The sequence below is a fragment of the Rhipicephalus microplus genome, unplaced genomic scaffold (assembly GCF_043290135.1).
Source record: "Rhipicephalus microplus isolate Deutch F79 unplaced genomic scaffold, USDA_Rmic scaffold_15, whole genome shotgun sequence".
Classification (NCBI taxonomy): Eukaryota; Metazoa; Arthropoda; class Arachnida; order Ixodida; family Ixodidae; genus Rhipicephalus; species Rhipicephalus microplus.
In genome coordinates, this window is record NW_027464588.1 from 6,456,173 (window position 1) to 6,600,351 (window position 144,179).

Genomic DNA, 144,179 nt, shown 5'->3' on the forward strand with positions numbered 1-144,179 from the left:
AGGAACGAAAACAGGCCATCTGAAAGAACGAGGTGCTTGTGGCGTGGGCGCAGCTGTTCTGGTGCGCCCTAATACAAGAGCTTGTAGTGGATTTCCATTTTTCTTTTTCTCTCTTTTTATGGGTTCTCCTGAAGTCAAGCCCTTCCAGCGAAGCAAAAAAAAAACATTCATACACTGCCGCTAGGTATGTGCACATGTGCTCCCTTTTTGCACCGAGCAGTAAAACAGCAGCAAAAGCCATAACAAGAAGAAACCTTGCATTACAGACTACCGGCAACTAAAGCCTTCAGAATAGAATCATGCTGGTAAAAAGCAGAATATACTGAATTGATACTGACTGAAGTACTTGAACTTTTCACTCTAGCCCCTTCCCGATTTCGGCGATAGTTGTGACCTTTCGGCACATTTCTGAAACTTCATTGAGGTTTTTTATTCTTCTCGATAGCTTAAAGAAACATCCAGAAAGAGCAAATATCAGTTGTTTCGAAAGAGAGAAAGAAACAAAGAGGCAACAAATGTTGGTGTCATTTTCGAAGGACGTGCTTCGCTGTGTTTGTAAGTTTTCGGCAGAATAACGTTACTGTTCTGCGATTTCCTTCTGGATTACAGCCTGTGAGAATGCACAAATTTGGGGAATACCTAACTCATGGTATCGCAATACACATAGCACAATAATCAACAAAGATTCGAGAGTAATCACGTATAGTAGGAACAATTACAAGAAATTACTAGAAGATTGACACACGTCGACAAACTTAATTGAAAACAATCGCATGCGGAGATGGATTCAAGTAGCTTAACAAGAAAAATCTGCGGATGGCTTATTTTCTTCGGCTCCTCCACCACTTCAACAACAAGCAGCAAATAATGAAGACACGAACTAAATTCCATTTTCTTTTTTCTAAAGAAGGGAAAGATTATAGATCTGGCCGCCGTTCATGACATTCAGTAAGTGTGAGCGTTAGTTTGTTCTTAACAAAATCTCTGGGATCAACATATGTGCTGCTGTTGAGATTTAGTGTTTTGCGTACAATAACTTATTGTGTGCATCGGATGATTTTGTGCTACTGATGGATTGTGTGCTTCGGATGATTATACGCAACATTTTTCTACGTTCAATTTACAGTTTCATATATTTAGTGTTGCTGACAGCTTTCACCTTTCTGTAGCAGAACCCTTCCGCATAGATTTTTTAAATGCATTAATCGGGGGGGGGGACCCAAGGAAATTGCTTAAGCTTGCTTCCAGATAGTAGAGAAATGAGAATTTTGTAGAATTTTATAATTATATATCGTTTCCCTTCTACATGGAAATGTTCGTTTCTATGTTGTGCATAAATTAAGTAGAATAGTCATTCTTCCTCCAAGTGGAGCAATGTGAGCGTGTTGGTGCATAATTGGAATGGTGGTATCTTAGCGCTGACGAATACGAGGCCAACAAAGAAGAGACACTGGGTATTATGGTAAAATATGTGAGAACTTCCGTCTCGAGGCATTGACGAAAGTTATTGTGAGACGAACCAGCAATTCAGTCACGTAATTTTTGATTTCACATCACACAATGAAGGTATTATTTTCAGGGTCATTTCAGAATGAAGCACGTGGCAAACACAATTTTAAATGGCATGCTAAGGTGACTGAAAGTCGACAATAAATTTCTCCCAAGTAATTCTATTGAAGCACGAGATTCATGCTAACGTTATCTCCATGTTTCTTCCGCATATGTGACTGAGTAAAATTATTATTGTTAAGACTGATTTGTTAGGATTCTTTCAGTAATGCACTGAGTACTATAGACGTGTGTGAGTGTCCCGTGAATCTGGCGTCTCCGCAGGTGTCTTTTTATTTATTTATTTATTTATTTATTTATTTATTTTAAAATACTGCAGGCCAATTTGGTCATAGCAGGAGGGGCAGTACACATATAGGAACACAATATAAAGATGGCTTAATACTTAAGATGGTACAACTCGGAACTAATTTGAACATGTAACAATGAAAGCATAAAATAAAAACGCTCATACATAGTGAATATAAAACAGCATCAGCACTGAGGAAAGAAATAATCTAGCAAATTATATGTCCTTCCAGAGCTGTGAGGAAATTTGGTGATGTAATTACTGAATCTGGAAGTCTGTTCGAATCCTCTATTGTTTTGGGAAAGAAGCTAATTTGTTGTGACTTAGCAATAGCGATAATCGGTTTCAGTGCATGAGGTCTAGTGTGTCTTGTTCTTCTTGTGTTAAAAAAAACAAAGAGCCATCAAGTTTAGCTACATTATCAATGGCACTGCTGTGAGCAGTATACACAAACATATATATCTAGGCTTCACAATTACGTCCAACCTAAGGTGGGATGAGCACATTAGAAACATTACTTCATCTGCCATGCAAAAATTGTTTATTCTTCACAGTTCACTTCAAATGGCAACATTGCCAACAAAGCTGCTCGCCTACAGAACATTCGCCAGGCCAATCCTCGATAGTGTCTGCGATTGGGTCTACAGGGACTACGTCGTGAACTATGACGTAGTCCCTGATAGGGCCTTTTAGCCATGGTGTCGAAGGCACTCTTCAGAGATTGTGCGCATAATGCGACTGAAGCTGTACTTCACGCGGAAGTGCGACTGCGCAGGAGCCTAAGACGAATTGGCATCGTCTTGACACCACTGACACACACACACACACACACACACACACATATATATATATATATATATATATATATATGGCACAACGGGAGCGTTGTCAACAAGGATAAATATATTTATTTCCCAACAGTTTCAGGGGGGGTCCTCCCTTCATCAGAGGATGAGATATACTGACATAAACTTCCAAACTTCGTTGCGGCCGCGTCCCTCTCGCCTTGAAAGATGTTTGTGAGAGTGAGAGGGAACTAAAAAAGGGAAAAAAACAACAAAGGGGGAGAAAAAGACGAAAAAGAAAAAGAAAGAAAAGAAATAAAGTAAAAAAGAGGAAGAACCACTGTCAACACTGAGAACGAAACCAACTGTCCGTGTAATCCACATACGGTTCATATCACGTGCTATTCAGTTCTTGACGTGTGTCGGGCCACCCAAGATTGTCGCCGCGGTGCCGCGAGGGTCCGTGACGGCGTGCGTAAAGAAAGGGTTTCCCCGTAATGGGTCGGTCGGCGTGCGGCGTGCGTAAAGGAAGGGTTTCCCGTTAATGGCTCGGTCGGCTATTTACCTTTAATTTTCGTCCGTTTCCCTTCAATGGTCATCAAGTGGCAGGCGAGCGTAAACACTTTGTATGTGCATGTGGAAAAAAGAAAAAAAGGAAGAAAAAGGAAAAAATAAAAAAACAAAAACAAGAAAGGACAGTGTACACGTACGAGGCAGTCGGAAAAAAGCATGGTCTCCAGCTATCAATCTTTGTCACCAATTTCCTCCTGGCTTACTTCTCGGAGGCAGTTGAGTTTTCCGGGGTCCACGTTGATGCCGGCTACTAATGTTCGAACTTTTAAAATAAAATATGCCTCACGCTGTTCGCGCTCGCGTCTGTTTGAGAAACCGGAATGCAAAAGAGTTACACTGATATTTTCGAAACTGTGTTTTGGCAGGCGCAGATGTCTAGATAAAGGTAGCTTCGGTAGTGAAGTGGCGTGGTACTGGTGATTATTGAACCGCAGTCGAAATGGCGTGTCTGTTTGGCCGATATATTCTTGTCCGCAGATGTTGCAATGTAGCATGTATATTACGTTACTGGAGTCACAATTAAGGCTTTCAGTTATGCAGAATTTGAAATACGAGAAGGTCGCTTTGGATTAACGTGTTGTGACCATCTGTGGGCATACCTTGCATCGAGTTTTTCCGCAGGGATGGCACCGTGATTGAAATTTGGGGGTGTTTGTTTTTGCTCTGACAAGAATGTCCTTCAGATATATATATATATATATATATATATATATATATATATATATATATATATATATACAAACATACATACTTACATGGGTGATTCCACGAGAGATCGACACGGGTCCAAAAGTATATATTTTAGATTTCATTGAGTGTTTTATAATTCGTGCACCTCTCACTAGATAGCCCGAAAGTCAACTTCGTTTTATTAATAACGGCATAACTTACGAGAAAAAACAAGCAAGCTTCACCAACACGGAGGCACCAATTTCGTCACCTGTCATTTTCGAAAATAGCAGATGCCATAAAAAGACAAATATTTTTGTTTTAAGGATGATATTTTTACCTGAAATGCATGTGTAATGAAGAATGAATTCATACGGTTTAAAGTTTGTAGACCTCAAGAAAATATGTTTTAAAATTGTCTAATTTTGCGACAGTTTAAAGTGAGTTACGTATTCCCCATTTTTTTTCTTCGAAAGTAATGCAAGCAGCGTTTTCAAACTTGACACGTTTTAAAGATATAGTGTGTTCATTAGGTACCTAACTTATTGCTGCCGTAGAGCAAACGTAAATTTTTATATATTGCCTCGAAATTCTCATATTGGCAAAAGGGTACTCCAAACAAATTTGATTAATAAAAACACCCCTTCGATTTTTCTTAAAATCTTGCAAATAGACAACCGAAGGCCATCATACAGTAATATAGAAATACATGTTGCATTATTTTGTTTTTAGCAACAATATTTGTGGTACAAATCAGAGCTTTTCGAGAATGCGCTGATAAGTTGAGAAATCTAGAAATCGGAACGGAAAAGCGGCAATAAGCTTCAAACGCGAGTAAAAGCGACCACATTTGGTGAAGAAAGGCTGTATTAGCAGATAGGAGTAAGTATTTTGACCACGGTATTCTACAGTATCTGAATTAACTCTTATACGTAGAGCACTGAGACTTTTAATATGTGGTGCCTCTCCATTACTGACACACAGAACCCAAAATATTTTTTATAGCATCTGCAATTTTCGAAAATGACAGGTGACAAACTTGGTGCCTCCGTGTTGGTGAAGCTTGATATTTTTTTCTCGTAAGTTATGCCGTTAATCATAAAACGAAGTTGACTTTCGGGCTACCTGGTGAGAGGTGCACGAAATATGAAATACTCAATCAAATCTAAAATATCAACTTTTGGACCCGTGTCGATCTCTCGTGGAATCACCCACATACATACATACATACATACATACATACATACATACATACATACATACATACATACATACATACATACATACTGCCACCTGATATGCTTGGGTGAGATCCGGGAGTGGAGGAAGACAAAGACGATCTGTCTGAGCTGCTGCTTGGCTAGTCGACTCAAGGAACCCAATAAACCAAGTTTGTCTTAAGAAACGTGACAAGACTGGTGGAGGTGCTGGGTACAACGTCTCACGATCCACCCGATGCCCAAGACCCCGTACAGCAGCCGGAACACAAGCCCTGCACCCGAGGACACTCCTGTTCACAGAGTAAGCCGCCGCCAACGAGGCCTACCACCTGAGACACCAACCACTGACGCAGCGACTATGACTTCGACACAAGATTCCGTGCAAGCTCCGACACCTTCCACGCCGATCTACTTCACCGTCCAGAACCCGCTCATGCCTAGCCCCTTTCATGGAGAGCAGCATGAAGATGTTGACGACTGGCTGAGTGCGTTCGAACGTGTCGCAGCGATAAATTACTGGGATGATGCCGCGAAGCTCCGGAACGTGTACACTTGCCTGAAGGACGGCGCCAAGACGTGGTTTTTGAACAGGGATGACGTTCTGACATCTTGGCGCGAGTTCCAGCGTCGCCTTCTGGAGACCTACAGGAGTCCCGACCGCCGCGAACGAGCGGAGCGTGCACTACAATCGCGCATCTAGATGCCAAACGAGACCGTCTCGATGTACGTTGAGGACATGACACGGCTTTTCAAGCGAGCGGATCCTGCTATGGCAGAAGAAAAAAAGTTGCGCCACCTCAAGCGTGGTGTGAAGGAACAACTTTTTGCTGGGTTGGTGCGTAGTCCCCCTAAGAGTGTTGCTGAGTTCTTTACTGAAGCGGCAACAATGGAGCAAGTACTGCACCAACGGTCTGCCCTGTTTGACCGTCAAGTGAATGCTGCCTCAACCCCCGAAATTTTCGCCACCCCTGGGAGCAAGAGCACCGAATGGATTCGCGATATCATCCGATCTGTCGTCCGGGAAGAAATGGAAAAGATGTACGGGACAAGACCAATCGATGTTGGTTCTATCACCAGTGTCATCCTTGACGAGGTCCAACAGGTGTTGCACGCCCATCGTTTTCCGCTGATGTCGGTTGATCCGGAAACGGCTCCTGTGTCTACTGACAGTCGCCGTCGTACGTACGCGGAAGCCTTGCGATCTGCCACGCCTCGTTCTGATGAAGGAGTCCCGACCCAGCCAGTGCCGCACGTCCTGATCCAGACAGTGCCGCACGTCCCGATCCAGACAGTGCCACAAGTTCCGCTTCAGACAGTTCCATACGTCCCGATCCAGACAATAATGCCGTCAGTCGCAATTCAGTCGGCGCACGCTGGTTTGGACATCGATCGTCGCCGTGCACCGACGCGCAAGTCTGATCTCTGGCGTACGCCGGACAGACGACCCCTCTGCTATCATTGCGGTGAGGCTGGTCACATTTACCGCGAATGCCCATACCGGCAACTTGGCCTGCGTGGATTTTCCGTCAATTCACCTCGTCCCCAAATTGGTCAAAGGCCGAGGGACATCGAAGAGTATCTCGCGCAACAGCGTGCACCCTTTACACGACGTCAATCACGGTCACCATCTCCGAGGAGACCCGCAGCCACTGGGTCACGTTTCGATGTGACAGCACGGGAACGCTCTCCAAGCCCCCGTCGGGAAAACTGAAGGCAGCGGCCTTCGGGGGCAAGGTCGCTGGGACTCAAAGTGCGGAAGACCTCCCATCGACGCTTGCACGCAACACGGAAGACATTCAACCAGAGAATTTTCGCAGTACCGAAGAAACGCCGAAATCCACATCTGAACCCGGTGACCGCGTGTCACTTGACATACCTGTGCTGATTGACGGTTTTCAGGTCAATGCATTGATAGACACTGGTGCAGACTATTCGATTATCAGCGGGAGGCTAGCAAAAGATCTCAGAAAAGTGATTACGCCGTGGAATGAAACGCGAATTCGAACTGCTGGAGGACACGTTGTAACACCACTGGGTCGCTGTACGGCAAGAGTTAAACTTCGTGCGTCAACGTCTGTGCTCAGCTGCCTCGTTCTGCGCGACTGTTCACGTCAGCTGATTATCGGCATGGACTTCCTTCGGGAATACGGTGCCATCATAAATCTCCGTGAACGCATCGTGACCTTCTCAACTCAAGGCACAACAGATCGAGACGCTGATAACTGCCGTAGACCTGCGCTGCGTGTTGCTGATGACAGTGTGACGCTGCCGCCCCGAGCGACTGTTCCCATCGAAGTCATTTGTGAAGACCTCCGGGACGGTGACGTGGTGGCTGAAAGCAACCTATCACTTCTGCTACTCCAAGGTGTATGTGCTGCCCGAAGTGTTGTGCGTGTCCGTAACGGACAGTCACAAATACTAGTTACGAACTTCAACTACGAGCACCGGCATCTTTTCCGCGGAACCACCGTAGCCTATGGAGACCCTGTTGCCGACGTCACGGAGTGCTTCGCGTCCGAGGAAACGCATGAGGATGAAGAATTCCTAGACCACATCGACATTAATTCAACGCTGTCAGACAAGAGAAAGGCTGCACTTCATGAACTTTTAAAGGAGTTTCGGTCTTGCTTCGCCTCTTCTTCCAAAGTCCATCAAACACACTTCGCCAAGCATCGAATTATTACCGACGATGACGTCCGCCCCATCCGGCAGCAGCCTTATCGCGTTTCTTCCAAAGAACGTGCGGCTATTCAGACACAAGTGCAAGATATGTTCGATGACAGGATTATTCAACCATCCAGCAGCCCTTGGTCCTCGCCAGTTGTTCTAGTGAAGAAAACAGACGGAACGCTGCGATTTCGTATTGACTACAGGAAGCTTAATAGCGTCACGAAAAAAGACGTTTACCCGCTTCCACTGGTCGACGACTTTCTCGACAGATTACGACGCGCGAAGTATTTTTCATCCATCGATCTAAAGAGTGGCTATTGGCAAATTGAAGTGGATGAAAGAGACCGAGAAAAAACTGCGTTTGTGACTCCAGACGGACTTTACGAATTCCGTGTTCTTCCCTTCGGCCTCTGTTCTGCCCCAGCCACTTTTCAGAGGATGATGGACACAGTTCTCGCTGGCTTGAAGTGGCAAAGCTTCCTTGTCTACCTCGATGATGTGGTCATCTTTTCCGAGAGCTTCGAAGAACATCTGAAGCGTCTGAGAAAGGTTCTGGACGCCATTCGCACAGCTAAACTCACGCTGAAACCCCAAAAATGCCATTTCGGCTACGAAGAGCTGAAATTTCTGGGGCATGTCATTAGTGCGGATGGAGTGCGACCTGATCCAGACAAAGCTGCCGCTGTCGCCGCCTTCCCTGTTCCATCAGATAAAAGAGCAGTACGCCGTTTCCTCGGCTAGTGCGCGTATTATCGCCGATTTATCGCCAACTTCTCGAAGATAGCTAAACCTCTTACGCGACTCACTCGGGATGACGTGCCTTTTACTTGGAGCGCAGAACAAGATGCAGCGTTCACAGAGCTACGGCGGAGAATGCAAACAGCCCCTGTTCTTGCCCATTTTGATGAGGACGCTTCTACAGAAATTCATACAGATGCCAGCAACGTCGGACTTGGCGCTGTCCTTGTACAACGACACGGTGGCGTTGACCATGTAATAGCTTACGCCAGTCGTACTCTTTCTCGAGCCGAGACCAACTATTCTACATCGGAAAAAGAATGCCTCGCAGTCGTGTGGGCGACGACCAAGTTTCGGCCTTACTTCTACGGTCGTCCCTTCAAAGTCGTGACTGACCACAACTCGCTCTGCTGGCTGGCATATCTCAGAGATCCATCCGGCCGTCTCGCTCGGTGGAGTTTGCGTTTGCAGGAGTTCGATATTACGATTGTGTACAGGTCAGGGCGCAAACATGAAGATGCCGACGCGCTTTCTCGAGCGCCTGTGGGGCACGCTGTCAGGGGCTCCGAGGATGAAGATGCCTTTCTCGGAGCAGTCAGCGATTCCGAATTTATGTCAAAACAGCGGGCAGACGACGAATTACACCCAGCTATTGATTCCCTGGAAGGCCGGAACTCTCACGTCCCTCGACACATTGCTCGCGAACTGTCCTCTTTTTGTCTAAGAAGAGGCATTCTTTACAAGAAAAACGCCCGTGGTAGCGACAAAGCCTTCCTACTCGTTGTTCCTACCGAAATGCGGGACGAGATCCTCCTTGCGTGCCACGACGAGCCCACGTAAGGACATTTGGGCTATTCGCGAACTCTCGCCAGAGTACGCCAACAGTATTACTGGCCGCGACTATCAACAAGTGTACATCGATACGTGAAAGGCTGCCATGAGTGCCAGCGTCGCAAGACTCCGCCTGTGAGACCCGCAGGCCTGCTCCAGCCGATCGCACCACCACACACACCGTTTGACCTCGTGGGAATGGACCTTCTTGGACCCTTCCCTTTGTCGTCCTCTGGGAACAAGTGGATTATAGTTGCGACAGATTATTTCACTCGGTATGCTGAAACAAAAGCGTTACCCCGTGGCACATCCTCTGAAGTCGCGCAGGTCTTCGTGCACCAAATCGTCCTACGGCATGGTGCCCCGTCATGCGTGATTACGGACAGAGGGACGTCATTTACAGCACGAATGATGGAGGACATTTTTAAATTGAGCTACACAACTCATCGAAAAACGACGGCTTATCACCCGCAATCGAATGGACTGACAGAGAGGCTTAACAAGACCATAGCGGACATGCTGTCAATGTACGTTGTCGTACAACACAAAAACCTGGGACGAAATTCTTCCATACATCACGTTTGCATACAATACGGCAACGCAAGAAACAACGCGATTTCCGCCTTTCCGACTCGTTTACGGACGCAACGTGCGAACCATGCTCGATGCTATGCTTCCGTGTGACCAAAGCAATGAAATCGCTCCAGACGCTGAGGAATACACTCACTACGCCGAAGAAGCTCGTCAGCCAGCTCGCATAAACACCAGTCACCAACAAGATGAAGACGCACGACGTTACAACCTCCGCCATCGAAACGTCACCTACCACCCTGGGAACCGAGTGTGGGTATGGACCCCTGTCTGGCGACCAGGCTTATCCGAAAAACTCCTAAGCCGTTATTTTGGACCGTACAAGGTTCTTAGACGTGTCACCGATCTTACCTACGAGGTATTTCCGGACGGCGTAGCGTCTTCTCGTCGACAGCTTCGGCCCGAAACCGTGCATGTCGTTAGGCTGAAGCCCTACTTCACACAGTAGCCCTTGTGGTTCACGTGTTGCGACATGCCGTGACGTGCTGCTGCTGCTGCTGTTCGTGTTCTCCTGTGTTTTTATGCCTTTTGTTTTTGCGCTTGACGCAAGCATTGGCGAAATTTACTCATTTGCGCTGCGAGTACTGGCACTCTCCCTCTTTTGGCTCTCTGTATCTGCGTGTGTATGCCTTCATTTTTTTCGTTACGAGCATCGAGTCGATGCTTTCAAAGGGGGGACTAATGCCACCTGATATGCTTGGATGAGATCCGGGAGTGGAGGAAGACAAAGACGATCTGTCTGAGCTGCTGCTTGGCTAGTCGACTCAACGAACCCAATAAACCAAGTTTGTCTTAAGAAACGTGACAATACATACATACATACATATATACATACCTACATACATACATACATACATACATACATACATACATGCAAAGAATATTGGCTGGTTCACTCCATCATTAGGCGCTCTCGCCACACCACAATTGCCATAGAAGAGCCTTTGTGATATACATTCATTGCCATAAAATTGAGGCCAACAGCACTGCGTACACCCATTTAATAAATATGCTTTTGATTGCCGAAGAAGCAGCCATGCATGAAGGCCATTATCTGTTCCTGTTAGATCGACACACGAAAGGAAGTCTTACTCTTCCTATCGCAAATAAATAAACGCTGTCTGACTTACACACACACAAAAACAAATTTATGACAATAACCTAAAGTTATATAGAAGATTTATGCTCAGCCGTAAGTACTCAGTCGACCATGTCCTTATAGATGTCCACTCAGGCTGTCATTTAGAGATTATACAGGGTGTAGTGCTTGAGAAACTTAGTGGTCCGACATTTTATGCAGACAGCACAGCGCTCCTCTTAATAATTGACGAGCTAAACAAAGCTACGGCAGCCCATCTCGGACAAAAAAAAATGATACCGCAGTGCGGAAACAAACCTATGGTAGTGAATAAAGGAAGAATAAAGTGAAGTGCAGGACAAAGATAATGACGGGAGAAAAATAAGAAATATAAAGAATGCTGTGTCGAATCAATTTACAAATTCTCGCCAGCAAAGCGCACACCCTCTCCCCTCACAAGAAATAAAGACAGACACCAATGGTAACACTCTGAAAATGTCGCTACTACATCTTCATCACCGTTAACAATGATTACGACCTTTTTTCATGGGAGAAGGGAAATTGCAGTATTGCTGGACTTTATTCTGGTCTTAAACCTGAATTTCTAAGTGACAATCTTACGGCATTCATCTTACTGCAGGTGAGGTGAGATGTAAAGCATTGAATAGTGCGAATAACACCAGTACTCAAATAAAAAGATTAGGTGCAAGACATAAATCGTAATTTTTCTTTCAGCGAATATCAAGCCGGAATTAGTATCGGCAATCGCCAAAGAAAAAATCCACCATCCTCAGGATCACACACCAACAAGATGACCGGCAAGTGTAGCCTAGGTTATCTCACTAATAAAATAGGATTTGCTTTAGCATTTTTGTTATCAGCCATGCATACAACATAAATTGAAAACGATCAGAAAAAACTAAACATGCATTTATAAGTGTTCATGCTGAACTCAGTTTATTATAAAAGCATCAAAGGAAATACTCCTGTTTTCATGTAGCATACGACGCTAGTGTTGCTTAAGCGTGTTTACTTGAAACACGTGTGTAGTCATTCGATACATATAATTTTGTTTGAATCAAAGATAACAGCTAATGTGACTGTAAATTATGACTTCCGTTGTTCACATCAAGGTCACGACTTTACGTCTTTTGTGCACTGCAGGATCGATTTATTTTTAATTCGCTCTGCCCTGTTAGGGCCTCGGAATTTTTTTATTATGGGCTTGCTTTTTATCCATCGCTGTGCACGGCTACGCTTTTCATATCTTGGTATGCATTGCGGCGCTCCAATAACCCTAGTCTGTTCTTGGCATTACATGGCCTATACTGGTCATGTAAGGCTATACAAATCCCGTTAGAAGCTTTAATGACGAGCACAAAACATTTGTTAATATGTGCGTGCCTTTTCTTGTGTTCCCATTAAAATGATTTTATGCGGGCCACGGACTTATCTACCAACTTGTAAAAAGCAAAGTTCAAACACGGCTCATGCGAAGAACAGTAGAAATATTTTTGACAAATACTAGCGCTGAATACAAATAATACTGATTTGTTCTACATTGGACTATTATATTACATATCATAGGAACTACATTTCAATTGTACTGCTGTTTTATCGCTCCGTATTTAGCTTTTTGTGCAGGGATTAAACTGACTAAAACCTGAACTAAAGCCCTTGGTAATTGAATTAAACAAGGTGGAACTTGCACTAAACTCACTGGAACGTGACCTAACTGAGTTGGCGCTTGGAGTAAATGTTTGGCGCATGAATTAATTGGCTTGGGGCTCAGATTATTTATATGGCGTGCGCATTATTTAAGCTGGCACTTGGAATAAAGTGAGTGGGAAAACCTGTAGCCTTTTGCAGGTACTCGATGCAGCGTGGTTTTGTCTAATGGTACACTATACTACGCAGCATGAAAAAAGCAAGCAGAAATGAATGAATTGCGCCTAAGGATTGAGGAGAAAGTGGAGCTGTAGTGATTATATAGGAAGTGGGTGGATGATACTTTTGTACTTAAGTTTTGTGGTGCTTGCCGCAAAACCGTCAAGAAGCAAGGTGTTCGTATATACGCTTTTGTAGGACCAAGAAAAGCGAACGACATCCCAGCGCATTTGTGAATGGTGACAATGGTCAAGATACATTCTTGTTGGAAGAACTGTTCATCGCAGTTCATAAACAGCGACGTCTGAGCAAGTTTGTATCATGTGGATGGTTTCGCAATAAATGAATAATAACCATGCTTCTTCACCTTTATGTCCACACTAAGAGGTGCCAACATTCTGTGCTATTCTTTGAACATACCACAAAGGCCTTAGTGGCGTCAATGTTGTACAAGAGCATAGATGGCATAAAAAAGCTAAATAACAACGTTTTTTTAACGAAACTCTCAAACACACAGTTCGTTTTGTTGATTATATGGCTGCCGGTAGAACATGCTATCTTAAAGCAGTAAACATTTGATAGTTTGATGAGGGCTACTTCCTTCGTTACTGAAATAATAAACCCTTATAAAGATGTTGTTAAGATATCACAAATGTTTAAATTTTGAAAACAAGGAGCCATTACAAAATGCAAAGGGGGACGTAAATAATTACGCCGGTGTTGAGTAATCCTTTAATTGTTGACACAGCCACGTGTGACCCATTTTCACAAAACGCACTACCAGTCACATGGAAGGAATGGGCAGCTATACTACAAAATATTGGTAGTCATAATGAAAATGCACTTCATTAGGGTAATGGTCAGTACTCAAACAGAAAAAAACTGCACAATCTCGCAGGAGCTCTGAGCATTTCCACGCATATTTTATTCCTCTCTATCTCTCTTTCTCCGTTTAATTTACAGCCAGCAAGGTTTGAAACCATCTTAAGCGAAACACAAAATTCCACGCAAGGATCAATAGCAATTTTTTGTGGATCCCGCATGAACATCGTTGCGCCTGTTATTATTATGACAAGTGCAAACAGTCCACTCCATCCGCTTAGATGTAAAAGGCTCAGGGAATCCTTCAACTGCGTCCTATTCTCGCTTTATAGAACAACTCGGCGAAAGCGATGAGGCAGGCCAGACCAAGACCAGCAAGGAGAACGACGAACACGCCACTGACTGTTCGCAGGCCCAGCTCACTAGCTGCATCAGTCCTAGATTCGCCGGCTTCGGTAGTAGGACATCCTTTGAGCGGATCCCGTACTTTCCACCAGCGATCCTTGAATTTTCGCAGGGTGCCATGCTCCTGCAGACGTAGTAATGTTGACGAAAGGCTGTTGCGGTACGGAGATCCTGCACGAATAAACCCTTATATGGCATGTTTTGTTAAAAAAAAAAGTTTTATTCCGGGACGCACGAAGACTGCTGTGACGTATTTCCGTCCCGAAAATGGCGTAGAAAAGTGAACGCAAATAAATGGTAGTGCTATTTATGGTCGCGTTGACGGGCTTACTGTTCACGGAATCGAATTCAGTCTTTTTTTATTTTTGCTTGAGAAAATTTCTAAATATCACTTCCTATTAAAAACCAATGATACATTTATCAATTGTCTCATGGTTTCGGAACTATCTGCAGGTTACGTGCAAAAGAAAAAAAATGTAGTCCTTTTCCCTGTCTTCACAGGAAGTGTACCTGTATGCATCTTAAATGTGAAAGTCTTCATTTGCAGAGACACGTATACATTGTTTTGCGGTCGCATTCTCTGATGGCATCACCATCTGCAAGCAGCAAAATTAAGCAATGCATCGTGACCGGGACCTCCGCTATTAGTTCCTGCAGGGAATTGCTCTTATGCTTCCGTTTCATTCGATGCCTTTACAATAATAGAAGCAAAATTTCGTCAACGTCGTGGCCCGCCACAAGTTGTCGATGTTAGCCCAAGCCTCTACTTGCCTCATATGATCTATTCATACGAATGATAGCTGTACGAAGCACACCTGGCTTACTTGGCTAAAACATGATTAAGTGAAGTTTTGGGTTAGTTGGTTTAGCAGTACGAAGTACTAACAGCACAAATTCAACACGGGAACATAGAGAAAAACACTGACAAGCGCTGTACAGTCTCTTCTTGTCAGGGTCTCTTCTTGTGTCCCCATGCTGAATTCGCATTGTTCCTAATTTACACTGGCAACAACACCGCCAACATAACGCTGTGCTTCGCACTTGACGTTCACCCTCAGAAAGATCGCTGCCAGGCTAGAGGGTGCAATCAACGCTCATTGCATTTCGCTCCAAAATGCCACGGGATGGTGTCCTTAGCCCAAGCTGTGAGTGCAGTCAGAAACGCTCTTCTGGCTTTCGCACGACTTTCGCTTCTTGCGCTCTCAGCGGTAACTACAACAGTCACCACAAAGCTTTGTTTATTCTTTGATCATGCTGTTAGGTTGTTGGCATGAAGATGTGCAACCAGGTGCCAACGTGCGTTGATCTACGTTGAGCAGTGCTAGAGGTACAAAAAAAACAACAGATATTGAGCAAGCTCGCTTATATCAACGTACAGTAAGCATTTAACTACTTAGGGAACAACAGGTTTTGCTTTCGTGTTATGCCACTTGCTGTGACGTCGGAATTACCCGTTCATTTTTGCTTTACAGACATGAACCCAGCTTCATTTTGACACAAACTGTGTGCCGGCGACATGTAACGTAGGGTAATTGGCACAATATTGCATTACTCACTATATTTTAAAGTATTACCAGACCTGCTTATAGACAACAATACAACACAATCTTAAAAAAATGCCGTCCAAGACAAACGCAGGCTTAAATTTTTCCATTACGCGCTCAATGGCAAATAAGGCATTCTAGAGAAAAGAGAGGACAATGTCAAAAAACTATAGGCAGAGCATATTTACCTGCATACATAACTTTGATGGAATGTTGGTTCAGCAACTTGAATTGACTAAACACTCAATAAATGCGTCACCTTTAAGATTTCTGGCCTCTTTGTGCACTAAATTTTAATAAAGTTGCTTGAAAGAAACGTGCCTTTGAAGTTCTTTAAATATTTTCAGAAGAGGAAGTATCATGAAACATAGATCTTAGTAATTACGTATCAACTTGAATTGAACTAGTGCTAATTTTGGTTTCTTGTGTGCATTACGTTTTGAGAGCCAGTTGTTTTGGTTTTCTGTTTGTACTTACTATTGTACTCCCTCCCTGTTATGACCCTCAAGTGAGGGCGGACAGTATAATTAAATAAATAAAATAATATAAAAACGTCGTGCGAATATGAAATTGCAGTTTATTAGATGAAAAACTATCCACAAAAAGACACGCTGATATCAACTCCATTACAGGATTGTTACATGGAGCTCCAAATCACATGGTTGTTTATGAGCAATGTGTCGTTCAATAAAGTGTGGTTAGCGCACAATTGTGAACGATGTAGCGAGGCAATACAAGAAATATGATAGGTGTAACGATTAATGACAAGAATAGAGTAGAGTGGAGCAAGAAAAAAATGTTAATCATTAACATCAGAATTAATAACACGACAAAATGAGCATGGGAGGGGCATGCACCACGAGGTCTGGCACTCGATGAGGACGCAGCAAGTTAGTTGGACAAATGACATTACCGGTAGTCTACAGGAATTACGTGGCTTTGGCAAACACGGCGTCAGATCAATTGGTGAAAACTGGAGCACAAAAGAGGCACCTGTCTTCTTGTGGTGAGTGGAGTCAGCCTCATTATAGGGAAGATGACAATATTTATGATGAATATGAAAATGAGACACGTTGTACAAGTTAAGGCTCACCATGCGGCGTTGCGATGCCGTAACCCTTGGAGTCTAGAAGACCCCCGATCTGCTTGAGCTGGCACCGTCTTCGTACCACGTACTGAATGCTCGTAGACTCCATGAGGAAGGCGTAGCCACCGCGTTCCACACGTTCAATGCCCTCGGTGATGGAAGACACCGTGTCCTCTTTCATGGCGTGCCACATCATCTCGTACATCTCATGCCTCCACTCCTGTGAACCAGTGATTCCGTTAATATGAACGAAAATTATTTATGTAAATGAAGCATGAGCAGGTTGCAAATGCTTTCTGACTTTTTCAAATAAACTTGGACAGTCTCAAAGCGCACCAAAAGCGAAGTTTCACTTTAAAGGGTGAGCTTGTTTCATTGTCCTTGTTTTTATGAATGCCGATATGTTTACCCTTCTGAATATTGTGACAAGTAGAGATTACAAAAGTAAGTGACACTCACGACAAGAAATAGTTATAAACGAACACAGAAGAAGCGTGTGTTTTTTTCATGGCACTAGCTCTTAGTGACATTTGGTTTTTCAAACGGCACTACGGAATAGGTCCCCAGCCAAGTCGAAGTTGTTCAACCGGCTGGAATGTTGCGATATTCCAATAAATAAACAAATATAAAGTGAGGCAATGGTCGAAGCTAAGAATTGTACAGAATACGTATGATATTCGAGCATAGGTATAGATCAAGTAAGAGCCCGCCAGCTGTAATAATATTTACTGAAATTTGATTTATTCCATTACTTGGAAGTGCAGGCTTTTCTTACAAACCACTAGAATCGCAGCCTTACCTTAACGACACGCTTTTTTCTATGTGGCCTCTCATACGCCCGTCTACCACGCACCAATACGCTGGCAGTGTCGATATAGAAGGCAACGCAGAAAGAAGCACAGCTGGTTCCCGCCTCTATAGGATCCATCAGGGGAAGCCCCACAAACCTGAACAAGCTAGTTCACTCCAAGGCGCGAGGTCTCGCTTTCCGCAACCTCGGAGAACTTCCTGTCGGCCCGGAGTTGTGGAGGACAGAGATCAAAGGACCACCTATAATGAAATTACCTAGCACTTTTATGTCGTCAGGAGAGACTTTCGTCTTTCTAACAAAAGGGGTAAATTGAGCACAGGCATTGACTCTCGGGCTCGTATCTCAGCTCGGCTTTATTGCACAATATTTATTGCGACAAATATTGTAATAGCTCTTGCAGGTACTGCAACGAATTTTCTAGCCTAGACCACATGCTCTGGCGTTGTCCCTCTTTGCGGGGCACGGACCAATCGAATGAAGAAAAGTGGTGATCCGCTAGGAAGAGCCCCGATGTCGGGGATCACTGTGGGCTGTCCAGAGGGCCGACGATGTGACGGTCGGGCTTGCCTGACTGTCCCAACGTAAGAACGGCCTACCTAAACCGCCGCACCCCTACTTCAAACGTAACGTTAACATTTGGCCCAAAAAGCTAGAGCTACTTTTCAGACCCTTCGTGTTTGAGTAAAGTTTATCATGCGAGGTTTTTTTTATGCAGCGATGAATTTCAAAGCACCTGATACGTTATTAGGTCTCGTCGATAAAGTTCAGCCACACAGGCTTCTAAGTCTTTGTTTAAAACTAGTGTCTGGGCAGAATTTGGCTGTATAAAAATACTTAGCTCACAAATATATCAGCACAACTGCTTCTCTCTTTCGGAACTTTCATTAGGGCTACGTGACTAGGCGACTTCATCTGTCTTTTGCTAAACGTACGTAGTACTCACGCCTTTGTGTTTTTTGAACACGTCAATTGTTTTACAGGACATACGTAGTATCATGCAAGGCCATCACCGAAATAGACATCCGCTTTGATATAAAATGTGCCCAGCTTCAAAAGGTTTGATTCCCGCTGTGGTGGCTTCAGTTTCGATAGACTCAAAAACACTTGCAACTCGTGTACTTAGAGTTGGGCGCACGTTACATTATCTCATGTGCTCATGAGGTCAAAATTTTCGGAGCCTTCTATTACGGCGTCTCTGCTGGTCGTATTGTAGTTTTGAGACGTAAACCCATCAAAATAGTGAATTCAGTTTTCGGGAAAGTCTGACTTCACTAACAGCACGAAAATTGAATAATTATTTCTATTGTGATAACAATGCTGTTCAACACGAAATATAATATTTTAACGAGACCACTTGCTTTATGTTTGGTGCATAGTGCCTTTAGAAGCAATACTGCGTGCATTTATCTGGAGCCGATCATAATACTTGTCGCTTATAGACGGTGCCATACCTTGAACAAGGCGTGAGTCGATCCTGAGCGAACGCATCCGTAGCGCACGGCTGACTGCTTCGCCAAGTCTTCGGCACTCTCAATGGGTGACAGGAGCCTCTCTTTAGTCAGGAAAGCTGTCAGGTTAGCCGTGTAAGAGGAAACCAGCACGAAGGAGAAGATCCACCAAGTTGCAGCAATGATGCGCGCTGAAGCTGCCCTGCACAATGTGCCGTGTTATGTAAAATTATCTTTAACAAAGGACGGTGCTCAAGCAGGCTACAGGGCGGAACTTTGTCGACACAATGCCATCCTATAGGGAGTATGCTACCCTATATGTTTTGTATATGGTATGTAGATGCATGATGTCCGATCTCTGACAGAAATAGGTAATCATTCAAAACTGCACTAACAGATTATGTAACGCGCCCTAAATAACTTTTTGTTGTTAAACATGTAATCTCACTGACTTGTATTTTTATGTTCTACTTTTACTGCATTTTTGTTGTATTACTCACCCCCCTTTATAACGCCTTTATGTGCCCTGAGGATAATCGAACTAAATAACAAAGGAAGCTATGCAAAACGAGCCAAATGTAAGTAATGCAAAAATTGCAAAAGATCTCTAAAGTTGCGTTAAAAAACATGTAAGAAATAGGCAACTAATCGTTGGGATATGCAGAAAAAATGGTTACTCACATAACAACGGAAACACCAAATCAGTACTTTTCTGTATTTTAGCTGTAAAAAAATTACCAGGCCACAACAAACAACTTCGAAACATTATAATTGTAGAAGTATGTTCTTCCAGTTTCGTTTTGAATATTTATGTTGGATTCACGCCCCTGTTAAATACTTTGTTGCTGTCTATCATGGGGCGGCGTCATCTCACCGATAGCACTTCACACACGTGACGTGGATCATTTCAATCGAGATGGCCAAAGTCTAAGGTGTGTCAGAAGAATTACCAGTTCTTACAAGCGGGACTGGAGGACATCTTTCCGAGCGAGAACAATTCACTAAGGCTATTAGCCGCATATCTCCTCAATCTGTCAGCTAAGTTTCGATATCTGCGCAACGTAACATCACTTTTTTTAGGCTTAAGGTGTAACATACAACTTCGTGATTAATCATTTTGGAAAGCTATACGCACTTTAAAAAAATTGGTAATATTTTAATTATTCAGCGTAGTCATATCTCACGCAAAAAATTGAAGCAATCTCTTAAGCGCTATCCCTTGTCTTTTTAACAATCTCTTTTATCAGCATACGGCCAAAAACCCGACATTTGCTTAGTTGAAGTTTTTCTATTTGATATGCAAAACATAAAAGGTAGAGAACGAGAATTGCAATATCTGGTTTTAAACAAAGTCTATGCAATGAAGGAATTGATGAAAGAAAGACAATTTTCAACCTACCTAGGAAATATACCACATCCCTGCCTCATGATGGCGCTAACTATGAACCAACAACTGTTAGGGAGAGTGAAGTCACTCTGCACCGTTGGCAGAGTACATTTTCTCCAGCTGCCAGAATATAACTTCTCTCGTTGGAGCTTGGAGGAACCGACTGCTTCCTGACCCTTGATGATGTCGAGCCTGGCACGGCCACTGTCCGTTTCAGTGTACCAATCTCCATCACTGCTCGATAAACTGTTTCCGCAGCAGCAGCATCCATAACGTCGCGGCAAGGCACTACTTCTGCGGCACACTGCCCTCTGAGCACGAGCGACGCAGCACAAAATCACGCTCACGGCGACGCACGCCCCAGCCACACAAAGCCACACATCTCCCGAAAGCGGAGACAGGAAGAATAGCAGGGAACGCTTCTGGTCGGTCTTCTTGTAGAGTATGCTGACTCCCAACGTCATGAAAGGTATAGTGAAGTCGACAGATTGCTCGCGCTCTGAGGTGATGGTCAGGTCACCAATCGCCAGGTCTGCCTCCTGCAGCGAAGACGTAGGAATGGTTGAACAGTTGAACCGATTAAAATAAAGAGCATTTGCTAGATATGAGGTGGGTTATAAGTACGCTTGTACACTTAAAAACGTATGACATTACAATTGACTTCAACAAATTTTCAGATAATTTTGGTGGTTGGCACATTCAAATAAAAGCTGTAAAGTGAATGGTGCGGAGGAGTATTTGCAAATAAAAAGTAGCCGGTATTTGCCCTAAAATATTTATGGTTGAAATGTCTCAGTAACTTTACTAAGCTTAGATAATCAGTCTGAATCAAGCCACCTAAGGCCTACAAGCCTCACTTTCATTCTAGGAGATGGTATCATTTCACTTATTACCCACTTGTCCTCGGTAACGTCATCCCTAATCATAGGGTCAAATAGAACAAAGCTTTAGAGCACAGCGTTCTGTTCACAGTGAAAAGAAGATGACAGCGCGCATTAATATTTATTCCTACGAAATGAAATTGGTTAGGACTTCGGTGTCTATAGTTCAAAAACGATATCTTGACTCCTAATAATAATATCAACCATTAAGCACTGCGGCTGTTTCACCCTTAGTCAGAGTTCAACAACTAGCTACGGTCTTTTTCATTATGCTGGCGTGTAAATGCAGTGAACAAATAGCGAGGGCGAACCCGTATGATGCATGCCATATTAGCTATACTGAGTTTTTACGCATATGACACGAACAGGTGAACGCTGTCTATGTATGTGAACCGATTATACGGTATGGTGATGTTTTTTTACAGAGAGGAACGATACCCTAAGCTGGTTGCAATTCTGTTATAATTTTTTGTTTCTATTAGAAGCGGCAGAAGCTAGACTATATATTTGAGTTTAAAATACCATGTAGTCTGAAGACACCGAAGCTTTAAATCACAAGGTATTTCATAACGGTTGTATCTTATGAACCGAAACCCCACCAAACTTTTTGAAGCACTGCGTGGACAGCTTATGGAGGATGCAGAGTGTTATAATGAGAATCTGCACAAGCAAGTACGACAGTTGCCCTAAAAAGCTGGCTTCTGTTACACTCATTTGTTGGAGTACGCAGTGAATTTCCTCAATCAAAACTTACCATGTCCACAAGTTCGCGCATTATGCCGTTCCACCTGCCCTGTGAGTCACGGGTTCCGTAGGCACCATCTCGGACGAGCTTCAACCGGTAATAAAAGCCCAGCGTTGCGGATATTTCACGGAGCAAATCCACGCAGTAACCTTCGAAGTGGTCGTTCCCCTCGAGCTTGTGCGCGGATTTCTTGAGCATGACGTATGGGGCATTCTGCAGTAAGCATTGTGTAAGACATACGCGAGAGCTTCACTCTGAAGTTTGGACGATATTGCCTGCATGTTTTCTGCTTCAAGATTGATTAATGATTGATTGATATGTGGAGTTTAACGTCCCAAAACCACCATATGATTATGAGAGACACCGCAGTGGAGGGCTCCGGAATTCTGCTTCAAGAGGCTCTTAGCTTGTATCTATGCATTTTTACGTTACCGTGCTACCGGAAGACAGGAACGCAAGTTTTTTTAAAAGTTTCAGCTCCCCATGCGTAACCATTTATGTACGTACCTAAACATGTACGTACCTTCTAGTTTGTGCAAGCCACTAAATGGTGATGAAAAATGCATTGAAACTATACTTGATTTTGTTAAAATTGAATCATAGCTGAGGCAAAACAGTAATAGATGTTCTTATTGTTTTAGCGTTTAGTATTATATAAACACATTGGATAACCAGACGATGGTGTTGACACCTCGTGATGACATGGACCCGTTTGTTAGCGTTTAGTATTTATTTATTTATTTATTGTATACCTGCATCGCCCATCGGGCATTACAGCAGGGGGCTTACATAAAAAATATGCAAAGTAAATGCACTCACAAAGCGTGGTAAAATACATCGTTGTAGAAAATGTCAGGAAGGAAAAATTAGTGAAAAAGGAACTCTTTCGCTATTGTACCGCTACAAAGCATTTAATGAAGAAGTGAAATGCATGATATTTCGACAAGAACTAGTTTGTGCTCTCCTGGTTTTGCTTGACCGCCTCAGATTGCGCCACCTATCCAGCTTTAGGTCTCTTATGTTTACGTTTGCGGCATTCCAGGTCCTCCAGCTTCAGTAAGCTGGGTGAAACAAGCAGATCACAAATCGCACTCGCTTTTGTGGCTTGAGTCTCCGCAACGCCAAAACCGTGCTTGGACTCGCTCGTTGCATTCCGTGCCAACCGGTTGTGACCCCGCAATCTCCAACGACAGCGCAGCCATGGCCGACCGGCTCGCTCTCCGCCACGGAGGAAGGCCCTCCGCCATATCCTGACGCCGTGAAGCTCTCGCTGAGTCATCGGACTCTTGCGACCGTGTGCATCTTTTCTATTTCTTACCCCTGCAAGTGGGTATATCTGTACCTGTCTTTACCTCTTTCACTCTCCCTTTTAATCCTCCCTAGACTTTTTAATCCCTCCTTACCCCCATCCCTCGTGAGCCACTGTTGAGGTGTCGCACTATGATGCAGTCAGTTAAGGGGCTTACTTTTATTTTCTTTTTGATCTTTTAAGAATCATCTACGAGCGGTGCTTAGCCACGAACGAAGGTGAATTTGCGAGAGGGGCCGGAAACGTAAGACCTTTCGAGAGAGTTGTACACGGTTCGTAAAAGTTCCACGTTTCGTCCAAGCTCATGCACGCGCAGATTAATTCTGGTGTCTGATAACGCGGTTACCTAAAGAAGTATAAGTACAAGCTAAAAGCACTTCATAACTGCATTCAAACTATGTTTCCTTTGATAACACTCAGTCAACATTGCGTAAAAATAATATTAGACGTATTTTGCGTGTACTGTATGTATCCCAGTCTACGCATAGGGGCATTGGAATATCGTGTTACCGACCGGTGGGGCCGAAATCTGGCGACACTTGTGAAATCATAGTAATTAACATGTATTTTTTCTCTTGAATACTGAGTACACTCATTCTTGACTACGCTGCTGCAACGCGTTTCTACAATAACAATTTGGTGCTTGCCTGGTTCTTGTCTGCCTCGCTATAGGTGGCACAACCTATCCGCTCTTTAAGGAGCTTTATTATACTCACGTTTGCGGCTTCCATTTTCTAGACCACACAAATTAATTATATTTGTTGGAGTTTACATTAATAATTATGATTAACGCCGTAGTGGAGGGCTGCGGTAACTTCGACCTCATCGGTTTTCTTAACGTGCACGTAAATCTAAGCACATCCACTTCAAGCATTTACCCCTCCACCGATAATGCGACCGCCACTGCCGGGATTCGATATTGCGGCCTGCAAGTCAGCAGCCAAGTGCCTTAGCCATTGGATCATCCAGGTGAATAGTTCACTCATATTGGGGAATTTAGATCAAACAGCGTGTTCGTAAATGGCGCTTGGACATTGGCTTCAATTGATTCGGTGGCTTGAGTCTGCGGATAGTGGATATAGAAAGTAGCAGTGAACGAAGGCGATTTCGGGATCTATGTATGGTTGTAGACTTGAAACATACCTGGAGAGAAGTTTGAGTTCCTTGGAAGCAGGTATGAGATTCATAAACGCATGCGCAAGCGCTGATTCAATGCGGTATCCAGTAACACGTCGAAGAAAAAAAAATATACGCATACGCTAAGAGCCCTTGTTACTGTTTAGCATACTCCATAATTTTATCTTTAAATAATCTAGCATGTGACCGTTAATGATCATGCAGAGCAAAATACAGAGGGCAGAAAACAAGATGTTTGATTTGCAATGATTTTACCATCTTTCCCCTTATTTATCTCTTTTTCTTTCTAAAAGCCTAATAAGGCATTTCATTTATTACATTTTGCTAGCTTTTGACAGTATCTAACATGCATCCAGATACACATTTTCTCCAATCGGCTGAAATCTCTCATTTCCTACTCTTGTTTTTTGCATCTTTTAGCTAATTTACCCTTTCACATCCAATAAGACAAAAGTATATGTATATTACTGCGATCCCATGAAATGCAGCTTTACCAGTCCAACTACCTACTTAACACAAAACTTTGTCGGGCGCCGCAACTTCCACCATGTTCTAAGAGTGAACATTGGTCTCACCAATATCGTCGTTATCCTCAAAGTCTTGTTCTTCAAAACGCTGAGTATTTCGTCTTCAAACCACTTTTCTGCTCGAGTAATGTTTAGCCCTGATGACGTACTCCAAGTTCCAACCTGAGAATAAACATGCATACATGAAAAGTACCAAGATTAGGCAAGAAATGCCATTGCAGAAATACAATTTTTTGCAGTCTTCCTAGGGTGGGACTTGAAATAAGTTTGTTTGCATAATACGAAAACGCAAAAGAAGATACTTCAAGCACGCTTAACGTTCACCTTCTGAAGTAGGACTGGATGGTGCATTGTGTCCTTCAGTTTCTCATGATCAAGCATGCCTTAGGCAAGGAGTGTTTATGCACGTGGCATTGGCCTATATAGCTATTATAGAATGCGTTATAACTACTATAGCATGCCTACTGCAAAAGAAGTTGCGAAATGCCCACTACGCCATACATATTCGATTCGAAAATTGGCAAAGTACACGCCCGCAAGCTGTCACGTGCATCTGCGAAGTAACTCCCTTTGTAATGAGCGGGCAGCTGAATTGTTGCGCAATCCACACGTTTTGACGCCTGGTGGAATGGTAAGAGTGTGCAACGTAATGCTTCTTTCATCTAGATGGCTGCTTGGCAGAATATATTAATATAACGTTTTTCTTAAGCAGCCTAAAAGGCGGAAGTGGCTCTCTGGTAGAACACCGACTAGCCGCAAGAGGTACAAGTTCGTCTCTCACTTAGACCAAATTTTTAAAAATATTTTCATTCTCATGTATGTCAAATTTCATCTCTAGGCCACTTCACTGTCTACCAAGAATGCCACTGCCAAAACCGATGCCAAAATTTTAGCTAAACCAATCGTTTAATGCTATTACATTATAATATTATTACTGTGAAAAAAATTCGGCGAGCTATAAAAGCATCGGATGTTAACGAAGGAACACAAGTGTGCTGTGCTACAGTTGCACAACAAAAATTATATTATTTAACTGAGCAAACAACATCTGTTATCTACTAAATTCAACCCCCACGTTAAATTCACAGTCCTATATGTACTGCATGACAACGCAATGTCATACCTACTTCAAGGCAACGCATTATTCGTTCATTCACCATTCATGCTGAAGTTATACTTAACAAGGTTCATAATGTGGAATGGTAAACAAGTGGCATAAATCTAACCAAGGCGGTAGGAAAGTCTGCTAACAACGGCTAAATAAAGTTCTTGAATAATAATGAAAGTTGACGTAGGTTGTGTAGTCTTTGTTGTCACATGTTACATGTATCTCACACCCGGTCCTACGATTAACCACAGTAGTGTCTGAGTGGCATGACTATGCCTGTTAGGTGACAAGTGAACAGTTGTTTATTGATGTAAGCTCATGTGGAACCTGTTCAATGTCTCACAATTTAAGTCCTCGAGAGACACGTATAAAACTGTTACCCTACAAAACAGAATTTACCCATCTAAAAGGAGGCACGACTGCATGTAATTTTAACTATCCGCGACGTCCCTCCCTATAGGAAATGAAGCGAACGTGTTGTCCAATACTATGGTGAAAAAACATATTTTCAAAGTAATATTGTATGCGAACATGTGAACTAAATGTCGCTCGTAAACCGCATAAATGTTAAAAACCAAGTATTCAATGGTGAATTCAAACAGCAGCGCTAGATTAAGGTTTTCTGCTCTAAGCGGAGCAATCACATTCCAATGTAGAACCGAAAGTGTGTGCTGTGTGTTCAAATGGCATATTGAAAGCAACCACAGATCACAAATTGCTCTTTGGAGCAAAATATTTTGCTCCGCTAAAACCAGTGGATTTGACCGGAAGTTCACGTGACGTATTCTGTGTACCCGCCTTTTCTCCAATCACCAATGAGGGTCCGTGGAATGCTTCGCGCTCCCTCATGCCCTCACGGGCTTCTTTGCGAGATTTTCGCTCACAAACTACTTCATTCGAGATGCGTGCGTCCCAATCGCAGATTTGTGAGATACCCAGCTTGGATCGGTGCTCTCTCTTTGCTGTCCGGGCCAGCGCTCGCGTCTGCTATTGTAATTCAACATCACTTACCGAAGTCAGTCCCGTACGCTTGAGTTTCGCCACGTAGAGGGACACGTTTCTCCGTTGGCCCGATGCGTCCAGCCACAATGGTCCACTCAAGCCCGAGAAACGTGTCTGCAAGAAACAAGATTTAGTGAACTGAAATTTCAAACAGTTTTCAACCAGTTCCTCTCTGTGAACAAGGGCCACCAGGTAATGGATAAGAGTAAAGGAAAGGAACTCGCAACCTCGCCCACACTGGGCACCAATGAGGACCATCAATAAAACAATATTCGCCTTGTATAAAATAGTTAACATTTATCTGAGCTTAGCAATTTTGAGTGCAAAACAATAATTCATGTTGTGCTTTGCTTGGCTGACAGAAGCTTGCTATCATTTATCAAAACGTACTACTCTCGCAGTGTCCTCCAGCGAACATTTTCACAGATAACATTTCCACGCTTGTCACTTTTCAAAGCCGGTCGGCTAGTTGCAAAACGCTCTTACCCAAGGCCGCTTTTCAAATAAATTCATCGCTTAAATTGTGAGATTGGGCTGCTTCCTTCAGTAAATAATGTGATAATGCAAGGGCAAAACAAAGACGAGTGTTTCTCATCGAGTATCTCTCTTTGTTTATTCTTCCCAGATAGATAAATTTTCATAACCTCTTTTCATAAACAATGCTTCAGGCAAGAGTGCACAAAAAACTTCTGCTCATCTGTAGGCTGTCTAAAAACACGTGTCTTCGACAAGATGACTTGCGTGCTTGAACGTCGTCGTCGTCGCGAAAGCGAAGCCGCCTTATTGATGTCTTCTTGATTTTTTTTATGTAGAATAATGTAAACTGATCATTTCGCCTAATTGCCTTCACATCTGCATAAAATATTCGTGTCCCTGAAAACATCCTCGATATTCTCCTAAATGCCAATAAAAAACCACTATCTTGTGAAAAGTAAGTATGAGCCCCTATTATTTATGTACTTTGAACAAACGTCAAAAGCACCATGCGTTGATTACGAAATAACAGCACGCCTTGTTCGAGATAAACACCTCCCCAATTTCCGCATAAATACATAGCACCGGTAATTGGTTGTGCTTGTTCACGACTGGTGTACAGCTAAGAGCTCCTCATTAGTCAGCTTCTGCTGAATATAATTACATCGTCTGTGGCTCTGTTTATCCAGCGTCTTAAACGCTTACACAGTGGAGAGTCGTGTGAGGTGCCTTATCAAAGCCAAACCGTAATCAGGTATTATTCATAACAGCCCTACAGGCAGTGACTGCTCTGGTGCCCAATTGTTAGACTAAGTATAGTGGACTACGTGTATTCTTGGTGTTCGTATTGTAAAAAGCTTGCCTAGCGCGCTTACAGCCTCATATACTTTTCCTGTTCGTTATCACTAAAGCGGAAGATAACTTTACAAACATTGATCGCTGCTCCCGTTATTTGTCGTTCTAGTATATTTTACTTCCAGTTCCACAATGCAGCTGCTAGCTGCGTTTGTAAATAAACTTAATTATTATCTAGTGGCCTGCATAGTGAAACGCTGTGACGGCCCTTTTTTTCTCTGACAGAGAAAAGCTCCGGTGTCAAATACAAAAAAAGGCAAATCCCACGTACAGAGGGAATTGATATGCGAAGTAGGAATGAGATAAGTTGATATGTCACTTCAAAATCAGCAAAACATCTCGAGGTTGAGGTAAATGATGCCTTACATGACTTCCGTGTCATGATTATCATGTTTGGATGTGTCGTTCGCCTTCGTCATCAATTCACGTCACTTGATACCCAATTTAGTAAATGAGAGCAAGCTTAACGACCGCGAGCACAATATCAGCGTGGCCTGTTGTCATGATCTTACATGACACGCATGTCAGGATTATCATGTTTGCACCAGTAATATATTTTGTCATCTATTGGCGTCACGTAATCTCAAATTTGCTGTATGCGGAGCTAGTAAAACGGCAGCGAGCGCATCATGAAGGGCTCAATATACTTCAATGTAGCGTTGACGCGCGCGCATGCTGGGCACAGCGACGCTACGGTAGCAAAACGCGAGCACTGTATAATCTGACGCCAGGCGCGACCAGCGTCCGTGGGCGCAGCCCGACGGACTCCGGCGCTGCAGTTCGCGGCGATGCGTTACCCAGACAACACTGCGTCTTCCTCTTTTCGTGACGGAAGGACACCGGACGCCCTGAAACGCGCATGCGTAAAAGCAACGCAGCGCGACGCGCGCCTGCGAGTATATGGCAGGCCCGGCGCCTGGTGTTGCAAAGCCGGCATGACGCGACGAAATGAACGCCAGCGAGCACGTGCATCACTTTATGTTGAAATGATTGATTGATTGATATGTGGGGTTTAACGTCCCAAAACCACCATATGATTATGAGAGAAGCCGTAGTGGAGGGCTCCGGAAATTTAGACCACGGAAATTTAGTCGAAATGTATTGGCGCCTTGACTGTGGCATGTAGTCATGTTCTCACACGACACGCATCTCATGATTATAATTTTTGCACTAGTCACATACCTTTGTCATCCATTGGCGTCACGTAATACCAAATTTGGCATATGTGAAGCTAGTGAAATGGCCGCGAGCGCATTATCAATGTAGCATGTGGTCATGTTGTCACATGAGACGCATGTCATGATTATCAAGTTTTGATGTGTCATTTACCTATGTTGTCCGTTCGCGTCGCGTAATACCGGATTTAGTACATGTGAAGCTAACGAAATGGCCGCGAGCGCATCATGAGCGTAGCATGCAGTCATGTTGTTACATGACACGCATCTCCTGTTTATCATGTTTGGATCAGTATCATACGTTTGTCATCCATTCACGTCCCGTAATATCAAATTTAGTATCTAAGTGAAGCTAGCGAAACGGCCGCCAGCGCACCATGAGCGTGGCATGTAGCCATGTTGTATATGACACGCATCTCATGATTATCATGTTTGCACCCGTCACATACCTTCATATCATTTATTGACGTACTGAAATACCAAATTTGGTATATGTGACGCTAGCGAAACGGCCGTGAGTGCATCATGAGCGTGGCATGAATTCATGTTGTTACATGACACGCATATCATGATTTTCACGCAAGCGTCTATCGCTTGTGTTCGCCATGCAATCATGTCATACCATACCAGTTTTGCAACCTGCCATGTAAATGAAACACTGGAAGAGCTGCAGAACCATGAGATGTAACTCATGACATTCATGACATACATGTCATGATTTTCATGTTATCGCTAGTCAAATATACTCGTCCTACTGTCATGTTTTGTCATGCCATGTTTGGTATTGATACCATTATCGAAACGGCCAGGAGAGCTAAATGTTGTAGGCGGATAGATAGATAGATAGATAGATAGATAGATAGATAGATAGATAGATAGATAGATAGATAGATAGATAGATAGATAGATAGATAGATAGATAGATAGATAGATAGATAGATAGATAGATAGATAGATACGCTCAAAGTCGCCGAAATTTGCCAAGAAATGTTTCGCATTTAAAAAGTCGCTCACACATCCTTTGCACACCCAAGAAGTGACCGGCAAGGCATCGACACGTCGTCGGAGCCGGCAACTATTCCAAAAATGAGGGAGCGATACCTTTTAGCAAGCCGCACAATCGACATCTCTGCTCCCGAAAATGTGTGTTCAGCCGAAAAGTTGTCATGGACCACAAACTTGCAGAGTCACTCCAAGCCTGGTAGCTCAAGTAGTGAAGTAACGTCACCAACCGCGGAACCTTCAGAAAGCCCCGAGCGAACTCACCAAACTGACATTGATCACCTGTTGTGGGTGAGGACTGAATGCTATTTTTATTTGTGCTGCCCACATCTATCTCTTGCACTTCCTGTTGCCTGCATTGTTGCAATGCTTGCTTCCCCGCCTTACGACTACTATGCTTCTGTCGTTTCTGATGCACGCAAACTATCTAGTATCCCATATGTTACTGTCATTCATGATAAAACTGTCACGCGCCACTAAGTGGGCTCTCTGATAAGCTTGCTATGCCCTGTTATAGTACTTCCATCATGTGTGTTTAGTTGCATGTTGCATGTGCTATTCCTGGTGTTACGGCCATTGCTTAATGTGTCTGTTATATAAGTTATATAAGGGCGCGTGGGTGAATCGCAGCGTAAGTTCCTCAAGTATCATTACGCTGATTCATCTACTAGCACTTCATACAGAAGATGCCGTGGCTTCCCTTGAGTCATTGTTTTCGTGGCAAAAACGATTGCTCTTTTGCCGTCATAAGCCCAGCCACATAAGCCCAGCAACCTTTGCGTTACCGCACCACGATACCAATAAGCACGTTCTCTACGTATGAGCAGGGCCACTAAGTACGGCGAGTACTAATTAACACGGCCGCATCTATAGAGGAATGAGTTGCTGCAAAAGCTAGAGAAAAAGATTCCATATACCACAGCTACTACATGTACTACATGCCTTAACAGATATTTCTGCGGAGCATTTCTAGTCCTATTAAAATCTACACTGTTACAACAAAAGTAGTTGATATACAAGAGCATCATTACAAATTAAGGAACAGCGTAAATAAACTCCCCCCCCCTCCCGCTTCTTTACTAGCAGCCATCAGGCCTGTGTGGAAATAACACCAGTGCTAAGCCCAGCGATAGCCTCACATTTGTGATAGAAAATTTACCATTGACTCGTGAAAAGAAATGAAATCAAAGACTGCCTGCTTTCGTTTTTTTTTTTGACGACTGCATCTTACAAGGCGGAAACGAGAAAAATGTTTGCTTTTCGTAGCACGCAGTACTTGGAGAATGTAACGGAGAACGAGGCCTGCAGTAAGTAATCTTGTTACATGCAATGATTGAAGGTACCGTAAAAGGTGTGGCTGACGAGAGGACGACTTAGCGAGGTTTAATGTGCAAAGGTGTGTAAGTTGGTACTACTCATAGTGTAGAACACCACGAATGACAAGGGGCCATTCCTAGTCTTTCTCGCGGTGTTAGGTGGCTCAATGGTTTCAGTTGCAGCAACAACACAGCATGCCATGCCAGCACTCAGAAGTACACCTTGCTATAAAATCGGCATATGAAGTCTCGCGAGGGATTATCAAGGTCAATGTACACGAACGAGCACTACTCACTTTGTTGATTTACGCTCGGGATGTTGGCGTTGTACATCTCGCGTACAGTCTGCGCGATATCCTGTAATACTTCCTAACAAGGTTCGCTACCAAATATATGCTATCATGTCCTGGCGTGGTGTGGTGGGTGGCGTACTCGGTTCAAATATATTCTATCAGTTTCACTACTCATACTTAAAGTAAACGCCTCATTTGTGAAGATGTAGACTTTGCTATCAGAATCACTAAATCTTAGTTATCTTCGGTTTTTTCGAAACCACTAAATTAAAGATCTTTGTCTACCTTTCAAACAATGCTCGGTGCCAGACATTTCCTACTAGTTTGACTAATATCCCCTCATTTGTGAAGGAATAGACCTTGTTACCAAAATCACAAAATTTTAGTAATCTTTGGTTTCTTCGAACCCTCAAATAAAACTTATCCTCCTTCCACTTCTTATTTCTCTCTCATACGTCAATAGCGCTCTAATGTGACGGAAATTCGAACATGTTCACAGCCAGCAACTTTACCACTGTGGAGAAGAAAATTGCACATTAAGGACACCTCTTTCAGAGATTGAGCTATTAGGTCTATTTGACATATTTGATTTACGAGAATTTGTGGTTCGGGCGTTATATACACAAAATTATGGCCATGGTCTCAAGAGCTTATTCAACCAACAGCGTCAAACCATTTGATGGAGCATGGGCGAATCGTTTCCTGTTATTAGCACCTAAATATGAAACAGATGTTTTTCAACAAACCTTGAAATATATAATCGGCACCAAAAAGGATCTTATCTACAATTATAGCTGGTGAATTAACGGGCCTACACAGTGCGTTTTCAAAGAAGCCAGGTTAGTCTTACTACTAGTAAGATCACTATGTAAAAATTTCATTTGTGTGGCCATACACGTCATATGGCCGATAATCTGGTGGTGCTACTATATATGGCTTGGAGTCAAAGTCCGAGACAATGTTTTATTCTGCAATGAATAGACATGATACTTAACAAATAGGAGCAATCTCGCTGCTGCATTGTACGCGGGTTTCTATGAAGAGCCATTTCGCCTGCACTTTCCGCTTGTGTTAGCTCTATATTGCAACAATGACATGGCACATTTCAATTCTACCTTGGCAAGATTGAAAACTTCAGGGCAGTTATTGAGAAGGTTTGATGACGCAACTTCAAGACGCGTTGTTACGTTCAAAATCACTATTAGAATTCATACTCAAAACTAACCTCTTTTTGTGCGCGTTGCACCCACGGTAAGCTTCGTATTAAAATGATGCTTGGAATCCTTCAGGACCCCAATAAAAAAGTTTTTCATCCATATAACAAGCGTCGCAACTAATTGTATTGAAGAAATTTAAGATATTGAACTTACCTTTCTCACGGCTTCTTTAAGCATCTTGGACAGAGTCAGGTTCCTTTCCGCAGAGCTTGCACGGCAGCTGAATTGTGGTGGTGCCTCCAATGCACGCACTTTGGCTAGGCTCTGAATGGCTCGTACCAAAACGATCACAGCATCTTGAGTGAGAGCCGCGTCTGTCTGGACGCAAACACCAGGACTTTTCGCGATAGTTCATTTGCAACGCTGTGAGTAACGCTGATTCAAAGTGCTCAGTTTGAAGTTTCTTACGCGCCTGACTTGGCCAACCATGTTTCGAAATTTGTAGGAAACTTTTACTGTAAATTTTTGTGAAGAGATAAATTGATAACAAAATTATTATTAAGATGTATTGTAGTCGTCTATTGCCATTTTATTCGGTGGAAGGATGAAAAGAATTCGCAGCACATCGACAACAACACATAAAGGCAGATAACTGTTCATGATAACGACCAATTTCTGCGTCAGAAGGCAACTATAAAGAATGATTCAATTGTGACTGAGCCCCGCCGCGGTGGTCCAGTGGCTAAGGTACTCGGCTGCTGACCCGCGGGTCGCGGGATCGAATCCCGGCTGCGGCGGCTGCATTTCCGATGGAGGCAGAAATGTTGTAGGCCCGTGTGCTCAGATTTGGGTGCACGCTAAAGAACCCCGGGTGGTCGAAATTTCCAGAGCCCTCCACTACGGCGTCTCTCATAATCATATGGTGGTGTCGGGACGTTAAACCCCACATATCAATAAATCATTGTGACTGAGACGTACACGCAGGGCATATACCGCATGTTTCTTATGCTCAATACTTTGCATGTTGCAATGGTTCCCCATCCTCTTCCCAATATGTGAGGTAGCATACCAGTTGTTCTAAGCTGGTTTACCTCCGTGCCTTTCATTCTTAATTACTCGGTTCATCTTCACAGAGAGCGGGTAAAAAAATTCTATTGACACAGGTACGTCATGAGCCCGAGTACACTTGCTGAAACAAGATGACGTGAAGCTGTTTGGCTGAAAGCAGATTGCCTGAAAGTGATTGTGATTCATTCTGAAAAGCAGTGCCGATCGCTGTACATCAATACTTTGGAAATGCACTGAGTCTTGCGTCCTGCGTGTTTCTCTACCCAGCGTTCTCGTCCCCGTTTTGGTACTTTGTCACCCCGAGTTTCAAGCAACGACGACAGTTTTGCATTTTACACCACATACTTATTATAATTTTGCAAAATATTGTATTGTTGGGTCCGTTGGCGGAGGATCTTACGTAGGAGTGTATAGGTCAGTTTGGAAGAAAGTGCACAAGACAAGATACAGGCTCAATTGCAAGTGGGCGCCTTTCCTGTCTTGTGAACTTTTTTCCAAATCACTTCTGCACTACGGCACACAAGATAATATTTTAACGCCATAGCATTAGAGAGATCGTTTCGCGGAAATTCCGGTGTTGGCGTCGTTAGTGGTGAGCGAAAAATCATTATCCTATGCGTTACTAAAAATTGAGAATGATTCAAATAAAGTAAGTAAATGCAATAAAATCCCGAAGAAGAGTAAGGAACGCACCAGGGTTGTTTGGGCCCGAGTGGAGATCGAACCTGGGTGGCTTGCGTAGCAAGCGGATGTTGTACTACATCACCAAGCCTCTGCTTGTGAAAACAGCGACAAAAACTTCGCCTGCTTGCAAATTTCATGAAAGTAGCTTTCATGCTTCCCAAACACATGCGTCCTGTGTACATTCTTCGAAATGCAAGACGAAATATATCAGCAATAATGCGTGGTACAAGCGTCTATTGCCGGAGGGCGTCAGATTATGTGATTAGCATAATAGCTCCATGGTTGAAAGCCGGTACCCCCTTACAAAAGGCCCACAGGGCACTGCATCTATTCTCTTAACGCCACGTATAGTGAGTGCATAGCGAATTCGAAAATGTTTCATGCACTAAATGCCTGAGATACGCACTAGGAACAAGCTGTCGCTATGGCGTTCAACTTCTAAAGGCGAAGCTTTATGCTCCCCAAAATTTTGATTAGCGTTAAGCAAGTATTCAAAAAAAAAACAAGTATCCTCTCTGTTTCTCGAGGTAGTCGAGCTAGGACGATGGATGTTAGAAGAGTATCATAAAACTATGGAGCTATTTGTGCCATGGTAAACGTGGTAGCAGCTGCAGATATGAGTTTTCAGTGCACAGCTTTTCACGATTAGTACACTGCTTTTGAAAACTGCGTTTTTTGCAGCATTACTTTACAGTGCGACTATTGTGTTGTGTTAAACTTGCGTATTGAATGCAAATATTTATTTTTCTAAGGAAGCTATAGATGATTTAGGACAAGCACATTTCTCTTCTCCTTCATGACACAATTTTAACTTAAATTGAGTGCGTCGCTTAGCAGAATCTGCCGAAACATTGCAGTTTCTTCGGGGCCAATATATACCTCGATGTGCAAAGTGATATCTATTTTTGCGGGAGTAGCGAACACCATGTTATTTTTTACTGATGGAGACACAGTGTCCTCGCTATAACAGATTCTGGTTCGTGCTCCAAATATAAATGAGTAAATTCAATGATGATGCTATGACAGCTAAGTATATAAATTGTACAATATACCTACTTGTGACGAATTGTGGTTTGAGTATGACGTAGTCTTTAAGTGTCTGTTATGAATGTTCAACAAAGGAATTGATCCCTTACAAAGGTAACTACATAATTCAAGCTGCGCAACTGATGCGCTGTTTTTTCTTGAATACAGTCACAAGATATTGCCACGCGCTAGAAGCTCGAAGAAACGTACAAGGATACGTGACTGTCAAAATCTGAGACAGAAAGAAGGACGTCTCCGCTGGCAAAGGTTGCTCGTCTTAGCCTTCTTCGTTCACTGGCACAGAACTGGCTCACTGTTCGCTGGCGCAAAACACCAGGTGGCATTACACTTCCCCCAAAGAGAGTATCGACCCGGTGCTCAAGAAAAGTACGCAACATAAAAAAACAGTAAGCAAAGTAGCGCATGAGGGAAAATGCGTCCTGGGCCCGGCAATGGGAAATAAATGGCATTCACTGTTCACCTATAAAGAGTTCAGTGGCACTTGAAGAAAATTCGCATCACCTAAAATGTCTGCCCTGAGTCAAACGGTACGTGAAGGGATGCCGTGAATGCCAGCGTCGCAAAACACCACCCTTATAGCGTGCAGGCCATCTACAACCAATTGATTCACCCCCTACACCGTTTGATCAAGTGGGAATGGATCTCCTAGGCCCGTTTCCTTTGCCTTCTTCCGGCAACAAATGGATTATTGTCGCAACCGATTACTTGACGCGTTACGCTAAGACGAAGGCATTGCCACGAGAGACCGCAACTGAAGTTGCCAGTTTTTTTTATGCATCAAATTGTGCTACGGCCTGGCGCGCCGTCATATGTTATCACTCATCGAGGGACATCATTCACAGCGAAGCTCTCGGATGATATCTTCAGGTTGAGTTATACAACCCATCGAAAAACCAGAAAGTCTCAGCTCTCGATAAGTGCACTGTCGGTAGATGGGCCCAGGTTCTCCACAGTGACAGCAAAGAGGACGTCAATCAGGGGCCAGCCATACGTCTGATTTTCGTGGAATCGGTCGGTGGTCGCTCAGGTACGGGCCTACTTGGACTGCCTGAAGCATGTATGGGGCCGTGGTATGAGGCGGAGTGAAATGCGGTGCAGGTTGGCTGCTGTTTGGTCTGCTGGAAGCATGGCAGGGGCCGCGATGCGAGGTGGAGCCAAAGGTGGTGCTGGCTGGAGCAGAGTTTGCGCACACGACATGCGAGGGAAGTCATTCAGGGGTCGCGGCTCTGTCTGACAGGACGGTTCTCGTAGTGCGGCCCCTGCCATGCTTCCGGCAGACATGCGAGGGAAGTCATTTAGGGGTCGCGGCTCTGTCTGACAGGATAGTTCTTGTAGTGCGTGCTGAACTTCATCTCGGACGATGCCGGACAAAGAACTGATAGTGGAGGCTGAGGGTACTGAAAACGTCTGCAGTTCTTCGCGGATTACAGAGCGTATGAGCTCTCGGAAGAAGTCAACGGGACCCCAAGACCGCCTATGTATTCCATAGCAGAGGCAAAGTTCAGTTGTCGCTCGTACGTCTGTGTCTGTTGCCGAAGCGTGCTTTCAAATAAGACGAACAAGACCACCAAACAACTGTTTCTTCACTCCACGCATCAGGTATCACACCTCCTTCTCTTCCGGCATGTGAGGGTCAGCTCGTCGAAAAAGATGCATCTTGTCCTCAACATACATTGCTACGCCTTCATTTGGCATTTGCATACGGCCGTGGAGCTCACAGTCAGCTCGCTTTGGCCATCGGGACTTGCATACGTTTCGAGAAGCCGAAGTTTGAGGTCCACCCATGACGTCAACAGACTTGCCCGGTTTTCGTACCAAACACGCGCCCCGTCATTCATACTGAAGTAGACATGTAGGAGCTTGTCTGTGTCATTTCACGTGTTATGAGCAGCAACAAAGTCATAGTGGACTAGCCAATCCTCAACATCCTCGTGGACAGCACCATGAAAAGGATTCGGCGTTCGTGGTTTGAACAGCGCATAGTGCATTTGCGTTGCGCCTTCCATAGCGGTTAAGTTGGCGCCACTTAAGATGGCGCTGCCTGGCATAGTTGGGGCCGTCATCCTCTCTGAGAGAAGTCCAAACTCGGGGTCCAGTCCACAGATCCTTCAGCTAGCATGGTTAATAGGCGTAACCATCGGTATGAAGCTGGAGCTTCTTGTACTGGGAGGGGTTCAGTGCATAGGGTACCCAGCACCTCCACCAGTTGTCACGCGCTAGTAGCTCGAAGAATTGTACAAGGAGACGCGATTGTCAAAATCTGAGACACAGAGAATGACGTCTCCGCTGGCACAGGTTGCTCGTCTTCGTCTTCTTCGTTCACCGGCACAGAGCACCAGGTGGCAATATAGAGAGTATTTGAGACACGTAGAACGATGCAAGAAATGGTTATTTCCAATATTATCTAGCCTGCTTGCTAAGCAGTTTGAGTCTTTTAACTATGGCGGCCAAGTCTGCATACAGCGGGGATAAGAATATATTCCTTTAAGAACTCACCCTTATTTGCTTCCAGGAGACCCGAGTCAAGAAGAGTGGGTATAAGCCAGTTTTTGTGTACTTCTCACGTACAGCTCCAACGTCCTGTTCCCAGACCTCTCTCTTCAGGAGCATGAAGCCAGTCAAATTCGTCCCAGAGCTCTGTAAGGCTGTCAGGTTGACACTGTGGAGGTCCTGCACCATCCAGATACTTGGTTTAAGTAGCAAAACCACGGAACCTCGGTTCATAAAACATCGCCACATTTTTTTGCAATTTACACTTCTATAAGTTGTATCTTCAGACTTAAGTTTACGGTTAGAGCTTATTATGATTTGAGGCTCGATACGCACCAAGTGCAGAACATAATATTTCTTCATCGCTGACAATGGGCGACAATGTATCTCTAATAAATTTTTTCCACAAAAGCTGGACTATAACAGTCAGGCGTTGATTGCTGCCCCGCTGTGTCGTGTTATGTAATACGAATGCTCGTTCTGACTTTAAGTTTCGACAGCAGTAATGTACAAGAAATTCCCCGTATCTTGCAAAACCAAGCGAGAACCTTTGAATAAATAAACCTATATCTTGACGTGACAACACAGCACACTAATATTCGAAAATGGCGCATTTCGATCCACACATGCAGACAGACAAGCCAAAGGGACCGAAAATTACGTCTCAAGCGATAAAAAGTGAGACGGAGCCACGGGGAGGTAGGTTTTGTCAACCCGCATCGCCAGATTGTCAGCCCGCAGAAGAACACTCTGCAGCCTTTAAGTATGAATGCGAGTGCACACTAAAATGACCCTTTTGTAGAATCCACTATTTCGATGTGCGGCATTTCTTCAGTAATGTTTGTAGACGCATACTGTAAAGAACACTTTCTTTAGACATCACGCGGGAACGGTTCGTTCATTAAGACCAGGGCTAAGTGATAGATGAGCAAGTCCGTAGAGTTAACTTTTGTAACCGAGAATTTTATAGCTCCTGCAGTATTATTTTTTTGTAAACAGAACATCCGAAAAAGCCTGACAGAGAGGATAACATTGTCATTGCGAAAACTCGTCAATGACACTTACCAGTGTGGTGACGATGAAGTTGTGATACTCATTCACTATTCCAACTCTTTGTGCCTGTAAAGATATTTTCACTATATGTGAGATGCGACGTGTGTTTCAGAAGATAAGGGTTTTTTGAAAGAACACAAGAATATGTATCATCACATCTGGAATTCCCGACCAAGCAATTGTGGAAAATTGCACGCGTGAATACCTCAAGTCGAACATGCATGAATCTCTCAAAAACTGCTCAAATGCTGATAGGATTAAGTGAAGAAAATTATTATTCTATTTTCCATTTTGAACACCAAACACAAACCGAACAACCCAACGTAATTGAGTACGCATCAATTTACGTTTTGCTTAATTAAGGGTGATATACTGAAGAAGGTCGTGGTTCAAAGATTTGTCTACTTTTCTCGTGTGTACGGTAGTTGGAATATAGTGACTGAAAAGTAGTTCACCAGATTGCGGTAAGGCTGAAATATTAAATTCAAAGGCCCAATCGCCCAGAAAACGACAGTAAAGAAAACGTAAGCACACGCATACACTATAATCATATCAAAATATAAATGCTCTCGTACATGTCTCAACAAATCACCCAGCTTGTGAGTCGCCACGTCGAGCACGATGTTGTTTTCGCCGTTCTTGGCGATCTCCCGCAGAACGATCCCGGGGTTCATCTTCTCCGGAAGTAACCGAAGTGACACCGGAATCGGGAGACTGCCAGGCTGAGTCAAGTGTAAGAGGCCACGCAGCCGCACCAACGCTGGGAATTCGATAAAGGAAATAAAAAAATGGCCATCGTTCCAACGGTTGTGTTAGCCTTAGATAAATGTCACAAAAATATGAACAAGCCTGCATTTCAAGAAGGACTGTGCACCAGTGCATTCAGAACTTGTACTTTCGGCACATCCAGTTGGTATTATTACAGAGCCCTAGAAACGTTGATTTAAGGTTTGAAACACTTCCGGCGTGCTGGAAGCAATGAGCTGAGCGAAAAATCAATGAACACCTCTAGAATACAAAATGATACTTATGGTACAGGTAAAAAAGCATAATCTTGGCGCATCATTTTTCTTTTCATCACTAAAACGCACCAGGTCATGTGATGCGCTGAGAAGGTGAACATTGTGCAGTGTGAAATAGTGATGCCAGTATTAGGGCAAAGAGCAAGGGTAAACAGGATTTCGGTTGACTGTATTTCGTGATAGGCTTCCACAAAATCCGTGCTGTTGTTTCATGTGCAAATAATCATAAAAATATTACTTTTTGTGGTTTAACGTGCCAAAACCACCTTGAGACTATGAAAGACGCTGTGGTGAAAGGATGCGGAAACTTGGACCATCTGCGTTTTTTAAACGTTAAACCGTTTTCAACAGGTTTTTTTTAATTTCTCTAGCATATGTCATCGTCTTACAGCCCCGCCGCGGTAGTCTAGTGGCTAAGGTACTCGGCTGCTGACCCGCAGGTCGCGGGTTCGATTCCCGGCTGCGGCGGCTGCATTTCCGATGGAGGCGGAAATGTTGTAGGCCCGTGTACTCAGATTTGGGTGCACGTTAAAGAACCCCAGGTGGTCAAAATTTCCGGAGCCCTCCACTACGGCGTCTCTCATAATCAAATGGTGGTTTTGGGACGTTAAACCTCACAAATCAATCAATCAATCATCGTCTTACACAAATATCAATAATTATGTGGGTAATGGTCATTGATTATGCTTCGTAAGTATTCCAGTATATTCTTTTTTTTTCTAAATTTAGGAATGGGAGCCACCGACATCATTAAAGCCAGAATAATAACGTGCAGCAAAGCTACAAACAAAACAACCAATTTATTTCAATACACACCGAGTCACGCTATTGACAACGAGCATACTCAAAAATTCGTTCTTGATAAATTTTCTCTTTTTTTCTTTCTGGTAGGGAGTTGATGGGAATAGCCTCGTTCAAGTATTTCGCTGGAGAATTTGGGCTGGTTTTTCAAAAGCGTTCTCCATGTGTTTATATGGAATACAAGATGACGTTTCTCTTCTGAGAGAACGACTGATATCATATCACCAAGAACATCCGCGGAGGAGCGCTAAACATTAATTGAGCAATAACGTTATGACGTAACCAAATTTTTGAAAACAAAAAAAAACTAACTTATTGGCTAATCTAGAATGAAGTTTATAAAGTGCAGAAAACAGTTATGAGTACTTGGATCCCGCACGGGCTCACTAAATGGCACATAGAACTTCAAGCCAGGCCACAAGAATTTTTCGAAGGTGCGCAATCTTCAAAGCTTGCGTGCAGGCAATATTTTCGTCTTGGCTGTGCCAGTGTGTAATCAGAGCTTGAACAACAGCGTGTCCTACAATATTATGCAATAAATATTGTGGGTGATATTTTTTAGAGAATTTCCTATGTAGTTCAGCTTTATCCTTTTATCCCGTGGCTTCTCTCCACCATCAGTGAAAGCACACTTCATCCCTGATAGCATAAGGTGAGCCCATGAACACGGGTACAAGAGCAGCAAGTTATGAAACAAGAAACGCTGTTAGCGTTTGTTTAATGCCCTTTGTCTGTCCGTGTTTCCACGCACACTCCCTGTTATAAAGAACCTTGAACGAACAGGTCAACTTTCTACTTTAATTAGGCTCAGCTCCAATCCAGCCGTGTGTCTGCCGTCTTGCATAATAAATAAAGGTGGACCAAGTCTCTTTCTAGTTGCGTGATGGAGCTACGCTGACATTCACCACTTACAACATCACTTGGGGCTTAAACGCCATATGCTCAGGGGATTAACCAAACGTACAATTATGATATTGCTGACGTATAATTCTGATATTGCGCACGTTTGGAACCTCTGGTAATCTAAATTTTTGGAGCCCTCCACTATACGGCGTCTCTCAAGAAGATATGATGGTTTTGGGACGTTAAACTTCAACAATCGTTATTTTACCAGGATTTGACTAAGAGTGTACCTGACTTCTGAAACGTCCTGTGCAAGAAATATTCTTCCCCTTTTGGAAATTGTGTGTGGAAGCAACATGTTTCAACCCTTCGTTATATTTATTAGCAACAGTGAGTGAAAGTGAGCATTCATAGATAAGCAATTCAGCTGCTCAGACGGAGTGCAATACCTATTTTTGCGACCGGCAGTGTCTCGTCGCACATGTTGACAGTGATTAATCCGGTTACATAAGGGGTAATCGTGACGAATGCATGAGCGAACCGATAAATATAGTGAAACACATAACTGCGTTTTCTCGATGAAATACCAGCGAACTATTACAACCAAGAAAATCAAGTATTGAGATTGCAATCATACATTCGCTTGTTTCATTTAAAACCATGATGCCCTTTATTGTGGGCATTGTACCGGTAAGCATATATGGCAGCATATTTGTTCACAATGATCTGAAAGTGCTGAGATTTTTCGTAGAAACACGTGGGCAGGCTGCCGATGAGTATTCGCTAACAAAAGGAAAAGAAAATATATTGGCCCCGATCTACACGTTACACTGTAAATGTCATCGAAAGACGATAGTCTTGCGTCTGGAGAGAGTGAACGAAACGTTTGCTTGATGTTCTGCGCAAGAAAATCGGTGAATGGTATTCTGCAGGCACTGCGTTAGAGTGCCTCGAGCGTTTGGCGGAGGCGAACGAGCGCATCTAGGCACGTTAGGCACAAGTGCCAGCTAGCAGTTATTTTCGAAAACGAAGGCTTGCGTGACCGCGGAGAAAGATGCGCTCCAGTCTGGGAGGGAGGTGATAAGGTGTAGAACTCAAAGCGACGGGCAGGTGCCACCACCGTGACGTCGTAGCAAAACGTTGAAAACACCTTTCTGAGCATCGTGTTGCACTGTAAGCGCAGTGCGATAAACGCTCCATTCCTTAGAGTTACTTTTGTATGCCTCTTCTAGTGTAAAGGCAGAGATACAAAAAGTTGAAGCGTTGTGGTGGCGCCTCAGGTATGCGCAATAATTGTTTTTAATTGACAATCGCACAACTATGAACGCTAAACCTTGAGCAATATTGGTGGGTGCTGTGGATGGGGTTGGCGGTTTGGGGCCGTTTGAAATATCGTTAGAGTAGACAGACAGACAGACAGACAGACAGACAGACAGACAGACAGACAGACAGACAGACAGACAGACAGACAGACAGACAGACAGACAGACAGACAGACAGACAGACAGATCAAAATTTTTTCCGTCAAAGGTCCCCAAGAAAGAACGTCATCTTTAAAATTATGCGATGCTGCGCTCACCCTCTGGCTTTTCGTACACAATCGTGAAACGCTTCCAACGTTGAGCTTTCACCAAATCTTGGAGTGCCTTGTCCAACTCGCTGTGAGGAGGTGCCATGCTAACAGACACCGACGCCGCGTCGACGCCGGCATTGGGCTGATATTCCTGAGACAAGAATACATGTGGCACACGCTGTCCAGCGCAAGCGCTGTCGACCAGCGACGCCGCTTCTGGCTTCCGTGGTCCCAGCACTGCTACAACGCCTTTCTCCAGGAGTCTGCACACTGCCCCGAGACAACGAATAAACAGAATTGACAGCGTGCAATGGCCGTATAGGACATTCCTAAACTCAAAGAAACATGTCGTACACTGGACTATAGAGATGTTGACGAAAGTAGTCTTACGAGATCGTTCCCCTAACCACACTGAGCTGGCATAAAACGGCTCAATTCGATTAAGCTTCAAACGAATGGCAGTTTAGCTGGCATTCACTTGAAGCGCAGCCTTGAAGAAATTGCCTCATTGCGAGTAGTTCGCCATTAGGGGGCGCGCCAAAACTAATCTACATCAATTTTCGCGTTAGCGCCCAAAAACCACGTTAATTCTTTCCCAATTATAGCGTCACATCCGCTGTATTTCTTGTTCCACCGGAAGGGTTTACTCCTCAAACATGTGGTACTAAGCCTCATTAGCAGCTCATGAGTCGCCATTTGTATGGTCTTCTTTAGAAGCTTCTCTATCGGTAACATTCACCTTCGATTTTGCTGCGTATTGCAATGTGTCAAAAATTTGAACATGACAATGTTCGTGATTCATTCGAACGCAAGAATGAACAAAACACGACAATGTATGTATCTGTGTGTATATTACGCGAATCACTCATTCTACTGGCACACTACGAGTGAACCTCTCTTCTCTACGAAGTCGTGGACTGCTCAGAAAATAAAAAAAACTCTTTTCGCCCTCTGAAATCAGGACCACACTATGAAAGTCTTTCATATAATTGAACCAGAAGCCAGGATTATTCTTTCAAAGTATAAAATATACCTTAATACGAGGCGCAAGAGGCTGCAAGATGTGCAACTTGTATTTGCTTAAAAATTTTTTTGCCTCAGCAAGTTGCTGCAAAATTTGGGAAATTCATCAACATGATAGACGGTACGAAAAAACAAAAGCAACGGGACTTTTTGCAGTAGTTCCTTCATCCCATCGTTTCTTCTGGTGAACTTCGCAGAAGCACAGTGGTAGTAACGATAGCCATCTCAACAAAATATCTCAGCATCGTCGCGAATGGCGCGGCCATAATAAATCTGCTTTGTGATGCCGCAGTAAACACTGTCGTAAATGTTTAGAAAATAACCGCTGAAGAGCGGTTATGGCAGCAAAACCAATAATACGATCATACGGCCTCCTGTTTCACAAAACTTGCGAGACTCAACCGAGGAGCAATTGAAGTGCAGACACCCTTTTGTGGGGCAGGTCTCAATTACTGGGCCTAGCTCACACGTATCAAATTTGCAAGCGGTGACGTCAGCATTGGTCTTCAAAGTGCAATTTACTTCCCATAGACGTTGCCCCTTTTTATATTCTCTTCATTTTAGCGACGTCTAGGGAACACCACGGCACTGGGGCCGGCTGTGTACACCGTAGAACCGTTTTATAGATTTAGCAGCGAAGATATGAAAGGTACGGCAAGAAAAACATTTATTAGAGCTTATGTAAAGGACTTTCACAAGTTGCAGCAATCCACACTTCTTTTACACGAAAAATTGTTTGCCAGGGTCCACCGTGACATGTTTCTTTCCTAAAAACAAGGCTGGGAAATAAGCACACCAACCTATGAAAAAAAAATGGCTGATCCCTCGTACAGTGGGAATCAATGATATGCGAAGCACGAATGAGGAAGGTTGATATGTGACTTCAAAATGCGCACAACGCTTCGAGGCGGACGTAAACTATGCCATTCATAACTTTCATGCCATGATTATCATCTTTGCGCCTGGCAGTTTTTTCTTCGTCCATTCACGTCACATAATACTAATTTTCGCTTATGTGAAACTAGCGAAACAACTGCGAGCATGCTAATAATGTAGCTTGTAGCCATGCTTTACATGATACGCATGTTGTTATTATCATGTTTGGGCATGTCATTTATTTTCATCGCCCATTCACGTCATGTATTGCAATATTTAGTAAATGTTAAGCTAGCCAAACGGCCGCGAGCGCATCAATAGAGTTGTATGTATTCATGCTCTTTAATGACACTCATGCCTTGATATTTATGTTTGCACCAGTCTTATTCCTTCAACATCCATTCAATTCCTGCAATACAAAATTTCGTGTATGTGAAGCCAGCGAAAGGACCGCCAGCAAATCATGAGCATGGCATATAGACATGTTCTTATATGACACGCATAATATGAATATCATGTTCGAACCAGTCATATACCTTCATCATCCATTCACGTCACGTAATACCTAATTTGGTGCATGTTAAAATACTGAAACTATCACTAGCGCATCATGAGCGTGGCATGTAGTCATGTTCTTACATGACACGAATATAATGTATATCATTTTTGCACTAGTCATATTTATGTATCATTCATTCACTTCACGTAATACCAAACTTGGTGTATGTGAAGCTATGAAAACGGCCACGAGCCCATCATGAGCGTGGTATCTAGTCATGCTCTTTCACGACACACATTATGATTATCATGCCTGCACCCGCTTTATACCTTCGACATCCATTCACTTCCCGCAATACCAAATTTGGAGTATGTTAAGCCAGCGAAAGGACCACGAGCGCATTATGAGCGAGGCATGTAGTCATGTTCTTACATGACACGCATGTCACGATTTCAACGTGAAGGCATGTCACTTGTGTTCGCCTTGGGGTCATGTCATACTATACCAGTTTTGCTACATGTCATGTGAACAAAACCACCGGAAGAGCAGCAAGACCAAGACATGTAAATCATGACATTCATGATAAACATGGCGATGATTTGATTGATTGATTTGTGGGGTTTAACGTCCCAAAACCACCATATGATTATGAGAGACGCCGTAGTGGAGGACTCCGGAAATTTTGACCACCTGGGGTTCTTTAACGTGCACCCAAATCTGAGCACACGGGCCTACGACATTTCCGCCTCCATCGGAAATGCAGCCGCCGCAGCCGGGATTTGAACCCGCGACCTGCGGGTCAGCAGCCGAGTACCTTAGTCACTAGACCACCGCGGCGGGGTGATAAACATGGCCAGACGTTTATGTTTTGACTAGTCACTTATGCACTTTGTATCGTCATGTAATGCCATACCCATTTTGGTATATATCTCATTATCCAAACGGCCAGGAGAACTAAAAGTAGTATGCGGCTAGATATATATGTAAATATATATATATATATATATATATATATATATATACGGACAAACTCGCCGAATTTCGCTAAGGAATGCTTCGCACTTAAAAAAAGTTTGTCAATTTCTGTCGAACACATGACCTCGCGATCTGTGACAATATATGCCCGGCACGCTATCCACTGGGCTACGGTAACAAAAACGTGATTTGTGTTCCACAGCTTCTTGCAGTGCTCTTGGTCGCGGGCCGCGCCGCGGTGGTCTAGTGGCTAAGGAACTCGGCTGCTGACCGGCAACCTGCGGGAGCGATCTCGATGGCGGCTGCTGCAATATCGATGGAGGCGAAAATGCTGTGGGCCTGTGTGCTCAAATTTGGGTGCATAATTAAGAACCTCAGGTGGTCGAAATTTCCGAAGCCCTTCACTACGGTGTCTGCCATAATCACATGGTGGCTTTGGGGCGTTAAACCCCTTATATCAATCAATCAATTACCCTTTCAATCAACCATCAAAGCTCTTCATTACGGGGTGCTGTCGCCCTTTAGGAGCGATAACATGAACTAGTACATCATGTCCGGAGCTTCCTAGCTCATGCAACGTGTCGAATCTATGCGTACTTCCCGTACGGCACATTTCTTAACGGGTAACTGCAATATTTTTCAATGCCTCAAGGAACCACGAGGTGGCGACCTTAGACCAATCGTTGGCCTCATTTTCACAAAACTGGTTGAGCATTTTTCCGTATTTTTTTCACCCGAAAGGCGAAAGAATAATTGCAACAAATTGTAATGCCAAGCGCGAAACGGCAACTGGGTCGGAACTTCAAGTGTGCTCCGAGACGCGAGAAGTGCGCATGCAAAGAGGAGGTGTAGATGGCGCTGCCGACGCTAAACCAGAACATCGTGTTTCCAAATAATGCTCTTCATTAAAAAAAATGCGGGCGCTTTTCGTGTAGGCTATTTTTAAGTGTCTGTTAGCTTGAAAGGGAAACAGAATGGAACGAGTGAACGAACGAACGCTACGCTGCAAACCACGACTACACCAACCCGCAGGCGACCTTGTGCTTAACGCACTCTATAAAAAACAGCGTTGTCAGGTGGCACAGCCTGTTTATTCAGTATCAATCTTTCGTTTTGCTCTGTTTCAAATGCCAGAGTGAAACTTTTTCACAAGTCGGCCCACGACAGCCTCTTTCGGTGTCCTTCGTTGTTTAAGAATCCTGATGCAGGGGCGCTCAGAACTACCACAAATCAACGCAAAAAGACACCGGCGATAATAAACACTGATATAGTAAAAGCAAGTTATAGGCTTCATTTCATCTCTACACATTTTAGATAGGAAGTAGCTTAGGGACGAGCTCCATCCAGTGTGCTGCGTGACCAACCCACTTGCGCATGTGCATCCCTCTCTGTTTCTCTGCTCTCCTACGTTTCTTCATCTTCCGCCTCACAATGCCGACGCATGGGAGCATCTGCTAACCAACGCTCACTGTCTTGTCTTCTGCTCTTGGCATTCCTCACTGCGGCAATTACACTTCCTTGCACCTGTGCGTTCCCTCCCTTCCCCTCTATATCATTTCCTACGCGCCCCTTCTCTTGGGACGCAACGCCGACGCAGGCAGCGTCTGCTAGCGAGATTCTTGATCGAAAAAACTGACTGTTCGCGCTCCACAACAGTTCACGCATCACTCCGTATATACAGGCACTGCATCTTGATCTCCAATGTACGGTGATAAATTTCTCCTGTGCTATGCTGAACAATAAAAATTTGCAGCATGCGAGTTGAAAATAGTGGACAGCGGGTCTCTCTGACCAATCCGAGTCTTCTGTCTCTCATAGCACATTGTCAGCGATTGGAATGTTTCAGTTGAAAACACTGGTTCATCGGTGCGTGTTTTACGCTTCCATAGGTTGCTCTCCTGCGCGACGCTGCAATGATCGCCCGCGTTAACGTCGCTCCCAGCGTAATTCCGCTGGTTCATATCTACTCATGGTTCTATTTAGCTGGAGATAGTGTAATCTTTTTTCTTTTATTGAACACCTGCTGGAAACTGCCCACAGGCACTCGCCCTGTTTCAGGTGTACGTCCTTCACTGCGCTGTTTTGTTTTTAGATGCGGAAGCATCTTATACTCGCGCCTTGTAGTGCGCCGTCCGCGCCGTCCGCACCGCTTCTCGAACATTCGACAGCTGACGCGCGCGCATGCGCCGTCGCGCCGACGCCCACCGTCTGTGTACTACGCAGAGTGGACGTGCTTTGCTTCACCGAGACGTGGAACGCCAATGACGTCGACGTTGCGGGATACACTTCGGTCGCGCGCACGAACGGGTTCCAACGACCTGCGGGTGGTGTGGGAATCTACGTCAAGCGTGACGTCGACAACGACGACGACTCCTTCATTGACCTCCGACTACAGCCCGGCGTTCAACAACGCGCCAACGGCGAGCACTGCGTTGCTACCGTCTGTGTCGTCGACGTCATGAGGATGTACCTCACGCCAAACCTCTCTCGTGCCGCCGTAGAAAAGTACGTTGACGAGGCCGTGCAAGATTACAGAAAACAACAACCGCAACATCGACCGTTCGTGCTAGTTGGCGACTTCAACGTCGACGTCATCAAGGACGATTGGATAGTCGAATACATGACGTCGCGACACTCGCTGAAACGCGCAACGCACGACGACTGCAAACACCACCAGCCGACCACCATTCGCGGAACCTGCATCGACCACGTCTTTGCAAATTTCGACCTACGACCGATGCAACCCGATCCACTCACTCTTTACTTTACCGACCACAAAGCCATCGTCCTCAAAGTTCGTCGCAATAAATCAAACACCGCCCTTTCGCATGCGTGCCGTACGTGTTCACTCATTTAACACCCCATTTCACAACCACGTTAACCAATTTAGCCATCGACCCAAGTAAGTCGCAATTTAACACCCGTTAACCAATTACATGCTTCCGCATCCTCCTCAGTGTTCCCCCGAGGGAAGCTGCGGGCAATTTTTTCCAGAGACCTAATATTGTTTGTAAACAGCACTTTGCGCCAGCGACATACTGAACAGCTTGTAACGTCGTGCTACAAACGCCTCAGAATGCCGCCAAGCTGCAAAGCTGGTTCCAAGTTCAAGGGCAGCTTTGAAGCTACTGTGCCATGCAGTAGTCTCGTGATCATGGCGAGCATCGAGCTGGGCTGAGCCTACGCGTCTAGGCGTCACTACAAATGCCTAAATACCTCGACGTTTCCTACAGCTGTTTACGAACATCATCATCATCATCATCATCATCATCAGTCTGACTACGTCCACCGCAGGACAAAGGCCTCTCCCATGTTCCGCCAGTTAACCCGGTCCTGTGCTTGCTGCAGCCAATTTATACCCGCAAACTTCTTAATCTCATCTGCCCACCTAACCTTTTGTCTCCCCCTAACCCGCTTCCCTTCTCTGGGAATCCAGTCAGTTACCCTTAATGATCAGCGGTTATCCTGTCTACGCGCTACATGCCCTGCCCATGTCCATTTCTTCTTCTTGACTTCAGCTATGATATCCTTAACCCCCGTTTGTTCCCTAATCCACTCTGCTCTCTTCTTGTCTCTTAAGGTTACACCTACCATTTTTCTTTCCATTGCTCGCTGCGTCGTCCTCAATTTAAGCTGAACCCTTTTTGTAAGTCTCCAGGTTTCTGCTCCGTAGCTAAGTACCGGCAAGATACAGCTGTTATATACCTTCCTCTTGAGTGATAGTGGCAATCTACCTGTCATAATTTGAGAGTGCTTGCCGAATGTGCTCCACCCCATTCTTATTCTTCTAGTTACTTCAATCTCGTGGTTCGGCTCTGCGGTTATTACCTGCCCTAAGTAGACATAGTCTTTTACAACTTCAAGTGCACTATTACCTATCGCGAAGCGCTGCTCCTTGCCGAGCAGCGCTTCTACCTATTCCATGTTTACGAACATGAAATAGGTTTATATGAGGTCCCACTTGAATCTCTAAAATGGAAGTCACACAATCAGCCCGGTGCTCAGTAATCAATATGAAGGGGGAAGTGTGTCGATGAAGCAGGGGCGGTATTTTGTAAGCGTTCTGCCGCGAGTGGTATGAAATAGAGGGATGAAAGGGAGACACACGGAATTGGTTGAAGCCATCCTGACGGTCAAGGCTTGAGAATAGCCACAGAAAGCGCATAGAACGGGTCGAGGCCCCGTTCTATTACTAGTACGGATATAAAACGGTCTCTTGGGTTACGCGAATTCTACTGAAACGTAAAAGCTCCAACGCAGATAACCAGTTTAGTCCTCTTCTGAGCCTGGCTTACTCCAATCTCGTGCTACCCATGTTGAAAAACACCGAACAACTAACCAAATTGTGACATTAACGTGCGCTCAAAACATCACAACAAGTGAATTCTTAAGGCCGTCCCGCTCTGTAATCTCAAACTTTGAAAGAAATGCCTGTCAATATTTATGTTGAGCTGTATAATTTGTATATGTCTTCATGCATTGAAAGCATTTCTGCATTCTTTCGGCTCGCCTGTTGGCTGTTTGCTCTCACGTCATTTTGTTTGATCTCTCTCACGTTCTACCTAGAAAGCTTACAAAACAGTACCCCAGGGAGGTGTTTTTTTTGCTGCCCTTAGAAGTGTAAACAAAGGACCCCTTGCGTCATGGTCGACCTGTAGGCTCTGATAGTGCGATGTTCCTTAAAGGGGCACTAAAGTCAAAAAACAATTTATGTCAGAGTGAAATCTCAATGCATGACAACAACTAAAATGACAATATTATCAACAACAGTGCCCTACTTACTAAGAAATTAGGTAAGTTTAACAGTGCATAAATGGACGTACACAATCGATGCATCACGTGACGTGCAGATATTGACGTGCAGACATGAAGTGTGCGTACAAAGCTAATAGTTATTCCGTCTTAGTGAAATGTATCTGCACGTATACAACGTATATGCGACTGTGCTTTCACTTCCTTCATCGCTCTTGGTTAATTCGACACGCCTCTTTTGATATTGCTATGTATGTTAAGAGTAGTGACAGGCTATTTAGCCTATTATTGCGGTAAACTTAGTGATGCTACGTGCATTCACCTTTCTTTGCCGATTGGAAGGTGTCTTCCGGATCTAGTCTCTCAATGGCCAGGCTGAGGTGTGGTGCTCTGCTAGAAGAGTCAGACAACTCGTGTGCGCCTGTGTTACCAGTCATTGAAGTTGGCTTCTCTCCATCGTCGCTGGCGTTCAGGTTGACTCGGTCAAGCATTTGCCACAGAAGCTTCTCTTCTTCAGATGAGCCGGCATGGTCGTACACGACACCTGTGCACAAAACAACCATAATGATTGTTGGGGCTTTGCGTTCAAAGATCACATTGTCATTATTAGGAATGCCGTATATCGAAGTAATTCCATGAATTTCGTTCATCTTGAATGCTTTACCATGCATATATGATGAAGTACAAAGACCTCTACCACTCCGCTCTCAATTTAATCGTGGGCGCCATAACCGGCATTCTATACGCCAACTTTTGCGTCAGCATTCGAACACCATAAACACAAGACCACCGAGGTGGATGTGAACTGATTAACATTGAAGTTCTTTTCACCGGAAAAAAAGAGGGAAGGAGGCTGCAAATAGTTGGTTTAACAACAAATAATGCACATAATTCGCTTGGAATAAAAACTCGACTGTGTAAGCTGCTTCATAAAGTAGGCCATCGCATCTAATATATTAACAGCGCAATGCAAAGCTCAAAAAAGGAAACCATTTTTTTGTTTTATTTGCATCATGTATTCTCTCGAGCCTAATTCATTTTAATGAAAGCAGAAAAGTTATTGCAATGAAAATATGCTAGTTGATCCTTACAATATATTGATAAAATTTAAGGGCGGGTTTTTGTCTTATTTGAGGTGTCAGGAAAAACTGGTACATCTATTACGCGTAATGAATTCCAGTGTCTGCAACTGCTGGAGCGGTTTTTTGATGATAAAAACGGAAGTGACTTATATCAACGCTCGCAAATTTTTTAAAGTTCAGCTATTGCTTTGCTAATGTTGGACTCTTATCTGCTTACAGATGAGCTACCTAATTTTTCAATAATTTAAGCTTTCAGTTATATCTTTGCGAGCTAGTTGTGTGCTTCCCGGTGAATTTGTACGATGTATCTCTTCTGGTTTTGTTGTATATACGTTCGAATTGAAGTAAATTATACCGCATGTGTTTACTTCTTCCACCAAATTTCTTAGACAACTTACCAAACAGACATAGAGGGGTGTCTGTACGAGTATGTCTCGTTGGTTTTCAAGAATGTTCTCTGCAAGTAGTTGATCATGGAGTACTGACTGGCTCGAACACCCACTTTGTTAGACACTACAAAGAAAATGTTCAACTACCTAAAACAACATTATTCCTTACCTAGTTGTCAGAAAGTCGACAAAGTTGCATTTTTGAAATTTTGTCTGGGCAGCGCGAAACCAGTGGCATTGATTCTGCAGATAAGGTGGCTCGTCCATAACATGAATAAATGCATGCCATCCCGATTCCATTTCTTAAGGACAGACGTTGCCTATAATTTTCGATGGCTGGACGTGGCGATGGCTGGAACACTGTAGATATTGTGGTAATTCACCCAATGACCTCAGAAAAGTCGTTACTTGTGTTAGCTGAACGGCCGTCATGCATTTCACTGCGTTGTACAAAGCTCGAAGCAGGCCACGCTGATTAATCGTAAATGTTCTCATGTAGTGGATAAAGCGAATGCGTAAACAAGCAGTTGTGTGTTGATTCCGTCGTTTCGACAAAGGGGCTTATGTTCCTCAATGTTCCTCGAGCCTTGACGAAAAAAGGCAACAAACGTGGCAGACTACTTAAATAGCTACTAGTATTGCACGCACTCGCAAAGAAATTCAATCAAGAAGCTTCAGAGGGTTACGGCCAAAATGCCCCAACCGTACTTGACAAAGAAAAGAACTCCATATCTCTCAGATTTTTGGCGCAAAATGAGGATATGAAAGCCTCTAAAACAGACGACACACGAATAAACATACCAGAAAGTTGTATCTCATTGGTTCAAATTTAGCAAAATATCCATACGAAGACGCTGTTGTTGACACCTTAAAATTAAAAAGTAACGCGATGCAAAAACGAGAACAATTGACACCTTTACAACTCAAGAGTCAAATCCTTTACTAAAAAAGGTGCATTTGACTACCGAAATACGAATCTTCAAGTCAAAATGGTATAGGTGACTAAAGAGAACACGTTATGGCTGCTTTTTTCACGTCTCAAAAGACCTGATTCAAGGAAATATTTCCATTAGAGGTATGCAGAAGAATGTTTTCTTTGAATGAGATTTTCATCAATGAAGACGTTGAGAGATTATAACATATTTGAACATTATCTTTCTTTTTTTCGCGCCATAAGATTTTCATTCTGTTTATGCATGCCAGAAGCTCAAATCAAAGGTCATTCATTATGAGTTTGCACGCTTTCTAGAACAGTGTTTTAGTAAACTTTATTTATGTGTTGTTTCTTCGAGTAGCTTGCTAACGGGCAATGTTTTTATGCCTACTTTGCGCTTATTTTGCTCACTGTATAGTTTACTTTGTGTACGTGATCACATGGTCAGACTTTTCGAAATATGTTTCGCCCCTACCGGGATGCCCACATTGGTCAACGAGGGGCAGAACGGCTTCGCATATGGGTCCGCATTTCGCCCCCATTGAATTTTATGCCAAAACTACCATCTAGTGTAAGCATAAAAGGGATCTCCCCAAAAATGTTGAAAATAGACTTGCCCAGGCAATGAACCGGCAAATGTAGTGACGATTTATTCTATCGACGTACCAACGTAAGACTTTCTCTATCGGCTTGAATGTTTACATGCCTCAGAGAGCATCGAGGCGTGGGTAGTATATCCGTTTCTCAGTTATATTTCATCACTGGAAACAAGGAGTATTTACTACTTGTTTGCAGGACACCTGACGGCTGCCCAGTCTTCGCTTTAGCTTTCGGACACTCAGCCTAGCGGCAACAGATGCTGCAGACAGCTTGCTAGAGCAAATACACCGCCTCGTCTCATCTCGTTCTAGGAAAGCATACAGGGTACTGTTGAAGTATGACAGCCATCGTCGTGTCTCACGTGTTTCGCTTGAAAGGAGTCGGAAAAAAATTAACCCTTCCACTCGCATTTCGGACTGCCATTCGTTTGTTATGGCGTGCGTAGTAATATTGACAATACGGTACTTTATTCAGTTTATTTTTTGTTTCAGTGTATCATTCAGGAAGCATTGGATAAATTTAAAACACGCTTCCTCCAAAAATACAGCATATCACCACCAGCTGTTCACACGTACCCAAAAGTATACAGTCAATCATGCATGTTTATGTTTCAACATTGCATCTTTTTTCAGAAAGCACCGTGAGTCGGAAGAGCTGAGGTGCGTGGATTTATTATTAGTATTTATAGTAGGTCAACGTTAGTCATATCTCATTCGAAGTGTGTTTTTGTTTATTCCAGCTTCAAGCTATAAACGTGGCATGATCGAGTTTGTTGCTCTGTAAACGATAAAAAAAGATTTTTTCTGTTTTTCTCCTTAAGGAAGCATTCATCGAATAAAATTAGTTAAAAAAATAGTGTTCCCAATAACCCTGAAAATGAAATGGCTGTGTAAGTATTTGGAGATTCATTCGTTTTCAGCAAGAATAGCCTATGCTGTAGTTAGCCCTTTGAACAGAAAAACAAATATTGGAGAAAGCCGATGAAGTATTCATCGGTTAAAAAAATCTAGTTTCACATTTAAAGCACAGAAAGCAGATAAAAAACACCAGGATGCTTCTATAAGCGCAACAGCAATTTTTCTCTTCTTTCATCTATTGGGATTTTGTCGGTATTAATTTTCCTGACTTCAGTATGTGATATCATTTTTATAAACCTTTTTATTTTTATTCGACATATCTCTACATTTCGTATCTAGTACGTGGCTGTCTCCCCTTTGAATGTGGCCCTCTACATTGACCAATTAGTCTACTTTTTCCACCAAATTTCTTAGACAACTTACCAAACAGACATAGAGGGGTGTCTGTACGAGTCTGTCTCGTTGGTTTTCAAGAATGTTCCCTGCAAGTAGTTGATCATGGAGTACTGACTGGCTCGAACACCCACTTTGTTAGACACTACAAAGAAAATGTTCAACTACCTAAAACAACATTATTCCTCACCTATATTTCGTTTTACTGACATTATGGCATGCTAAACAGTTCAGTGCAGGAGAAAACTTGAGCGTAAATTTTTCCTGTGGCTATTTTTATTACGAAAAGACTAGTCAATACATTCAAGACAGAGAGACAATAGTTAAGACAAATATTAAAAAGTAGCCAGGCCACTTCCTTTCGTTGGGTGAAGATGCGATACCACGTACAAGTACCAATATCAGTGGTAGTGCAATTCTGAAATATCCCCAAATAGATATTTTGTAGCAATATTTCTCGTAGTAAATAGTCGGCGCTCGGCTGCTGACCGGAACGTCGCGAGTTCTATGTTGGCCGCAAGGGTCGCGTTTTGATGGAAGTGGAATGGTAGAGGACCACATGCTCTGCGGTGTAGTGGACGTTAAAGAACACCAGATAGTCAAAATTTCCATATCCCTCCACTACGACGTCTTTCATATTGATATCATGGTTCTGGGGCGTGATTATACCACATAATATTGTTGTGGGTCTCGTTTATGCCATGATTTCGCATTTTTATTAGCCCTGGCTTACCCCTCCTGCATACATTCACATTATCAGTATATATGAACTTTCGAATTATAAAACTAAGTTTGAAGTTTTCTGCAGGCAGATTGTTTTTAGTAGTTAGCAAAGATATAAAAACCTAGACGTTTTGTTGCACGAAAATGCTTACTGGTGTAAAAATTCATCAAGCAGCTTTAAAAGGGTAAAAAAATACCAATGCTACTTAAAAAAAGTAAAAAGTAAGGCATTTTAGAGAAAAAAATAAAAGACTGTAGTAAAAATAAAAACAGTAAAATAACCTAGTTCAGTTCAAGGTAAACTAGACGCAACTAGAAGCAAAAGAAGCTTATATTGATCGTGAGTGGCAGAAACGAATTGAGGATTTAAAACGTGATGACTGCATTGAAATTAGATTGGTGCACTACTAGCCACTCTGAGGCAAAAAAATGGAAATAATAAAAATACTACGCTAATAACTTTGCACTCGTTTCCCATGGCTGCCGGCATGAATCAAAGTGGCGATATCGTTGATCATCTCCCCCCCTTCCTCTTTTCTTTGTCTAAGCCTGGTCCTTCTCATTAGCTACGGTGTCGTTAAAGCACAAGAAATAGAGCGAAGAAAGTACAAAATATTGGCATTGGCATGAAAAACTACCAGGCCTGCGCAAAACGCGCAGGTTTATCAGTATATGCAAATGAACGTTTCTACTCTCCCAATTATTGCCGTAATCCCTCACCAAGCAGGCTTAATTGACGTATCAATGATCCCAGCTTAAGATCAACGCCTATTTGTTCTTATTAGGCAAGCAGTTGCGTGTTGGCTTTTCAGGGCTGAATAATAATGCCCTGTGATGATAACGTTCTAGTTATGGACAGAGCGAATGATTTGTGGGTTTTGCATTTTTACAGGCACAAACCCTTCAAACTCATAAACGTGAAAAAAAGCAAAGAGAGGGCTGTAATAATCCCGGCTTTAGGGTTTTATACATCGGCAAGAGCAAAACAGCGTAAAAGTTCACTTCTAAACTGGAAACAGTAGAATTTGCGGTTTTTAAATCAGGAAACACCTGAGGCTTCTGCGCATAGCCATGGGGGTTATTAGAGTAAGCTTCAAATCACAATATGGCGTCTTTGTACGTGTGGGATGTTGTTACAAGTCTTTGTGCTATCCCGGCAAAAAGGTTGTGCAGAGGGACACCATAGATATACTGTGTTCTGTTTCAATCCGAAGCACATACTGTTGTTCTGAGGAATTCTGACTATCCGTGAGAAGACACAGTATGTATGTATGTATGTATGTATGTATGTATGTATGTATGTATGTATGTATGTATGTATGTATGTATGTATGTATGTATGTATGTATGTATGAATGTATGTATGTACATTCTTTATGACTTATATAATATAATGAACAGAAGTTTGTTTCACAGGCGCAATACCAACGAGTAAATGTTCAATTGTGACATCAGAAAGTCGACAAAGTTGCATTTTTGAGATTTTGTCTGGGCAGCGCGAAACCAGTGGCATTGATTCTGCAGATAAGGTGGCTCGCCCATACCATGATGAAATGCATGCCATCCCGATTCCATTTCTTAAGGACAGACGTTGCCTGTCATTTTCGATGGCTGGACGTCATCTCTGCCTAACGCAGTTGAACACGCCACCCGTAAGATGACGAGACTGCATTCACTGCAACTCCAGCTTCCTTCTTGACTGCGTCGAGGAAATTCTTCTCCTCTTTCTTGGATTTGGTTATCGGTTTCACTCACGAAGGCAGACTGCGCGGCGTGTGAAGTATGTGGTGCTGCAGGAAATATCAACCATCTACTATGTAATACCCTCGACTGCACTGATAGGCATCACCTAGCCAGCAGGATGTTCCCGCTACCTCACACCAAGCTGACTAAAGATGAAATCTCAGCATTTCGGAGACTTGAATGTAACACGTACACGCACGGTATCTTGCCACATTGAACCTACCCGACTCTTCACGGATACAAGAGCCCGACATACGGCGTGCGATGCGCACTGGCACGAGTGGTCTCATGACGCGTGTGACAACACGAGTGGCATTGAAATGCCACTCGTCGCCAGAAAAGGGACCATGGCCTGAAGATTCCGGCAATGAGGGACCCTCCCAGCTAGGGTGACCCAGAACTCACGAGCTCGAAAGACTTTTTCGAGATATTAAACGTATATTTTAATAATTCATTTTCGCTCCTATGAAGCGCTCAGTCTCTGAGAAGTGGACTCTTTTGCTCACGGACTCACCGAAAACAACTCAAACTTCTACGCATTTCAAGGGTCATGTTTCATTGCTGTCCTGGTGTTCCATCCCAATATCTTGAATAGTCTGAGGAAGTGCCAGTGAAGAGGCATTCGTTTGTTACTTGGTGGTATTCAGCAACAATCTACTGTGTGATGTAATAGATGGTTGTGTTAATGTTGCTTGATATATCTGCCCTTTTCATTTATTGAAATCTCAGTCGTAAACTCAATCAACTGCACTCTGAGCTTACCATATTTTGTGTCCCGTGTGCTAAGATTTGTGCGCAGGTAGTCTAAATTTCCGGAGTCCTCCACTACGGCATCTCTCATAATCATGTGGTGGCTTTGGGACGTTAAACTCCACATATCAATCAATCAATCATATTTTGTGTGTACTGCAGATTGAATTAGACGATACGCAATACGACGCATCTCGCAAGGACTGTTTGTTGTCGGGTTTGCCTTGATTGGGGAACAGAGAACAAGCAAGCAGTAATTTACTGGCCAGCTTTTGCATTTCTTTGCTCTGGTAATCTTCGTTGTGCACCGTAAACATAATGGCCAATAAATACATGACAAAACACTTGTCTTCAACAGAACTGTTCTCAAAAAACATCAATCACGAACTGTCATTTACGCACGGGCACTTGACATTTTCTACGAGAAGAAAACTCTGACGTCGTAGTTTGTGAACACTCAAACAAAGCATCACAACGCATGAAAAACCGTGAGCGTGTCAGCGTGTCATAAAGTTTTACTCTACTAGGCGACTAAATAAAGTTCAGTTAAATTGAACCGGCGCCTAGACTTTTGCGCTGCACCTTGTTTTTGGTTCGATACCACACCCCTTATACCCAGTGCTGTACTTAGACGCTTTGCAATGTTTAAAGATGCTAGAAAAGTTGAATGCATCCTGTATATTTTTTTAGTGTTTCTTTTTTTGGAATGCAAGTGTCCTGTATAGAATGTCACTTTCAGTCCTCCTTAGTGACGCAAAATGTGGCTAACAGATATCCGCAGTTCTTGTTTCTCTGGAATGCGATGTTTTCAAAACACTGTTACGAAACGTTCGCTAAGGCCATTCGGTGCGTACACAATCACCTTGAAATGAATTCATTTCTAAGTGCAAGTTGCGGCCGTAAAACATCTGAAATATTTCTAGAGTTCAGCAACCTCTATATGTTTTCGCGGGTGTCTCAGGCTCTTGAAAATCCACGTTCTGCGCGCCTACGCCTTGGTTCAGCCTCTCCGAATCTTGTTTTCCCAATACAGCAACGCCATAAAAAAGAACAAGCGGAAGAAATCTGGTCGCTTCAGCTTAACAGCCAGCCTGTATTTTTAGTCCATAATGGAGTATCGTAGCAGCTGTTGTAGACATCGCGAAAACGCGGAAGCGTTTCATCGACCGTGTAAGACCCAGTACCGTGTCTGTGTAACAACACTGGTTCAGTACGAGATAGCACTCGAACAATGTGCCATAGCGCCTTTTTTGCACTCGGGAATAAACTTTCTATTCTGTAAGCTCCTCATGCACATTCCATAGTCTGAACTGCATACCTGTTGTGTAGGTGCCATGAATGAAGTATGTAATTGCAGGAACGCACACCGGCTGGAATTAGAGTGGATCGTGTCCAAATGTGCACATTAAAAATAATGCCATAGAACCTTAGTAGCGTTCCTATTTGAGCTATTTGATGCATTAATATAGTAGCAAAACTTAATAATTAATATAGTAGCAACTTTATGGCTGAAACAGCGGGTGTACACGGGAACATATGTAACATCGTTTTGCAATTGTCTCTGTTGTTACACGCTAAAAGCCTTGAAACAGTGAAATATTGTTCGCATTAAGAAAGCATATGCTTCCAGGTTTAGACCAGCAAGAGATCACGCACACGAATACTTTTTTTCGGCGTGCGCTGTAGCATACCAGGCTATGAATATTGCAGTAATTACTGACGTATCTATAAAGTTGCACAGCGAGCAGGTGTGGTTTTTTGTGTTGTTATTTACTATGATTATGATGTATGCTTCTGAGGACGAACTATACCTGTACGTGAAAGCTACTTTGCCTTGGGCCTTTATCATGATCACTCTTTTCATCAAAACTCCTTTGTTTTCAAGTGTAAGTGTGTGGCATTGTTCAAGGGTAATGGACTTTGAAATGGGGATCACTTTCATTCTATAAAACGCACGGCACACAGAGACCATGACAGCACTACTGGAAAACAGTTTTCAAAAAAACAAACTCCGTCGACGTGATATGAGTTGTCTCCATACAAACACTTGCACACTTTCTACATCCTCTATTATATGCTGTAAAGAACGCATCACCTAATGTGTCAGGTTGCATGCGCCAGTTCGGTAAGCATACTTAATCTGCATTGGAAACAGTAATCAGCAAGCTATACTTTTGCTGAATTTGATGCAATTTCTAAGTTGTTTTTAATTAGTACTGCTGCTGATCTTCACGCACGTTTTCATATTACGGAAATAAGACTCTTGACGTGCCGCTTTCCCCATTTTTGTGGCAGTGACGTTCTTGGTGAAGATTGATTACCCGGAATTTCCAAAGGAAGTGAACTCCGTGTTTGCATAAAAGCTACACACGGTAAATACTTACTCGTATGTACTTACGTTGAGTTAAGTGTCAGACCAAGCAATAATTCGAATAATAATAAGAGAAGACGCTGAGTACTTGAAACAGATATTTTTACATATGTGATGCTTCTCAGGAGAGTTTTTTTCATATTATCTGTTTTTCTGCAGCAGTTGTAGGCTTAGTACGGACTCGATAAAAATGATTGTTTAAATGCATGCCACGCACCAACTACTTTTTTCTTGATAGACGCAAGGCAAAACTTTGGTATCGTCCACTTGCTCTCTTTTTTTTAAATAGGCTTCTGAGCCTTGACAAATGTTGCATAACGTTTGCGCGCCTTCGATATGTTGCTGACAGCTGCCCATTTATCCTAATTTGTGAGGTTATTCAGCATTTAAAGCAAGGCGCACTCCGCTGCTGTCAAAGCAGCCATTTCTTGAATAACAATATGAACCTACTCAGTCGGCTGCAGTATAAAAGTGTTCGGGCAATGCGCCACAATTCTGAATTACGTGCTTATAGCATATAGTCTGCAGATGACACTACCGATACGAGGCATTTGCAAAAATATTACTAGCTAGACGGAAAGCAATGGCGGGTTTTCTGTAAAAAACTTAACCACAGAAAGCCACTGCAAAGAGCACAGAGTATTTTTCCTAGCTCAAAGGCCCCACCGACCCAACTTCATCCCGTCAGCTCAGTTGCTCTCACCTGTGAAAGCAGTGAGTTCGTCTTGGCGGTGGCGCTCCGCTCTCACATAAGTACAGTAGGGCCACGGCCAATTTTGCTTCGTGCAGCACAAGATGTTTCAGCGACGATGAAATCACTGAAGCGGACGAGCCATTTCTTATCGAGGAGCAACCAGCTCTTAGTCCTGACTTGTTCTTTATCTCGAAGGTGAAGGTATATATATATATAGTGTGTGTGTGTGTTGTGTGTGTGTGTTTGTTGAACACTATACTTTCATTTGACATGGCTCACATGACAAATAAACGTCAAAAACTTAACGGCAAGAGCGCAAGTGTGACGTTACCTGTGCCGCACTCACAAAAAAACTTTACTTTTGTGTGGTCCCAAATCACTAGCCTTCAATAAGAGTTATATAATGAGTGAGATGGATTAGTTTAATCGTGAGCGTCAAGTACTCAACAAAACAGAGAGTTGGCTTCTCAGCTTTTTGCTGTTTAAAAATGAAATATAACTAACCAACCTAAATCTTCATTTTGTTAGTACTTCATGTTCAGAATAATAGAACCTATCTCACTCAATATTTAACTCGTATCGAAGGCCAGCGATTTATGACACACACAAACAAAGTTTTTCCTTGCATGTGGCGGGTAGCCACACTGAAACACGCAACACCCCAGCACGGTTAAAATTGACAAATTCAGATACAGGCACCCTTTCTACCGTTTCCCTTGCACTAAATACAACAAAATACCAATAAAAGGCCCAACATGGACATCTATCACTTCTCTGTCATTTATTTTCTCAGCCGTTTAACTACACTGGCAGCAGAGAAGGATAAAAATGAGCGACAGGAACTTCTTGCTTTCCCCAATCTTGCTTTACAACCTGCATGTGAAGTTTCGTAGTAAGAAACGTAGGACAGGTAATAAAGAGAGCTAATTCTTTAGTTCTGACACTTTTGTTTAGCACATTTTCATTTTTATTTAGTATAAAATCTAAGAAAACAAATCATTCCGCTTCGCCGCATGGCTCCCCTTTCAAGCATTCCCAAGCAAGAGAGGCCTACTCAGAGAACCGGCGACGCGTTCGTTCACTTAGCGCGCTAAATTGATAGGCGCCGGCTAGCACGCCTAAATAGGACACCTAGTGTCCCACTAGGCGCCCACTAGGCGCCTACTTAGTCTCCAGACTTCGTCCTACGTCTGAGGACTTTGTACCACGATTAACGAGCGCTGCTTCTATGTACCCTCAGTGGCGTCTGGTCTATTAGCTGGCGCTAATGACTTGGTCAATGAGCCTGGGAAATATGGTTTCGGCCAGTGGTGACATTTCGCAGCACTATATAACGCAATAAAACAAAATTGGGGCATATTAGAATGCCTCCAAAATGTTTGTCTTTTTCTTTGAATACCCAACACTCGCTTCTCGAAGGCCAAAAACGTATTTTGAGGAACTACGTGCTGCGGCGAAAACCACATGACTTGAGCAACTTGAAAGACTGTGTGACAGTATCGTACTGCGCGTCGAAAGCGTAGAAAGAAAAAAAATATACTGTGAGCCATAAAATGAAATCTCTGTTAAGGCAAGAACTTCGGAGTTTGCTGGACGCGGGCATCATCAGACCACCCACATCTTCGCTTGCTTCAACGATTACGATCGTGCGTAGATAAGATCAATCACTTGACTTATGCGCGGATTGCAGACTCATCAACCGGCAGACCGACCAGTTTCCATTTCAGATGCAAAAAAATAGACGAGATCATCGATGAAACAGACGGATGCGACTAGTCCTGTAGAATAGATTTGTGTAAAGGATACCGGCAAGTACGGTTGATGGAATACACGAAAAAGTTCACGGTTTTTGTAACACCATTTGACGTGTGCGCACACAACCGACTTCCGTTTGGATAGAAGAACTGCACTGCATTGTTTTAGGAAATGATGAACAGTGTACCCAGAGACTTTAATGGAAAGTTTTGCAATTTGTACGTTGAAAATACCCTAGTGTATTCAAGGACTAGAGACGACCACATACCTCACATTTCAGCAGTGTTGCAAGCACTCAGTGATGCAAGACTAAAAATCAATGCGAAGAAAAGTGAGTTCTTTAGTCACACGGTAGTATTTCCTGGCAGGCGCCAAACAGAGAGTAGATGACGAAACGAAAAGTACCAAAGAATAAAGCGTGCAGCGAATCAGGTCTGTTGCGAAGCTCTATGACGTTCGTTCACTTGGCGTGTGTATAGGACTCGCAGGGCACTTCCGAGCATTTATAAAAGACTAGGCCAAGAAGACCGATTGCCTCGTAACCTTGACATCAAAAGGTGTTCCGTTCTTGCGGACGGATTGATGTGAAATTATCTTTGTTGAGCCAATTACAACCATTTCGTGCGACCCTGAATTGACGTTTCCAGATTTTACAATACCAATCAAACTCTAAATCGACGCTTCCCACTATGGAACTGGGGCTGTTTTTTACCAAAGAAGTGACAGGGAGGATGTGACTCGACAACTACAGTTGATCAGACATTTTAATATACGTTTACCTAAACCCAAATAATTATTACAACACAAAGAAAGAAGCACTATGAGTTGTTAAGGCCTTGAGTTATTTTAGAGCATACTTGAACGGGAGATGTTTTATTTAAAATGTTCACCGAGAGCCTGGCCTTCACCTATCGGCGGCTTCTCGCGCAGCCAAGGGGGAGAATTGCGTGCTAGATGAGCGAAACTCAACAGTACACTTTTGATGTAGCTCATCGTCCGGAACAAAGTCACCAAGATGCGGATGCAATGTGCAGAATACACATTCCCTAATACACTGCAGAGGAGCAGGTTAACTTGGCAAAGCTGTGGGAAGGAACTAGAAAATTTATATTTAGAAACGAAAAAGTACATGTAGCTGTGACCGAAGTAGAAACTATTATGAGGCTCTACTATAATTGTCCGAAATTCGGAGGGCGCGATGAATTTCGAAGAACGTACAGGAAGCTAACTGCAAGGTTCAGGCTGACGAACATAAAGGCGGGTATTACATTAAAACATTCCACGAATTCCAGGTCTTCAAAGCCAAGTTTTGGCCAAGAGGAAATGGAATGATAACGCCGAAGCACTATGAGGTACCACTCGAGGTACTGCATCTCGACTTTTCTGAAATTAAGAAGATGAGGGCATGCAGAAAATGCAAGCATTTCTGGTGGTCGTCAATGAGTACACGCGCCATGTTGCTGCTAAGGCAGGCATAGAAGATACGAATGCAGTAATTTCATACCTGAAACGGGAAATCTTCAAAGACGTTATATGGGAGCCGATAGATGGAAACAACCACAAACAGAAGTCCCTCTATCGAAACGTCGTCCAGCTAGTCTTAGGTAGTTCCACTGTTAACACTAATTATCTCAAAAACGGTAAAAAAATTCTTGCTGAGAACAGACCAGCCTTCCCAAGTCTTAAGCTTCGACAATGGGCAGAAAAGAAAGAGGCATAAAATTATGCTTTCCAGCCCACCATCACCCTGAAGCCTTATTCCCGGCTTTCAGAAAATCAAGTTGGCAGCCACCTGATATAGAGCGGGGTTAAGTTGACAATAATATCTTCAAGAAACAACTTATGGTGGCACATTAGAACCAACGATATAGCCATACAATGGCTAGAAATTTTAATAAGCATCATCGATCAGAGATCATCGATGTGCAGCCTGGAAGCATGGTCCTCATGCGAAAAGGACTCGACTCTAAGTCTCATGTTACTGGTCGCTACTTCTGCATGACGACCATGAAGTGACAAGGTGTACTGAAGTCGGCATATTACCAAGGACCTCGAGGCAAGGTCGAAAAGGTTTTTCTATCAAACATATTGTTTCAAGACTACATCACACTGAAGAAGCAAGACAGACAGCGAGAAAGACAACGGGATCCGGGGATGCGGGGACGCTCTCGTTTGCCATTTCGGCTTACGCTTGGCGTCGTGAAAATATATTTCAACTGTGCTACAGAATGGGCACGTCATTTGCTATCGGGGCTTGGCAGACAGAAGAGAATTGGGAGTAGGGTTCCTAATTCACAGAAACATAGCTGGCAACATAGAGGATTACTATAGCATTAATGAAAGGGTGGCAGGCATTGTAATTAAACTGAATAAAAGATACAAAATGAAGGTAGTACAGGCTTACGCGCCTACATCCAGCCATGATGACGCTTCAGTTGAAAGCTTCTATGAAGACGTGGAATCGGCAATGAGTAAGGTGAAAACACAGTATACTATAGTAATGGGCGACTTTAATGCAAAGGTAGGGAAGAAGCAGGCTGGAGACCAGGCAGTAGGAGATTATGGCATCGGCACTAGAAACGCCAGAGGAGAGCTACTAGTAGAATTCGCAGAACGCAATAATCTGCGTATTTTGAATACCTTCTACCGAAAACGAGAAAACCGCAAGTGGACATGGAGGAGCCCTAATGGCGTAAATAAGAACGAAATAGACTTTATAATGACTGCACACCCAGGAGTTGTGCAGGATGTGGAAGTGGTTGGCAAGGTAAGATGCAGTGACCATAGAATGGTACGGGCTCGAATCCGCCTAGACTTGAAGAAGGAACGACAGAAACTGATACGCAAGAAGCAAGTCAATGAGCTAGCACTGAAAGGGAAAGTACAGGAATTCAGAGTGTCACTGCAGAACAGGTACTCTGCTCTTAGCGAGGAAACCAACCTTAGCGTAGATACAATGAATGATCATCTGACGAGTATCATCACGGAGTGTGCAGTGGAAGTTGGAGGCAGGGTAGCTAGACAGGACACCGGCAAGCTTTCCCAGGAAACGAATAACCTAATTAAGAAGCGTCAAATCATGAAAGTGTCAAGTACAACAGACAAAATAGAACTGGCAGAGCTTTCGAAGCTGATTAATAGACGTAAAGTATGCGATGTAAGAAGGTATAACATGGAGAGAATTGAGCACGCTCTGAAAAACGGAGGAAGCGTCAAAGCAGTGAAGAGGAAACTTGGGATAGGCAAAAGGCGGATGTATGCACTAAGGGACAAAGAAGGCAAATTAACTACCAATATGGATAGGACAGTTAAAATAGCGGAGGAGTTTTACAGAGATCTGTACAGTAGCCGAGACAACCGCGACCTTAATACTATAAGAACTAGCAGTAACCCAGACGACACCCCACCGGTAATGATAGAAGAAGTCAGAAAAGCTTTGGAGAGCATGCACAGAGGCAAAGCTGCTGGTGAGGATCAAGTAACATCAGATCTGCTGAAAGATGGAGGACAGATTGTGTTAGAAAAACTAGCCACTCTATTTACGAGGTGTCTCCTGACGGGAAAAGTACCAGAGTCTTGGAAGAACGCTAACATCATCTTAATACATAAGAAAGGAGATGACAAGGACTTGAAGAATTACAGGCCGATCAGCTTGCTCTCTGTAGTATACAAGCTATTTACAAAGGTAATTGCTAGCAGAGTAAAGAAAACATTAGAATTCAATCAACCAAAGGAACAAGCAGGATTTAAAACAGGCTACTCAACAATTGACCACATTCATACTATCAATCAGGTAATAGAGAAATGCTCAGAGTATAACCAACCACTATACATAGCCTTCATAGATTACGAGAAGGCGTTTGATTCAGTAGAAATATCAGCCGTCATGCAGACACTGCGGAATCAGGGCGTAGATGAAATATATATAAACATTCTGGAAGAAATCTACAGCGGATCAACTGCTACCTTAGTGCTTCATAAAAAAAGCAACAGAATACCAATAAAGAAGGGTGTAAGGCAGGGGGACACAATCTCCCCAATGCTATTCACCGCGTGCTTACAGGACGTTTTCAGAAGCCTAGAATGGGAACAGTTAGGGATAAGAGTTAATGGAGAGTACCTCAGTAACCTGCGCTTCGCCGATGACATTGCATTGCTGAGTAACTCAGGGGACGAATTGCAACTCATGATTACGGAGTTAGACAAGGAGAGCAGAAAGGTGGGTCTTAAAATTAATCTGCAGAAAACGAAAGTAATGTACAACAACCTCGGAAAGGAGCAGCGCTTTGCAATAGGTAATAGTGCACTTGAAGTTGTAAAAGACTATGTCTACTTAGGGCAGGTAATAACCGCAGAGCCTAACCACGAGATTGAAGTAACTAGAAGAATAAGAATGGGGTGGAGCACATTCGGCAGGCACTCTCAAATTATGACAAGTAGATTGCCACTGTCTCTCAAGAGGAAGGTATATAACAGCTGTATCTTGCCGGTACTTAGCTACGGAGCAGAAACCTGGAGACTCACAAAGAGGGTTCAACTTAAATTGAGGACGACGCAGCGAGCAATGGAAAGAAAAATGGTAGGTGTAACCTTAAGAGACAAGAAGAGAGCAGAGTGGATTAGGGGACAAACGGGAGTTAGGGATATCATAGCTGCAATAAAGAAGAGGAAATGGACATGGGCCGGGCATGTAGCACGTAGACAGGATAACCGCTGGTCATTAAGGGTCACCAACTGGATTCCCAGAGAAGGGAAGCGGGGTAGGGGAGACAGAAGGTTAGGTGGGCAGATGAGATTAAGAAATTTGCGGGTGTAAATTGGCAACAGCAAGCACAGGACCGGGTTAACTGGCGGAACATGAGAGAGGCCTTTGTCCTGCAGTGGACGTAGACAGGCTGATGATGATGATGATGATAACCTCGTTTCTCTGTGTGCCCTCCCGTAACGTTTTGGCGAAAGCTCTGGGTAGCAAAACATGACGGAGCTTCGCAGCGGACGCCAAGTGGCCGCTTCTAACATGACTATTGCAGGAATGATGCGCCAACAGCCAGGCCTAACGCATCAACGGCGCCCACCTCACCTGTGGTCATTGTGACCACTTCACCCAACTTTTCGGACACTGACGGCGAAGACGTCGATAAGTGGCTTTAATTCTACGACCTCGTGAGTGATAATCATTGTTGGAACCCAACGATGATGCTGGCAAACCTTATCTTTCACTTGAGAGGTACGGCCAAGCGTGGTTCAACAACAGCGTGGAAGAGCTCACCAGCTGGGATGTGTGTAAGACGAAGTTGCGTGAGTTGTTCGGCCAATCTGCCTGGTGCAAGCAGGCCGCTAAGAAAGGACTTGGTACCCGTCTCCAGATATCCATGGAGTCTTACCTGGTCTATATTCAAGATGTCTTCACCCTTTGCCGTAAGGTTGATACCACTATGACCGAAGCCAACTAGGTTGTGCACGTACTGAAGGACATCGCTGATAATGCCTTTAGCTTCCTTGTATTTAAAGGCTGTTCGACAGTCTAAGACGTCGTTAGGAAGTGCCGACGTTTTCAAGGTGCTAGAAGTCGTCGCAGCGCCCACAACTTCACCCATCTTGGTGTTTCTGTGTCGACTACCGACATCTAAACCGGATCACAAAAAAAGACTTCTACCCACTACCGAGCATTGACGACTCCCTGAATTGCCTTCATGGCGCTAAGTATTTTGCTTTCATCGACCTTCTATCAGGGTACTCTCAAATTGCTGTCGATGACATGGACCACGCGAAGACTGGATTTGTAACCCCTGATCGTCTTTGCCAGTTTAAGGTTATGCCGTTCGGATTATGCAATGCTCCAGCCACCTTCGAGCAAATGATGGACACTCTCTTGCGCAGGTTCAAGTGGTCAATTTGCCTGTTACCTCGATAAAGTCATTGTATTTTCTCCGACCTTTGAAACACACCTAGACCACCTTTCCTCCATCCTTTCTGTTTTTCCTAATGCAGGACTGCAACTGAACTCAACGAAGTGCCACTTCCGACGAGAGCAACTAACCATGTTGGGCCATCTTGTCGACTCCTGTGGCATACGCCCTAATCCTCATAAATTTTGAGCTGTGCAAAACTTCCTCGTCCCGACCAGCACTAAGGAAGTCCACAGCTATGTTGCAGGCGTATGTTGCTGCTTCCGACGTTTTGTAAACAATTTTGCGGAAGTGGCCCAACCTTTACGGACTTGCTGAAGAAGAACGTTCCTTTCTTTTGGGGCACTGCGCAGGCTTTGGCGCTCCCTAATCTCATCGCGTTCCTCACAACACAACCTATTCTGGCTTATTTCGACATTTCCGCCCCAACAGAAGTCCACACTGATGTCAGCGGCCATGGAATCGGTACTGTTTTGATCAAGCGTCAAAGCGGCTGCACCCACATTATCGCATAGGCCAGCCGTCTACTCTCTGCGGCTTAGCGGAACTACTCGATCACTGAACGGGATAGCCTTGCTCTAGTTTGGGTGGTTGGCAAATTTCGGCCCTATTCACATGGTCATTGTTTCACTGTCAAAACTGATCACCACGCCCTCTGCTGGCTCTCGTCGTTAAAGGAACCCACTGAGCGTCTTGGTCGCTGAGCACTACGGCCGCAAGTGTATGACTGCTGAGTTTCTTATAAATCTGATCGTTTACACCATGACCCTGTCTGCTTGTCCTGCCATCAACTGGACCCCCTGAGACTTTCGATGAAGCACCGCCATGTGTGCTCTCTCTCTATCTCTCTCTCTGCTTTGAGCAACATCCGTGATGAACAGCGCCAAGATCCCTTCTTGCGTGACATTATTGAGGAGCGGAACTCTCTGACGCCCCATCCGTCTACTCTACTGTTTCTGCCTCAAGAAGGCACCTTGTACAGCTACAGTGTCAACACAATTGAGAGCGAACCGCTCCTTGTGGTGCCTTCCCACCTACGTTCGAGTGTTATCGCCCAGCTCCATGATGCCCCCGCCGCCCGTCACCTTGGTCTATATCGGACTTACGACCGTGTTCAGCATCAATTTTACTGGCCCAGGATTTATCGCTCCGTCCGCGGATACGTTGTCGCATGCGATCAGCGCCAACGTCGAAAAGAAGCGCCTGTGAATCCTGCCTGACTCCTCAAGCCACTTGATCTTCCTATTGAACCCTTCTTTCGAGTTGGCCTTGACCTCCTAGGCCCTTCCCCTGAGTCTACCTCCAGAAACAAATGAATAGCTGTCGCAATGAATGATACAACCTGGTACGCCATCACACGGGCTTTGAGAACCAGCTATGTCACACATGTTGCCGATTTCCTTCTTTGCATTGTCATCCTTCATTATGGGGCTTCATGCCAACTCCCCACAGATCGCGGACGCTATTTTTTCTCCCGAGTTCTTTACAACCTGCTTCACACTTGCAAAACCAAACATAAATTTACGACGATCTACCAGCAACAAACGAATGGGCTTACCGAACGATTCGACCTGACTTTAACTGATATGTTCTCCATGTACGTTCTCCTCTGACCACCTATAGCCTGGGACGTTGCATTGTCTGTTGCTCCACTTGCATAGAACTCCTCACGCCATGATACCGCTGGGTTTTCACCATTCTATTTGTTAATCGGCTGTGACCTAACTCTAATTTCGACGCCATCTTTCCGGCAGCTGTCGATTCGCCGACTGAATACGCCCGTGACACTATCACCAGAGCGCTTAGCATCACAAGAGCAACAAAAGCAACGTTATGACGCATATCCTCGTGGCGTTTCCTTTTTCCGGGTTCTCTTGTGTTGTTGTGGACCCCGACTCGACATCTTGGTCTCTCTGAGAAACTGCTTTCCCGCTACTCAGGCCCCTACCACGTCTTGCGCCATCTGACCAACATTACCTACGAGATAGCCCCACTGAAGTCGTCATCTCCCTCCGCTCTACTGTCTACAGACATTGTTCATGTCTCCCGCCTGAAGCTCTACCGCTCCGCAACACCATAGAAAGCACCAAAATGGTGTTTTTGCACCCGGGGATCATGTTATAAGAATACACCACGCTGAAGAGGCAAGACAGACAGCGAGAAAAACGACGTAAATCTGGGATGTAGGGCACGTTCTCGCTTGCCATCTCGGCTTGCGCTTGACGTCGTGCAAATACATTTTAATTATCACCTCGTTTCTCTGTGTACCCTCCCGGAACAATATTTCTCACAATACTTTTATTCCATCTCCGGGGAAAAGGAAAGAGCAGGCTGGGAGGTTTTAGTGATGCAAGAGAATTGGGTGGAAAAGGCGAGAAAGAAGAGCCTATAGTGGAAGAACAGGTAGAGGTGGATTGATAGAATGTAAAAAAATGAATGTAAGACCGCAAACCGCTTTCTTTGGAACGTTATAAGAATGACAAAATTCGTGCGTAAAAAGGGGAAATTGAGTAGACATAGCAGATATTGTGGTGATGTGGAGAAATAGGATAACATTGCCGGTACAACTTTGAATTAGCTTGCACAGGACTATAATAATTAGAAGTCATAGGACGCAGGCTTTCCTTGCTGCAGGGCACAGGAGACAGGCTGATGTTACTAATGAGAGAGTTAGTTTCATCTTATAATTACGTATAGGCTTCTGATGCCCTAATGGCTCTGTTTGCTTCGAAAGCCATTTATTTCAGCCTGGTACCCTTTATATCGAGAGAGATGGCCATTCAAGAAAAAAACAGTGCCTTCGATTACGTGCCACTCCCTCTTTCGCATTCGAATAATCACGTACTTGCTGGTTACAACGCAGGAGCTAGAAGATGAGGCCGGTTCTTCCTTTGCACAACGTACAAACGTTCGCGCGATAAAGTGTGCAGGTCACCGGATTACACCTATGCCTAACCTTGGGCGTCTATTCCACGCCGCCCTGCCTATTTCCTCTTCTGAGATTTTCACGATTAACGACCGTGCTTTCCATTGGCACACAGCCCATTCGTTATGCTCTGTTAGCTTCTGCTAATGACACTGTCAAGATTGTTGTTCGAGGCTCCCCAGCAGAGACTGAAAATAACAAGGCTGTGTCAAGTCCCGGTGCCTTTATTAAGAGAGCAATTGCTTTTCCTCTACACTGCGGCTCAATTCCTGCGCGAGCTTTTGTATGTTTTACAGACGACAATAGTTGAAACGCGCGATTATATCATTAAATATACAGTGCAATACAATATAATATAGACGGTTCTGTAGAGGAAGCAAAATGAAAATTCACAAGCCTTGAAACAGAGAAACTGGGCTGTTCGAAAACTAATTTTGTTCCTTCTAGGCAGGCTCGTAGCCAAAATTTTTTTTAAGTGGGGTGCATTTTTTAAAGGTTGTGAGAGCTCTGCATTTCCTTAGTGTGATATTATTAAAACAACCGCTTCCCGCCTCCCCCCCCCCTTTGGCCGAAGTCAAGCTTCTAGGTTATTTAGAGGTATCAACTGGGTGCAGAGAGATTTTTTTAGGTTGCACCTAGATCGTTGCAAAACATTGGCTAGGTGAAGCTGGTTGTTTCTACGTTGACTCTCGATTAGAGGTCCGAGGTAAGTCGCCCACAGTCACGGACACCTGCCCGGCTCCGAAACTTGATGGACAGAATCTCACTCCTAAGCTAAGCATTCGCACCACACATAAATCTACGGGCAGGTCGTCGTTGAGATCATGCCTTCCATCCCTTTGGGTTCTCTCGCATCCGCCGTTGCCTTTCCCCGTTCCCTAGCTTAGGACTAACAGCTGTTTGCTCCATTTTTAGTGGAGCAGTCGTGAGTATTGGGAACGGGTTCTTTTCTGTAGCACATACTGGTTGTTGATGATCGTACCATTCTGGTAGGCTGAAGAAATTCCTTTACCGCTTAACCGTTTGTTGGGCCGACTGTCATCTTTTTTTATTTCAATGCGAGAGCGTTAAAGAGCTCATTTTACGGAAACACTGGCATCCGCGTCGGCGTTGGCATTAGACGTCATTGGTTGGGAGTGAAAAATCATCATCCTGTCTATGACCGAAGAATCTAGAAAGGTGCCAATAAATTGGAAAAAAAGAAAGACACTTTCAGATCCGAGCGAGGATCAAACCAAGGCTATTGCTAATTGCTAATTTAGTGGCCACTTTCACTAACGGGAGAAAGCAGTGTGGGTGCTGACACTGAGCGAATCATTTTCATCGGTGCATACAAACAGTTGTAATCATCGTCATTGTTTGTCAGGTGGCTTGTCTCTGTTGGGCCTCGTGCGCTGCACTAAGATATGACATAGATACTGTCGTGTAGGACGTCGTCTCTTAATATTAAAGTTCTTATTCCAAGCTTGTTTGAGTCTACTGCAGGATAAGAAGACGCGCACAATGGCATCAAATGTGCCCTATCCAGGGCGATCAGTTTTTATTTTATACCTAAGAACGTCTTAATTTTGTCACACTATCAAACTCTCTCCCTTTTTCGGCTGCGCTTACCGTCTAGTGGTAACCACACTTTTGGTGTTACTGTCCACTGGTTACCATTTCTCGTACTGTCCACCGGCTACGTAATTCGTGACCACCCCGGATGCATTTTTTTTACCTTGATGTAACTAGGCCATCTCCAATCTCTAATTTTTCTCTGACCCACTCAGCCACCTCTGCTGGCTTGATGTACTGCTATCATTTTTTTTGTTCCGAAGCTCACTGCCCCGTACTGAAGTTCTCGTCTTTGTTTTTTTTCTTTAGTGTTGCAGGCCCAAATTTGGGAGATGACGGCACGCAGTGATTGCATGAATTTTACCCTAATGACATGGGCTGACTCTTTCACATTCTTTGGAAGCAGCTGTCGAATGCCCTAGCCTATTTTTAATACTTAATAACTATTTCGTTTTTGATTAGGCTCTCCTGTTGTATACTTGTCTTAGATACGCATATATATGTTTCAACTCCAAGGAATTGTTTCTAACTGCGCACATTTATTTTTTCCCTGTCATAATAAGCATTATTTTTGCCTTCATTTTATTCAATTGTAGGACTGCTTTATTACTCTCTCAGTTTATTTCCTGACTCGTAGTGTGTGTGAGATATATTTTTTGACACTTATTGGTTTGGCTGAGTGCCGCCATTGCAGGTGCTGAAAGCGCTCCAGTCGTTTCACGTTCTACAGTACACAATACAATGAACCCCTGCGGATGACAAGGAAGGAAATCCGCCCTTGGTGGTAATACGTTAGGCAACATTTAACGCAGAGAAACACGACAAGAAGGAATAGAGACAAATGTGCCCGTTTTATCCCAACCGAAGCACCATACATAACGTAGGGATGTTCACACGCTACGCCGACTTGTCATGCGTAGTCAAGTACATTCTTTGTCATTCTCATTTTATCAAGAGATGTACAGAGAAAGGGATTTTTTTTTCTGAGCATGATCTGAGGCGACGTAGATCTTCGAAGTACTGCTCGTTCAATAATACCAATCTGTTGTTTCACGTTGTGAAACCATATATATATATATATATATATATATATATATATATATATATATATATATATATATATATATATATATATATATATATATATATATATATAAAGGTCCTGCCCATGGTTTCTGCCCACGGGGCAAGTTATATTGTCACCCACTTTTCTTTCTTAAGATTTATCTTACAATTAAGGTCTAATAACCTCCCCAATACCCCTATAATTAACTTGGCATTATTATCTGTTAGATTTCATTATTGTGTCAAAACACGGAAAAACGAGCCTTTAAAATATACACTTCTTTGTGTATATATATTAATATATATATATATATATATATATATATATATATATATATTGCCACGCCGTGTGGGTGGGAGAAGATGAGAGCGAAGAAGTGAATGGCAGCTCTGGCTGAGTAAACAGTCCTCCACTTCGAGTTCCTGCCTATCGTTTCCTCTCGCAGCAAGCTGGTGGACGTGCTGGGTACTGTACTGCAACGTCTTATGTCTGCTGGTCCTGAACCAGAAGCAACCACCGCCAGTGCACCCGGATCTGCTGATATCTATCGAAGCAGCCGCCGCCTTCAAGGACTACCACCACAGTACGGCCCCTTGGCAAGTTCCGTGAGGACAATGTTTGCCACATCCGCAACCCAAACCGAGCGTGACCCACTCGCTAGCGTACCCTGTGTCATCAACATGCCTCGCACACCCAACCCATTCCACGGGGATGCCGGTGAGGATGTCGAAGACTGGCTTGACCATTTCGACCGGGTCGCTGCCATCAACGACTGGGACAATCGCCGTAAGTTGAAGAACGTGTATATCTCCCTCTTATACGCGGCAAGAGTGTGGTATGATAACCACGAAACCTCATTCACAAGTTGGCAGGAGTTCCATCGGCAGCTTCGCGAGGCGTTCAGTAACCCCGAACGGAAAGAGAGAGCGGAGCAGGCACTTTCTTCGCGATTTCAAATGCCGAACGAGAGCGTCGCCATGTTTGTCGAAGAAATGTCGCGATTGTTTCGACGGGCTGACCCCCACATGCCAGAAGACAAGAAAGTGCGCCTGCTAATGCGAGGCGTAAAGGAGCAACTTTTCGTGGACCTTGTGCGCAACCCTCCTACGACCGTGTCCGAGTTCATACGTGAGGCCACAATTATGGAGCGCATGCTTCGGCAGCGGGTGTCGCAGTATGAGCGTCAGACGGCCATGTCCGCTGCGTGCTCGCTTGTACCAGGAGGTGATAACAGGGAGGTCCTCACAGAACTCGTACGGCAAGTTGTACGAGAAGAACTTCGGAAATTTTATGCAGCGTCCCCTCCCAGTAGCGCTGCTCTTACGGACGTCGTTCGTAACGAAATCAGGCAGTTCGTTCACTCCGCACCACCATCGCAAGTCGAACCTCCCACGCTTTCCTACGCGGATGCCCTACGCGTCGCTACGCCGCCGACGGCACATTTTGTTCATGCACCTACTAGGACCCCCATACTCCTTCAAAGTCCAGCCCATCGCCTGCCTTCTCAGACCGATTTTCGTCCTGGCCCGCGGAAGTCCACCGTCTGGCGTGCACCCGACAATCGTCCTTTGTGCTACCATTGTGGCGAAGTTGGACACATGTACCACGACTGTTACTACCGACGAATAGGCCTACGCGGATTCCACCCAGATGCTCGTTGTCCACGCTGTGGTGAGCGCCCACAGGAAATTGCGGATTACTTGGAAGGTAGTCATCACGCCCCTGTCCAGCCGCGACGACAGTCACGGTCACCATCACCCCGTCCATCCACATCAACGCACCGCGTCCGACGACCCGCCTTTGGGTCCCCTGGTGTCAGTGGCGCAAGCCCACGCCGGGGAAACTGAAAACGGTGACCTCCAGAGGTGAGGCCGCTGTCACGCGAACCGAGAAATATCCTCCACCGCTGCCTTACGACGTGCCGTTAAAGCCTGCTTGTCAAACCGCCAACAGAACGTCCGCTGCCATTACTGTTTCCGTCGACTGTTATCCGGTGACTGCGCTTGTCGACACGGGAGCTGATTACTCGGTGATGAGTGCTTCATTGACCACCCGTCTACACAAGGTGCTGACAACGTGGGACGGCCCTACACTAATCACCGCTAGAGGACATCTCGTATCCCCAATAGGAAGGTGCACCGCCAGGCTTGATATTTGAGCATCGGCTTTTGTAGCATCATTCCTTGTACTGCCAAATTGTTCTCGGCCGATAATTTTGGGCATGGATTTTCTGCAAGAGTATGGAGCGATAGTTAATCTGCGTGATTTGTTCGTCAGTTTTGTTAACTGTGTTTCTCCAGATTCCGACATCGAGAACGAACATCGTGGCGTGGCCTTACGCGTAGTCGATGATTGCGTCACGTTGCCACCTCGCAGTAGTATCTTCGTGCTTGTTGAGTGTTCACGGGAGCAGTCGATTACAGGCATCGCCGAAAGTAACCTGACGTTATTGCTTGATAGGGAAGTGGCAATTGCTCGAAGCCTCATTCAACTCCGAAATGGCCAGACTATGGTTTTAGTTTCGAACTTCAGTGGTGAACACAGGCATTTTGCGGAACGCACCACCATAGCTTACTTGGAGGCATTGGATGATTTGGACGTTTTCCCTTTGATTAGGACGATCTCGACTGAGAACAGCTGCGATACTGACGTGACTAGTCGCCTCAACGCCAATCGCCAGTTGGAAGAACCTAAGAGGGCAAGGCTCCTCAGTCTCCTCTCATTCTTTAGTGACTAGTTTGCCACTACTTCGAAAGCCCGACAGATTCCTCTAATGAAGCACAGAATTATCACTGAGCCCAACGTGCAACCCGTGCGCCAACATGCTTACCGTGTGTCGCAGAAGGAGCAAGATGCTATCCGTCATCAAGTGAAACAAATGCTCGACGACGACGTAATTCAACCATCGACTACTCCTTGGGCGTCACCAGTTGTTCTGGTTAAAAAGAAAGATGGTTCATTACGATTCTGCGTCGACTACCGCAAACTGAACAAGATAACGAAAAAAGACGTATATCCTCTTCCTCGTATTGATGACTCCTTGGATCGCCTGCGACACGCCCGTTACTTCTCTTCGATTGATCTCCGTAGCGGATGTTGGCAGATTGAAGTAGATGAACGGGACCGAGAAAAAACAGCGTTTATTACACCGGACAGTCTCTATGAATTTAAAGTACTCCCTTTTGGCCTGTGCTCCACTTCAGCTACGTTCCAACGAATGACCGACACAGTTTTATGTGGCTTGAAGTGGTACTCTTGTTTAGTGTATTTAGACGACGTAGTCGTTTTTTCTACGACTTTTGAACAGCACATTGAGCGGCTTGAGGCGGTTCATCTGGCTATTCGCACTGCCGGCCTCTCTCCAAAACCGGAAAAGTGTTGTTTTGGATATGAGGAACTGAAATTCCTTGGCCAAATTGTCAGCAGCAGTGGTGTTCGCCAAGATCCTGATAAGGCTATGGCAGTTGCGTGGTTCCCGATACGGAAAACAAAGCATGATGTATGCCGCTTTCTGGGACTTTGTGCTTATTACCGCCGCTTCGTGCCGAACGTTTCGAAAATCGCCGACCCTCTACAACAACTTGTCAAGGATGACGTCGCCGTCGTCTGGGGCCCCAAACAATCCGGCGCTTTCCGCGACCTTCAACAACGCCTACAAGGGTGCACGTTAAAGAACCCCTGGTGGTCTAAATTTCCGGAGCCCTCCACTACGGCGTCTCTCATAATCATATAGTGGTTTTGGGACGTTAAACCCCACATATAAATCAATCAATCAATCAACAACGCCTACAAACGCCACCGATCCTAGGTCACTTCGACACCGAAGCAGACACAGAAGTCCGCATTGACGCGAGCAACTTTGGCCTCGGAGCTATTCTCGTGCAATATCAAGATGGCGTGGAACGCGTCATCGCCTACGCTAGCCGCACGTTGTCATCTGCGGAGAATAACTACTCGACGACTGAAAAAGAATGTCTGGCGGTTGTATGGGCCATAACGAAATTCAGGCCCTACTTGTACGGACGCCCCTTCTGAATCGTCAGTGACCACCACTCTCTCTGCTGGCTAGCGAATCTGAAAGATCCTTCGGGCCGTCTCGCAAGATGGAGCCTTCGGTTACAAGAATTCGATATAACGATGGTTTATAAGTCTGGTCAGAAACACACCGACGCTGACTGTTTTTCCCGCACACCCGTCGAGGTCGCTGAAGAAGACAATGATGAAGACTTCAGCTGCCTTGCTGTTCTCGCATCATTAAACGTGGCTGAGCAGCAAAGCGAAGACAGAATTACAACCACTGATCGAATACCTTGAAGGACGTCGCCCGCAACCCCCCCGTCAGTTCGTGCGTGATCTGTCATCTTTCTGTCTACGCCAAAACATTCTCTACAAGCGCAACTTTCATTCAACGAAAACTGTTTATCTCCTCGTCGTTCCTGCTGCTCTGCGCGATGATATTTTGCGTGCTTGTCACGACGAGCCATCGTCAGGGCAGCTTGGCTTCGCGCGTACACTGGCGCGGATCAAAGACAAATACCACTGGCGGAAACTTACGAAAACCGTCCGGCAGTACGTCAAGACATGCACAGCCTGTCAGCGCCGCAAAACTCCAACGACGAAACCAGCCGGTCTTCTTCGGCCTTTGCGACCCCCTCATGCACCTTTTGAAAAGGTCGGGATGAATCTAGTCGGCCCATTTCCGAAGTCTACGGCTGGTAACCGCTGGATAGTGGTTGCCACCGACTACTTGACCAGATACTGCGAAACACAAGCCGCCCAGCGAGCAACTGCTTCCGAGGTGTCTGACTTTTTCATCAAGAACATCGTTCTCCGCCATGGTGCTCCCGCTGTCGTCATCACAGATCGTGGTACTGCTTTTACGGCACAGTTGCTCCGACAGATCCTGTTGCTGAGCGGCACGACGCACCGAAGAGCAACTGCGTACCACCCGCAGACTAACGGGTTAACCGAACGCCTTAACAAAACGATTGCAGATATGCTTTCGATGTATGTCGCCAAGGATCAGAAGAATTGGGATGAAATCCTCCCGTATATAGCACTTGCCTACAATACGGCTTTGCAGGAAACCACCGGCTTTGCTCCTTCTCGTCTGGTTTATGGCCGTGAAGTCACCACAGTGCTTGACACCATGCTGCAACCAACTCTGCCGGACACGATTACCCCGGACGCAGATGTATTTTTTTAGCATGCCGAAGACGCCCAACACCTGGCACGCTTTCGCATTTTATCGCGGCAAAATCAAGATGCTCGCCAATACAACACCCACCACAGAGCAGCAATATACGAACCCGGTGACCTAGTCTGGGTTTTGACTCCTACACGTCAACGGGGACGCTCAGAAAAATTGTTATGTCGGTACTTCGGACCCTACCGAGTTCTTCATCGCCTCGGTGAAGTGAACTACGAAGTTATCCAAGCCGACACGTCACACCGTTCTCGCAGACCACGCTCCTCGGATGTGGTTCACGTTTCCAGGATGACGCCGTACTATTCGCGTTGACTGCAAGTCAAGAACCTTGTGATGTGGCAATAGCCTTCAAGACAATTGTGCATTACTTTCTTGCTTCTTTATTTTTCATCTCGTCCTTTTTCTTTTCAAAGGACACATACATTTCTGACTACCTTTCGTTTTTTTAGGAGCCGTGGCATTCATACGATGCTTCTTTTTTTTTCTCTTTGGGGAGAGGGTAATGCCACGCTGTGTTGGGGGGAGAAGTTGAGAGCGAAGAAGTGAATGGCAGCTGTGGCTGAGTAAACAGTCCTCCACTTCGAGTTCCTGCATATCGTTTCCTCTCGCGACAATATATATATATATATATATATATATATATATATATGGGAAAGAAGCGTGTACTTAAGGGTTCATTTTATAGTGGTTGACACAATAATAAAGATACTTAGCAGAATTGTAGGCAAGGAAAGTATAAGGGGAAATATTCGACCTAATTGTAATGTGACTGTGAAAAAAGAAAAGTGGGTGAAAAGATAACGTGTCATGGACAGGAACCAACGCCTGACCACGGCAAGTTATATTTTCACTCATTTTTAGTTCTTAAGTTTTACACTAGAATGTGGTGTGATAACTTCCCCTATGCTTTCCTTGGCAATATTGTCTGTTATATATATATAATCTCAAGTACATCCTTTTTCATTCTCAATTTTACAAGAGAAGTACAGAGAAAAGGATTTGAAAGGGATTTCTTTCTGATCATAATCTGTGGCGACGTAAATATTCGAACTCGTTCAACAATAGCCATCTGTGGTTTCATATATATATATATATATATATATATATATATATATATATATATATATATATATATATATATATATATATATATATATATATATATATATATACAGTATGTAGAAAGGGAGGCAGGTTAATTGGAAAACAAATATCTCGTTTGCTATCATGCACTAGAGAAGGGGAGACAGAAAAGTAAAGAAAACGAACTGAGCGAAAAAAGAAGGGAAGCAGAAACCACGAAATTAATATAAAAGATGCCGTACTGGAGGGCTCTCCATATTTTGAATATCTCGTGTTCTTTAACGTGGACTGACACTACACAAAACACAGGCCTCCATGATTTCACCTCCATCTAATGCGACCGCCACCGCTGGGGTGGACCCCGTGACCTTTGGGTCAGCACCAGAGCAGCACACCCACGGTTAGACCGAGGCGGACAGCGGGTGCACGCTCACAAATTACAATTCTTCATCCAGCAGGGACAATGAATGCGAGCTTGCCTAATCGCTATTAAACTTTGCTATTTTGCCGGCTTCTTGTGTTATTCTGGTTAGTTTAAGAGCGAAAGCTGTTATGAGATCAAAACTGAGGTCATGCGCAGTCATCCGCCACCTGTCACCGTTGTCGGTGTCAATAACAAAAAAACGTAGCACAAAAAACATTGTGGGGCTCGAATCCGGGTTCTCAGCGTGCCAGGCCAGTATTCTTCCACTGAGCTAGGCTGTTTTTTTTTCTTTATTGCCTTGCATATCAAGACTGTTCACATTTGACATATTGACACATTTGTCAAAAAGAAGTGCTTCACAAAATACAACCACAGAATTCATTAAGGTACCGTCAGCTCTTAGCTGACTATTGATAAAAACTTGGACATTCGTAACGATCGCTCAATGAGCCCCACCCATTTTCGTACATCCTTTTGGCCCTTCAGCACTTCAAAAAAATGGCACACAGATTCGCAAAACTATTGGCGCACAGATAGCGCTTCTGCATGCGCGTTTTCAAAGGCACATCAGGTTTTCCTTATAGTGTGGAGGCTCAGAAGCATGATTAGATCATAAGGTACACCTGCCTCGTTTTTAACCGAAAGAAAACGAATGTCGTGTGGACTGAACGGTATTCCTTTTTTCAAGGTTCTTTGCAATAATTTCCAGAAAAATACCCCACTCCAGCAATCTATAAACACGTGTTCAATCGATTCCTGCTTATAACACAAGTGACAATTTGTACTCCATGGAACGAATTTTCCCTTATTCTGCAACCACGTTTTAACTGGTAAGGTTTCACACAGTTTTTAACACGTATCGAAACATACTGTCCTGGGCCTGCACAATATAGCTGATGGTACAATGGTACAGGCAGTAAAACAACGACAAGGTCTTTATGCAATTTTTACGTGGTACTTCAGCCAAATACTCTAACGAAAATCTCACCGAAAAAAAGTGGAAAGACGAAACAACTTCCTTTAAATACCCTTGTATTGGTCCTTGCGTATTTGATGACGATACGAGAAATCCCGGCAACACTGTGGATAACCTTAGTTGTGTAACAGTTCTCAAAAAAGGGTCATCTACATTACGCAGAAAAAAAAACGATTGACAAGTTGGCTTGTGTACAAATGAACTAATCCGTTCTCTAACTTTTCTGAAAAGGTTTGTGCGGCTTGATCTTTTCCGGACATAGCTCCAAATGAAAACTGCAAATGGTCTGTGTATTTTCTGTACACTTATTCTACTGCAGTGCAACGCTGCATTACGGACCACAGCTTGCTCACAAGAAACAAGTTGCAGGTTGTGGCCCGTGCGAATATCGAAATAACCCAGCCTTTCCGTTTTTCCACATCATTGCGCAATGCCTATGTTTCTTTTTTCCAGTACGGTTCACTGTCGTGATAAAACTCCAGCGGAACTTCTAAATACCTCACCGGTGTTTCCTGACATTTTATGTTTAGAAATACTCTTGGCGTGACGTCCCATTCCCCATGCCAGGAGCCAAGGCACTTATCCCAGTTCACGGTGCTACCACTCACCTGGCAAAAAGTTTTCACGGCATTTACAGCATGCATTATACTCTCATAAATTGTACAGAAAATTACAATGTCGTCTGCGTATGCAAGGAGGCTAACCTCAGCTTTATGCAATTTAAAGCAGCTTATTGCAGTGTTATAATTACACTTAAACAGAAAGGTTCAATAAAAAATAGTGATAGCGATAGTGGGCACACCTGTCTCAATGACCGCAGCACAGGTATACGCTCACCCGCAGTTTTATTTATTGCCAATCTGATCGTGCATCCAGTGTAAGCCATGCGCACTCTGTCGCTAATCAAACTGCCTACGTTAATGTGCTCAAGTAATGAAAGGAGCAAGTCGTGCGGCACGCGATCAAATGCCTTTTCGAGGTCAATTTGAAGCATGGCAACATTGAGATGCATAGCGTCCCGACTTTCTAGAATTGATCGTGCTATGTTTATGTTGGTCATTATTTTTCTTCCCTTTATGCCACAAGTTTGGTGGGACCCAACTAGTTTTATCATAACTGTCTGGAGTCTTTTGGCCAATATTTTCATCAATATTGTATAGTCAACAATAGTTAGGCTTATAGGTCTATATGAAGTCACACTTCTTAACTTCACGGGATCTTCTGTTTTAGGTATTAAGACCGTGTGGGCTGAGAAGAACGATGGTGGAAGTTGTTTACAATTAAAAGCCTCGTTAAGTACCTCCCTCGAAATACCTGGAATTACGTGTTTTAATTCCTTGTATACTGCAGCACTCAGGCCATCAGGTCCTGGAGACTTACCATTGTTTAACTAGTCAATTGCTTTTTTAACTTCTTGCTCTGTTATAGGCAATTCTGAATTTTCCTTCCTTTCTTCATCAAGTCTTCGCATTATTGAAATGAAATCACTATTAAAACGACCTGCATGTACATTGGTTGGTGTGAATAATTCTTTGCAATATTCAAAAAACGCACCGGCTATTACTTTTTTCGGATGGTACCTTGTTCCTTTATATTCTATTTCTCTTATTTCACTTTTACAGGCATGTCTCTTCTCAGCTCCAAGAGCTCGTTTTCTTGGCATCTCTCCGGCTACCAAGTTTTCTGGTCGAGCTAGAATCAATGCTCCACAATAACGTTCTTGGTCTATCAACTCTAGCTTTTGTTTAGTTCTGTTTATCTCCTCTGAAGATGTTCCCGCCTGAGTACATTCTTCCGCTACTAACTGTGGCAAGTTTTCACGCAAGCGCACTTCAAGTACTTGTTCAGCATTTCTCAGGGTACTGGCTCTCTCAAGAGCTTTCAGTTTATTGGTCTGTTTAAATAGTTCTCACTTATGTCCCGAGGATTCAAGTGTTCTATTTGCCAAGTCCTCTATGCCATCTAGAAAAATGCTATTAAACTCTTCATCCTTTAATAGCTTTACATTAAATTTCCAGAGGTTCCAAGAGAATTGTTCGTTATATCCACTAAGAATGAAACCTAACAATCATCACTAAACGTAACAGGTGTAACCCTGTAATCATCACACGAAGGAATGATTACAGAAGACACATATACTCTGTCAAGTCTAGGATGGCTTGAACGCTCAAAGTGGGTAAACGTAACTCTTTTTTCACTGCAAAGACATTCACCCACGTTCTCTAGCTAAGCCTTCATCACCATATCGATTAGAACGGCATTGCTTGAATCTCTGTATGGCCTGAAACTTGATTTATATATACTCGAACAAACACGGTTGAAATGCCCGGCCAAAACTAGCTTACGTTCACATTTCAAATACACATCAACTTTTCGAGAGAAAAAAAACTCCTTTCTATCTTAAATCACAGTGGGTGCGCACACAGATTACTCTCCATTTTTCTCTTGGTAAGGATGAATATGATAAAACGACCCGCCTTGCAGGTAGAGAAAGACTGCAATTTCGCCTTAAGGCTCTGCTGAACTAACAAGAGGCGCCCCGTAGATGTACCCACCACGTGACAAACGCACACATCGAACAGTCTCGTGAAAGGCAGTACCATTCGCTCAGCGTGCTCTTCACTCTCTACTTTAGTTTCCTGTACAGCGACGATGTCTAGTGCTTGTTCTATAATCAGGCGGTAAAGCTGGTTTGCCGCCGTTCGGCAGAAAGTCCACGTACATTTAGCATCGCCAATCTAATCGTCGCCATCGTGATGAGAAAAAGCCGAGCGAACGACGATTACCTTACGAACACCTAACCCACTGCCCGGCCGACGATCAAGGCGTCGTCCCATCGCCGCCGCATGAAAACGGCGACGAACGCAGGCGGCCAGCACCCCGAGACTTTTTGGAGCCAGCCACTCGCCACTGCCCTTGATCTTCCTGGGTCGGACGCTGCTGGGACACCGCGTCTCCCTCATTCAGGCGTCGCATTACTGGCGTAGTTTCGACTACATCCAAGTCCGAAGTAGCGTCGGGGCCGATGACTGGTTCAGGCTTGTGTTGGGTTTCCGTCCGAGTCAAACGCCGTTGCGTTGGAGTGTGCATAACCGTATTGTCATCTGTGTCTTGCTTAGGTGTCTCTCTCTCGCTGGTCGCCACTGCATGAGACGCCTCCACCGCTGACTCCGACGCCGCGGCCCTCTCTGCTTCCTCTTCATTCATAAACAATTCATTGTGGTCGGCATTTGTTGCTCGACTTGCTGCACTGGCGTAATAACGAGTACAGTTCGCCTGCTCATGCCCAAAAGCGCGACAACCAGCGCACCTGGGCACCCTGCAGTTGCGACGAATGTGTCTAGTGTTCCGGTAATGCAGGCACAGCAGCGCTCTTCCTGGCACGACCACCACTGCCGTGCCGCTCCCGAGACGCATCTAGTGGGGTATGCGATACGTAGTAACGCCTTCCTTAAGTAATAGCCGAACGAATCTTGTATTTGACTCAACTCTTTCGAAGTCTTCGTCTCTCCACTTGTCACTGATGGCTTCTTTCACTTCGCCGTACTCCCGGAAAGCACGCCGTACAGTCTTTGCGTTGACGTCAAAGGCTACCCAATGCAAATTGAGATGAACCTCTCGCCTCTATGGGTCGACGATAGCGCAGGGCCAGTCTTTTATGGAGGGTAGGCCAGCGTCCAGAAAGAAGTGTCTTCTTAGCCTCATCTGTCGTCAAGTTAAGAAGCCAGACATGTGACATCGGATACGCTTCTATGCCACTCACCTCTTGAATGATGCCTAGTTCCTTGAGCGGCTTTCGGCAGTCAATAATCCCGTACGGACGTGCTGCGATGTCACAGTGCAGAACCAACGTGCGTCTGAGTCTTTCTCCTGAGGGCAGTGGTGGCAGAATCAAACGGTAGTCCTTAGGAAGTGATGTGCACGAGACACCACGGCCAGGGCGGCCGCTGCCACAGATCTTGACAAACCTGCCATCCTACGTCCGCACGTGTCGGTGACCAGAAGCAGAATGGCACTGAGTTACGCTGGTGCTTGTGACACGTTGGTAAACTTGCCTTAGGCAGACTTTATGTCGGGAAAGCAATCACGTTAATACGACTTGTAAAGCATTTTAAAACAGCGAGAGAACAACCAGTCGTCGCACAACGCGAACAGTGTAACGAGTTGAACGTTCAATGCTCCAACCCATGACTAAAGCTTGTTCTCGTTGCCTTACTAACGGTGGCACAAAACCACTAATTTATATTCGTCGTCAGCTGCTGCATGGACAATTCGCACAAAATTCCTTGCAAGTGTTTAGCGGATACTGCGCTTCTCAGAAGAATGACGAAAAATAGCATACCGAATGCCAGCCTACTACCCAGAAGTTTGTTAATGATGCCCTAGTGGGTATCAAGCAATTGTGCTTGCAACAGTTATCCGATGAGTGTTTTCAAAAGGCTCCTGAAAGCCATTTTTTAACTTTCGCTGTGACTACGCTGCGCCTTCCACTCAGACATGGCGTTTCTTTATGGTTGGTCGATTCTCACAAAACTCGGGCTCACGAACAAAGTTTGCAGAGCACCTTTATGGTTGGTCAATTCTCACAAAACTCAGGCTCACCAACAAAGTTTGCAGAGCACCACGAGTCACGAATCGTTATTGTTGCCTGCAATGTTGCAGCGCTCTCATTACCTGTCGACAGCGCACCACCTGTGCGACGTATTGTATTTCTCTAGAAATTTGAAGCTGATACACCTCTCTACAGTTCAGGAACTAGGCTCCATGCCTTATCTTGCAAGCAGGCCTCTTGTGAAGGGCTTCACTGCTGAATCTCAAAATTTATTTAGGTTCCAATAGGCGGAGAAGCCTACCTGCACATTAGCACGTGACACGACTCGTTTTGTGTTATGAGAGATTTTGTCTATCTACGGCACCACGGCGGCCTTGTTTCGTCCAAGATCAACGTTGAAACTATGACCTTGATGAGCGCACATCTTGTGCACTTTGCGCATGTTTTCTTAAAATAAGAATGACGAAAGATGGTACTTTTCTGCGCATTACATTTGGGTGCAGCGCGTGAGCGTATATTTGTGATTCGGGCGAAATGAACAGTTTTGTTGAAAGTTAGCACACATGCTATGTTTTCCGTTTTCGTCGTTCGTCGTTCTGTTTATCTGCACAAAATTTGGCCTGTGGCAGTTGCCTAACTGGTATCAAAATGTATGCGAGCCCTATGCCAACTCTGCATGGAGACATTTTTGCAGCTAGAGTAAACACACACACACACACACACACACACACACACACACGCACACACACACACACAAACAAACACACACACACACACGCACACACACACACACACACGCACACACACGCACGCACACGCACGCACACGCGCGCACACACACACACGTACTGAGTGTGTATATGCTGTATAGCCTGCACTCGAAAACGGGAAATGAACTAAATAGCTTTCCATGGTTGTACCCTTTTCAGCGATTGAAATGGGTTACTATATCCTTTAAGACTATATCCTTTAAAAGGACTGTGTGCTGGGATCTGTGCTCAAACGTGCGCAATTTTTATAGCCAATTTTCGCTGAAGCGTGAAATATTTTTTGGTGGGATCATTAGCAGTTTTTTTGAAAGTTGTATTCATGTTGTTATCTGTTCAGCCCATTTAAACAACGACCACTCTCTGCATGAACAAATGAAGTATAATGATTCAGTCGCACTGCACTGAACGACGCTCTCTTATTTCAATAAGTAAATAACTCAGTTTGAGAGAAATTTGGAAGGTTTTCTGAATTACACCACGTCGAATGCACAAATGTATTTCAAAAATCGTAAATGAAGATGTACGTGCTCACTCGCGGCACGTAAAAGACGGTGGTACGCAGGGAGAGTGTACTGAAGTAAAAGTTAGGAATACTATTTTTTTTCATGCAGAGTGGAGGCATATACCGTGATGTTATCATTCGATCGTTGTTTGAAAGTTGAAAGTTGACAGCAACGTGAAAAGCGCGAGGCACGACAAGACGGTGCAGTGACAGGGAGCGCGATATATGAGGGCTGGCGCACCGAGTGACGTCGCCAAGAAATCGTGGTTACGTGTGGCCTCTCACGTGGGACAGAGAGAATTTGTACTCTGTGCACCGTTTTCTTGAGGCACTCCATTTTCCAGCTTTCTTTGTCGACGCACCGTTCCGGCGAGACCATGGCCTCATTTCTACACAGAATGGTGGTGGCAAAAACCATAGTTATTTTTTGAGTGTGCCACTTTCACGGGCGTATACCGAAAACATCGCTGTCGTCAGAGATATATCCACCCTTTATTTTTCATGAAATATATGCGCAAAAAATCCAAGTCATCTCTACAAACTAAGTGTTGATGAGTGGGGCGAAACTTCAACGCTTATCGGCGAAATCGTGAAACATTCGCCCCACACATCTTTTAAATACGTGGTACGTTGTAATAGGGTGACTGTATGTATACAATCTTTATTATTTAAACATTGATGCATTTATATACAGAAGACGAGTAGATAAGAGGAGATGGTGGTGTGGTTATTAAGGAACCACAAGCGGTCGCATACCTTTCAAATGTGGCAGAGTGAGTGGTCTAGGAAGTCGCGCCTGAAGCACGCGTCGGCTCCTCCAGACTGGTAACGATTCCTTCAGGCGCCTGGCCGCTGCATCCCACGCCCGTTCCGCTTCCATGTTTGCTTGTCGCCGCTTTCCTCTGTCATCGGCCTCGCGAGCTCTTAGTTCAGGTCCACTTGCCGTAGCTTATGTGGCGCCTCTGCTTCACTGGCTCTCAGAGCCAGGTAGACTCGCGGATGCATCCTCTTCGCTTCGGCCTTCCGGGATCTCCCCGCAGCGTCTTGGCGGCGAGCAGGCGTTGCTGCTGCCTTGCGAACTCGTGGCGCTCATTCGCCTCTGGGTGATGAATAGCTAACGAGTATGCCAAGTGTGCAGTGGAGTATGTGGAGCCGGGAAGCGTGAGTTTGCGCCACGCCGCATAGTGAAAGGAAAGCGAAGAAGAGGCCCTTGCAATGTGAGCTACCCAGCTCAATGTGTGGCGGCCGTCACGTGCTTTTCCAGGGGGGCTGTGGAATTAGTGGGGCACGCCGCCGTCTGGTGTCGTCTGCAGCACCATGCGTATGACCGCCCTGTTGATAGTGGCTGGGGTACTGAATGTGCATTTTTGTGCAGCTGTTGCACTTCAAGGTTGGTGCAATGTGTGAGAAGCCTACATTGAGCCTTGGTCTTCACGGTTGCGACTTTAGAATATATCGCTTGAGGTCGAAAGCGGTTTTTAACACAGCTCAAGACCACCTCTTCGAAAATGGTTAGAACCACAGTCTTGTTTTATTGCGGAACTGTGATGTTGCCTGCCTCAACGAAGGAAGCGTAGGATTCCTTGACGAGAACGGTAACGTCCACCGCTCCTAACACGAGAGGTGGTGGTGAGTCATTCTTGTGTATGACGGTCAAAACTATTAGAAAAGCAGCATTGGCAACCCACTGTTCTCTACCCATGGCTAGAGGAGCTTAGCCCACAAAATTCAATGCATGCTGTCTTAAAAGTTGTCATGTTTCAAGTAGTAACGTGGTTAATGACTACTTTGTCCACAAATATCACAAAATCAGAACACACTATGACAAGCACAAGTTCTGGGGACTCGCTCGCTGGATTTCGCGCCGACCGGTTGTGCGACCGGTGGCGTAGGGCGAGCCAGTCGGCCAGAGCGCAGCTATGGCCGACTGGCTTGCCCTACGCCATCTCCTGACGCCGACAAGTGCTCTCGCTGAGTGGTGCCTCGTCCTCGGACTCCTGTGACCGTGTTCATCTTTCTTATTTTCTCCTTCCTTTTGAGTGTCACTCTCCCAGCACGACGCTCTCTCCTTCCTCTTATCTCAATCTCTTTACCTTTTAATACCATCCTTTTAATTCTTCTTTACTCCCTTTCCTTGTGACCAACTGTTGAAATTTTGCACATTATGCAGACACTTACGGGGCTCACTTTTATCTTCTTTTCTCTCTTTTAAGAATCGATTACACAAGTTGTGTGTTCCTTTACTGTGTGTTTGTTATATTCACGGCCAAATTATGTCATGAAGCAAGTGCCAACGAGGCCAACAATCAGTCTAGTAACGTGGTGTTGCATACTTTCTCGCTTGGCTCACTAGTTCTACATCAAATACGAGCTGCATTTTCTCCGTAGTGAGAAGCGTGACTTTGTAATTCCACCTTCTGGAGTATCAAATTTATGCCTCTACAGTGGAACAAGAAAAATTTTCTGTTGTGTTTTACAGCAGAAAGATCTTACCTTTCAGTCCGCGCAGCGAAGGTTATTCACCGCACAAGTTCTGGTATCATCTGATTCTATGGACCAATTTAACGTAAATAAAAACGTTATAGCAATCAAATGTAAGGAAAAAATTGAAGGTAACTAATTTATGTGCACTTCGTGATAGCTTAACATTGTTGAAACCATATTGAGCTTCAATTTCCGAAAATTTCCGTCCGCACACTGGTGCACTTAAAAAAAATTTTCGACAATGAACACAAATCACGTGCTTCAACTCGCCGTCTTCCCTCCACAACAATGACTTTTTTCTAACCTCATCTTTATAGTGGTGCCACATTTCAAGTACGAATGTGTAATGGGGTTCCTGCTTGCTTCGTAAGCTACAACCACGGCTTCATGGCATTCTACTAACGCACCTCATCGTCTATAACGCAGTTTCAATACTTGATCTATGCTTTGATTTCAAAAACAACTCTACCATCCGAGTGCGATTTCATGTAAACAATTACCTTTGAGTAGGAGATCGTTTCAGCGTGAAAACAGGCCTCAAGTCGTCATGCGATCCGAAGTTCTTGTGCATTTCATACAGTTTCGTCTTCAAATGAGCTCGCTGTGAGAACGCTGTGCTTGTCTTTAATCGGCGAGACAGGGACTTTCGAAAGCGTACGCGCGCTCGCATTGAGCCACAGACTGGCGCGTCTTCTTTCTACGGAGTGACCACAGCGATTGACGAGGGCTCTTTTGGTGCCCGTGTCGCAGTCTCTGCCACTACTGAAAGTGCCGCAAATGACTTGGCGAGAGCAGAATGCCGGAGACTTGTTTTCGGCAGGGCGGCCTACACTGTGGCACTATCAGATTTCGGTTTTAATTAAAGGCAGTTGCAAAGAGCCTCCCTGCGTGTGGTGTTCATTAGCCGCACCGAGACATTTTACATCAGAAGAAAACGAAAGTTTGTTTGCGCAGAAAGGAGGGTGAGATTTCCCCGAATATGCCGAAACTCACAGGCTAAGAGTATTAAACCGCTTCGAAGAGATAGCAGTAGAAAAAACAATCTGCGTGCTTGAGTTGTTGAATCAGCTCATTAGAAGCTAAAGGCTAAGCTTTTATTCCTTGACTTAGAACATCTGAGTCTAGAATAAAATAACTGCGAAGGCAGCATATATTGTCCTTTTGAGAGTTCGTTTAGCAATGACGTACTGAGCACTGCCGTTGGTACATAAGTGTACTCTTTCTTAATCGATAACAACGATGCGATGGTATACTTACCAAAACTACCCACAAATGCAGTGATAGATATATAATTCGTGCGCATGCGAGAAAGCATGGTACCATAATATCCGACATGTTGAGTTGAGCGTTATTCACTGTATAGCGCCTTGGGTAAATCTGAAATAGCTGGAAAATATGCACGTGTTCCGTGGCGATTTGTGAAGTACGATATAATATTACATACTGTCCTCTACCTTAAGTATAGAAATAAAAAAATTTACAATAAAAATCAAGCTCTCTGGTGACTTTAGTTGTGGCAACTATAAATATTTTTTTCTCGAGCACAGGTCGAAACAACGTGTGCGGCCGTGACAAGACCTTGATTAACGGCCTCGCAATGGCGAAGACGAAATATGTACTTCAAAGACTACAGAGTGCAATATTGTGGGGAATGATTATGATGCCTTTGCCTTCGTATTTCAGCAGTAGTTCTTGTCTTCGTTAGCGCAAACCTATTTTTCGTGGGAAAAAGGAACTCCGCCAAACAAACAATAAAAATGAAAATTAACTATGGATCGCTATCTATAAAGCAGCGTGAGGCAATATTCTCTTGACTTGAAGGGAACATGACCCATGACATTTAATGTAATGAAAACTTAAATTATATTGCATTATTTTGATGAACAAGAAACTTAAGTGGCGACAATATTTTCATCCTCATGAAGAGTTCGCAGTAGCTTGCATACTGCCCTTATTTACACAAGAACTGGATTGGTTTGTGATTCTGAATACATATATATATATATATATATATATATATATATATATATATATATATATATATATATATATATATAGCATGCATGCATCACATGGCTGCGCCAAGTCAAAAAATCAATTTACTTATTTGATATATCTGCCTGTTTATCCTACACTTTTTTATACGCGCGAGTTTATATCGGAAGGATAGAGCTGGGACACAGACAGTGCTCGCTTAGAATTCTACAACGCTTGCAATGCGTATGTGCACTCCAGCTGACAGGTGGAAATCTTTGCAATCAAACATAAAGCAATAGATCAACGTATAAGTCTTCCCATACGAAAAAAAAAGCTGTTTCGAGGACATAAGGAAGCCCGTCACAGTGAGGAACAATAAGCTAAAACGACTTGGTTTTAGCAAGGAATCGCTGGCGGTGTATCTTTCTGCTTGTGAGCTGCTGCAAATAGCTGGACTCCCGAGGACGCTCTCGAAAAAGTGGCACTTCCGGAAGCCTCTTTTTTACATACGGCGCTTTAGGCGTCTGTTTAGATATTTATTTTGTTCGTCCACTGTCGCATAATTCTGGTAGGGCATGACACGCAAACAATATTTTCTCTCATCCCCGCTTGCACCGAATAATGCCAGTCACAAGTGTCAAACGTGGAGCTCGATAGATTTATGAAACAAGTGGTGGCAACAGGAAACATTTTGTCAAAACAGGCCTTCCTATGTATCATACCGGAAATGCGGGCTTGGTTTCGCAATACATCGTTACAAATGATTCTTTAAGCACGGAGAGCTCTGTGCTGATCACAATGAAGTTGAAGAAGTGGATGCTTGCGCTTCTGTAAGTAACAAGTTCCGCACATTGAGGCTTTGGCTCTTGCACACAGACACACAAAGGCCGTGGCAGCTGCAAATCGTTATGATGAATAATGCTGATTTCTTATACGGCCTCGGTAAGCCCTTATAAGGAAGGACTAAATCCACGTATATGGGCACCATTCTCACAAGTCCCAGCCCTGGTAAGTCAATACGTGACACCTAGACCTTGTTCCTTAAGTGGCTGCCTTTAGCTACTTTTCAAATGCGAAGCATTTTTTAGTGAACTTCGGCGACTTTGAGCGTATCTATCTATCTATCTATCTATCTATCTATCTATCTATCTATCTATCTATCTATCTATCTATCTATCTATCTATTTATCTATATATCTATCTATCTATCTATCTATCTATCTATCTATCTATCTATTTAGGCCTTATTTTTGGGTGCTCTCTTGGTCACCCCCTTTACTTGGCGTGAGCCTATATTAGCATGGGATGGTAAGATGGTTTGACGACTATGACGTGCTGGTCAAAACATGAATAATGTCACAATCGTGTCACGTGCGTCGCCAAACACTTCCCGCTAGACAGTGGCACATACCTACGGGCAGGTCTGGGCCGCTGGTACGCGGGTATGTGCCATAGGTGATTTATACTTAGTATTTACCCGGGAAGGAAGAGAACACACATAGGCAGTGTTAAAGCATGAACGTTCAGAAATACCCGACCTCGGTAGAGTGGATCCGACGAATGCAAAGAATAAATGTCAGGGTCCCAGCTGCAATCAAACCCAAGAATTCTGCGTTGTAATGAAGCATTTTACCACAATGTTATGCCAGGTGTCGGAATTACTTTGGAAATAGACGCTGATTTTCATGAAACGTCAATAGTGGTTTCAGTCTGCCTACCCAATTTTAAAAACATTACAAATGTACTCCTTTATTACAGACGTCACGTCGGGTTAACATGAATTGTGATTAGTTGTCATGCGCTGAAGTTCGTTTATGTAGCTGCGTCCAGGGCTATAGCATCCTCGGGAGCGTAGGCGCTTCATGTCAGCTTCTGGTGTTGCTAATGTTCCAGTTGGCATCATTGCGCAAGCGTAAACACCTGGTCACATAAAGATCTGCAACTCTTCAACATACACCTGTGTTTGCAACATATGTACATATATTTAGCGTCATTTCATGACGTTTTGCTCGACAGAAAATTTGCAACGTCGTCACGTTCCCTCCGCATGCTTCGCATAAACGATTCTCAGGTACGTGGCACACGCCGAATTTTATTCTGGCGGTGAGTTTTATTACAAAATACACAAGCGAACCTTTTCATAATGTACAGCTTGCCTCTTAGTTGTGTAGAGCACTTTATTTATTGTGTAAATTTGCTTAATTTCAGTCTTTTTTGAGATTGTGAAATGCTGGTGCACAGCACCACTGATTCGCAGGCAATGTTTATTCTTTACATTTTACATAAGACAACCCATTGCACAAAGTTCATACTAAAGTCCGGTTCACAAAGAGAATATTTTGATATTCAGCAGGAAAAAAACTTTTTTGTGTGTTATCTGCTGCATGCCACTACTCTTACTCTACTGCATTATAAAGGAGCTATCAGAGAGTTCATTTCAATTCACGGAGTCAAACTTTATGCCGCCGTTCACTCATCGCACACCGCATAAAGGAAGGCATTTTAGATTTTATGTGTAATCATTTGTCTCAGTGTGGCTTGCACTGTACATCAAGAAATACGGAACATTTTAGATTGACCGTGTACACGTGAACTGACGTTTTCTTGCTGAACTTGTGATTGTGCACTCGTGTGCATATAACGTGTTTGAACTGTGATGTTCTTTCACAGCGTGTATTCTACTGTATTGAACTTTGTGCCCTTACTTTTTTTTACTTGATATTCTGTCTTTTAAGCGAGAAGGAGTAGCCGATACCACAATAATTGCACCATTTCAATAATAAAGAAAGGTTTTTAGGTAGAGTCATAAAAGACATTTGCTTCGAAGCACCTTGTTGTCATTGCTTAGCCACTGAAAATTGTGCCATTCAGTTGGTCTAATTGATTGTCGCATCAAGGAAAGTTCACAAGCTTAAAATATAAGTTCTGCAGGTTCTACAGCAGCGAATATTACAAGTTAACGCTCAACATCTCACTTAAATAGTGCATTGATAGCATTGTTCTCGTCCCGCATCGGTGCACTGCCACCATTGATGACTATTATGAACCGACAGTATCTTAGGCTATCTAAAATTGTGTGATCACCTTTTTTGTATACTAGCTAACGGTCAAGTGTAATAAATCAGTATATTTATTCTTCGCTACTTCACATCAATTGCACCATTTAAAGTTTTTTTTACAGAACCCCCCTTCACATTCCCCACTTCATTACTTTGATGTTCTTTACTGAACTTCGCCATCGGTTCAATGCATTTTTGCTGTTGTATGTTTATGACAAATCACCTAGTCCCTCTGATAAGCAGAAAGTTGATAGTGACTCCGCTAACAACTTTTCCTACATCCTGTTACCAGCAGAAAGAGGAAAATGACAAAAACATTACCAGAACATGGAGAACGCAAAGCGTGCTTTGTCAAAACAATTAACTCACCAATTCGGATGACATCGGGTAGCGCTGCGCTCGTGTAGCTTCCTTTTGGGAGTGTGGTAGCTAAGGCTGCGATGAAAAATGTCAGGCGCTGCCACCGCCGCTCACTCGGGGCCACTAACCGTCCCACGTCACGTCGATGAAGCCGAGCCATGCGTCCGCCGCCGTGTCCCGCGTATCAGCGTGAAGGGCAGTTCCTCAGAAGTATCGTGCAGGTCTTCATCACCACCCTCAGCTTAGCGCCCGTTGATACACAACGATGAAAGACGAGACTCGAATATAATCAGTGAGCTTAGGATGTGTGAGAAAAGCGCTGCTAAAATGATTTTTGTTCGCTGTACCGTAGTCGAGATGCGGTGCCTGAACTTCCCAGATTGAAGAGAAATATCGGCGAGATCAAAGGACCTACCACTGCACAAAGACAGGCGTTCTGGATTAAAATCCTTCCCAAAGGTACGCGTTCACGTTTTCAACAGTTGCCTCCTGTAGGATTGAAAAGAAAGACGTGCTTATCAATTTTTTGGTTACCGTGTGCAGAAAGCTTAACGAATTCGAGCGTTGATCTCAATCCTAATAACCATGTCTTTAATGTAGAGAATGTAGTCTGCTCCAAATAAGACATGCTCAGTGATTATCTTACTTTTTAAATTAGGGAATGTACACATAGAGCTTATAATTGTTCGAAATACCAAGGAATTTGTGACTTTTCGGCTCCCTTTTTTGTTTTGCAAATTCATTTTCCCTACCTTCGTGACATCTTTTTTTTTTGGAAAGTAGAAGTATACTAGGAAAGAATTCCTGCAAGTTTCACAGACGGTGTTCTTCAAACATATAGCAGTTCTGCTTGCTCTAAAGATGCTGGAAACTCCAAAATCAAAGTTGCCTTAAATGAAGGGAAAACTTGACACACAGATACAGCGTAACATATGAATGTCCCTAGTCAACTTTGCCTCTTGTGCCTTCCTGTCATGCGGTCTTCAGTAAATCAGATTACGTGTTGTTTCTCAACGCTTTCGGCGAAACCTATAATTGCGATCACTTAATCTAACAGAAATGCACTACCGCTAACTTTCACACCACTGTATCGTGCACTCACGAGCGAAAACGTTCCACTTGTCACCGCTGGTTACTGTTACATCACGTGATTCCAATCAAACGAAGTCAAACTGTTGCAAGCTTCCTGAATTCATGTTGTTGCTGAGCGTCCTTGCAGAATGCCTTCTGAAGGAGTAACACTGTTCGGGATAGATGGACGATCCGATATGCTTGCTATCGAGAGCGAATCCAGTTGGAAGAAACAGCGAGCACGTAGCGCAACCACTCCTGTTATTTCTCCAGCTGTAATAACTGGCGACGACTGAACGACGTTTTCCCGACTTCCGACGCTCCCTTGTTTGCGCACCAACGACGTCCCGCGAATGCAGCCGCACGCCGACTAAGCGCTCCGCATCTCGTCGTTGCAGAGTGGGTGTCGCGAGCACACCTTTTTCGGGAAGAGTGAGGGACGGATGGAGAGGTGTGGAGAGGAAGAGGGTCGAGAGGTCTGCGAGTGCCACTTGGGGAGAAACCGATCTCGAAAGAGATAGGGATATGGATGGAAAGACGGATAGACAAGCAGGAAAGGTCACGGAATATCTTAATACAAAAAAAAGATCCACTAAAGGGCAATGCTAGCTATGGCATCGCTTCGCTCGCACGCGTTTGCGCGTCGCGCTTCTGCACGGTGCTTTCTGTGCCGCCACCTACAGAGTTTGCCGAAAACCTTCATTTCAGACGATGCGAAACCCGCGGATTTCAAATCACCTCTCTAGCTCTCCATCATCTGTGAGCTTCGTAGAGGGTAAGCTATCATTCAAAGGCAGCTTACGTGGCCGCCATTATCTCCACACCCTTTGTATCTGCAAAACTGTACAGGTGCCAGTCTGAGAGCCCAGTGTTCATCGCAATACGCATTTATGCGTCATCTCATCAATTTTGCAAGGAATGCACGTGAGCGTGTGTTTGGGCATAAGCGTGCACAAACGCTAACTGGAGGTGGCCGCCCTCCTTTGTCCTTAAAAAAGGGGACGGGAGTGAGCTGTGATGAAAAGAATTCCCACGGTTCTGTGTATGTGGGCACGTGTGTGCGTGTGTGCGTGTGTCTGAGCACGCACGTATCTGCTCGTGCATGTGTGAACATGTGTGTGAGTGCTTGTGCGTGTGTGTTACTTCAATGGTAGTAATAAATAGTTTGCACCAAGATGAATTGATGAAAAATTGGGAAATTGGGGGACCCTTAAACTTCGCCCTTAAGAGTTGAACCCGATAGTGAAATCCGACCCCTAGTGCGACCTTTAACCACAAAGTGCATACTTATTATTTTGTTTACACACATACACACACACAAACACACACACACACATGCACACACACACACGCACGCTCACGTACGCACACGCACACACACACACACACACACAAGCACGAACGCACAAAAACGCGTGCGCACGCAAGCGTGACGTATCTATAGTATTGCAGTGACTGTGCAGTTTGGCCACTTCCCTATGCTAGGACGGCGCTCTGCTGTAATAGAGACACGTTTTTCACAATGTCTTACATGTGGTACGTAGACACACACACACACGCGCGTGGGCGCGTGAAAGGTACATACAGGTTTTTGATCTGAAACAAGAATCACATTGCCTCTAAGATACACACCACGCGCTCGCCATTTCAGAGGCCATAAGGAGTCTCACAATGCCTCACAGAGGGCAGCGCATTATCTAGGGTTTGCTGTTCCCTTGACCAACACCTCTGAAAAGGCATGATGTGTTTTCCGCCAGATGGACATAAATGTCCATTTTTATGGTTGTTTCAAAGTTATTGTGTGTTTTAGTGGTGAGGCGATGGCTGCAATATTTTGGCGTTTGTGGACGTAGTTTGATAGCCTCCCAAATGCGTCAATAAATCGCCCAACAGGCTCGTTTTCGTCGGGACACCTGTCAAATGAAATGCAGCTAGGAGACTGTTTCCATCCACTACATGGCATTTATGTAGTGTGTTTTTTTCTTTAAGCAGCTGCAAGTAACATTATGGCTTTGTCGGAGGACACCTGCTTGCCACGCGAACGGCCCGAATTAAATTATCAATGAGACCAAAAATTTTATTCTTTATTCTATTTGCTTATTTCTTTATTGTTCTCTCACGGACGATTTTTCGCTCACAACCAACGTAGACGACGCCGACTGCGGAATTTCTGCGACACTAGCTCTCTAAAGCTATCGCGTTAAAAACCAATGGGGTATTATCTCACTTGCTGCGTCAAAAGTGGAGTAAGCTCCCATGCTTGAACAAGCTTTTATCATCACCTGCGTCCCAAAACAACCTTTCGCAATAAAACTACACGACCCATTTCACACTGTTTGCGAAGGAAAAAAGATATTGTAGCAATATTTACGGAATCAACCATATCATAATGAAAAAGAACACAGGTATGAGCATGTTGGAGGTGGGTTGATAATGAATATGGGTTATATAACGTGAACTATACCATGGTTCTAGAAACATAATTCAGTAGTTTGAGAAATACCGGAAACCCCGATAGAATATACTAAAACACTCAATACCTTTGAAAACCAATTACTCAAAAATAATGTACTCCCAGTGCGCACTTTTTCGTGACGTTTCATAGGGCAAAAATAGCTGCAGTTTGCGAAAGATTAAAAAAATAGACCCTAAGAGATAGTAATGTTTTAACCTGACAGTGTCGAAGAACTTGTTTTGCATAAATTCAAGAGTCCGTGACAATGCCGGCGCCATTGCTTCTGAGTGCGGAATTCCCGCCTTGTCCGGGCCCGAAAAATCGCGAAAGGGACAAATAAAAAAATAATAAATATCTAGGGTTCAAGTGAGATTCAAACCCTTGCCGTCTACGCGGCAAGCAGGTGTTCTGCAGTATAGCCACGTTATTGCTCGAAACTGCTTCCTGAAAAAAAGCCCTACATTTGTGTACTATAGAAGAAATAGATACTTGACACTTGATATATTACTGCATCATATGTTGCGAGGTAGAAGTATACAAAAACACCAGGCTACTAAAAGTATGAATTGCGCAACGGTAGAGTGTATTAAAAGCCCACACATTCATTTTATTTTATTGCCGTGCCCACGTGTGTGCCTGAGTATTCATTATGATTCCTTATTTTCAAGCAAGCTTTCACTTTATGGTGATGTCGAAGGGAATCCGGGCCCCTCTCTCGAGGAATTGTTCCAATCGTTAGTAATTGGCCAGCAGGCAATTAGAAAAGACATTGCTTCTTTGAAAGAGCAACTTGAATTCACAGACAAAGCTGTACAATGCTTTGAAAAGCGACTAAGCAACTTGGAATGTAGCATGGTTGAACTAAAAGCGAGAAATTGTGAACACGAGGGAGTAAATGCGGCTGTGAATGCAGAGCAAAAATAACTCAATGTTCAACAGGAAAAATTTGTCGATCTAGAAAACCGCAGTCACCGCTCGAATTCGATTGTTCTTTGAATTCCGGACGAGCCGAATGAAACTGAGGTGAAGCTACGGAACGAGGTTGTTCACGGCGTCTTTCGTGACAAAGGGATAAATTGTATATCCGTGGCGCGAATTCACCGACTTGGAAAAGCACACTTAGAAAGGTCGGTCATTGCACTCATTCAGAGTTACTCTGAAAAAGAAGCACTGCTAAAGAACGCACGCAAGGTAAAGGGAACAGGTATATCATTGCAAAATGACTATTCTGCAGACACATTGCGCAGGCGCCGACTTCTGTGGAGCAGTATACAAGACGAAAGAGCGAGCGGTAAAAAAAATTGCCCGCAGCTTCCCTCGGGGGAACACTGAGGAGGATGCGGAGCATATAATTGGTTAACGGGGTGTTAAAGTGCGACTTACTTGGGTCGATGGCTAAATTGGTTAACGTGGTTGTGAAATGGGGTGTTAAATTGCGACTTACTTGGGTCGATGGCTAAATTGGTTAAGGTGGTTGTAGGAGGGGGTGTTAAATGAGTGAACACGTACACACGTATGCGAAAGGGCGGCGCTGGTCGAAGGGACGTCGATCATTGTGTTTGTGGATTCGTTGGCATTCATTTCACGGCGACTTCGGACGTCGACGCGCCGTACAAACCAACGGACGAGCGGCAACTGAGCGAGCGAGCGCCGACCTTGAGTATATATACAGCGCGACGGCGCATGCGCTGTCAGCTGTCGAATGTTCTCGAAGGAGAAGCGCGCGCGGCACAGATGGTGGGCGACGGCGCAACGGCGCATGCGCGCGCGTCAGCTGTCGAATGTCCGAGAAGCGGTGCGGACGGCGCGGACGGCGCGGATGGCGCACTACAAGGCGCGAGTATAAGATGCTTCCGCATCTAAAAGTCAACGTCGTTCATGATCAGATTCGCATTGACGGTGCTCTCTGCTTTTGAGATGACGCACACAATATGCGGAAAGAAATTCCAAAGAAAAAGGAAAACTCTGAGACACGAACGCGACATATACAGAATAGCACTCACAGTATTGGCAGTTGCGACTGCTTTCGCTAAATGCCCAAAGTATTCTCAACAAAATAGAAAAACTGCATGATACCTTGCTGGCATACGATCCTCATGTGTGCGTTATTTGTTAAACTTGGTTGCACGACGGGGTGCGTGATGATGAAATTGTTTCCCCGAACCATCAATTGTTTAGAGAAAATAGATGTTCCCGAGGTGGCGGTGTTGCAGTCAGTGCAAAAAATAGTGTTCATGTAAGAGTACTAGATCAGATTGACAAACATGAAAGTTTATTCTTGAGTGTCACCGTTCAAAGCGTGCAATTCATATTATGTTCTGTGTATCGAGCCCCAAATGCTGATGATCAGTACATTCAGAAGTTATATAATCACATTTTCAAGTTTAAAGGAAAAACCTAATAATTACTGGTGATTTTAATCTTCCACAACTAGATTGGTTTCATTGGAGATATGGACATAGCCTGTCCTGTGACTTACTTATTGATATTCTGCTAAACATGAATCTCCACCAAGTTGTACAAGCACCTACCCATGGTGGCAATATTCTTGACTTGCTATTTGTTAGGGACGTTTTCAGCGAAGGAGTTGTTGAGATTGAGAATGGCATTTCTAATCATTAGTTGATTTCCTTCACAGTATCAAAGAGTGTGAGTAACGTACGGTTACCCCGTGAAAAAAATGGAAGTTAGAGATTATCGTAAAGCGAATGATGACTCTATTATTGATTATTTAGACTTGCACCTAATATTCTTGACAACGATGTAGAGCTCTCTTGGCAAGTGTTTACGGGCACCTATACTTATTGTATTGACAGATGTATTCATTTGAAGAGCGTTAAGAAACCCTTGTCGAATTCTCGGTTAAGCAGAGACATTATCCAGACTAGGCGCAGACTCAATAGAATGAAAAAGAAACATAAATCCAAGAGTCCAATGGTCATTGAATTAAAAAAATATTTTGCTGGCTAAAATGGAAAAGGCGCGAGATGGATTTTTTCATCATAGCCTTCCTGATTTAATTACAAACTCTCCCCAAAAGGTTTGGCGCTACCTAGGTCAGTCAAAAAAAGCCGTACAAAAAGTAAACAATAATGGTAAAATTATATAAGACAACCAGTAAATTGCAGAACATTCCAGTGATTACTTCTGGAGTGTGTTTTCTCAATTAGACTGTTATGAACTAAGCAATGCAAGACCTGTAGTGCACGAGATTACAATTTCTCGAGAAGATGTTTTGGAAATGCTTCTTAATCTTGATGTATGTAAATATGCAGGCCCTGGCGGGATACCGAATGTTTTTTACGACGTTACGCGGAACAGATTTGTGCCTTTTTAACAGAATTTTTCAAGTTATGTTTACGCTTAGAGAATATTCCATCTGACTGGCGCAAAGCCAGAGTTGTCCTAATTTATAAAAAGGGAGACTATCTTGCAGTTTCTAATTATCGACCAGTTTCTATAACAAATACTTCTAGTGAATTATTAGAACACATTGTAGCGGGTTTTATTCGCCAATATTTGAGTGATCAGAAGGTCCTCTCTCAACAACAGCATGGATTTCGAAAGGGGTTATCGGCTACAAGTCAGCTTGTGTCAGTTGTTCATGTTATCTCTGAAGTACTTGACTCATCCGGAAAAGTTGACATGCTATTTTTCGATTTCATTAAAGCCTTCGATAGGGTGCCTCACGGAAAATTAATCTACAAGCTTGACTGCATTGGTCTGCCTTCAAATTTAATATCATGGATCCAGGCATACCTACGACAGAGGCAACAGTTCGTAGAAATTAAGCAATGCTCGTCCGTTGCGTGCCATGTAACCTCGGCCGTGCCACGAGGCAGCGTACTGGGGCCACTCCTATTCCTGAACTATATAAATGATATCTCGGAAAAGCTCCGTAGTGACGTGCATGTAAATGTATTTGCGGATGACTGTGTCATATTTAAAGAAGTTGCCTCGCAGAATGATCACCAAAGCTTGCAGCAATCAGTCACAGCTATTTCAGAGTGGTGTCAACTTTGGGGAATGGAAATAAATGTACAAGAAACAGTTTTTATGCAAGTAACAAGAAACAAAGAACGCAGCATACTTTCTTACATTCTTAACGACACCATAATAACCAAGGTTGATCAGTATAAATACTTAGGCGTCACGTTTAATAACAAACTTACTTGGCCAGATCATATATCTCTTACATGCTGTTCGGCCTTGCGCAAATTGTGGTTTTTGAAAAGAAAGCTAGCAAAGCTCCGGCGAGTACAAAGCTCTTGGCATACAGCGCAATTGTGCGCTCCAAACTTGAATATGCAGTGGTTGTATGGGATCCTCACAACAAAAAAGACATCATGAATTTGGTGCGTGTGCAGAGGAAGGCTGTCAGATTTATTTTTCGAAAATACAAAAGAGAACATTCCCCCTCACTTCTAATGCTTACCAATAAAATAGGTTCACTAGAGCATCGCCGTAAACTTAGTCACCTACAGTTACTGCACAACATAATAAAAGGGGAAATTGGCCTTCAGAAGCCTTACTTTCTAGTACCCCTAAACACACGGTCGACTAGACACAGACACAGCTTTTCTCTCACGCCTATTTTCGCCAAAACCAAATCTCACATGAACAGTTTTTTTCCGCGCACCATAAAAGAATTTAACTCCTTACCTGTTCATGTCATACAATCGGAAAACTTAAGAAAAGAATCGGAAAACCACTTCTCTTAATATTTAGTATGAGTATGATTAGTGTTTAAACATTTCTTACAATTGTGTCGTGAATCTCATGCTGTGTGTAGTGCTCTCTTATTGTCTTAAGATTTTTTTTCGTTGCTATCACATGTGTATATTGTTTTGCAAAGCAAGCGTCTTGTACTGTACGTTTTTCTTGTTGCATTATTAGTCTTTTTGTGAATGCTTGTCATTGTATTATTGTATTTGCCCCTCCTGAATGAGCCAGCATGTTGGCCTGCAGTATCAATAAATAAATAAATAAATAAATACAAGGCGCTCAGACATATTTAATCAATATTAAGCGTCAAAGCATCAAACAAAGTGAGCGGTTGCATAGGTTCGCATGTTGCCTTACGGAGGCATAGTTAACCCGTCGGTGCTTGTTAAAAGAAAAGTTTCAGGACCCTTTGTATATTTGAAAGCGTACGGACATTTGACTGATTCAGCAGTGGCATTGAAGCAGCTGTGGTGGTGCGACTTTATATGCGTTGCTGTGTCAACACCTGGTTGCTTAGAGATTGTTTGCGGGGGAGGCCACAGCTGACACCGTTCCCAAGCACGGATGGATGGACACGTGTGTGAGATATCAAAGGCTTTCGCCTTAAAATTATTGTACTTGCAGAAAGAATTCTGGGATGCCTTAAAACGGCTATTGATACGTGCACCGATACTCGTTTATTTTCTGCACGGTTGAAGAATGCGCAGAGAACCAAAGCGCGTTCCGCTCTTGAAGGCAAAGCTCAAGCGTCCTCCAAGTTTTTTATCGAGCAGCTAGCTCTCGTGTAGGCATCACGCCTTATACAAAATAGCTTCTTCTGAAATCGAGTCACTTGTATAAGATTTAGCTCATTCATTCCGTAGGATGAATCACGCACTGCACGTCATGAACGACTCAGTCTGTTCTTCTACAACGTTATATGTGCGCCGCAATAAATAACCTTTCTGTTGACAAAAAACCATGCATGTTTCTGGTAGTTGGTTAGGCCAGCGATGTTTTGCTGAGAGGGCGTTGTGAAAATGTTCTTCACTCAGCTATTTTGTTTAGTGAGTTTAATGTGCGTTGGACAAAATACATTTAGGTAGAATCGAAAGTCAGACCAAGAATGGAAGCCCCAGGAAACATACTTGAAAACAATAATTTCAGTAGCGTACTTGGAGTTCCTTCAACACTGCAGTGTACATCCTAAATACAGGCTTGAAAGTGATTTACCTGTGCCGGCTGCACGTGCGATTTGTTGCGGAAAGTAAAGGTCAGTAGGCGGATTTCAAAAGAATTCTTCCTTGCAACTTAGAGACTACAGGCGGCTAAATGGTCCGCAGCTCTTGCTTGTCAACGATTATTACGGAGGGCCCTTCTCTAAATGAGCACTACGCCTGCCAACGAACGCCAGGAGTAAAGGAATACCAGTCGGTGCCGTTCACGCATGAAAGGCCTGAAAAACTATGATGAACTCTTGAAAGAAGAAACATCAAAGCGTAGCTCAGGCCTTGCCCAACCAGTGGCTTTCGGCACACAGGCTGTTGAAAGACTATCCCATTTAGACAGATATAGGAAAGGCGCCACTATATAACTGGCTTCAATAGCACGACGCCTCCGGTAGAACTTCTCTGCGAATATCGACTCCAATATCTGTGTCCGCGCTTACTTCTAATTTCTTTTTCGGGAAAACGGGAGGATCAAAAGGTTGTACGATTTTTGATAAACTTGAAGCTCTTGTGCGGGAACAAGGATATTGAAGTACCGGCACCGGGAGAGCGGGTAGAAGCGACGATGTTTGCTAAGTGTTTAATCAATATCGATTGAAAGACTCTGTTATTTATTATACCGGCGAAAAGCACCGGCATCACCTTTGATATAAACGAGTGGAAAGGTTCTTTATAACTGGTTTACACTTCTTTATCGAATACCAGTGTCGCAGCTTTTAAGAGCGTTACACGTGTTCGGCAGCATTAAAGTATGTCGAAATTATGATGAACAACATGACGGTGGCTCTGAGTAAAACTTTTAAAGTTAGTAAGAACACTAGTTATCGAGAGGTGGAGAGATAAGAGTGGCTATGTTACGTGAAGCCTGTTATAAATTGCTGCGTGTGAGGTCTAGGTAGCCGTTTTTGTCAAGAGTTTCTGCGTTATCTGAAAATTTTCTCGTTTATTCGATTGTTTGTTTCATCATTGCCTTTAAGTGCTTTGTCGCTCCTTATTTGCTAAAAGAGCTGCGAAAAGATATTATTGAATTAAAAAAAACACCCGAATAGTATTTCGCTTTTGTGATCACACACACACACAGGCACAGACACACAAACACATACGAACACGCACGTTCTCACACACGCTCGTACACACACTCACACACACGCGCTCAAACATGCATACACACACACACACACCCACACCTACACACACGATAACACACGCATTCCCACGACAAGCGCTTACACACAGTGACACACATGTGCACACAAACACACATACTCACAGACTCAAACATATACACTGACAAACATGCGCCCACACACGCACAAACTTACACACTTCAGTCAAGTACTTGGCTTCAAACGCCGCGTCTTCGGTTTAACATTTGAGAATGAAACCAGGCTTCCGCTATATTTTTTTAAAATAACGAAAAGCCCTGATAAAAATTACGCCGCACCTATTTTTGCGGAATAGGTGTCTTTCACGGACGGTCCACCTCCATCGTTTTCTTCAGTCTGGATTAGTTGTAACTCCAGAAAATTCACAATGATCTTATAATAACATGAAAAATAGGATACACTGTGTTAGAACCACTACGAAAAATCCGTATGGTGTGAGAGGATCCTGATTAGCGCAAAAAAAAAACCAAACTGTCGCACTTGGCATTAGCATGACATTCGGCAAGCATTCTCAAATCATGAACGGTAATCTACCGATAAACCCCGAGAAAACGGTGTATAACAGCATGGGAGAGGCCTTCGCCCTGCAGTGGGTGTAGTCAGGCTGCTGCGGATGATGATGCCATGCTGTGGTAGTTCTATGTGTCTATACTGCTTACGGTTTAAATAGCGATGAATGATTTTCCAAACAAGTTTTCTTCAATGGGTCGTCTGTCATTTTCGCTTCACGTTAAGGATTTTGCATGTATACCCGCCTCACCGCACTTTACTATGTGTGCGGACGACGCTAACGCTTATTTTACACCAAATCACTCAGAAATACCAGAAAAAAATGTAAATGAGTTTATGACTTCATTCTCAATCTAGCTGAAGCAGAGCAGGGTAGAGTTGAATCCTTATGGTATGTTTTAGTCAAGAATTAACGTGAAACATTCATGTTAATCATATAGTTAGGCGACTTTCAGAAACGGTAAAATGGCTGTGTAGAACTGGTTTCCTCATTCCTATTAATAAACGAAAATTTTCTGCCATGCCCTATTTTCTTCGAGGCTTTGTTACGGTATACTATTACGGTGTAAAATAAAAAATATATATATATAACAAGCCTGTTATGCTACAAAACATACAATTAGGCCTATAATAAAATACTACAGCAGAATAGACAACTTGCGCACTTCAGTGTTCTTTCATAAACATGAAATGTTAACGGCAAACCAAATATAATATTTAAACTATTTCAAAGGGTACAGAAAAACAAGTGGCATAAACAAAAAGAAAATGACTATCGCTATCCTGCTAAATGATACTTACAGCGTTTACAAAAAAAAAACAAGACAAATTATAGAAAACAAACACTGCACTACCAGCCAACACTACTAGTTAACGAGTTCCAGAATGCCTTGCAGTTTGACGTCAGTGTAGGGACATTTTGAACACAGCTTGAATAAACTTGAAGCAAGAAAAAAATAACTGATCATGACTAATCTATATTGTCTAAAAAGAGAAGGTAGAAATTAATTGGGCTTTGTCATTCATTTTTCCAAGTGTTGGGAAAGCGTGTGGTTTCATTGCGGTGTACGATGCATCTAGTCTTGTTCCTGTCTTGTTTTAGTTTTCTCCTTTTTTGTGTGTATCACTAGTGTATATGCACTATGTTAAGTGTATTATGTGTTGCTTGTTTCTGATTACTGTATTTTTTGTTCGCGCGCATGTGGCACATGACATGTCAGTTTTGTTGCTTCATGTATCTCCAAAAAAATTGTATCTGTGATGAACTACAGGTGCAGAGACCTTTTATAGATGTATTAAACGCCTTTTGCATTTGAATCAATTTTCTTGCATTGCAAGAAATGCAATAAACTGACTACTTCTACTATAGTAGTACTAAGAAAAAAAAGCCTCCCTATAAAAACCAACTGAACATCTGGCCACCTTTTGACAATATGATAGTTTACAGAAAGGTCCAATTCACAGAAATATCCCTTAAAAATGCACGGGGTGTTTCAAGCACTACTTAGTTTTTGTTATGAACAAAACATCTGCTTACTAGTAAACATTCGTTCTCCCCCTCACTTTCAAGTTTTCTGTACTCCTGAATGTGTTTCAGAGCAAGCTTGCGATCGCTGGCCGAATTCAGTGAAGTGCTGATATAGTTACCACACTTCATTGAAGAATCAAAGCAACCGTGCTGAATTCAATTCCTTTGAATTTATTTATTTATTTATTTTTATTTACAGGTTCTGCAGGCCTATACTTAGGCCCAAGCAGGAGGGGCAACAACAACAAAAAAAGTACAATGTCACAGCACTTAATTAGACAACTTATAGTGCACTTGCACAACAGTGTTACGGCACATAAACAGTGATCAGAACACTCATGCGCAGCAGAAGTCAACTAACTACATTACTCGGGCACTGCGAATACACACCATATGGATACATCATTCAGAACTAAACAAAAAAAGTTTCAAGCTGTTTTTCAATATCTTCGGACTGAAAAGCACTTATTGGCAAAGAGTTCCAGTCAGCAATAGTCCTAGGGAAAAAACTATTTTTAAAAGCAGTGGTACGGGCAAAAACTGGCGCCAATGAATATTTATGCTTATGTCTTGTTTTTCTAGAAGATAGAGGTTTCACACAGTTGGGCAGACTTGTTGTAACTTTACCGGAAAGAATTTTGTGTAGGAACGTTAACCGATTAATTTTCCTGCGAGTTTCCAGTGTTTGGATGTCGTTCAGTTGCATAAGTTGTGTTGGCGAATCATATCTTTTATATTTGCTAAATATAAATCTGACAGCCTTCCGTTGAACTTTTTCAATCAAGGCAATATCTTTTTTACATTGAGGGTCCCAAACAACCGAGGCATATTCAAGTTTTGATCGGATGCAGGTGTTATATGCCAATAATCTGGTCTCCTTCGTTGAGGATTTAAGTTTCCTCTTAAGAAACCACAGTTTCCTAAGTGCAGCCGTGCATATGCTTGTAATGTGGTCTGACCACGTAAGTGACTTTGTCAAAGTGACTCCTAGATATTTGTATTTTTCTACGTCTTTAGTGGGTTATTGCGGAGAAAATAAGTATAAAGGCTGGGAGTTCGTTTTCTTGTTATTCTCAAGAGAACTGTTTTGTCACTATTAAGTTCCATGCCCCAGTTTTGACACCACTCATCTATACTTGTAAGAGACTGTTGAAGTAATATGTGGTCATTTACACAACATATTTCTTTAAAAATAACACAATCATCCGCGAATAATCTGACGGATATGTCCTTATGTACGACATCAACTAAATCATTGACAAAAATTAAGAATAACAAGGGGCCTAACACACTACCTTGTGGCACACCAGAAGAAACATTTAGCGAAGAAGAAGAACAACCCCTGACCTCAACAAATTGAGTTCTGTTATTTAAGTACATATGAATCCATTTAACGATACCCGAAGGTAGCCCAATATTTTCGAGTTTAAACAAAAGTTTTCCATGAGGCACCTTATCAAACGCTTTGCTAAAATCTAAAAAGAACACATCAGTCTGCCCAGATATATCTAGAACCCGTGCGAATTCATGCACTGTAGACACAAGCTGTGTTACCGTAGACATATTTTTTCGGAAACCATGTTGATTAGGCGACAAAATATTATTTTCTGATAAAAATGTGTTAATGTAATTTGCAACAACATGCTCTAACATTTTACAGCAGCTACTGGTGATAGAAACAGGACGGTAGTTTGTCAAGGAATAGCGGTTACCCTTTTTAAAGATCGGCACAACACGAGCTTTACGCCAATCGGCTGGTATCTGACCATATTTGAGTGATACATTGAAAAGGGCAGTAAGGAAGTCAGTGATTTGTTCAGCATAGCGTCGTAGGAATGAATTACCAATGCCGTCAGGGCCTGACGATTTCTTAGGATTAACCTTAAGTAACATTTGTAAAACACCTTCACGAGTTATCAGAACATCATCCGTGATTATGGGCATCGGGTCTCGCAGTTCATAATACTGTGGTTCGGAAAAGACGCTCTGAAAGTATTTATTAAAATGATCAGCAATTAGTGCCGGATCTGTTATCGTGACCTCATCAACTTGTATTTCAGAAACGCCTTCTTTAGTTTGCTTAAGATAGCGCCAAAATTTATCAGGATCTGTCCTGATGAATTCAGGTAGTGTGTCGTTAAAAAATTGATGCCTAGCCTTACTAACACTCTCTAATAATTTTTCTTTAAGATCGGAAAAATGTTGCGTACTAATCTTGTGTTTTTTTCGTAACCTTTTTATCTTTCTCTTGATCTGTATAATCTCACGGTTTATCCATGGGTTATGTGAACGCCTGCGTATTCTCCTAAGCGGTACAAAGTTCTTTGTACAGAAGTCCACAATACCACGGAAGCGTTGCCAGGCTCTATCAACATCACTAACAGATGTGGGGAGATGTGTTTCTAAATAATCAATTACTGCAACATCATCCGCTCGATTGAAATCTCTTACAACACTTTCCACTGGCGTTTTCACTGATTTACAACGTCCATGCCTGTCCCAAACAAATGATATTAATCTATGGTCAGAAATACCGGTTTCAACTGTGATAGTCGCTTCGGTAAAGAGTTCCGTTGTAAATAGCAGATCAAGTATCGAACTCCCCCTTGTGGGGTGTCCTACCATTTGCTCAAGGCCTAGAGAAAACATTATGTCTAAGAGTGTGTCAGCTGAAGAAGAAGTACCATAATTTATATCATCCCAATTAATGGCTGGCAGATTGAAGTCACCCGTTAAAATAAGATTTTTGCTTCGTAGACGTAGTAGTTCATCGTACAAACCGCTCACAAAAGAATCATCAGCATTAGGACATCGATAAACCGCACAGAGAAAAAATGACATATCAGCAAATGAAAGTTTTAAAAGCAGACTCTCTCTCACTGGAAAACGCTCAGCAATAAATACATCAATGCCATACTTGATAATGACAGCTACTCCACCGCCCCGAGAACCACGATCACATCGAAAAAGTTGGTAGTTCGGCGGAACTATCTCGCTATCGCCAATGGCTTCATGTAACCAAGACTCTGTTATCACACAGACATGTGGATCGTGCGTGAGCAAAATATTTTCCAGCTTTTCAATTTTATTTGTTATACTCCGTGCATTGAAGCAAAGCAAACGAAGTTGGTGCTCCCCTAAGTGCTAGCTGGGATTCCCTACGGCACTCTCATGTGACACTTTCCTACGCGCATTAAGCGAGTCGTCCCAACAGAAAAAGGTGTGATCAATACGAAGCTTATCGTGAACAAGAGCAACCTTGCTACCGCTTTCTCTGTCTGCTTTTGCAGTTGCCCATAGCAGTTTTCTTTTACGGAGTGTGTCAGGACAGTAGTCGTTTTGAAGATAAATTTTGGTTCCCTTCAGCTTATGTGCTTGACGCAACACAGCTTGCTTTTCCGTATAATCTTGGAAAAAAAGTATAACAGGACGTCTGCTTGATACCGGCTTGCCTAATCTATGAATCCGCGCTATTGTCGTGCATTTCACCCCTAATCGATCATGAAATATGCCCTTCACTACCTTTTCACGTAGCTCTGCTTCAGATTCACTCCCAGCAGCGCTGATACCAAATACAAGAAGATTATTCCGGCGACTGTGATTCTCAAGGTCAACCAGCTTGGACTGATGAATATCAATTAACTGCTGAATGGAATCTACAGACTCCTGTATCGATTCGCTCACGCCCTTCTGAGTTTGTAGTTGCTTAACATTTGCTTCTAAATTATTCAGACGCACTCCAAAGGTGCTTATTAATGATTCTGTTGAGTCTAAACGTGCTCTAAGGCTTACAAGTTCTGCTCGAATATCAGATTGTCCCTTCAAGAGCTCATGAAACATTTCATCAACAGTTGGCCCAGGGTTTTGCTCGACATCTCCACACAACAATAACTTGCAAACAAAATAACATTCATATGCAATAATAAGACATGTCCGTGGGCACGGCACAATGAGAAGTACAATTTCGTCTCCAGACCTATGATTTGAAAGAGAAAAACTAACCTGTACAGCGAAAAAGAAGCGTTTCGTTAGCGGCATCTTTCCAGCCGCTTCGCCGTGCCCACTGAAGGTCCAACTGTGTGGCCTGTCTTTAAAAGGGCGATCCAACGATGACGTCACGGGCATGCAATGTTCCAGAGGGGGCGTATCCAGTATGTCCAAATTCGATGAAGGCAATGGACAGTAGTTAGCAGAGACAGATGTAGTCGCCGCAACTTCATTCCCGGTAGTGCAAGGTTCCGATGGCCCGGCGAGCATGAAAAACACGGCCTGTACAGCGAAAAAGAAGCGTTTCGTTAGCGGCATCTTTCCAGCCGCTTCGCCGTGCCCACTGAAGGTCCAACTGTGTGGCCTGTCTTTAAAAGGGCGATCCAACGATGACGTCACGGGCATGCAATGTTCCAGAGGGGGCGTATCCAGTATGTCCAAATTCGATGAAGGCAATGGCCAGTAGTTAGCAGAGACAGATGTAGTCGCCGCAACTTCATTCCCGGTAGTGCAAGGTTCCGATGGCCCGGCGAGCATGAAAAACACGGCCTGTACAGCGAAAAAGAAGCGTTTCGTTAGCGGCATCTTTCCAGCCGCTTCGCCGTGCCCACTCTTTCCAGCCGCTTCGCCGTGCTCACTTTTCAATTCCTTTGAATGTACACCCGCAACGATAGTGCGTGGGAGTGAAGAGAGTATTAGGCGTCAAACATTCCGCACTTTGAAACTTCTTTTCCCTTCTATACCAAGGGCCGCGTGGATAAGATTGTTAGGTTACAGTAAGCCTTAGTGTTTTATTTTTAATTGTTACGTAGCTTCTGGCTCGAACTTTCTGGGGCTTGTGCTGCAGATCACAGCTGTGATTTACAGAACGTCAACGGTGAACAAAATTGCAAGTTACTGGAAGGCTTCAACTGTTATATATCTTCCGGAACAGGCGAATGTTTGAATTATTTATCTGTTTTGTAAAAACACTGTACTAGTCTGGCTTAACGCAGCCCAAGTGCTCCGCATAAGTGCTCACATTCACCTAAATAAAGCTTGTGATTCCATCTTATATTCTAATGCTCAAAGCATGTTTTACAACATTGATCTCAGTGAAAAAAGAAACGCATAAAGAGGTATGCCTATGACGCCGCTGATTTCTTCATTGTAGTGTCTGGCCTCGAAAAAATACTGCGTGAATAATGTTGCGCTTCCCTTTCCTACATTAGAAACTGCTGCTATGGCTGGAAGGAATGAGAGAAATAATAGTTTGAGTGACAATACACAATGCTGACTGAGTAGTACATTCACCTACCGTGTTTCGTCAAAGAGATTGCACATGTCAAGTAAAAAGATTCTTGTGTGCACCCATAATACAGATGCATATGTTCTGATCGCTGTCTTCGTTCTCTTCAGAGTAACGGCACGAGGCAGCAATGGTACGTGCAAAATCCCACTTTGACAGATATGCGCCATCGATCGTCTTGTGCCTCCAGTGAGCTGAGTTGATTTTGTAAACGTGTAGTCTTTTGCAAAATGTACATTTAGTGCCTAAAGTTGTTTCTAAAGGGGGAAATAAAGATGCCCCGTTTTGTGAAAGAAAATCTACGAAAATATCCCTCTTCCACCATCATACTCGCGGCGATTCAGTAGTAAAGCGTGTACGGTGCACTCTAAAAGAGTATGAAGCTGCTTGAACGACTGGTTTCGCAACTTCCTGATATGCGCAAGAGGCTACCGATGAAATTGGGTCCACTCAAACAGCGGTAAACCAAAGGGAATTTTTTAGGAGCCTGTCGCAAAAATCCTAAAGTGGTTCACACTAATATAACATCGCAAAAATATTCATTGAGGGCATGTCAATAAACGGACTTAAGCAAAATGCGTAAGGTTCTTTTGCATAATAATTATCGTATCAAAACAGTGGCATTCCCATGTGATATATTCGAAGCAACATCCGGTGCTGGAATGTAGACATGCTGGAGAATTTAAGAGCAGTCACAAGGTCATAATGTGCCTTGAGCCAGTCAACGTTAACCGTCTTTCAGTTGTGACGACAGAAGTTGGAAGGTGGCTTAGCACGTTTTACCATGTAAGTACCAGGATATGTTTGAGGAAACACCTGATAGGGCCCGCAGTACTTTATAAGAAGCTCAGACTAAAAGCCTGAAGCAAAAACAGGCGAGATCCAAAACTGCGCGAGGAAGTCGATGGCGAAAGAGTCAGGGGGGGTTTCTGAAGTATGACACAGTATCGAACGGTGCTTTTGAGTCGGCGTCAACCACTTGCTTGAATTAAATGGCATGTTGAGTGACCGCAGACGCGACGTTAGTAGCCACCAGGGTTCTCACGGTATACGGAATACGGAAGAACCCTATGAATGGCTCTGGGGGACTTGCTGCTGTATAGCCAAAGAACAATGTACTTTCTGGAATAGCATTAGGTGCAGCCTTGTATGTGTAGGTGACGAACGGGGCTAAAAGATATCAGTATCAGTGCTTTCATGCTACATAGATGAATATGTTACCAAGAGTTTGGTATTCTGCTTCCGTTAAGATATAGCTCAGAGGATGAGAAGTGTTAATGACAAGGTGAATAATTCAGCATTCAGGTATACGTGACGCCGATTCCTCAGTAGCTCAAGATGTGCACGACGGCGAACAACAAAAACACGTAGTATTAACGAAGCAACACTTCAATAAAATTTAATCAAGAGCTTATTTCTGTTGACAAATAAAACTGGTTACACAGGCTGAATTACACTGTCCAGCAACGGCCTTCTTGGTTCTTTATTTTACACCGGTTAGAGTAAATACATGGTAAATTTTATCAGGGTTGTCTAATGCAAAAAGCATGAGGTGAATATAAGGTGCGCGTCAGTGGCGGACTCAAGAATATTAGTCTATCTGGTGTTCCTGGACGTGTACTTCAACCGAAAAGCAGACGGACTTGTAATACTCCACCACCGTTCGAACGCTGCTACCGCAGCTGGAATCGAGTCCTCGCTTTTAGGGTCATGCAGCCGACCACCTAAACCATGATGCTACCGTAATAGACCGGGGAAAACTATGATTACGACGATAATGAACAAAGACAACGATACGTCACATTTCAACAAAGTGCTCCACAATTTATAGTTCATGTAGACTCGGCAAAGAGGAAGCTGAATTTTTTGTATTCCCAACGTGCAAGCCTAGCTTTTTTGGATGAAATAAAGATTAATGTGATAAGTTATACCGAGTTCATTGCCCTGGCTTTTCTGAACACGAGCTCTTGTGTTGTTTTTTTCTTGTGCTTGGACCAAAATTTTTCAGACCCTAATTTCATTTTTCCGAAGTATTTGTCCACTCAGGTAGATATATTTAAATAAACAGTAACTAACATCTCCTATGCCGAATGCACCCTGTCAAAGTGAATTGTTTCTATGGTACAACCTCGATGGAAGACCTCTTCAGTAGTCAACTGAAGAGATTTTTTGCCAGAGTGGCTGTACAGCGATGTCAATATGCTTTGTGTCTTGATTGTCTGAGCGCTTCATTTATCTCAATGCTAAATTATAAGGTCATCATGTGAACAGAACCGCTCCATTTACAAAAACATGAATATCTCCAAGTAATGCTTCTCTCGAAGTACCGAAATCCATCATAGACAGTTATTCACAGACTGTTTCGCATCAAACTGATTCTTACAATGAACAACACCTGATGATTATCACATTTTTTTTCATAAACAGCTTCAACTATTCGCGTGGCTTTGTGGCAAGACTAGCGTTTGCACTGCTGAAGATCCAAGTGCAATTTCAACTCGTAGCCGTGATAATTATTGTTTGCTCCCCTTTTTTTTCTCTCTCGGAGAAACCCCATTTTTTGTTAAAAACTAACCAGACTACACTTAGATTTGAATTTGTGTGAAACGAGTCTCTTTTAATTGTTATCTAGTAGAAATCCGATTGGACCTCAGGAGAAGAGTAACTGCTAATTCTGTTCTAAATATTGAAGGCCGCAAACGTGGGCTGTCTTATATTTAACCTCTGCCCATCTTTTTTTCGCCACATTCGCAAACGGTGTCGTTTGCGAATGTTGCAAAATTGTACGCGTTTTCTTTCACAAAAGCATTCTGTTCCTTCAAAGATCTGCTTTCATGAGTTGGATAATAAAATGATGACAGGAAAAAAAGGCATAAAGGCAGGCACCAACTGTTAAGTGTTTTTTCTGGCAGTTTCCCACGAAATCAAGTTAATAATTTTACCGAACACTCCCTGTGCTGCCCGCGAATAGTACAAAGCACATTGAGCACGGCACGCAAGGTATGATTCTTGGAAGATTACGTTCATGTGCGTCTAATCTATGCCCGCTACAAAAATATTGAGGGCGTGGAAGGCAGTGTTCATACGAATGCAGTATACACTTCAAAAGTGTTGGGAAAGATTACCTTACGACACAGAATTAAGCGTTGTACATTAATAGTCTGTTGATGCTACCGAAAGATGGTATGTTTTTGAACAAAGAGGTTTTATGTGCCAAGGTTGTTTTGGGCCGATTGAAAAATCTAGGCAGCGCCAGTGAGCCCCAAGTACCTGTTGCTCACACAATGGCAGAATAGAAAGAAGTCTGCTATTTTTTGTGCAGTTGCCAAGGATGACTCCAATGCGAGAGATATTTTCTTTATTTTCATTTTATGTCAATTACATTGGTCTCATCACCTCCCCGAAAGAATTACCTAACGCGGTTTCAGACTACTGAAATTCACCAAGAATTCAGGTCAAGTGAGGACGTCAACATCAGTTTTCACTCTAGATGACGTCATACTGACGCAACGAACAAAGCGTGGGGACTGCTGCATGGCTGCCCCACTGCTGAGAATCTCATTCTCTTTAAACAAATTATGTCCGAAGGTCGGCGAAAACGCCCACTGGCAAGAAGAGAGAGCTGCCACAAGTTTTTATCGGTAATTAACTTCTATGCAGATGTGGCTAAGGCCTGGCACAGGGTAAACAGGATGCAAGGTGAAGCAGCACACTCTCTCCCTTTAGTAAACACTGTTGTCAACAGCCTGGAAGATCAAGCAAACTTTCCGGGTGCGCATATTTAACGAGTGCCCAGCTCTGAGCACTACTCTAACACGTTCACAAATATCAGAGAGCTATAGAAAGTCAAATACTTGAAACAAAATGTGCCAAGAATAAGGCGAATTCAACGATGCAGTCAACATAGCTGAACTGCTGCAATGAATCTGCACTAGGCTCTGACTGTGTTGTGTACCAAATGCTAAAGAGCTTACCTGACGACACGCAGAATACCCTCCCCTGCCTGTGTAGAGCTGTATGGACTTCCGCTGAGATCTCTTCTATGTGAAAAGAGGTCATTGTAATCGCAATGTCATTGATGTCGCACAGTATTGGGTCTCCCCCATTTCGTCAACATGCGATCGCCATGGCCGGATCGAACACTCGACCTTCGGGTCATTGACCGAGCGCCATACACACTGTTTCACCAAGGTGGACTAGGTCGTTTTTGTTATTCTATGGAAAGCCATATAATAACACATCCATAAGGCATTGTCAGCTTCTGTTACGGCTGATGACGATCAAGAATTGTGATTGAGCTGTTTGTAACGGGTTGGAGGCATTCGGCTACCGACTCGAATTGGGATTCACACTGTGTGACTCCTGCATGCTACATTACTTTACTACCACGTTATCAAACGAATTCACACACGATTTTTTGCCTGAAATGAGGACTCTACGGGGTATTTTAAACATGACACGTGTATAGGCACCACGCCAACAATTTCATGGCTGAGGTGACGCTTTGACCGACATATAGGCTGTATGATAACAAAAAATGGTTTGCCGTAACTGCACGGCCTCTTTGAAGCCATGCGGATTATGCTATAAACACGTAACATTGTTGTTTATTGAAATAAGTGAGCGTAAGCTGGTGACCGATTTAAGGTGGGCGATAAGCATGCCGGAAAAACGTTTCACACAACACGCTGAATTTTCTGGTTTTCCCCCCACTCAGCGTTTCCGCTGTTAAGTTTTCTCGCTGCGTTTTCCGCTTTGCAAGGATTGCTTCTTCCGCCATAACGTTTTGAGATTCATTACCGCCAGCCGCAAGCTCACGGGCTGCTGGCACTGTGCTTTATGTTTTGTAGCACTACTCTGTACTTTTTTTCGGCCCCTGGCATAGACTTCGCAGCAGGAATATATATATACATATTTTCTGGAAGAACGACGACGCTTGGTGGTAAGTGAGTTTCTGTTGGATCTCTTGTTTAAAATCTAAAGTCACATTAAGAATTTTCGTTTTATAGAGTACTTAGTGACCAAAAAGTTGGGAACGACATGAACGTGCAAGCAATCGTCTCATGAGGCTGCATATAGCTGCTAATGAACAACCTGCAGCACTACTTAGCAATTAGTTCCTAAAAATAAACTCGGTATTCTAATTATTGGAGCAGTTTGGAAACAAAATCTTGTAAAAGTACTTTGGTCGAGCAATTTTTTCCCTTTTTTATACTACACAATTGTACGCACTTTGAACTCCCCTTTTAAGCTCTATTTCTCAATTCCAGCAAATCTATTTGCACAATATCGCGAGTTCTTCAACATTAAGCCATTTTTAACAAAAAACTCATTATGCAATCACTCCATTTACATTATGGGACCTACCGGAGCTTCTTTCACTGCCTCTATTTTGGGGGCGAAGCGCCCTAAGCCGTGGGTCGTGCGTCCATGATGTATGTAGCAGTAGTAGTAGTCATCGTCGTAGAAGTAGTAGGTAGCCACCTCCACGGCCGGACTAAAAAAGTGGCACGCGGGCACCCTTTTGAATTAAGGAGGAAACCCACGCATACTAATCATCAATAGAGGGATTACAGCGACGATTACAACTTACAGCGACGAGTATTGATGACTTAATCTCTGATAAAATTTGACTTGAATTTGATGCCTATTAAAAAAAGAAGTGTAGGAGAAGGACGCGCATTGAGCACTATCTGGCCAAAAAAGGTTGACACGTTAAACTTGCTGCGCGTAACCATCTTGCTTTTAGCAAGGTTTAGCGAGGGTTGGGCCGCATCGCCATGAATTAGCGGCAGTGAAAGGCGGGAACTAGACACGAAGAGCAGGCCGTAAGACAGTGCGCGTGTGCCACTCCTCTAATTCGGCCGTGCCACCTTTCGTTTAGTCCTTATATTGTCCGCTGAATGGTGGTACACCTGTATGATGAATTTATGATGAAAAGATACGAGATGGCGGTACTTGGAGTGTTCACTAGATGGACTGACGGATGGACAGACGCACGGACGGACAGGCAGACACACAGACAGGCACACGGATGAATGGACGGACGGATGGACGCACAGACTAATGCAGGGACGGGCGCATGGACGCACAGATAGATGGAAGCACGGACGGACTTACGGGTGCTTCGCCCCACTCTTCAATATGCACTTCGTGGATGTGCTTTTGTTGTTTGTTGAGGCAGAATGCTCGCGATGTGAAACTGGGCGCTGTCCTTTGAGTGCATCATGAATTGTATGCGTGCTGTATTCCTACAACTCTCTAAAAACTAAGACAAAAATAAAAAAATCTCTGTAGCATTAGTCCAAACAAATGGCGCTCCACGGCTTTCATCTCATCGGGAAATAATTTCCGCTTAGCGGACGACCGTATATAGGCAATATAGGTATGGATGCAGTGCGCAACAAGCCTCCCCACGCCCGATCATTGACAGCCCGGATGCATTACACACTAAACGACAATGACTTGAAATAACCTCAAAAACTGGGTAAACCATTTGCCCTCTAGCGCACTACCTTTCCTGCTTTTTTTACCACCTACTATCGAGGTAAAAATTTAGTCTCATGCTAACTGAGTTTTTGAACGTAGGGAGAGTAGTAATTATTTACCACAGTGAGGTTTGGATTGAGTATAGAGAGAGTAAATTTTTACTGCCTTCACAAGGTTTTTGAGGTGATTTCCGGGAGTTATTTCCGGTGGTAAAAAATAAAAATTGACGGGTGCATTCGCCCAGAGTCGGCAAATTTATCAAATAGCAGAATTGATTGAATTTATTAAACGGCAGAATTGGTGACACATAGATCCACATACAGACCAACACGCATACAGAACAAATGCAGAATACTACACCACTCGAACAGACTGCACGCGTTGCTCGACTACACATCGACAATCCGGTATATATAGGCACGACTTTTTCACTGGCCTTGTAGTACTGGTAGGAGAGCTCTTATTTTTGCATTGATTGACAACAACGGTTTAAGGTGCAAGCTTAAACTTAGGGTGGGCTGGAGAGCACTAAATGTCACTCCAACCTTTTAATATAAGTCTACCCAATCTCACCTTTTTTATTATCCAATAATTACTTGGCACACCGGGCTCATGGCCCTACGCGTGTTAGCACTGCTGATGCACAAGTTCATAAAATATACCTAAGTACGCACAAACCATAACAGCTCAATGATTTTCATTGGGCGACGTGCACAAACACAGTTGCAGCACGTTTCATCACAACGGGCGCAGAAGAGCGGTCCACGCCTGCACACAAGCTGCTTACCGACGGCATGCTAGTTTTTGAGAAGCATGGCTATCCGATGAAACACAGCTGGCGATCACAGAACACATATTCTGTGTGAATTTCGTCGTCATTTCAGACACAAATGAACACGTGACCGCTATCTTATGGGGACGGGGCGGTGTATGCATACTTCTAACGAAAGACCACCGCCCGGGTTTTCTTCGTGCTCACCGGCAGCCGCTTGTTGGTTCCGTCCGCCCCTTATCGGCTTCGTGCTACATGTTTTAGAACAGTTCGTACATGAGGCGGGTAATTCGGGCAGCACTTTACTCATGCAGACATCGCCTACTGTGGAACAAAATATATGCGTTGCTTATTTCACCTGCCCTGGCGACACACTCCCGCTGGTCACTGGCGGCCGCGGCTCGGTGCCGACGACAGAGTGAAGCATTTTGCTTATTGCTTCTCCAGTAAGCAAGCATGAACAATGACACCAGATTGATTTTGTTACCACTGTCAGATCTTCGCGATTCGGCTCGGAAGTGAGATATCCGCGACGTGCAGGTTCGGAGGCGCTCGGAAGCGCACGGTCGCTCGATGATGTAGGAAACGCGTGATATCCATAAGCCCAACCAGACACACAGATACCGAGCTTCTTGCACCGTCTGTCTCCAAGGCCACCGCCGAGCGAAAGCCAACAATTTGCGAAAATATGCATGACAACTTTCAACAGCAGGTTTTCTTTCTTTTTTTTTGAGAGCCCCCCCCCCCCCCACCGTCATTTTTTTTGCGTTCACAGAATGCTGTTCTCGTTTGTTATGTTTATGCTGCCCCCAGTTCCAGCAAAAGTGCGTTGACTCGAGGTCGGTCCTGAGGCACGGCAATGCCAAAAAAAACAAAAAAAAACATCTGTGGTCCTCGCCTACCTTCAGGATTCACTGAGAGCGTCACAAGTGGGTATGGGGCAAAAGCCGCCGAAGCAGCTGCACCTTGCAGTCACGTGGCAATAGACTCTCAAACGCAGGTTAAAAATCACGCGATAAAAACTCCTTATGGTGTAAAGCTGGATTTTGACATGCTTTTACTACTTGCCTGAGAGGTGCTGGTAAAACTATGTCATGTACCATCTTTTACTCCTACACGAGGTAGTAATTTTAAACGCGAGAGAGTTTCCAGAGGCATAAGCCGCAAAAACCCCAAACTATGATAGTTTTTGCTTACAGTGTAGGGCTAATGAGTCAGAAGCAGTGCCAAGTAATCACCTCCATTATGCAATGATTTTCATGGTGACCGGTCAAAGCTCCTGTTTAAGGAGAAATCACTAGCGAAATTTATCACACGACGATTAGAGGTTCTAGATCCGTTGAGGCTCATCTACAGTTGCATGCAGTACGTTACATTGCATGAACGCAGTTTTGTTCGTTGAACGCTGGCATTTCATTCATTCCTAATGTTGTCACGCAGAATGCCTTCTTTACCAAAGCTGTGCCTAATGCGTTCTTGAAAGTTTTTGCTAATTTAATACATATTGTATATACTTTTCGGTAATTGGCCATATATCGTATATTTGTTTACACAATGCTAGTAATCTTTAGAAGGGACGCATTGTAAACGGCTTTTACAGTACAGTAATCTGTAGTCATTTCTACATGAAAAGATGCTGCCACTTAAAGATAGAGCAAAATAAACTATGGTGTAAATAAGACCTTGCTGTTTATTCAGGCCCGGGATCAAAAGCATATGATGCTACTTATGTTAAATTACCGACGTATTTTTTGACTGATCTGGAGCAGCTGGCGAAATCAGTTTCATATGCTAGCTAAAGCAAAAATATTTCTGAATGAATGTGTTAAATAACCAGGTCAGCAAGAAGGTTTCCCTAAAATCTTTGTAACGCCAGTTCAGAAGGTTGTATACGGTTCACTATGAATGATGCGCGCATTCGTCGCAAGTACCGCGTTGGTGTCTACCAAAATAATTTTTCTGAGTAAAAGGACAGACCACTTCCAATTGTTCTGTTTTTTACGAGTAAATCTTGATTGCATACATTATTTTGCTGAAATTTCAGTGAAGCAAGTACCCTAATGTTTGCTGAAATCAGTAGAGCAAACACAATGACAAACAGACGTCATAATAGCAGAATATAAACAATTCAAAGTGATACCTAGCTGAGAGCTAACGTAGCTCACAATTGTGAAATAAGAGTAGCCCACTGTTTGAACGGAAATGTGACCGCGTGTTTGCGCTAACGTGCGGTTTGATGTGTTCGTTTTCATGTGTTGTTGAAAAATGCCAAAGCTTACTTTTTTAGTTCCAATATGGTTTTCTATGGCATGCCCACAAACTTTTGTCTATTATTCATTAACCTGCACAGAGTGAATAAACAATACTTGTTACAGTGAAGTGCGGCAGGAAAAGCCACTACTGGTCCAGCCATTATCACCACCTGGCTCCATGTTACTGCTCTAAGTCAGCGCCGATGTAATCTCAAAGTCAAGCGCAACACGGCAATTAGAAGCACGAACCGTAATCCTCATGTGATTCTGCAACATCTCAACGTTAGTGCATAACATCTGGTGTAGTTCTTATCGATGCCTTCGCCGTATGAACGGTGTAGTAGAACACATGCAGGGATTTTTCGGCATTTATAACAAGCGTCCATAATTGACGATAAACCCGTGAGGAGTGTCTTGGTAAACAGTGTTTGCACATTTAAAAAATAATCAGAGCGCAGACACACGACACTTTCACACACGCATGCAACCACACACCCACATATCCAACCACCACACACCTAAAACACTAGTGTGTTATGTAAAAATAGTATAGAAATGTTCCTGTTTTCTAACAATACTTTGTGGTTGCCTCCCCTGAAACAGATTTTCCTGATCCTTGTCTTTTTTCCTAGAGACGTCTATAGTGGTGGAACACGACGGCGATTTCTCGTGGCAAGTATTGAAGCATAATGTCGTAGCGCACTGCTGAAAAATTGCTCATGACGTTGTCTAAAACGTTCAGGCAGCGTATATTCAGTTGGACTGCAACGTAAAGCTTGCTCAACTCCTTCGTATCTGATGAAGAATTTACCGGCTGCAGTTCACGAAGTGCTTAGAAGTGCTGCTGTACAATACTTCTCTTGTTCCAGAGCCTCTGCTTCAGCAACCAGGTGGCACTCTCATAACAAGTTTACGTCTTTGGTGACCCGGCCATCGTCACTGTGGCATCATTTACCAGGTAGTTGCGGAGGTATTAAACTTTTTCGCCTTGCTCAGAATTAGCTTGGTGTGGAAGCTCCGTTGAACTGCTTCCAGAAAGACATCCAATGACATACGCCCCCACGAAATGGCTCGATAGTCAGCCTTAAGAGACGAGGTCCAAACCTCTGGGACGCTTCTGTCCTTGGGGCAGGAGACATGTTGATCGTCGACCAAGTAGAGGTCCACTGCGCGTTCTATAAGCTCAGCTCTTCAATGCGACACCGTAGGCACGTCAAAGTCTCAAGTACCTGGTCGTCATTATGCTCCACAGACTCGTACTCTCTCTCAAGTTCGTCCACCGGAATCACGTTCTCGATTGCGGATTTGATCTTCCAAAGCACGTCATGGCTTGCGACGAGCTTGTCTATGACCTTTCTGAATACCATTTGGTCGTTGCAGTCACACCCCGAGAGCGTTGTCGCCTCACCCGTGACTCTCGTTCACTGCATTTGTCTAGCAGTGCGTTTAGCTGTCAGGCGGTTCTTGTATTGTAAGGGTCACAGCTTACTTGCTCGTAAGGTTGCTGATTTCACTCGTTGCTTCTAGGCTTTAGACACCATTTCTAGTGAAAACACGGCGTTCGATGCAACAGCAAGTTTATCAAAAAATTTAATTATTGGCTACAATAGGACACAGAACAGTACATGATGATGCCAGTGGTACACGCACTTCATGGCGCCGCTAGGGAGACAGCAGCCCACGATAAATTCTTCATCGTCGTCTGCGGATACCCGACATAGCGATATTTTGTTCCTAGCGTGCACTTGAACCACCTATTATACGAAATCTTTTCGAACTTTTTATAAACCCACTACGTGGCCTGAAGGACTCAGTACTGCATGTTGGCTTTTTATAGAGGGTGACTAGTTTTGAACTATGACGCCATGATAATTCCATGTTCTGATGCCCGATGGCAAGGTACACTTGTCCCACGCATTATTACAGTAGTATTATACGTTGTATCGTGAAGCATGTACGTGCACAGGACGGGTGTGTTAGTAAGGCATAAAAGTTAGTGACATCATTTCCAAGCAAACGAACTTATTTTCACTGTATTCACACGCAGAGGCGTGGCTCTGTGTTAGGACACCCGCATGCCACGCAAACAACCCAGGTTTGATTTTCACTCGGACTCGCAATTTAGTATATATTTTATTTGCATCTTTCTTGATTTTTAGTGACGCAATGATGGTGATTTTCCGCTCACAACCACCTACGCTGCAATCCTGTGAAACAAGCTCTGCAATGCTATAGCGTTTAAATACATTCAGTGCGACAAGCATGCCGTGCAAACGCGGCAAAATATAAATTTATTGCAAACAAGTCAATGCCGTCTTCTAGTTCTTCACACTGTTGGGGCTTGTCATTTATCTATCTATGGTCGCAACATGCTGGATGAAATTCATGTAGAAAAAAAGGCTACAAAACGTAGGAGAAATCAGGCATTGTACAGGGCGTGAAAATCAAGGATGATAAATGACAGTAATGACATTTACGTGGCCCTGCGCAAGCAGGAATTACGTTCAGCTTTCGAAAGTGCCATACGCGACATGTTCACTCGCAGCACTCACGCTTATGGACGTCTTATAAGAACCCAATCTGAGAGAATATGCAAGATACTTAAGACTGATTGAATGGAACCGGCAGCCGAGCCTTTCACCTGGTGAGGATAAATCTGTTTGGTATACTCTGGCTTGACAATGCTCGAAGGTCACGTAAGAAGAGCCGGATGCTTTACACAGGGCTGCTCTAGAATTCCTTTAATGGAATCTAGCATCGCAAGAAAGGTGGCTTGAAGTTATGAGACATATTTGTCTCATAATTTCAAAACGGTTGCGTTCATGTAAGCGAATAAACAAATGTGACATCATAGGTTTTTAGTTTAGTGTCATTTTCATTATCCTGAAGATTCAGACCATGGCGGAGATGACGTGGGTTTACCACTGCAATTGTTGATTAACCAGAGGTATGCGGCGGAAATTGCACGCCGTCCTAAATTAAACGTCACTAATCTTATAATATCACAGAAAAAAATATTTTTGCTTACTACTCTTTCGTTATCGGCCATATTTGTTGACAACAGTGCATCTTATTTCATACGTTTAATAGCACTCGTTCTTAGAGAAAGGACAAAAGAATAATCTCGGCTTTTGTCCGGAGAAGCAAGGTGAGGCCAAGATGGCGTTAGACTGTACTTTTGTCATCATCTGTCTAAGGCTGAGAAAAACTCATGTTCTGGGAATATTGCATCGTGTTTCGAGGGAAGGGAACAACGCGAACTGCAGCTTGTCACAAGTAAACACCGCGAAGTTTCTATTATAATATAATGGCATGGGCAACAAATTTGTGCAAACTTATTTTAGTGTCAAGCACATACCCGTGAGCGGGCGCCCTACGAACATTCCATGCTTTCAATAACAAAAGAAATAATGATTATCATTCTACTGTGTCTTGGGCATTTCAGCCTGTCTCACACATCAGAACTTGTGATGAAACTTTTATTCATTTATTCGGAGAGTATTGGTCTGCTCGACAAAGTTTATTTGCACCTTGAATTCACCCAATGTGAGACTTTATCAGGGCGCGTGCTGTCTTAGAGCCGAAAAACTCAGTTTTTCCTGTTATTTCTACTTTAGGTTTTATTTATTTTTTTTGTCTCTTCCTGTCTTCGCATAGTAGCAAGTCACTAATTTGTAAACGCCGGGTATAATAATTGGCAGATTTCACATATAGGTGGAATGAATTATATACCAAGCACGAAAAAGGAAGGTCTATATAACCCTTTAAAATCGGCACAATGTTACGAGGTATTGACGTAGTACACAAGAAACACAAGTGTATATGATATGCGTGCTCACATATTGAGACAAGATGCGGGTATGTTGTTTATAGTAGCGTAACGCCACCACCAATGACGTTTCGAATACCAGCACGAGCAGTGATAAGCATGTAAATTATGCCGTACATGACTTCCATGTCATAATTATCATGTCACGAACACAAATCCGCCAGACATTTCTACGTAATACATAATACATTACACCAAACTAGTTATATGTGGAGCTAGAGAAACAGCCGGGACCGCACTATGATCTTAGCATGTAGTCATGCTTACATGACGCGCAAATAATGATCATACTACTCGGGCGTGTCATTTGCCTTCGTCGTAATTCACGTCACGTAACACCAAATTTTGTATATAATAAGCTGGTGAAACGGACGTGAGTGCGCTATGAGCGTATAGCATGTAGTGATGTTTTACATCACGCGCTATGATGTTATCATGTTTGGACATGTCACTTACCTTCGTCATCCATTCACCTCACGTAATACCACATTCGGTATTTTTCAGGCTGGCGAAACAGCCTCGAGCGCATCATGAGCGTATCATGTAGTGATGCTTTACATAATAAAAATGTCATGATTGTCATGTTTGGACGTGTCATTTACCTTTCTTGTATATTCACATAACGTAATACCAAATTTGGTATATGTGAAACTAGCGAAATGGCTGCGAACGCATCATGAGCATGGCACGTAGTCATGTGTTCCATGACGCGAACGTCATGTATATTATGTTCGCACCAGTCATATACCTTCGTCATCCCTTCACGTCACGTAATACCAATTTTGGTGTAGGTGAAGTTTGCGGAACGGCCGCGAACCCATCATGAGTGTGTCATGTAGTCATATCCTCACATGACATGGATTTTATGATTATCTTCTTTGCGCCGGTCATATACCACCGTCATCTATTTACGTCCCGTAATATCAAATTTGGTATAAGCTAGTGAAACGACCGCGAGCGCACCGTCAGCATGGCGTGTAGTCATGACTTCTGTGACATGCATGTCATGACTTGAACGTTGCGGCCTGGTACTTATCTTCGCCTTGCAGTCATGTCGTGACATACCAGTTTTGCAATATATCATGTGAATGAAACCGACGCAAGAGCAGCAAGATCATGAAATGTTACTTATGATATCCATGGTATACAAGTGTTCATTTTCATGTTATGACTAGTCAGGCTGAACAGTGGAAGTGCCTCAGACAGGCTGACTGACGTTTCGATAAGGGGATCTATCTTTCTGTAAGGCGCCGTGACATTCTTGGCGTGTTAGTTCTAAAGGGGTTAGTAGTGACGTCATTTCCCGGTGGTGGCGCATGTCCCGGTTTATAATCACTGGCGATTCTCAACCGGGACACAATAGAATGATAGATAGATAGATAGATAGATAGATAGATAGATAGATAGATAGATAGATAGATAGACAACGATCAAACTGGCCGAAGTTCACTATGAATGGCTTTGCATTTAAGAGTTTTCTCTATCGCTCTTCATAGAAACGGACTGAGCGTCCTGTACAAATGAATACTCAGAGAAGATATATCCTCCCACTAAAATTCAGAGTGAGAGCTTCATTAATGAATTACAGAACATGCCTGTTGCAGGCACGTGCACATTTGAATCAAACTGTGTCTGGACCGAGGCATTCGAGCCCTCAAGAAAAAAGTAATAAAGCTTGGTTTTCGAAATACAAATTACAAAAGTAACAGAATAAAACCTTCTACCTCCGCACTCATTTGGCTGCAGAAAGTGCTTCTGTCATGAGTGGGTGACAATTCGGAGATATTTATCCTAACATGAGGGCTCCTATCGCTACTTCTACAATTGTGAATGCGTTCACGGCAGTTTCGTGTATGGGTTATAGAGGCACATTTTGCCGCATATTTCGATTTGATTAAAATGTTCATGTCGTTGGGCCTTGTCGGTCTGCCAGAACGAATGACTTGTTTTCAATTCCCAACATGGCTCAGTGAGCAGGGGGGCTGCAGGCGCGCCGTATTGTTGGCAGTCAAGACTGCTTCTAACATATTGCACTGCGCACCACCGCGTTTCCATGGCGGTGTGTAAATTGGCTCTTGCAGTATGGTATCTTATCCTTTGGAAAGCTATGCACATAGCACCTGCATGACAATGGCGTCCTTTTTTTTCAATGAAACCAAATTTATGTACCAGCGCTGATCTCAGCATTAAGTACTAACAGCTCTTTAGCTTTCCATGCTTCTGCAGCGCACTCGATAAGACATATAGCGTCCTGTACACTACGACCATTCCCTTCATGCCCATTAGTTTACCTAATGTGGAATGTCAAAAAAGGAAACAAATTTGCCAGTGTTTTAAGTGTGCATCATGAAGGTTGTGGACAAAAGAGGGGTAATATATCAAATGCTTGTTTCATCCTAAGGCACAACCTAATGACACATACAGGGAATGAAGCTGAGTGAGGCGTCAGTAGTAACATTTGTAGTATTTAACTATAGTGTGAAGTGACACAAGAAAAAAAAATTAAATTCTCAAAAAAGCATATTCCTTTCTATAGTTACTACGTGGCCTGAGAATTCCCATAATGGGACATATAGTTTACCTTTGAGGTAAAGCACTTCGCTTTCCCTTGTATTTTATTGGGGATATTACTGCGCCAAGTCTGAGTGTGTAAACCATTAAAGTGATCGACATAGCATGACATACCACGCAAGCAGGCTAAAAGCAGACTGGTTGACATTTGCTCCACCGTGAAAGCGGAGCATTTTCCTATAAATATGGAACTCGCCTGCTCGCTTAACAAGCTGGAAAGTTGGAATAGGTGCATGTAAGATCCCTTAGGTCAATGCGCGGCCTAAAAGTTTTAGCGTCTGCTTTCATCCATTAGGAAAAACCGGAGCAATGCGGCGCCATAATGTTTTCATTTCATGTCATCTCAGTTCTTTGAGCTCAGTAACCTTCCGGCTCTATATCAGCCGGCTGATGTTGGGGCTAGCCGTAGTGCTTCTATGAGAGACTGTGGTGCATAAAATGAATGGAAATATTGGGACGAAAGTGGTCGAAGCCGTACAAATACACATGCAGCGGAACGTGCGTCGTGGCAGTATTTTACGCAGCCGCATGCATGGTGCACTTCAACTCGTCAACCAGCGAAAACACTACCGCTTAGAAGGGAAGTCAGCCCGGATAAATTATTCTTAGCGGAACACATCGTCATTACTTTGTGTGTGCACAAATCGGAGGAAGAGGATTACCAAAAAAATGACATCAAATATGTGTTTGAGTTGTGACGTGATAAAAGTGGATATTTATATCATTTGCTCTCTATACCAGCGGATATACGCAGCGCGGTACAACCACCAACAAGACTATTTTGCAAGAGAAAGATAGTCTACAAAGTACACAGACTCTATTTAGAGCGAATAAAGTACAAGAGCGTGTATACTAAAGTGCACACGATCTATTTATGGTAAATAAGTTATTCGTTTTTTCTTCTTCTTCGTAAGTCTTACCTTGTGATCTCAAATGGCAGAGTAGTCTGCTTCATACCCTGAGTAACAGTCATGAATGGTTCTTTTAACCTTTTATCTTCTTTATTGTTTGATACCTACAGCGCAATGTAGAGGCCATCAGGTTGAGGCCTGCAACAACACCGCTTAACAAATCATTCCATCCTGTTTCAGTTTAACAACACTTTAAACGCCACTTGGGGAACGCCTCACGCACCTAGTGCGTGAATATGTGTACAAATTATAGTTTTCATCATTACGTGTTTTCATGAACTGATGGCAAACTTCTGACGAATCTCGCATCATTCTCTAAAACCAAACGTTCGAAACTCCATCGCTGCTTGATTTTGCCTTTTTGGTAGCGAGAAATATTACTCTGACTTTAAGCTTGAGCTTTGCATTAAATGACAACAAATATCTACATTGTTTCACATTAGGGACAACACAAAAACGATTCATGTCAAGTTATGCACAAAAACACCAATAAATATTGCTTTGTGGTGCTGCAATGTACACATTTAACTCTTGTGTCGTGAACTGCAGCAAACTACGGTGAGCCTAACTAAATTTTTGATGCATGCTTTAAAGAAAGACACCAAAACAATTTGTCCTTGTTTTCTAAAGATTATTACATACTTTTCTATGCAGTCGTCTAGAGCTTAGAGCATATAAAAATAATTAATATCACTCTTTTTGTGAAAATATACTCCTGTGCCACGAGTTGTAAATTATGACATTTTAGACTGCAGAGATAAAAAAATTGCTAAAAGCCCAACAATTCAGTGTGCTTGAAAATTCGTGGTGTCCCTGGTGATAGCAAGATCTGCCACGGCTGCTTGTGAACCGAACGAATAAGCAAGAAACGCAAGAAGCCATTGGGAGCAATCTCATTCGACCAGACAATATTTATCGAGGGGCGATAGACATAGCTCTTCGAATTCTAGTTCATGCAAGTACGTAGGCACCTGGCTGAGTTCGATATCGATAACTGCGAGGTCGTACAAGCACGGCTGCAATTAATGCTCGTGCTTCATCTTTGTCAATGGTTGTGGCGCATGAAGTCGCCAGAGATAGTACGCTACATTTCTTTACACACCGAAACTTATTTTCGGAGCAATAGCATTTAGTGCTTTACAAGAAAAAGCGCCTAATGAAACTTTTGCGGCTGCTTACCGAATGCACTTTTGGGGTAGCGTTACAAATTTTGCTTGTTAGGAAATGAAGACAGATAATGAGCGACGAAGACAACATTTATTTCTAGAATATCTTTGGTAATCTAGTTTTCTGTCAAACCAAAGTAGAAGACACCACTGCGATTCGCCTAGCCCAGCATATTATTATAGTTAATTATACGCGAGTATTCTGGCCGTTTTATGATGAATACAAAACGGTGCTTCAGACACTGAACATTCAGGAAAAAGTTATTCACGTGCGGTTTACTTACAGCTTAGTAGGAAGATAAAACACATGGAGGATGTGCGCGTGCTTTTCGTAAAAAATAAAGATGCCTTTGCCACTCCTATAAGGACAACTACCTAAAAGCACGCCAACGCCAGCTGGTTTAAAAATGTTCAAGAGGCTTGTTTGCAAGAAAGCTCCAAGTTTAACTACTTTCTGCAGCAACCTCGGCTAACACAGTGCGTTATATTTTTCATGGAACTCTACCACCTCAGGACCTCTACCTTTTTTCTTCAATTTTACAATTTTATATACTTAGTAATGCGTCCGCTGTCGTTCGAAATCATAACCTCGCCTATAGGCAACTTTGGCCAGTGCAGTTTTCCTGAATGCAACTGAATTATAACGCAATTTTTTTGTTCATTTGAAAGCAACCATAGCCTGAGCATCTTTTTAAGTACGCTGCATTATTATCCGTCCTGTTACACTTTGACGAAAACAAGAAGAAATTCGAGTCAGCGTATCGTGAAGCGCATCGTGAAGCGTACTTCAGCCTGGTTCAGTGGAGTGCCTCGTTATTTTAATGTCATGTGTTGGCTGCGAGGACAGCCACAAAGTCATACTAACAAGCTCCTTATGTAGCTTTATTAGCACATAACTAACCGAATGCAGAGCCCGAGGGGGCAAGATTTTATCAATAAAACTCGTAAAAGTTTGGTCATAAACGCGTTGAAGTTCAGTCAAAAAGGAGTACGGCTGTTTGCGTGAAGTCAGATGGCTTGAACGTATGAGATTCACGTGAAGATTCGCGTGTGAAACTGTGAAACGACTGCGCAGAACCAAAGCAGAGTTATTATTGATTGATATAAATACTTAAGCATTTTTATTATCCTCAACAAGAACTACTATCAAAGTATAACAGAATTACATCTACCACAAAAATACTTTGTTGTATTCAAAAATTTCATATAAGTATTCACTACTAACATTGTAGTTATGGTAAAGCTAATGAACTTTGTTATGACCGATAATTTGTTATATTGTAATTTATTTTATTGAGGTTTGAGTGTATTGCCCAATTTATCTAAATGCTGTAACGCGTGTGATGCCGCTCTGTGTTTCTTGATCAATCGAATGCCCATATTCACCTAAACGTGAAAGACATACCACAAGGAATATCACCCCCAGTGAAACAACGCTACAAATGAAGCGTTCATCATGAACCAACTATTAGATTCTTTTTCTGTGAGTTAGTACCAAGACATTTGTATATTTCGGTTGAACATCAGTTCACAAAGCTTGAAATGAGATGAAAATGTTGTGTCTACATGTCGGCATATATTGTTATTTTTTCTACGTTACGACTATGTCGTCTTTAATAATGTACACTTTGTCGTCTTTCATGTCTTACACTTTCTCGGATTCCTGGCCTCCTAGGGTAAAGAAAAAGATTATGGGCCCAGACGTGCAGTTTAATGACCCACTACTCACCTTCCATGAAATTACCTCCCACTACCGACACAACAGAAGCCGATACCCTTTACCCCATTCAAAACTCGAACGCGCGCAAGAAGTAGCCTTTAGAATGTTACAAACGAGATCGTACCCATCACGGGGCCGACTCAGCCATTACAACTCAGACATAAATTCACAGTGCCCAGATTGCACAGAAGTGTACTGTTCACTCGCGCACATGCTCTGGCAATGTCCCGCGTTACCTCAGGGACCTCTCACCAGTGAGTCCGACTGGGAGGAGGCACTCAGGAGCCCCAATCTCCGAAACCAACTTAAGGCAGTCCAGAGGGCCCAAGAACTGGCGGAACGCCACCACGTTCCCGCCCCGACTCGGGCGTCGCCTACGGTAGCGGCTGCTAGGATGTCCCACGTGGGCACCCTGGTGGCTTAAACTCCTCAGGACCATATATTAAAGTTCTTGACTGACTGACTAACCACGACATTCGCGTCTGTTCAAAGTTATCACTGCTGTTTTGTTCTGTGTGGGCAAGGTTCAATGATCGGTGTACGTTAGGCACCTGGCCGATGGATTAAAAATGAGCGGTGAGAGTAACGATTTGCGTAATGCCGCATTACGAAGTGCGCTAGTGTGTAACACACACGCGCACGCACGCACACATGCACACATACGCTCAGTCACACACACACACGAATATAATTCTGCGCTAGTGTGCTCTTATTATTCTTTAGGCAGCACCAACGTAGCCTGGACAACAAGAAAATCATAAAACTTTTGTGCAGAGCTACGGGCTTATTACCAAACATTAACTAATTTTCCCTAAAGGTGCATAATCATCTTATCTAAGTAGTGACATATTTTCGCGTGTTTATCTATATTTGTCGGCGTTTTCTAAAAAATAACCTCAGGATATGCTTCTCTGTTGCTTGGAATAAACTCGACAGATCAATATCGGATTGTGATAGTTGTCACAATAATTTTTTACTGCAATTACCAACCAACTTCCATGGTTTCCATGTTTCTTATGCATGTTTCGCCCAATACAATCACTGAGCATTTTATTTAGGGCAAATCAATGATGTAATCGCGTTTACAGTGTGCATAAATATTTCAGTGTCAGTACCCAGGCTTTCGAAATTGGTCGTGTTTCGTGCAGCGTCTTCAACAATGAAGTTTGGCCTAACTCTGAAGACTGTTATGTTACAATGTAAGGCTGACGAAAACTGTTTGCAGGCATTGCTATCTGTCATCCATTATCTTTGCATCGCTCGTAACGTAACAAGACTCATTAAGCATCAGATACGGCATTCTTGATAATAATAGTCACGTCGCACTCTAAAAAAAGCTGGCGGTTAGACCAAGGTATTTGACTTGTACGAAGACCTTATTCTTGCTATGAGGTTTTGGAACTGAGGTTCTCATTGAGCACGATTTTCGTATTTTACGGAGCAAAAATACAGGCAATTGATTGACCAATCTCTGTATTATGATTTTTTCAGTGTAAGCAAATTATTAATACAACTCAAGTTTCGAAACATTGCCGTGGCACAGCTGAAATTATTATGCCCAATCTACAGTTGTTTTTTCCCAGAGTTTTTAACAAGGCTACAAAATAGGTGGCACGTTATATTCACGTTTAAAAGTAGCAGCGTAAACTATTCAGACCCAGTACTGCTGTACATTTTGCAAATGTTGAACGCCACCCCCGTGAACAGGATATTCGCAGTCAAGTACAAAAGAATCGGTGCTTCGAGAAGAAGGATAGCACGTAACTCCGACAAATAGCTTGATCGAATGGTGAAAGAAGAGATCAGAGCTTCTGGAGGTAACTGAAGCTATACTGGGACAAGCTCCGTATAAGTCATTATTTAAAGTGTCACCTTCTGAGTGTTTTGCAGAGAGATATGTTAATGAAGAATAGCTCGTTTGCTTTATTATCAAAGCTACGGCTGTTCGAATGGAGTTCAATTAAAGCGCACGCCAACCAATAATCACTTCCCAATCATTATCTTTTCCGCGAGGTCAAGTGGAAGCAAACAGAGCGTGAAATTACTCAGGCTTGTGTTCCAAATGAGAACTCGGTGCTTGCACACAATGAGGCTCTGCAAATGGGAGTCCTCTACTTGCAGATTAGGACGACAAAGAACGTGTTCATTAGCAAAAAGGCTTCATGAGAGATGGAAATAACAAAGGAGGCCTGACCAACTTGCAGTAGATGGTAAGGACACACAATGGCAGAAATCGTACTCCCGGTTGAGTGGTGATAGTGTTTATTTGGTATGCTTCAGGAAAGTTAACACGTAACGCTATAATTTGTACTGCGCAATAATGTGACAGTGTGATTACTAGCTCATTTCTAGCAGAGGAACAAAGACTTCTCACGTGCTGTTCTCATTACTTTACCAAGTCAACCCGGAGTGTGGAGCGTTTAAAGACTGCGAGAGACCTGGCGTACTGGTCATGTATTACAGATCAATAAATACTGATATAGGCGTCCGTGCAAAGGGGCATGACACCCCACAGATTATTAGGCAGCTAAGCACAAACGTCCCCCTCACCAAGTCTGTCACAATGGTTTATTACAAGCAATTAATTTTTAGCACAAATTAGTGCTGATATCTGTCAGAAAAATATTTATTGGTTTTTGCAGTCCTTGTGTCCCAATTTTTATTTTCAGTGGTGGTGGTATTTGCTCAATTTGTTTGGAGATTACCATATGCTTTGGCAGTGCCCTTCGTTACGGGGCCTAAGTCAGCTCACAGAAGAAGATTAGGACTCTGCCTTACGAAGTTCAGAGTTGCTACTGCAACTACGGGCTGTCCAGAGAGCCCACGATGCGGCAGTGAGGCTAGGCCTCCCTGTTGTTACGTGGGAGCGGCCCGCGACGTTGCTCTAAAGGAGTAGCGTTTTTCAGGACCCAATAAAGTTTGTTGTCGGCATGTCTGTCGATACCGGCTGGGAGTTCTTGCACCTGAAGAAGGAGGGGTTTGGTTTTCACTTAGTATATAATAGATTTACCGTAACGTGTACTCTGATGCACTGGGACATAGATACGTTAGAAAGCAGTCTTTGTAATACCGACAAACACCAAGAAATTTCGAGCGGTCCAGTGTATAAGCAAAACTGTGCACTATCAACACGACAGCGATAAACAGCTCGTTTACCAGCGATTTCTGTTTCAGCGTTGGTGACGGCGTCATTGATTCTGTGGAAAAAATCATCTCGTGCGTGACCGAAAAATCGAGAAAGATGCAAATAAAAAGACTAATAAAATATCTGATCACGCTTTCTTATTCCCAAAGATGAATGAATGAATGAATGAATAAATGAATGAATGAATGAATGAATGAATGGGTGGGTGGGTGGGTGGGTGGGTAAGTGGGTGGGTGGGTGGGTAAGTGGGTGGGTGGGTGGATTGATTGATTGATGGATGGATGAATGGATGGATGGATGGATGGATGGATGGATGGATGGATGGATGGATGGATGGATGGATGGATGGATGGATGGATGCATGGATGGATGGATGGATGGATGAATGGATGGATGGATGGATGGATGGATGGATGGATGGATGGATGGATGGATGGATGGATGGATGGATGGATGGATGGATGGATGGATGGATATAAGACGGGGCGATGGCTCACGCCACTTAGCCATAAAGTTGAGTACTATCAGCACGCGTTTAAGGATTAAATTTCACTCGCGCCTTGATTCTAGCCACTAATCAGTTAGCGTCCTTCTGTGTATTTCTACCCGTTGGAAGTCTCTTTGCCCTCACTGTTCCTACACCCCTCTGATTTGAAAAATTCCCACCGTTATCTTGAACTACAGGGTAGAGCCGTTTACAGAACATTATCAAATGTTCAGCCGTTTTCTCCCCCTCTCCATAAGCACTACATACTGTGTCTGCGCCTTTGTATTTGGCTCAGTACGTCTTGGTCCGCAATACTGCCATTCTGGCTTCGAACAGCAGAGAATTACCCCGAGAATTATTGTAGATATTTTCTTTTGAAATTTACTGCTTGAAAGTTCGGTAGGTCGGCAGTGATGATTTCGTAAGTATTCCGATCTTTCACATGTCCCTCTCCGTTTCCTTCAGGACATATACACACAGCGCCATCTACTGAGCAAGCCACAAACTAGTGGTAGCTACATACTACATACGGGGCAGGGAACGACCCAAAGCTTGAGGAGCTTCGCCCATAAAAATCTACGTCTGAGTAAAAATCGAACCCGGTCGTTTCGTTAAAAAGCGGGTATTCCACCACAATGCCACGAGTCTGCTCGAGAATACAGTGAAAATCACTTTCTGTGCTAGAAAATGCAGTGAAAGTAACTTGCATGCCTTACAAACGCACGTGTCCTGTATAAATGCTTCATAATGCAACATGTTATATCGCAAATATGATGCGTGGCACGCTTGTAACACGAATCACATCTCGGAACATGTGATTATCATGACTTGGTGGTTTAAAGTGATTCACCTACTACAAAAGGCACAGAAGTTACTGCGCTTTTTCCTTTGACACCACGTAGTGGGTGCATGAGAATCTCGAAAAGATCCCAAGCGCAACCGTAGTTCACAGCCAGACATACCCTTATAGAGAGGAAGAAAACACAACTTTATTATTACCCTTAAAGAGAACGCAGCCGTATGCGAAAGTTTTACTGACACAAGCCACTTTTAACTCATTACGCACTAGAGACTGAATATCGCTCTCGCATTCAACACTTGAAGGCCTAGCATAAGGTCCCCAACTTTTTAATTCAAAAGTTTTATGACTATTTTATTCAGCAATGCTTCACAAGCTTAACAAGCCATTTCACGCTTGCCCTGCGATCTGCTTGAAACTCTTTTAGAAGTTATAGCGGCATTTGGCCACCCTTGCTTTTTGCTCCACTACAGCCCACCTGTTCTTTTGTTGATAATTATTGCACTTTAAAATTTGGAAAAGCGCTGCTTTATACAAACACACAAAAGTCGAGAAGCACGTTTTGAGACGAAATATTTGTAATAATTATCACCATGATCCTGATTACGCCCAATACAGGGCATATTTGCTTGATATTATGCTAAACTTCGATGTGCAACAAGTGGTAACAGAGCCTACGAGAGTTTGTGATGCATCCTCTTCAATCCTGGATCTTGTTTTTGTTGCTAGGTCTACTGAAGAATTTTCAGTGCCTTTGAATCCCGGTATTTCCGATCACTCTATGGTGCTGTTATCATATAACATTGAAAAACCCTCTAATGCGCCCCCCTAAATCGCTTTTGTTAAAGACTTTTCTCGTGCCAAGGATGAGAGCATTTTGGATCATCTTGAGTTGGTGTTTAACAATTTTCAAAGTTCGGATGTTGAAAAACTGTGGGTTCAATTTAAACAGATCTGCACCTATTGTCTCGATAATTTTATAACTAACAAAGCTAAGAAAATAAAAAAGTCGAATCCCTGCATAACGAGAGACGTCTTGCACTTAAAAAGAAAGCTTAAGCGCCTTCAAAAAAGAAGAGCATCTACAAACGTTGTTTATGCTGCTCGAATTGCGCTTAGTGAAACATTGGGACGTTATAAATGGCATTATTTTCATTATATCTTACCAACGTTTCTAAAGGAAACCTCTAAGAAGTTCTGGGATTTCTTAAATGAAAAAAAGGTCTGTTAACGAGATTCAAATTGATGGTGTTTTAATTCATGACAAGGATGCCATTGCAGAATATTTCAATATGTATTTTCACAGTGTTTTTTCCGTTTCTTCAGAAAAAGTTATTCTTGACCCTGTATGTTGCTCAGACCACGAAGATATTGTATCGCTACCAGGTATTGTAGCTATGCTACTTGACCTGAAGACAAAATCATCATCTGGTCCTGATGGCCTTCCAAATGCATTCCTTCGTCGATATTCAGAAGCACTCGCCCCGTTCCTCGCATACATTTTCCGTGCATCTTTGTCATCTTCAGATCTACCGATTGACTGGCGAACGGTGCGTGTCGTGCCTGTACACAAGAAAGGGGACATTGCACTGATTACAAACTATCGTCCGATATCGCTCACTTCTTCCTGCTGTAAGATTCCTGAACATATTGTTGCAAATTACATAAATAAATTTTAACAGTCAACAACATTCTTTCTTCATCTCAGCATGGATTCAGGAAGGGTTTTTCTACAGTCACACAACTAACCCATGTGATTCACAGTTTTGCAAGTGTCCTTGACAAACCTCGTCAAACTGACGTAATGTTTTTGGATTTTCAGAAAGCGTTCGACCTTGTTTCACATGAAAAGTTACTTTTCAAACTAAAATACATTGGCCTCCCCTCTTTCATCATTTATTGGATTTCACCCTACTTAAGCAATCGCACCCAATCCGTTTCTACTGATGGTCACCACTCGCGTATTTTGCCAGTTACTTCGGGGGTACCACAAGGTAGTGTACTGGGACCACTCCTGTTCTTGATTTCTATTAATGGCATCGTTAATGTTACACCAGAGCCAGTTCAAATTCGCCTATTTGCAGATGACTGCATATTGTATCATGAGGTTGTCTGTCGAGTAGATCAGGAACTTTTGAATACTAACCTCCATAACGTTCATTCATGGTGTAAACAATGGGACATGAAGCTTAATGAAACAAAAACAGTATACATGCATATAACAAAGAAAATACATAAACGGCAGTTTTCCTACAGTCTTCCATCTAATCCTCTAGTTCAGGTAAATGAATACAAATATTTGGGGGTGACCATTACTAACAACCTCTGTTGCAATTCTCTTATCGCTAACATTTGTGCTTCCTCTTTTCGCAAGCTTTGTATTCTGCGACACCAACTTAAACAGGCGCCCCCCGAAACCAAGCTTCATGCATATACAATGGTAATTAGGCCTAAGTTAGAATACGCTTGCACCGTCTGGGATCCTCATACGAATCACAATACTAACGCACTTGAAATGGTTCAGCGTAAAGCTGTTAGATTTATTTTTTTAAATTCCGTTCCACCGATTCACCAACAGCGCTCATGCAAACTTATGGAATACAAACATTGAAATTAAGACGTAAAATACTCAGGCTCAATTTTCTTTTTCTTCTGAAGAATAACAAACTCTCCTTTCATCCTGCGCTATATCTACGCCCGTTATCAACGAGACTAACCAGACATCATCATCCTCAATCTTTAATTCCATATCATACAAGAACTAACACCTTCAAATTTTCTTTTTTTCCTCGCACTATTAACGAATGGAACCGTCACCCCCGGAAGCTTTTCAGGCCTGCGCGTCACGTGACGTGACGTCTACGACGTCACATCGCGCCGGCCGCCCTTCGCTGGGTGGCTGCGCCAGCCGCGCGCGCCCTTCACGCCTACTGACTCAGGCGAGGTTCCTTGACACCATGTCCGCACGATTTATCAAGGTATCGATTGATTGTATGGTTTAACGCGCCGACGCAACGCAGGCGATGAAGCGCGCCGTAGGGGAGGGCTCAGGATTAAGTTTTACTACCTGGGAATCTTTATTGTGTGCTGAAATCTGGTACACACGGGCGTTTTTGCTTTTCACCGTATCAGAAATACGGCCACCGCAGCCGGGTATAGAAACCACGCCCTAGTGCTCAGCAGCGCAACGCCTTAGCCACTGAGCCACCGCGGCGGGGGAAATTATCAAGGTATCGAGAAATAATGAATATCGTGAATGGAATAATCCATATTTATTTATCACAGCCAGACGCCAACTGTACAAATATCACAGTGCGCATTGTTCTCGGTCCAGGCAGCCGACAGGCAACACAAGATGTTGCCCTTAATGCTGAAATAATGCCAAAAGTACAAAACACAATATCTTGCCACATAAAACTCAGAAAACAAAACAGATTGTAACAGCAAAAACACCCCCGAGCTTTGGAACAGAAAAAAACACACTTTCAGTTAAATTGTAGATTAGAGGAAAACATACCATTCGTTTATCATAGTAGCAGTAGCAACACAAGGTATCAGGTTCAAACACTTGCCAAAAAATACAACACATAAGAACACTGGTGACTAAATTGTTTTCCACAGCATGATAAATGACAGAAAGAAAAGTAATTGTAGGGCCACAGGTAGGTGCATGTCCTAGGAAAAAAATCAAACAAAAATCTAAGAAAAAACAAATCACAGTGCACAACATGTCTGTACACAGAGTGCACAAGGAAAGTGTACACAGCTCAGGTACCAAAACGGACTGTACAACTGCTACAGTAGGCACCGAGGCAGTTCGAGTTAAAAAAAAGAAAAAGGAGTAAAGCACTTTTAAAAGCTAACTTGTAAAGAGATACACAACTGGAAACAAGGCTCATTTTACATAAGGCAGAAGCATACCAAGGAAATCAAGTCATGACTATGCAATCAAATACACTCAGTGCAGTTTCACAGAAATAAATGTGAAGAGAAAGACGCGACGCTTGGAATATTACTTTCCAAGAAAAATTCAGGCCTTTCTATTTTTCGCCTTCTGATCTTTTTCAATGCGTAAAATGATCGTTCCTTTGCTTGCACAAGTTTGTGGGCGGCAGCGGCAGCAGTGACACAGATCCACACATCGTGGACTAAGCGCATCCTGTATTCATTGCAGAATCCAGCAGTGAAGGAACAACCAAGATATCTTTTAGATGCGGAAGCATCTTATACTCGCGCCTTGTAGTGCGCCGTCCGCGCCGTCCGCACCGCTTCTCGAACATTCGACAGCTGACGCGCGCGCATGCGCCGTCGCGCCGTCGCCCACCATCTGTGCCGCGCGCGCTTCTCCTTCGAGAACATTCGACAGCTGACAGCGCATGCGCCGTCGCGCTGTATATATACTCAAGGTCGGCGCTCGCTCGCTCAGTTGCCGCTCGTCCGTTGGTTTGTACGGCGCGTCGACGTCCGAAATCGCCGTGAAATGAATGCCAACGAATCCACAAACACAATGATCGACGTCCCTTCGACCAGCGCCGCCCTTTCGCATACGTGTGTACGTGTTCACTCATTTAACACCCCCTCCTACAACCACGTTAACCAATTTAGCCATCGACCCAAGTAAGTCGCAATTTAACACCCCATTTCACAACCACGTTAACCATTTTAGCCATCGACCCAAGTAAGTCGCACTTTAACACCCCGTTAACCAATTATATGCTCCGCATCCTCCTCAGTGTTCCCCCGAGGGAAGCTGCGGGCAATTTTTTTATCGAGCGCCGACAGCTGTCACCGCGGTCAAGCCTGGAAGTACAGACACGCATCCTGTATTCATTGCAGGTTTGTGATACAATTTTAATCCTCGATACCA

The 144,179-nt window shown here is 43.6% G+C and overlaps 3 protein-coding genes across 3 annotated transcripts; all 3 read right to left on the reverse strand.

The window, feature by feature from the left end:
• Positions 1-13,802: 13,802 nt before the first annotated feature.
• LOC142784592 (glutamate receptor ionotropic, kainate 2-like) lies at positions 13,803-29,239 on the reverse strand. Its single transcript, XM_075883012.1, has 7 exons — positions 27,123-29,239; positions 25,052-25,165; positions 22,040-22,243; positions 20,417-20,943; positions 19,021-19,219; positions 16,765-16,978; positions 13,803-14,298 (listed from the first exon to the last, which is right to left on the reverse strand). The coding sequence occupies exons 1-7, from the start codon at positions 27,408-27,410 to the stop codon at positions 14,027-14,029; spliced, it is 1,818 nt and encodes a 605-aa protein (XP_075739127.1). The 5' UTR covers positions 27,411-29,239; the 3' UTR covers positions 13,803-14,026.
• A 4,250-nt stretch (positions 29,240-33,489) lies between these two features.
• On the reverse strand, positions 33,490-40,573 carry LOC142784593 (glutamate receptor ionotropic, kainate 2-like). The gene is made up of 4 exons (XM_075883014.1): positions 40,303-40,573; positions 39,740-39,793; positions 38,681-38,854; positions 33,490-33,763 (listed from the first exon to the last, which is right to left on the reverse strand). Exons 1-4 carry the CDS (start codon positions 40,399-40,401, stop codon positions 33,581-33,583), a joined length of 510 nt encoding a protein of 169 aa, XP_075739129.1. The 5' UTR covers positions 40,402-40,573; the 3' UTR covers positions 33,490-33,580.
• A 3,379-nt stretch (positions 40,574-43,952) lies between these two features.
• On the reverse strand, positions 43,953-98,663 carry LOC142784741 (glutamate receptor ionotropic, kainate 3-like). The gene is made up of 3 exons (XM_075883240.1): positions 97,243-98,663; positions 52,414-52,635; positions 43,953-44,236 (listed from the first exon to the last, which is right to left on the reverse strand). Exons 1-3 carry the CDS (start codon positions 97,391-97,393, stop codon positions 43,953-43,955), a joined length of 657 nt encoding a protein of 218 aa, XP_075739355.1. The 5' UTR covers positions 97,394-98,663.
• Positions 98,664-144,179: the final 45,516 nt, after the last annotated feature.

Coding starts and splice junctions, on each gene's coding strand:
- LOC142784592 (XM_075883012.1), bottom strand. CDS start 27,410: ATGTTAACTATTTTATACAAGGCGAATATTGTTTTATTGATGGTCCTC. Junction 25,166..27,122: donor AGCGTACGGGACTGACTTCG/GTAAGTGATGTT, acceptor GTTTATTCTCAG/GTTGGAACTTGGAGTACGTC. Junction 14,299..16,764: donor CGGCATCGCAACGCCGCATG/GTGAGCCTTAAC, acceptor TTATTCGTGCAG/GATCTCCGTACCGCAACAGC.
- LOC142784593 (XM_075883014.1), bottom strand. CDS start 40,401: ATGAACCCCGGGATCGTTCTGCGGGAGATCGCCAAGAACGGCGAAAAC. Junction 39,794..40,302: donor TGGGTGATTTGTTGAGACAT/GTACGAGAGCAT, acceptor ATATCTTTACAG/GCACAAAGAGTTGGAATAGT. Junction 38,855..39,739: donor ACTTCATCGTCACCACACTG/GTAAGTGTCATT, acceptor TGGATGGTGCAG/GACCTCCACAGTGTCAACCT.
- LOC142784741 (XM_075883240.1), bottom strand. CDS start 97,393: ATGGCTCGGCTTCATCGACGTGACGTGGGACGGTTAGTGGCCCCGAGT. Junction 52,636..97,242: donor ACCCGATGTCATCCGAATTG/GTGAGTTAATTG, acceptor TTTTGTGCACAG/GTGTCGTGTACGACCATGCC. Junction 44,237..52,413: donor CTTCCAATCGGCAAAGAAAG/GTGAATGCACGT, acceptor GTCTCGGGGCAG/TGTGCAGACTCCTGGAGAAA.